This window comes from Nuphar pumila, chromosome 4, assembly GCF_984573655.1.
Source record: "Nuphar pumila chromosome 4, dmNupPumi1.hap1.1, whole genome shotgun sequence".
In the NCBI taxonomy this organism is placed as follows: domain Eukaryota; kingdom Viridiplantae; phylum Streptophyta; class Magnoliopsida; order Nymphaeales; family Nymphaeaceae; genus Nuphar; species Nuphar pumila.
The window spans coordinates 113,551,275-113,695,453 of record NC_143252.1 but is presented as its reverse complement, the minus strand read 5'-3'; the positions used below and the strand labels follow the sequence as shown (position 1 = coordinate 113,695,453).

General features: G+C 37.4%; 3 protein-coding genes, 1 non-coding gene and 1 pseudogene across 4 annotated transcripts; 3 read left to right on the top strand and 2 right to left on the bottom strand.

Annotated features, from left to right (window-relative positions):
• Nucleotides 1-41,972: 41,972 nt before the first annotated feature.
• On the bottom strand, nucleotides 41,973-44,044 carry LOC149840659 (putative glucan endo-1,3-beta-glucosidase A6 pseudogene; annotated as a pseudogene).
• Nucleotides 44,045-74,517: 30,473 nt separating this feature from the next.
• LOC149840658 (AP-4 complex subunit epsilon-like) lies at nucleotides 74,518-109,520 on the top strand. Its single transcript, XM_090003242.1, has 11 exons — nucleotides 74,518-75,342; nucleotides 75,943-76,128; nucleotides 76,339-76,554; nucleotides 76,714-76,824; nucleotides 98,330-98,527; nucleotides 98,631-98,762; nucleotides 100,722-100,778; nucleotides 100,879-100,995; nucleotides 101,830-101,907; nucleotides 102,892-103,035; nucleotides 107,972-109,520. The coding sequence occupies exons 1-11, from the start codon at nucleotides 74,740-74,742 to the stop codon at nucleotides 109,064-109,066; spliced, it is 2,937 nt and encodes a 978-aa protein (XP_089859368.1). The 5' UTR covers nucleotides 74,518-74,739; the 3' UTR covers nucleotides 109,067-109,520.
• A 1,939-nt stretch (nucleotides 109,521-111,459) lies between these two features.
• TRNAV-CAC (transfer RNA valine (anticodon CAC)) lies at nucleotides 111,460-111,533 on the bottom strand. Its single transcript has one exon. It is a non-coding gene; the product is annotated as a tRNA-Val (tRNA).
• A 6,971-nt stretch (nucleotides 111,534-118,504) lies between these two features.
• LOC149840656 (selenium-binding protein 3-like) lies at nucleotides 118,505-124,964 on the top strand. Its single transcript, XM_090005109.1, has 4 exons — nucleotides 118,505-118,662; nucleotides 123,559-123,754; nucleotides 124,150-124,377; nucleotides 124,730-124,964. The coding sequence occupies exons 1-4, from the start codon at nucleotides 118,509-118,511 to the stop codon at nucleotides 124,962-124,964; spliced, it is 813 nt and encodes a 270-aa protein (XP_089861235.1). The 5' UTR covers nucleotides 118,505-118,508.
• Nucleotides 124,965-125,291: 327 nt separating this feature from the next.
• Nucleotides 125,292-128,689, top strand: LOC149840655 (selenium-binding protein 1-like). The gene is made up of 5 exons (XM_090005108.1): nucleotides 125,292-125,296; nucleotides 127,068-127,299; nucleotides 127,653-127,760; nucleotides 127,892-128,164; nucleotides 128,247-128,689. The coding sequence occupies exons 1-5, from the start codon at nucleotides 125,292-125,294 to the stop codon at nucleotides 128,526-128,528; spliced, it is 900 nt and encodes a 299-aa protein (XP_089861234.1). The 3' UTR covers nucleotides 128,529-128,689.
• Nucleotides 128,690-144,179: the final 15,490 nt, after the last annotated feature.

Genomic DNA, 144,179 nt, shown 5'->3' with positions numbered 1-144,179 from the left:
CATATCATGTAGTCTTATTTGATTTTCTTTAATTGTATGGCATGTTTGTAACTAATTCTTGCATATTGGAGACTGTTGAGAATCTCAGTGAAGTCTGTGTTTGCATGGTATAATTCGTGCTTATGTATTGTTGTATACACTATTTTTGGATATCAGTATATTGTCATTGCTCTCCTGTGCACTCCATCACCAGTGCACATACACCATTACCACTACATCTACCACGGCCATCCTTATCATTTCAGTAGGTTTTTGCTCCCCAAACCACAATACAACCTTTCCCTGTTACACTGCAATCTACATTCATTTGCACTTCACTTTGCTGTATCCACCTTAGCACCTATCTACATGCTTTACCCACTGTAGTTTAACTTGCATAGCCTCCCACTTATCCACATTGTTACATCACTTGCAATCACTATATTGCTATACACTATAGCCGCACCCCACACTTATCTCTTATTTTTCACTGCAAATGCCCTTACTTACCAATCCCGCACCTGTTTGCCTCTCCACCTGCTGCAACTACATCGGTAGCACCATCTCCACCTTACTTTCACAACACCTTCCCTGCCAGCCACACACTCCTGTAGCTGCATCTTACCTTCACAAATACACAGTCCTTCACTACTTGCTTGCCATGATTTTCTGCATCACCAATGCACAAATCCCTGCTACAATCTCCTATCATAGGATCTCACAGCTGCCTCATTTCACCTCTTATCATCCCTGCACTATTCCAACACACCTTACAACACATTGCCATCACACCATCACTACTGCACTCATATTTCATCTTCTATGCATTTTATATTTACACCTTAATAGTGTATTTTGCATAGCCATTTAGTACCTCTCTATTTCGCCTGTGCATGTCCATAGCCTCCTATTTGACATTTCTAGCTCATCTCATTGTCTTCTTTGCATATTATATGCATGTTATCATCATGTTTGCATTTCTATGAATGTATATATCACATGCATCTTAGTTCCAATATAACACCTTAATATTTAGCATATTGTTCTATGCTAACTCTGTTTTGTAGGAATATATGAAGAATTCAGATTTCCTTTCTTAAATTAGAGACTTCTCATCTTTTCAAATTCCATTCAAGTTTGTAATAATTAGATATTAATGAGAATTTTCATTTTCCTGTATTAGATTAGAATGTATGTGCATATAGATCTCATAATTGTCTGTTTCATGTCATTTTTATTTTCATTTCAAAAATTTACAATGGTGAAACACGAATGGCACGTGCACCATTCTAATAAAAGGTAATTAATCCTAAGTAAATGATTCACATTTATGGCCATAATCAAAATATGAACAATACTTAGGATTTTTATCTTTTATGGAGTAACATTGGATCCACACTGGGTCTCTTTCAAAGATCATCATATTTTCTAATTTTTTCTTCCTTTATCAGAGTTTGACTTGTAAATTAACTAAAATATATATCAATGGTCATAGTCAGGATATATTGAAAGTTAATTTCATTTCAAACCCTATAAAGGCACAAAAATGTATTTTATTCTTTATCTGAATTTAAATACAGATTATTTTATAATACATTTGTAACTATAGTCATGAATATATTATATCTTCAATCTTATTTCAATTATCTTAAAGAATGAAATATGCTTTTCAAAACCCAATTTCAATTTCTTTTTAACTCATTCATCATTTAGGATAGAGCTGCATTTTATTATTTTAAATTATCTTCAAAAATTCAAGTGATTTTGAGATAAAATCTTCAAATCTTATTTTCCAATCAATCTTCAACTCTTATTTATAAATTCAAATTCATCTTTTCATCTTATTTCAAAATTCAAACTCCAATATTCCAATTTCAAAGTTCAATTTAAACTTTGAAATTTCAAGTTCATCTCTAAATTCAAAATTCAATTTCCAATTTAAATCAAATTTCAAAGTTCAATTCAACTTTGAAATTTCAAATTCATTTCTAGATTCAAAATTTAATTTTCAATTCAAGATCAAATTTCAAAGTTCAATTCAACTTTGAAATTCCAAATTCATTTTCAGGATTCAATTTCAAATTCAATCTAATATTTCAGATCAAATTTCAAAGTTCAATTCAAACATTGGGATTCCAAGTTCATCTTCTGATTTCGAAAATCAAGTTTTATTCTTTATTCTTCACTTCAAATTCCCAAATCTTTCAAATCATCTTCTAATTTCAGAATTCCAGTCTGAATTCAAGATTTGTTCTTTATTTCTCAAAATTCCAAATTTTCAAAATTCCAAAATTCAAAGTCTTATCTCTTAAAATCTAAATCAGATTTTAAAGATCAAAACTTGGTATCTGCGCTGAAAATTGATTTTTTCTAAATTACATCTTCCTTTCCTTTCCAAGTTCAAAATCGATTTAGGATTTCTCAAATCCACTTCCAAAATCGAATTTAATCTGGATTCTCAAATCCAACTCCATTGTTTTCATCTGGATTTCTCAAATCCAACTACCTTTTCAAATTCTATTTGGATTTCTTAAATCCAAATTCTATTTGGATTTCTTAAATCCAAATCCATCTTCAAATCCCATCTGGATCTCTAAAGTCCAACTCTATTTTCAAATCCCATTTGGATTTCCAAGATCCATTGTCAAATTCCATCTGGATTCCTCAAATCCAATTCCATCTTCTAAATTCCATCCGGATTTCTCATATCCAATTCCATTTTCAGATTCCATTTGGATTTTTCAAATCTAATTCCATCTCCAAATCTCACCTTGGTTTTCAATTCCAAATTCAAATTCCAACTCTATCTTCAAAATTCACTTTTCAAATCTATTTCCCAAGTCTAAATTCAATTTCCAAATTCAATTCCTATTTCAGGTTCTGAATTTAAGCTCAAGATCAAAATTTCTTTTCAAAATCGATTTTTGAGAATCAAAATCAAATTCAAAGTTCATTTTGATTTTGAAATTTCACTTTTACTTCAAATTCTATCTCAGTTCCAATTCTCCTTTTTCTCTCCCTTTCTTCAATTCAAGATCTATTCTCAAATCTCTGATTATTCCAAGACTTAGAACTTCAAAGTCTCTTCTTCCATATCTATTTCAAGTTCTAAGTTAGAGTCAAAATCAAACTTTTCTAAATCAATTTTCAAAACCATTTCTTCAAAATATTTTGAAACTTATTTCGAAATCACTTGGAAAACCTTAAAAAATTCTGAATTATTCTTCTCAAAAGCATACATCTCTACATTTGCATTGCACAAGCATGATTCTTTGTGCATTCTTAGACTTAGAATAAATTCTTAGACAATATTTAGGCAAAGCAAAAGGCATAAGTAAGATCCTTGGTTCGATTACCCCTGGTAAAGGCACCAGGAACGGTCGGACCTCGTACCGACGAGCAAACCCCGTCTCTCCATCTTTTTCCGCAAATTTTAAAAAACGGAGGCAAGTAATTTTCAAAATATTTTCAAAATCAAGGTCAAGTGAGACCTTTGCAAAAGAGTTCATCTCTCTTCTTTCCTATCTTTTATTGCCCTTCAAAAAGGGAATAGAGGTTAGAAAGGCAAAGAGAAGGAAAAGAGGAACAAGCAGAAAATGCAGTGACACGTTAACATGACTTTGGCACTATAGACATTATTTTAATATTTCTATATTTTAATGATATTTTAATATATATATATATATATATATATTAAAAATAAATTTTATTGATTAAATCTAATACATCATTCTATAGTATCTTTATCTTTAAAAAAAATGAACAAGCATGTCAAACTTAAGTCTCGTGTCAAGTTGTACACGTGCGACATTGAGTGCAACAAAATTTACTCAATTACATTTGGAGAGAAACGAGCAGGTTGTACCAACGGGGCTCCGCTTGTTTGATAGAGCTAATAGCGCAAGTCAACATGTGTTGGAACGTTGCAAGTTCAAAACTTAATGGTATGTTGTGTAACTAGTGGGGGTCTATCTAACCCCAGCTTGCCAATAAAAAAAAAGATTCAAATACCGCCCAATGAAGGTAGTACCAGTCAGTCATTTTTCTCACTGACGTCTGACTAGAAAATGGCCGAAAATCATTATTTTTTTATGTTTTCTCTTTTTCATGGTTGGCCGAAAAATGGTTGACTGTGCTTTTTTTTAACATATTTCTTCGTTTTTAGGATAGCATGCCATTTTTTATCGGTAGTTAGTTGAAAAATGACTGTACATGTTTTTTATTTTTTTAAGTTTTTGGGTTAGCCAACTATTTTCTAGCTAGCCACCAGCTAGAAAATGACCAGGCTGGTGCTGCCTAGAAAGGGTGCCGCTGGCCCAAGCATTTCTCAGCTAATGGCTGACTAGAATATGGTCGGATTTAGTTTTTTACAACAACAACTACGCCTTCATCCCAAAGCAATTGGGGTCGGCGATATGAACCAAAAAAGAAAATCATTTTGGGTCTTCCACATGAATCCTTCTCCTCCAATCATTTCTATCCAATGTCATGTCCTCGGTGAGGTTCAAAGCATTCATATCCTTTCCTATCATCTCCATCCAAGTCTTCTTAGGCCTACCCCGACCTCTTTTAACTAATATATTTTTTCATTTCTCCATCCTTCTAACTGGAGCATCATTAGGCCTTCGCCGAATATGTCCAAACCACTGTAAACGATTCTCTCTCATCTTATTTTCAATGGGTGCAACACCTACCTTCTTACGTATCTCCTCATTTTGAATCTTATCTTTTATTGTATTTCCACACATCCATCTCAGCATACACATCTTAGCTACACTCATTTTTTGAATATGATGTCTCTTGGCAGCCCAACATTCCGTACCATATAGTAAAGCGGGCCTAATAGTCGTCCTATAAAACTTTCCCTTCAACCTCAATGGCATTCTACGATTGCACAACACTCCAGTTGCACTTTTCCATTTCATCCACCCAACCTTTACCTATGATTTACATCTCCATCAATTTTTCATACTTTTGAATGATAGATACCAAATATTTGAAACAATCATCCACCGGTATTTCTTGCTCATCAAGCTTCACTACATTCCCATCACTACTTTGTTGCTTACTAAACCGACATTCCATATATTCTGTCTTACTCTTACTCAACTTAAAACCTCTTGTTTCCAATGTCCGTCTCCATAATTCTAACTTAGCATTAACCCCAGCTATAGACTCATTAATCAAAACAATATCATCAGCAAACAACATACACCACGACACATTTTCTTGAATTGATCTCGTAAGCTCATCCATCACTATAGAAAATAGGAAAGGGCTTAATGCAAATCCTTGATGTAACCCAACAGTTATAGGAAAATTGGTTGTCACCCCTCCACAAGTGCGGACATTGGTTACTACTCCTTTGTACATATCTTTAATTATACTAATGTACTTGAGAAAAACACCTTTCTTATCATTGTCCACCAGAGAACATCCCTAGGTACTCTATCGTATGCCTTCTCCAAATCAATAAAAACCATATGCAAATCTTTGTTCCTCTCTCTAAATCTCTCAATAAGTTGTCTAAGAAGATGTATAGCTTCCATAGTTGATCTTTCAGGCATAAAACCAAATTGATTCTTCGATATCATGACAACCTTCCTCAACCTATACTCAATCACCCTCTCCCAAAGTTTCATAGTATGACTCATGAGTTTTATACCAGAGTTACCGAAAGCGCCTAGGTAAAAGGAGAAGCGCGAAACGTCGCGCTTTTGAAGCGTGAGGGGAAGTGTCTCCCTTTTTTGGGAAGCGCACTTCCCTTTTATGGGAAACACACTTCCCATTTATGGGAAGCGCACTTCCCCCACGCTTCCCCTGCGCTTCCCCCTCGCTTCCCCATTTTTTCTATTTTTTCGCTTCCCCCTCGCTTCCGGTTCACTTCTTAGGTCGCTTCCGGTTCGCTTCCGAGACGGTTAGCATCAGATTAGCGTCAGATTAGCGACGAAAAACTTTCATCGCGATTTTTTCGATGCTAAGTAGTGCCAGAACTTATCCGCCACTAATTTCGTTGCTAATTTGCGATGGATTAGCGACGAATATGATCCATCGTGAGTCCTTCGCTATTTTAAATTAGCGATGGATCATATCCGTCGCTAATCCATTGTTAAATTTTAAAAAAAAATTAAAAAAAAATTGCTCATTGCCGGCGCGTTCTCCGGCAAGAAGCAATTTTTTTTGCACAACCGGCGCGTTCTGGCGTCGGGACGCTCTTCCCCTAACAATCGCGATGAACCGGCGCTGCCTCCAGTTGCATCTTCCTCACCCTCTCCCTCCGCCTCTTCCCTTCACTCTACGACTTCTTCCTCCTCCTCCTCCACGTGACCACCATCGTTGCCGCCACATTTGGCTGTGCGTCGGCCACCAGCGTTGCCTCGCACATGCGCTGGTACACCTCCCACATGGTGTCAACCGTGCTGATGGCCATATTCGAGGGGTCGGTGTCGGTGCTCATCTTCACGCGGACGGGAGACTTCCTGCAGTCCCTCAAGTCGTACGTCAGAGAAGACGACGCAGAGGTGATACTCAAGCTCGCGGGGGTCTCTGCGTGCTCATATTTTGCTTAGAGTGGGTGGTGTTGTGCTTGGCATTCATAATGCGCTACAATGCCTATGTTGTTGAACCGGCGCGTTCCGGCGTCGGCGACTCCGACAGGCTCCAGTGGCTCCCCAACAGCAGCCTCTTCTTCGTCGCCACTCTCTTCGACTCCGGCAAGCTCCAGGTTTAAATCGAACGGGAGGGAAAAACAAAGGGAGAAAAAATTTTGAACGGAGGGAGGAAAAATTTCGCGCCTCAGGTGGGACGAAAATTAGCGAGGGAATTTTTCTGTCCCTAATTCGTCGCTAATTAGCGACGGATTAGGGACGGAAAAATTCCCTCGCTAATTCCGTCGCTAATTAGCATTTTTTTGTAGTGTTTTGGCGACGAAAAAATGTTGTCGCTAATTCCTTGCTAATTAGCGACGACTTTAGCGACAGAGATATTTTCGTCCCTAATTTTGCAAATATTTCAAACGTAGCGACAAATAGTTTTCGCTCGCTAATCCGTCGCAAATTGGCGACGGAAAAAATCCGTCGCAAATTTCCGTCGCTAAGTAGCATTTTTCTTGTGGTGCCAAGTCACTGCATAATAGTTAATTTTTAAAAATTTATATTATTAAAAAAATAATAAATAACTTAGGTCATTCGAGCTGGCCCGGTAACCCGCAGGCCAGCCCGAGCCCGACCCACATATATAATGGGCCGGGTTTCGGCCTGGTACCTAATTAGCAGGCCCGTGCATAAAATCATGGCCCAAACCCGACCCATGGCGGTCCGGGTCTTGCTTTGCCCATCGGGCTGCCGGGTAGGTTGCCCACCCCTAAATGGAAGGAAGTGTTACAGTTAACTCCTCAACGTAGACTAGAGTAAAACCTATATTTTCAAAATTCTCCTATTTATACCATGCATGAAATCATTAAACAAATATAGGAGCTTTAGGTTGCAGTCCTTTGCTTATCGCATGGAGACAGACAATAATTATTTTAAATCTTTTAATTGTTTTATAATATTTATTAAAAATATAGTTTTTACGTATTAAAATAACACAAATATTTTTAACCAATAAAAAACTACAAAAGTCGTTATCTCATGTCGTATTTTCTCAAAAGACTCAATCATAGTCCGTGTTGGTGTCTTCGTTCATATCTTTTTCTTTTCTTTTTATTTTGAAAGGCAAGCTGGGTCAGGCAGACCCCTACCAGTTATACAATTATACCGATTCCAACTTGCAACGTCCCAACACATGATGACGTGCACTAGCTGCTCTTACCAGACAAACGAAGCCCCTGTTGGCTAATATGCATTTTGAGACTTTTTCTTGCTACTTCATTGTGAGTAATGGGTCCATGCTAATATGAAATATGCTAAATGAAACGTGCTAAATGAGTTTTTTAGGCTTTTTTCAAAAAAAAAAATTTAATTCTGACCGTACAGATGTGATATGTTTTATTGATTTTACGGGGATCCTCTTGAAGTGTTTGATTCCAGGTTGGTTTTTATAAGGTTCAAAAATCAACAATCCAAAATCTTTGTAAAGTTTTGAGGCTCCAAACATCATTTTTTCATCGAAAACACATGATCTAGGTGTGGATTCTTAGTAAATTGACCATGCCCAACACATTTATAAGGTCAAAATAGGGATGGCAGTGGGGCGGGGATGAAGGGTATGAAACGGGGATGGAGGCGGGGACGAAGGTTAAAATCCATCCCCGTTCAGGGATGGAGGCGGGGATGGACGTACCCTTTTCCCCAACCCACCCCGTCCCCGCCACGATCCCCGCCTCATCCCCACCCCGCCCCGTCCCTGCCACTTTTCCCCGCCTCATCCCCGTTTGAACCGGGGATGGAGGACATGAAATGGGGATGAAGGCGGGGGTGGAGGTTAAAATCCATCCCCGCCGGGGATGGAGGCGGGGATGGAGGTTCTAATTGCGGGGCGCGGGGCGAGGCGGGGCGGGGCCCCACTTTCCCCCGGTCCATTGCCTTCCCTAGGTCAAAACAACCGAGAAGCCAAAAAACCCATTTAAAACATTTCATTTAGCCTATTTTATTTAGCACAGACCCATTAACATGTCAAACTGCCGGGCCACCACTAGGGGTGTCAATGGCTCAGGTTTGACCCAGACTCGAACCATACCAAACCCTATAAGGTCAGGGGTTGGTTATAAATAAGAAAGTCCCATTAGAATCTGGGTCAGACCAAAAGGGTCTGATTAATATATGGAGCCAGGTATGGTTTGTGAATTTTCATACCAGACCCTGGCCCAACCCGAGTTCCACTAAGATCTACAATTTTTTAATGTAAAATGATGAAAGATATTATTTTGCTTGGTATAGTCCGGGTCTGGTTCATGTAATCTTTATAAGATTTGTGTATGGTTTCTCTTATGGGATCCGATTAGACCCGAGTCTGAACCCAATATTGTCATATCAAATCAGGTCTGGTTTCACCTTGACCTGAACCAATTCCGGCCCGTTGATGCCCCTTAGCCACATTAACCCTGATTCATTGGGATTCCATGATATATATTTCTGAACAAAGGACAAAGGAATTGCACTCACTTGTTACTGTATCAAGTGCGAGACAAGGAGAGTGGAAGATTTTTTTTTTTTGATAGGCGGGGTTAGGCAGACCCCTACCAGATATCTTTGAAGACCCATGTGGCAGAGGGATTCGAACCTCTGTCAGCTTGGCACAGGACCCCGCTTACCACATGTGATACCACCTCTGTGGTTAGATGAGTGGATGAGGGAATATGCAATTCGTTCACTTAAATCATTAGCTTCTCTATTCCTCAATAGACTGTTTTGGCACCTAAGGTCGAGCACAAGCATACAAATGGTAGCTAGGACCGGTAAACAATCAAATCAAAGAGGGGGGGGGGGGGGGGGGTACTAGCTCAAGGCCATCATGTTTTCATGGTGAACTGAGCTGAGCTTAAGCTAATGGAGCTGATTTTGAGTTGGCTTGTTTACAAAAAGCTACAAATTTTCAAAGCTGAAAAAAAAACAGAATTTGGACTCTAAACCAACTAAGCCGACCTCCAAGTGACCCATTGAGAAAAAAATTACATTCTTTCAAGGTTGGGAGCGATTAGGATTTGATCATTTTAAACTTATTGCCTGTAAGCTAAACACTTCAATCTTCTACATTCGATGATAAGAAAAGCATGTAAGATATATTTATTATTAGTTACGTGATCTTTACATTTTAAACGGCTATTTATCATAAAAACAAACATGTATTTTTATTTTTTTTTAATAATTTTTATTAATATTTTCTTATAAAAATAAATTTTTTAGTTTTTTATTGCCAAGATTTTGCCAAAAAAACACGAGATTTATGAAAAAAATTCAATTTCTCGCGAGTTTTTGAAAAACGAGAAATTGCCGTTTAAAACGTTTGTCACTATGGCCAACAGATGCCACATTGACCGAGGCCTTATTTCGGCGTCCGTCATGGACAGTTGTGTATCATTACTGAAAAAATATACTGATATTTATGTGCTTCAAGTTAGGCCTCGTCTTTTTTTGTATTTACTGGTGTTGCCTTAGCTGACAGTTTTCAAAAACTTGATTTTGTGGTAATTAGTCATTTTTTAAAAATCAAACTTCTGTGAACTCGTTTTGGTATGTACGGAGTCAAAATGGTATTTCAAAGGCAATTTGCTTTTAAAATCTTTTTTTATTTTTTTAATCAAACGTCATAGTGATAATCATCATTTATGAACCATCAGCTACAAGAACTCTACCACCATCATCAATGTCTTCTTGATCGTGAAAATCATGTTGTGTTTGATGATCATAGTCATGCATCATCATCATAATCAGCTTTAGCATTGGTATGGCTCAACTAGGTCAAGATCAAAGTTCACTTGAATAGAAAATCGAGGGTTTTACCAACAGATGGCAAGCCAATGTGTGGTCACTGACGGGTTTTGTTCCCTTGAACTGTCCAAAAAAAAAAGAAGATTAAAGCTAATGTGTGGCTGTTTCAAAGGTGATTTTAACCTGTTTTATTGAGGCCTGTCAACTTTATTTTATAAGCAAGCTGGGGTTAGGTATAGGAATGACAGTGGACCGGGTGGGGGCGGGGGACAAGGTCTCCACCTCCACCCCGTTTCAAAAATCCTACCCTCTATCCCCGCACAGGTTTTGAATTTAACCTCCATCCCCGCCTCCATTCCCATTTCATGTCCTCCATCCATGGTCCAAACGAGGCGGGGTGGGGAGGGGCGGGGCGGGCCCCATTTTCCCTCGGTCTACTGCCATCTCTAAAGAAGGATCGGGAACAGGGCGGGGTGAGGGGAAAGAGTAAGTTTATCCCCGCACGGGTTTTGATTTTAGCCTCCATCCTCGGTCCAAATGGGGCGAGGCGGGGCAGAACCCTGTTTCCCCTCAATCCACTGCCATCTCTAAAGAAGGATCGAGGATGGGATGGTGCGGGGCAGGGCAAGGCAGGGATCGAAGATGGGAAAGAGGCGAGGGAAAAGCGTAAGTTCATCCCTGCACATGTTTCGATTTTAACCTCCATCCTCGTTTCATGTCTTTCATCCCCGATCCAAACGAGGCAAGGAGGAGTGGGGCCTGTTTCCCCCATCCCTAGTTAGGTAGATTCCTACCAGTCATTGAACAACATAAAATGTATAATAGATCACAATTCCAAATGACTCGGATACCAGTCTTAGGGTTTATCCTTCCAAATCTGTAAGGGGGTTAAAACTGTTAACTTGGCTAAGTCCCTTGCCACCTAATTGTAAAACTTTGAACCACTGTTACTTTATATAATAAAATTTGGATGGTCACATACATTTATCCAAAATATAACCTAATTAAGAAGTGCAACACACATACATGTATATCTAGACCAAGGGAAAACCCCCATCACTAACCACACAAGCAACCTTCACTTAGTAAAAACTAAGGGTGTCAATGGGCCTGGTTTACCCGGACCCGACCCAAACCAAACCCTAGGGTCCGGGTATAGTGATAAACAAGAAGACCCAATTAAGACCCGGGTTCAGACCTAAAGGTCTGATTAATACATGGACCCGAGTATAGTTTGTAAAACTTTATACCAAACCTGGACCCGACCTAAGTTTTGATTAAGACCAGTAATTTTTTAATAAAAAATTAATAAAAAATATAATTTTATCGAGTTTGGTTCATGTAGTTCTTATTGAGTCTATGTATGGTTTTTCTTATAATGGACCTGATTAGACTTGTGTTCGGACCCGATGTCATACCTAAAAATCTGATTCAAGTTTGGTTTCACCTGAATCCGAACCAAACACTACCTGTTGACTCCCCCGCGTAAAACCCTTGAGGTCCTTTGTGCCTACAAAAGTGTAAATCTAATTTCAACCTTGTGGTGAGGGTCATTGATGCAGAACATCCAGAGTCTGACATAGTGGTGAGTCAAAGTCTGACATAGTGAATACTAGAGTCACACCCATGTTAGAAAAATTTCGTGAAGTCTTTTCCGATGAATTACCAGATGGATTACCCCCTCTGCGAGAAGTCCAACATCACATAGACTTACATCTTAGAGCGGTATTGCCACATGCCCCACATTATTGCATGAGTCCTACGGATTATGAAGAGTTTTGTAGACAGGTTGAAGAATTACTGACTAAGGGTCACATTCATGAAAGTCTTATTCCCTGCATGATTCATGCTCTTCTTATGCCAAAGAAGAATGAAACATGGTGAATGTGCATTGATAGTCGAGTTATCAACAAAATAACCGTCAAGTATAGGTTTTCTATTCCAAGATTGGATGATTTGTTGGACCAACTGACTGGTTCAAAAGTATTTTCCAAATTAGATTTGCGTAGTGGATATCATCAAATTTGAGTTAGATCTGGCGATGAATGGAAAACCATATTTAAGACTCGTGATGGCCTGTATGAATGGCTCGTAATGTCATTTAGACTATCCAATGCTCCATCTACCTTCATGAGAATCATAAATCAAATTTTTTGACCTTATACCAGCAAATTTTTGGTCATTTATTTTTATGACATTCTCATATATAGTCAAATCGAGCCCGGGCATCTAGAACACTTATGTTTAGTGTTTGATATTCTCAAAAGGGAACAATTTTATGCATCTATAGATAAGTGTGTCTTTTAGGCCACTAAAGTTTTGTTCCTCGGTTATGTGGTCTCGACGATAGGTATATCTGTTGACCCTTCAAAGGTCGAGTCAATTTGAGATTAACCTGTGCCAAACTCCATTACTGTCATTCATAGTTTTTATGGGTTAGCTTCCTTCTATAGAAGGTTCATTCCACATTTTAGCAATATAGTTGCTTCATTCACCGATTGTATCAAAGGTAAGACCTTTCAGTGGAATTCAGAAGCTCAACAATCATTTGAGCGTTTGAAATCTTAATTATCTCTTTTCAACGTCTGTTTTAGTCTTACCCAATTTCGAACTTGCTTTCGAATTATCGTCTGACGCATCTGGAGTAGGTATAGGTGTTGTGTTGAGTCATAAAGGTAAGCCTGTTGCTTACTTTAGTGAGAATCTGAATGAAGCCAAATTAAAATATAGCATATACGATAAAGAATTATATGCTATCGTTAGAGCGTTAATGCACTGGAGGCATTATTTGGTGCATCAAGAATTTATTCTCCATACTGACCACGAGGCTCTTAAATACATCAACGGTCAGCATAAATTAAATGCTCGTAGAGCCAAATGGGTAGAATACCTGCAAGAGTTCGTATTCGTTCTGAAACATAAGGCAGGAAAGGATAATGTTGTTGCTGATGCTTTAAGTAGAAAAAATATTCTTCTGTCTACCATGAAATTATTTGTTTGGGGTTTTGAGGAATTCACATCATTATATGAGTCGGACAGTTATTTCTCAAAAATTATTAATGAAGTGAATAGTCATCCTCATGACAACTTCTCTCTGATTGATAGATTTTTATTTAAAGGTAATTTGCTTTGTATCCCATACTGTTCTTTGAGACATCGTTTGATTTCTGAGATACATAATAAGGGATATTTTGGTCGAGATAAGACAACACATTTGGTGTCTTCAACATATTTTTGGCCTCACATTCAAAAGGATGTGAATAGATTCGTGAAAAAATGTTATACATGCCATATCGCAAAAGAAAATGTTATAAATGCAGGGTTATATTTGCCTTTGCCTATTCCTGAGAAACTGTGGCAAGATATAACCATGGATTTCATTTTAGGGTTACCTAAGACCTCTCATGGGCTTGACTCTATTTTTGTGGTCGTCGATCGATACACAAAAATAACCCGATTTATTCCATGTAGAAAAATCATGGATGCATCTCATATTGCAGATTTGTTTTTCAAGAAAATTTATAAATTGCATGGCTTTCCGAAAACTATCACTTCAGATAGAGACGTTAAATTTATAAGACATTTTTTACGATAATTATGAAAAAAGTTAGGAACCAACCTACAATTTAGCACTGTGTATCATCCTCAGACCGATGGTCAAACTGAAGTTGTTAATCAGTCTTTAGGAAACCTATTGTGAGCTTTAATTAATGATAACCTAAAAGTCATGGTCTCAAATAATTGAACAAGTTGAATTTGCTTTCAATAAATCTGTGAATCGTTCTATTGGATTTAACCCTTTTACTATTCTTTATGGTTTTAATTCATGCTCTCCTGTTGATTTAGCTCATATTTCTGTTGTTGATCCTGTTTTAAATTCTGTTCAAGATCATGTTTCTTTGTTGCAAGATATTCATGGACAAGTACATCTGAAGCTTCAAGACAACATCAGTAAGTATAAATCAAGTTATTATAAGAAGCATCGGCAAGTATTGTTTGAAATTGAAGATTTGGCATGGGTTACTCTTACTAAAGAATGTTTACCTCCTGAATTACTTGGTAAGTTGGTGCCTAAGCGCATTGGTCTTTGTGCAGTTACTGACATCATTAATTCTAATGCTTATAGGGTTCAGTTGCTGCCTTAATTTAAAACTTTGAACGCGTTCAATGTCAAGCACTTGAAGCGGTACCATGGTGATGCCAAGAGTGAGGAGTCGACTTCAAGGACAAAGCCTTTTCAACTTAGGGGGATGATGCACTGCATCCAGAGATTCAGAGTTCGGAAACGGAGTTGGATCCCAATCCAACTCTCTAGATTCGATCCAAACATCGCTACCCAAGGCGATCCACACACTTGCATAACGTCTTTTGTCCTATTGGATCTGCAGTTTAGTCGATGCTCGTCGTGCTCCTTCACTAGATGCTTTGATTCCATTGCGTCTTCATAGAATCATATTTTTAGATATTTTGTCTGCAGTCCTTATTTCATGTAATCTTTTATTTTTATTTTTTTTAGGATCCATATAGTTTTGGTGTTATATAGGATTCTTTTATGGCACTAGAGGGTGTATGGGGAATGCGGGTAGTTTTTGTTTTTTTTTAATTACATTATTTCTAATGTATTTTTATGCAGGATCCAGTTGGTTGCATATTTTGGATCTGGATCACGATCTATTTCCAAGGGGCACTAGTTGGCACCACTTGGTATGGACCAATATAGTCTTCATTCAAATCTAGCCTTGACTATTCCAAGTCAATATGGTTGTTGGATCTCTTAATGGTCCTTAGCCAAAATTAGCCTAATCAATTTCGAATTTTGAAGCTTGGCTTGGGAAGGCCATTCCATCTTTATGGTGGCTCTTCCCCAAGTCCTTTATGAGGTGGAGGTCGACCAGGGATGAGGAGGCTTTTTTGATCTATCAAAAAAAATTATTTTTCAGGTAACTATTTTTTTTTTTTAAAACATTTCCATGAGTGAAAGAAGGATTGAATCGCATTTCGGTGTAGAAGGTGATCTTTGAGAAGATCGACCTTGACATTGTTGTGTAAGCTATTTGGTTCGTGATTGCTGGTCTTCAAAGTGCGTTGTTCAACCTATTGATTGTGTTTCTCCATTTGGTGTCGGCCGCTTCCCAGTGATATCCCCTTGTTGTTTTCTTCCAGATCAATTCGTTGGTTTCATTTGTTTAATGCTCCATTGTTATTTTCTATGTTTCTTATTAGCTGCTGTTTGTAAGTTGCAAGTATACTATTTGTTGTAGTTGGAATGAATTTTTCAAAGTATTTATGTCACTAGATGATTCAATTGTTCACAATAAATTCCAGTTCATTGTGATAGTACTTAACTCATTTTTTATCAAGAAACAAGATACCCTTATCGAGTTGTCTGGGATGACTCTGAAGAATCGACCGTATTAGCCTTGATATTGGTCGGATTCAGATGTTCTTTAGCTTCTCAAAAAGCTAAGACATAGCTCTAAAACTTTTATATTCAAAATTGTAACTGAATCTTCATTTAAGTGTCTCAAAAATATCAATCTTTTTGTTGTTGTTGAAAAGTCATAAATTTAAAGCATGTGTTAATATCCTAATTTAGATTTTCGAGTTTTCCTAATTTCCTGATATTTCCTACATGACTTATGAATCTGAAACTTGAAATAGTTAGTTGATATACTGTTGAACCTAATTACTATTCTGAGTTTCATCTGATTCGTACGTTTGCAAGTCTAAAATTCATGTTTATGTGAATGCATGTTACAAATCCTAGATTACAACTTACAACAAATATCATATACTGTTTCAAGAGTTCAAAAAATTGCAGAGCCTCATATAAAACTCAGAAAAAATCTAAATCATAGCTCGTTAGAAAGGTCTAGATCTGACCTATGTTATCTATGTTGGGGGTTTCCGCAAACTTCACCATCTGAGAGGTCAAAAACCCCTTCGAACAGACTCTCCGCAGAGCCCAAAAGTCTGTTACAGACTTGTCTGCCAGTCTCGGTTCTGAGCCCGTGGAACGAACACCTCTGAACCGAATCTGTTGATTTTGAATTCATTGGAAAGTCATGTGAGTCACGCACAAATCTCCTTTGGACCGTCTCTATCGAAACAGAGCACTCGGGTCCCGAAAGGACTCATTTTTTTGAAAAGCTTCTACGCGTGTCAAGATCCATTTGGATCTTGGATCATGGATCGGTGCTTGTCGAATTCACATCAGTCATCCTCCTGATTTTAGAATTTTGTGATGTCCTATCAACTTGGTGAAATTTTACAAGTTGCATAACTAGATGAATAAGATCACTTAGTAATCCTTTTTAGAAATCGAATGGATTCGGTCTTATACATATGAGGAAGGTAATAAAAAAAAAGGTGAGTTCTTTTTTTTATCACTTAGGATTCGTGCGAGATGAAAGTCTCATGCACGGTTTTGAATGAGAAAAAAAAGTGAGGAATCCTCTTTTTGACTCTGACTCCTTCACTTCGGTCGTTGCTTTTCTTTCTGTTACTTCGAAAGTAACTGCTTCACCTTCAGCTACTCGAATTTTTTATATTTCTTTTTATTTTTCATCAAACGAGTGACTTCTTTCAAAAAATCTATGGACATATAGGAAATATCAAAATTACAAACAACATAAATTTGCAAGAATTATAAGGCATATTGACTCAAAGCCTAACTTTGAACTTTCTTTAATATTCTTATATTTTCTTTGTTTGGTTGTTAGAGTTGTGGTGGATTGGAGCAGTGTTGTCAGTTTCATTGCTTATCGATCGCCCCAATCAAGCTGATTCGTATCGTATTGATCAAAAATCGATGACAGAGGATAAAGTCAGGGGCACCTCTGATGGTAACACTGTTAGAGGCGCCTTGGATGCCGTTCATCTTAAAAATGAACGGCAATTATCAAATTGGAAATAAGGCTTTTAAGACGTTCATTTTAAACCATTCAGATGTCATTCATCTGAAACACAAACATTCAAAAAAAATGTGGGGTTCATCCAAGTGATGTGCATCTCATCCTTACAGGTTTAGATACCACGAACGGTATCCAAAAGAGATCTGACAGTATTACCGTCAGAGCATACCCTGACCTGATCCCATCTCAAAATAGATTGACAACAAGTTGATTCAGCTTTTTTTTAATATATAAAAAAAAGGTTTAAAATAATTTTTAATATTTATGGTTTGCATGTGGGGCCTGCACAACATCAGCCAGACCCATGCGAGCTCAAATCCTGAGATATGAGGTACGAGTAGGGGTGTCAACGGGTTGGTTTTGGTTCAGACCCAGGTAGAACCAGGCTTGGACCAGATTTTCGGGTATGGTATCAGATCCGGAGCTGAGTTTAATCGAGTCTACTATAAAAAAGAAAACATACACCAATGAAGCAAACCGAACCATAGCCGGTAAAACCATATTTTTTTATCATTTTTACATTGAAAAATTGTGTCTTAATCGAAACTCGGGTCGGGTCCAGGTATGGTATAAAATTTCACAAACTATACCCGGGTTCATGTATTAATTGGACCTTTAGGTCCAGATACCAGTCCTAATTGGATCTTCTTATTTATCACCGGACCCTATAGGGTTTGGTTTGGGTCGGGTCCCGGTAAACCAGGCCCGTTGACACCCCTAGATATGAGGCACCATAACCTCCCCTACGTGAAACTTGAACCCACTTTGAAGTCTAATTATCTCGCCTATGTAATTCAAATGGAGATCCATCCGGAGAAGAAAAGCAGAATATCCAGTCACTGTCTGCGACTCTGCACAGCATTAGGCCAGAAAAAAAATAAAAGATGGAGGCCTCCAGGACCTACTGATAGCATACGGATCTATATTCAAGATCCAGATCACGGTTTATATTCAGATAAAGATCCAGCTCAAGTTGACGTTCAAGTAGAAGTCCTCAAATAAGCAAGAGTCCAAGATGAGCTTCCAAAAGTCACTGTCCTGTCAGCGTAAAACTCCAAGAGCTTACCCCTATACCCACGGAGTCGCCAAGCTTCAGCTTAAGCAGGAGGTGACGCTGGTGAGATTTGAACATGGACTGCCTCAAATGCATAAAAATTTAGTGATGGACAAAATCATGTTTTTACATTGAAACCACTCCATTCAAATTGTATTCACTAGTAAATGGATATAATAAACGCATTTATCAGGCCAAATTAATCAAATAAATATTTTCTCTTTTTAAAAGCCCTCAAAATCTCTATATTGTATATTTTAAATCCATCAGAACCACCTACATATTAAATTTACACAACACCATCCTTTCTCTCAACGACAGTACTCTCGATCTTCTGACGCTCTATGTATATAACCATAGACTCTCCACCTTCTGCTCACTTCACTCCTCTCTAGAGGAAAGAGTGGGTAGCAACAAAATGGCTTTCGCTCTGCTCTTCTTCCTCCTTCTCTTTGCTCTACCAAGTAAGCAACAAAAAAAACAGAGTTTCTTCTCATTTCTATCAAAATCTCATGGGAATTTTTAATGGGTTATCTCAAAATCCCGAGTTCTCTTCTCATTTAGATATCAAAACCTCCCGTAAAAATAACTCGATGGGTATATCAAAAACCAAAGATTTCTTCTCACTTGCACCAAAAAACATTGACGGGCATCTCTTCTTTCTGCAGATGAGTCGCTTTCAAGCCAGATTGGGATCAACTACGGCCAGCTAAGCGACGACCTCCCCTCCCCATCACGATCCATCGAGCTGATCAAGTCCCTAAAAGCGACCGTCATGAAGATCTACGATGCCAACCCAGTCATCCTCGAGGCCCTCTCCAGCACCAACCTGGAGGTAAGGATACGATAGACACCGATGTTCCGAACACTTCAAAACATAGTGAACCTCTCTTGTGTTCAGAATATTCCAGCACATGAAGAGTCCGGTCAATGATGAGTTCAACTAAAGATTGTTGATTATCGTTTTTTATAATGATTATCAAAAAAGATAATTTCAAAGTTATCGTTGTTTCATCTATGTAAACCGATGTACATTGTTTAGCTATAAATAGCCTTCTCGGCTATCTCAAAACCCAATGCAATACAAAGTGATTTTCTTCTCTATGATGTAGCTCTTTTATGGTATCATAGCCACAACTCTCCATTGAGCTTACATGGCCTCATCGTTGTTGCTTTCCTACCTTATGACCCAGTGGAATGCTATTGCAAGCCTCGTCTCGATTAAGCTTAATTAGGAGAATTATTTGCTGTGAATATCTTAGCTCGAGTCGGTCATGATCAGCCAGGACCTTAAATTTGTTGATGGGTTGTCTCCTCAACCAGAGTTTCTTATTGCCACGTCAAACGAAAGTAAGATAGAAAATCCAAATTATCCTATTTGGATTTGCTCCGATCAACTGACACTTAGTTGGATAAAAGCCATCATTTTAGAAACTATTCTTGGTCAAATCATAAGAAACAAAATAGCACGTGAGGCTTGGCTTATTTTAGAAAAATTATATCGTCATAATCTCCTTTAAGACTCATGATTCTGAAGAAAAACTTAACTTTCATTAAGAAAGAAAGTCTGAATATGTTGTCTTATTTGGACCGCATAAAATTTCTAGCCAACTCACTCGCTGCCGCAAATCACCCTATAGACGATGAAGAATTAATCCAAATTGCGTTGAACGGTCTTCCTCATGAATATGAGAGCTTTGTGACATCTGTCACAACTAACTCAATATCATACTCGTTTACAGATTTATATAATATGCTTCTCAATCAGGAAAAACATGTGCTTTTATCTTATGTCAAGATTCATAAAATGTCTGAATCTCAACAAACGACCTTCACTACCTTCAGAGGTTGGGGCTAAAGCCGTAATTTTAATAGAAGTTGTGGGAGGGGTCAAGAAAGAAGTCCATCTCCCAACATGACCAACAATAATAATAACCTCAGTTATCAAGGAGGGCATGGCACCATAACCTGTCAGTTTTGTGAAAAATGAGGACATACTGCTAAAACCTGTTGGGATATTCCTAAAGCCTTCTCTGCCATGTCTCTTCAACAATCCAATGATGATTACTGATATCCTGATACTGGTGTTACAAATCATCTAATCATAGATGATCAACAATTTTTTTAAAACTTGTAATATCATGGTGGTGAGCAGGTTATGGTGGGTAATGGTAAAATGCTCTATATCTCCTACACTGGTAATCTTGTTTTGAATTCTCAAGGCTCCATTTTTTACCTAAAAGATGTTCTTCGTGTTCTGGCTATTATGAAGAATCTTTTATCTATGAAGAAGTTTACTGAAGATAATGATTGTATTTTTTAATTCACTCCCTTTAAATTTCTTGTCAAGGATCGTGAGACAGACAAGATTCGTGATGCAATGCATCTGGATCATCAATGCAGTAAAGATAAGTTAGATCCAAATCCAACTCACCAGACCCGATCCGAGATGTAATACCTCACAGATCCAATGACATGAAGGACTATCCGAGTCTAATTGGATCTCCGAGAGACTAAATCCATTTTGATAATCATATTTCAATTTTTGAGAATTTTGCTTTTACCTTCTCAAAAATTACAATTTTTATTTTCGATTCCATTTTATTAAATTGAGGAATCATATTAGATATTTTTCTTGATTTATTTATTTATTTATTTATTAGGTGACGAATTCTACAAATTCGAATAGTTCAGTGTTATGTAGGATCTTTTTGTGGCACTAGAGGGTGTATGGGGTTAGAGAGTAGTTTTCTTTTTTTATCGCATTTAATTTTAATGCATTTTTTTGTTGGGTCCAGATCTTAAAGTTGTTTGAATCTTGCCTAAGATCCAAACCAATTGGACCCCTATGGGTAGCGCCTCTTCATGTGGACATCTATAGACCTCGTTTGAAATCTGTTTGACTTTAAAGTCAATAGGGCTATTGGAGACTTATTAATGCCTTATTCAAAATTAGCCTATTCTTGGTCTTGGGAGAGCTCCAACTTGGGGAAGGGTCCTCTTTCTTTATGAGGCTCCTTTCCTTGAATTTAAGAAACCAAACAGGTCGACCAGGACAGTTTTTGAACTTTTGATTCTGAGAAAATTTTTGGAGAGGTCATGGAGGTGTGGTAGCCATTGTTGGTTGATTCATCAAAGGAATCCGACTTTCGGTTGGAGATCGGTTTGGTTCTATTTGTGGTTTCAAGTGTGTATTGTTGTTAGAGATCTGCTCTAGAGATCCCTTGGTGTTGTGTGGATGTTGCTCTTGTTCGTCGTGATCAATTGGAGTTGTGGTTGAAGGCTACTTTCATTGTTGTTAGCTGCAAAAGATAAACAATTCTGCAACTTGTTTATCATTTCCTATTTTGTATGCTTATTATCATTGACTGCTGAAAATCATTGCTGAAGATTATGGATTTAATTTTAAGTTATTATTGTTATTGTTTATGTGATTTTACCATTTTAAAACTTGGGTTGTTTGAATTTGTGTATGATTTTGAAACTTGCTTCCTTCTAAAGAGGAAATCAGTTTTACGTGTTCTGAGTGATTCAAGTGCCTTTCTGCATTCGGGATTGTCAGACACTGTTTCGGTATTTAGGCCATATCTCTCTAGATACATGTTTGATTTGGAAGTTCTTAAGCTTGTTAGAAAGCTAAGATCCCCCTCTACAATTTTGCAGTTTACCATTTTACCTAAGTCAATTTTGTTAGGCACTCAAAGTTCCTAGCAAATTTCGATCGTCTGGACGAGACCAAAGTTCGGTCCTGTTAGTTGCATCTCTGCTAGTGTTCTGTATTTTATTTATATCTCCTTATTTGCTGAACAAAAATTTTTGAGTCATAGCTTGTTGGAAAACTAACGTTTGGCTGTATAAGTTTCATGTTTAGCACTTTTCATGATTCAATTTTGTTGAGTGTCAAAAATCTCTGGCAACGTTTCTCTATTGCATGTGGTCTGAGTTAACCTCCGCTATTTAAAGTTTCTGACAGAGATTCATATTTCTGTCATAACTTGTTCATTTCATTGTTGTTTGTTGATCTGATTGAAGTTCTGGATTAGTAACATCTTGAAGCATATCTTTCATGTTTTGATATTTTTGCTTAATTGTCTATCTACTGCTTCAAAAATTAGCATGTTTGTTGCATGATTATTCACCATATCGTGTTTGAGTATTGAGGTTCTGAAATACTGCAGCAAAATTTAATCATAACTTTTAGTAGATTTTGCCAAATTTCACAAGCTTTGATTTGTTGAAAAGTTAATACAATTCCGCAGAACTTTTCTGTTCTGAGTTTTTCAAACTCAGTCTGCAGAGGGATCGAAAAGCCCTCTCGAAGCTGTCAGACTCGTCACTGATCTATTCTGGATGTCTTGTCCATCCATCCCAGAGATCCGTTCGTAATTCGATCATCACAGATTCAAATTTTGTGATCTTAGATTCGTTGAAAATTCGTGCTTGTTGCACAACTTTTCCGTGTTTACCTTTCTTGTCAAAACAGAGAGCTACTACCTCAAATCACAGAGTGTTTGAGTCATGTTTGGACTCACCTGTTATCACTTTAGCTTTTGCGTGTGGAGATCCATTTGGATCTTAGACCATGGATCAGCTTCTGCACTGAGTCTGCCATCAATTCATCTATGAGGACCGAAATCCAACATGGGGCGCTAACCAATTAAACTGGATCCCCATACACAAGTGGCAGCATATGCAGGCAAAGAAGCTTCATTTGACATTTGGCACAAATGTCTCGATCATGCACACAAGAAGATTATCTCTTACTTACATTTTAGTCATATCATTTCCGTTAATAAGAATAATAAAATAAAGGTGTGTGAAAAATGCTTTATTGGCAAGGCTCATAAACTGCCTTTTGGACACTCGGTTTCATCCACACAATCTCCTCTTAAACTTCTTTACGCCGATGTCTGAGGACCTGCTCCAGTTAACTCACGTGAAGATTTTTGCTTTTATCTTCTTATTGTTGATGATTTTTCTCGGTTCTCATAGCTTTTTCTTTGCATACTAAGTCACAAGTTTTTTAATGCTTCAAAGCCTTTAAGTTTGTTATTGAAAAGCAACTACAAACCTCCATCCGCACTTTTTAGTTTGATAATGGAAGAGAATTCATCAGTCATGATTTTGAAAATTTCTTACGAGACTATGGCATACTTCATCGATTTTCATGCCTGCACATTCCCGAGCAAAATGGTCTCATTGAGCGGAAACATTGGCATGTTGTTAAAACTGACTTGAGACTGATCCATTCTTCGTCTTTGTCACACTCTTTTTGGGTCGAAGCCTTTCATATTGCCGTCTATATTATTAACCATCTTCCCACCTTAGTCTTTCATCGTAAAACTTCTTATGAGCTACTTTTTAATAAACTAGCCACTTATGATCATCTTCGCATTTTTGGTGCCCGTTGTTACCCTCTTTTAACACCATATCTCACTACCAAATTCTACCCCAAGACCGTCCCCTGCATTTTTATTGGATATGCCTCTCTCCATAAGGGTTATCTTTGTCTTGACCCGTCTCATTACCACACCTATGTCTCCCACCATGTTTAATTTGATGAGTCTACTCTTGGACCCATACTTTTAGAACTCTGGTCCCTTTCTCCTTCTTTCTCTGTCTGGGGTCTCTCCCCACCCGTTATCCTTCCTCCCCCGGATCCCCTAACCTTGTTGGTTTCTGAACCACCACCTCCACCCAATTTCTCTCTTTTTCCTCCATTCCCTACCAATTGTATGAGATCCGGCCTCTTTGATCCAATCTCACAACCTCAATCTCTCCCACCCAATGACTCTCCCGACCCCATTCTAAATCCTCCCTCTGATCATGTTTATCCTATGGTTACTCAATCCATGACCAACGCACTTAAACTGTGTACCTTCTATTCATCTTGCTACCCGATTTCACTTGCTCTCTTTAGCCTAGTTTTACTCACCCCTGAACCCACCTCCTTTAAATAGGCCAATCTAGATCATAAGTAACACTCAACAATGCAAGAAGAATTTAATGCTCTTCAGCTCAATCATATGTGGCACCTTGTTCCTGATCTTCCTTAATATAATGTTGTTGGCTACAAATGGGTCTTTTGGATTAAATGGCACGTCGATGGCTCCATCGCTTGATATAAAGCTTGACTTATTGCAAAAGGATTTCATCAAGAAGAAGGCATTGACTTTTTTGAGACTTACAGCCCCATGGTAAAACCTACCACCATCCATGTGGTTATTGCCCTTACGGTCTTGTTCGCATGACCTCTACATCAATTGGATTTTAACAATGCATTTCTCAGCATTGTTCTCTTAGAAGATGTTTATATGGCACATCCTCTCAGTTTTGAAGACCGTTCTCATCCTCATTATGTTTGTAAGCTAGATTGTGCTTTATACGGTCTCAAACAGGCTCCTCGTGCCTGGTACCACTGCCTCAGTTCTTATCTTCAGTTCTGTGGATTCCATATGTCTCTCTCTGATGCTTCTCTATTCGTCTTTCGGGACCGTTATTTGATTATGTATGTTCTTCTCTACGTTGATGATATCATAATTACAGGAAGTTTCCACAATGCCATCAACCAGTTAATTCAACATCTTAGTTGTGCCTTCTCTATCAAAGATCTCGAGCATCTCAACTATTTCTTGGGCATTGAAGTTCTTTATGCTTCATCAGGTCTTCATTTGTGCCAGCATACTTATGCCTTGAATCTCCTTTGTCGTGCTTCTATGGAGGATGTGAAGCCCGCCTCCACTCCCTTGAGCTCCAGTACTCGGCTACTCAAAGATAATGCTTCCGCATTCCATGACTCAACACTATACCGGAGTATAGTCGGCGGCCTTCAGTATCTCACCATCATTAGGCCTAATATTGTCTTTGTTGTCAACAAGGTGTGTCAGTTCATACATCATCCCAAGGTAACTTACTGGTTGGTAGTTAAGTGTATTCTTCGTTACATTAAAAACACCACTAGCATATAGGTGCATATAAGTGCTTCAATAACTATTGTAAAATGAAAGGACCTTAGTTCCCCAGCTCTATTACTGGAAAAAATAGATAAATAAAAAGTCCAAAATGTACCAGCGATGATCAATAATTATCTATAAAAACAAGTGTATAGTTTCATCAAGGCCGTGATTGTGTTTGATTCATTGAGGCTCTATTTGGCAGCACAATACCAGAGGATTTGGGATATAGTCTTGTTTAAGAGCACGGTATTGAAGGATTTGGGATGTAGTCGGAGATGGTTATCTGATGTGGCACTCAACATAAGGATTTGGCTGCAGTTTGGGAGAAAGAGTTGGAGGGGGACAAGATTTTTTATTAGGAATCAGTGGACTCCAACTCTTTCAAAATACATATTTTAACTCCTTTTAAAAAGAAGAGGTATTTGCAATTACCGAATTCACCAGGATTCCAGTGAGTCCCCTCAAAATCCAATATTTCAAATTTGTCACAACATTTACCACAGAAAATGCTCTATTTATTATGCCTCATACCTCATTGGTTTATATATTTTGACTCTCCCAAATGCTGCATATGTTGGGTCCCTGTAATATTGTCATTGGCATTTTCAATATACATGATTGAAGTAACCATCCATCAAGCTAGATCCAAACAATGGTTGGATTTGGCTTCAACTTGTCATATATTGACTATTCTAAAATAAAATGTGTTTTCTTTGACTTATGGCATAACCAGAGTCGAGACAATATGAACCATATAAGATCTAAGTAGACCTCTAGCTTAAAAGAAAATTGGAATTGAGAATACAAGAAAAATATCTTTCTTTTCTCTTAGAATTATTTTGAATTAGGAGTGGACGATACATTTATAGATTACACACAAATTTAACGTAAAGAATAATACATTTTACAATAACCGAATGTGTTGTAGATATTGTTCTCTTAATTTCTGTTGTGATCCTTTGATCATCGGCATTGTATGCTCGACATTTCCTTGATAGTCGTTGTGATCCCTTGAGTATCAAGACATTTTCTTGATAATCGACTTAGTTCCTTGATTACCATCATGATCCTCACCAAATGTACATGTGAAACCATCGTGATCCCTTGATTATCGGCTAAATGTATGTGTGAAATCTTTGACTCCCCCTCAAGTTGGAGTGTGTGGATTGAGTACGCCCAACTTTGTTTTGATGCTAGAGAAGTCATCAGTGCCAAGCGCCTTGGTGAATAGATCCGTATACTGAGAATGTGTGGGAATGAATCGCGTTTGATTAGGCCGCTTTGAATTTTCTCCCACACGAGGTGGCAATCAATCTCGATATGTTTGGTATGCTTGTAATAGACTGGATTGGCAGCAATGTAAAGAGTTGTTTGATTATCACAATGGAGCATCATGGGTTGAGAGTGACCAATCCCAAAGTCCAACATCAGGTACTTGATCCATGTGAGTTCACAACATGTTAGGGCCATGGATCGATATTCAGCTTCAGCCGATGACCGTGACATAATAAACTGTTTTTTAGTTTTTCAAGAAACAGAGTTGTCCCCAATCATGACACAATAATCGGATGTGGATCAACAAGTCATTAGGTAGGAGGCCCAGTCTGAATTACACTAACTAACTACTTGAATTTTGTTGGTGGGTGACATCAAAATTCCCTCTCTTGGGAACCGTTAATATATCAAAGGACCCGCATGACAACATTCATATAAGGTTGTCGCGGCTAGCTACTGAACCAACTTAGAATATTGACCACGAAAATGATATCAGGTCGGGTTATAGTAAGATATAACAGTCGACCCACTTGATGCATATACGGTCCTGGATCCTTCAACAAATCTCCATCTTCATTATTGAGTTTGGTATATGGTTCCATGGGAAATTGACTTGAATTGGCTCTAAGGTAACCCATGTCTTGCAGAATATCGAGAGCATATTTTCGTTGAGATAAGAAAATATCACTTTTAGATCTTACAACAATGTCGAGGAAATATTTTAGTCATCCAAGGTCCTTCAATCGGATTTGTTGATTGATGTGAGACTTAAGTTGCTCGATGTATGTAATATCATCTCCTATAATAATAATGTCATCCACATAAACTAGAATAAAAATGTGTGTTGCATTAGTAGCTTTTGAAAAAAATGAATAATAACTTTAGATTGTGCGAATCCTTCTTGAAGTAGATAGTGTGAGAGCTTTGCAAACCAGTTTTTAGAGGATTGTTTGAGTCAGTATAGTGATTTGTGCAACTTGCAAACTTTATGCTCCCCTGAACAGAAAACCCTGGTGGTAAGTCCATATAAACCTCTTCATCAAAGTCTATGTGAAGAAAGGCATTATTAACATCTATTTGATATAGATGTTAATTCTTTATTATTGTAATAGCTATCAAGCATCGCACTGTTAACAACTTAGCAACGAGAGCAAAGGTCTCATTATAATCTAATCCTTCAATTTGGGTATAGCCCTTGGCTACGAGTCAAACTTTATATCTTTCAATGGATCCATCAGAGTGATGTTTAATTTTATACACCAATTTGCAACCAACGAGATATTTTTCCATAGGTAGATTCACAATCGACCAAGTGTAAATTTCTTCCAATGCCCTAATCTCTGAAGTCATAGCATCACGTCAATGATGAAACTTCATGGCATGGGAAAAAGTTTTGGGTTCTGAGTGTTAGAAAATGCAACTTAAGAAAATATTATGTCCTTTGAAAAAGTGATCATAACCTATGACTTTGGATAACTCATGATTCATGTTGTGAACCTCCTCTCTCATGTCAGTTGATTAGAGTATAGGAGAGACCGTGTAAAAGTTGTAGTCTTTAAGATGCAATGGTGGTTGATGGGTTCTTTCATATCCTTGAAGATGGATTTGAGTTGGTTCAAGGCTTCAATTATTGGGAGATTCAAGATTTGGATCAAGGTGACCAGGATTAGGGATCTCATTGACTTGAATATCACTGGGTTCTTGAATCTCATAAGGTTGAGGCTCAAATATGGAGATGGGTAGGATACGCCCTTCCTCTTTATCCGAATTGTTATGATTTTGAAAGGGAAACACATTTTCATAAAACTTTATATCTTGACTAACAAAAACCTTTTTTGTTTCAAGATCATACACACGATAACTGACTTGACCATATGGATACCCTATGAAAACTCCTTTGCATGCACAATTATCAAATTTATGAGAGCGATGTATATTGTGGGCATAGCACAGACATCCAAAAACATAAAAATGATCATAAATATGGTTTTTCCCATGAAGTAACTCGTAAGGTATTTTACCCATTAACAGTTTGGAAGGAATGTGATTAATGATATATGCAGTTGTTAAAATGCATTCTCCCCAAAAACTTAATGGACAAAGAGGCTTGAAATCTCAAGGCTCTCACAACATTGAGTAAATCTTTGTGCTTGCGCTCGACCACGCTATTTTGTTGGGGGTCGCAATGCAACTATGTTGGTTTTCAACACCATTTCTTTCAAAAAAAATTGCATGTCATTTAAGAAGAATTTGGTTCAATTTTCAGATCTGAGACTCAAAATCTTGTTATTGAATTGATTTTCAACAAGTAAAAAGGAATTTTTGATATGGACTATGGTTTCAGATTTATACCGCATGAGATGAACCCATGTGATTCTGGAATAATCATCCACTATGGTCAGGAAATATTGTGCTCCGGATAATAAGGTGGTTTGATATCCTCCCCATATGTCGCAATGGATTAACTAAAAAGGTTTTGACGAAGAAATCAACCCACTAGGAAAAGGAAGGCGAGTTTGCTTCGTCATATGACCGATATCACAATGATTATGAGGAACACAACCACATAATTTATTATCATTTATAAGAGTTTTCAATCTAGTATTCAAAAGATATCCAAGTCTTAAGTGCCAAATATTGAAATTAAAGGACGAACTACTCAAGGAAAAATTAACATCGATCTCAAAAACATAAAGTCCACCATATAGCTTACCCACTACAATCTTCTTCTTTGAGAGATGGTCATGAAAAACACAATGATCATGATTTAAAAAAATGTCACATTTCAGATCTTAGATTAATTTTCTCACAAAAATAAGATTGAATCTGAATTTTGAAACAAAAAAGACATTTGAGAGAAGAATTTTTTGCGCCAATCAGACACTACGCATGTGAGTCACATGTGTAGATGATCTGTATGGAAATCCAATAGGAGAAAAATGGTGGGCCTTGAAAGCATTAGATTTGATAAGAAATTAGTAATATGGTTTATCGTGCCCATGTCTATGATCCAATTTTTGGATGATATGGAGCAAACAAAAGAAGCATCAAGATTACATCTTAGGTTGATCGCAGGTGCTAGGGTAAGTTGTTGGGGGTTTTGGATGAACACTGACTTATTGCCTTCGAAAGATGTAGTTGGCGTTGGCTTGACTCCATTAACGGGCATTTGAAGGTGTACTAGATTGATTTGGAAACTCGTGGAGGTGAAAATATTTGGCCTTCACATGATCAAGTTTTTCGCAGTGATCGCATTTTGGACGAACAAGATTTTGTTGATTTCTATTTAAATCCATGTTGATCTGAGCATTGGATCTATTTCTAATAGCCGCCACCGGTTCTTAATTAGTTGTGACCCTAAGATCACACTGTCTTTCTTTCTGCACAAGTAGTGCAAAGGCTTTAGATATATTCAGCAATGGTGTCATCAAGAGCAATTGGCTCATTATGGCATTGTAGCTCTCATTCAATCCTATTAAGAATTGCAAGAGCCTTTTCAGGTTTTGTTGCTCATGAATGGCCTTCACTGTTTCATATGTGCATGGCAGACTGGTCATGTATGTGGACAGCTCGTCTCATAGGCCCTTCATTTTTGTGTAATAGGCTGCCACAGAGGTTTGCATCTGCTTTAGATTTATGATTTCTTACTGAATTTGATATATGCATGGAGCATTCGATTGAGAGAATCAATCGCAGAGTTCGGCCCATACTTCAACAACAATTTCAGCATAGATGATGCTTAAAGATAGATCTGGATTCAACGAGTTGAGGAGCCATGACAGGATCATGTTGTTGCATCGTTCCCAGGCAGTAACAAATTTTGTAGGAGAAGTCAGTTTTTTAATGGATCCATCTATGAATCCAAACTTGTTTTTTATAGATAGTGACATACTCATAGCACACCACCATCTAGTATAATTATCGTCAGTTAATAGTTGTGATACTAGCGTCATGTCAAGGTTGTCTGAGTGATGAAGGAAAAAAGGGTTCTCCATTTCTTCAGGATTCTGGCTTGATACTTTCATTTCTAATATCCATCATGTCGGGATGTCACTTGAGTGCTCTGATACCATGAAATAAAAATGAAATTGAGAATATGAGAAAAATATGTTTTTTCTCTTAGAATTATTTTGAATTAGGAGTGGATGATACATTTATAGATTACACACAGATTTAACGTAAAGAATAATACATTTTGCAATAATCGAATGTGTTGTAGATATTGTTCTCTTAATTTATGTTATAATCCCTTGATTATCGGCACTGTACGCTTGACATTTCCTTGATAGTTGTTGTGATCCCTTAAGTATCGAGACATTTCCTTGATAATCAGCTTAGTTGCTTGATTACCATCACGATCCCTTGATTACCGACCAAATGTATATGTGAAACCATAATGATTCCTTGATTATCGACCAAATGTACATGTGAAATCTTTGATAGAACATACTCAAAACATGACCTAATAAAGGTCAGATCTAATCCTGAACTCACCTACAAGTTATTAAACTCTATTCTTTTTTACTTTAGGATCAGTCGAACTGTAGGATATGAGATTTACAAAGAAAATTCATAATTTTTATAAACCATGCTACTTGATTGAGAGTGAATCATGCCATTATGTACATAAACTCTTACAATTTGCAATTTGGTAATAGACTTGTTATGCTCATGCAGGCTACAAAAGTGGCATGCAAACTCACGCACAAACCTCTTCAAAGGAAGGAAGCTTGCATATCAATGATGCAAATTTCTCTAAGTAAAAAAACAAAAACAATCAAGTCTTTAAATAGGAAAGATCCTTATTTATATATATATATATATATATATATAGAGAGAGAGAGAGAGAGAGAGAGAGAGAGCATGCCATGAGATGTGAATGACCTTCATGTTAAAATAGTGTTAGAATAATATTCATGAGTTTTGAATCCATATCCAGACCCAATAGACATTATGGCATTATTGTAATTATTATAACTGTAACAGAGTAATATATATATATATATATATATATATATATATATATATATATATATGTCACCCAGTTAGGGTGAGACATCATGTTATTTCTCACTGCTCTCTCTTGTGCTTTTCTTCTTCTTATTTGTGTTGTGCAGGGATAGCTCAACAAGAAATCTCACATGGCATCAAAGCAGCCATAAGAGGTAACCTACATCGATACGGACTGCAGATCTCTCTTCTTCTTCAGATTTCATCAATAAGTCTGATTTTTTCCTTAGATCTGTAGATCTTTCTTCTTTTCTTTTATCAAATCTGTTGTCAATCAGATCTATCGATATTTTAAATTAAAAATTTTGCTAGATCTAATATCAATCAAATCGATTTGATATCTTTTTTTATATTCTTCCTTTGTCAAATTCCAAAAAAAAGAGGGATATTTTTTGTCAGATCATGATTTTATCCTCTTTCAAACTTTTCCTTTCTTTCTTCCTAATCAGATTAATTTTTCTCCTTTCTCATTTTTCTAGTTTCTTGATTCTAAAATCTTTTCTTTTATTATATATTTTCTCAATTTTTTAGACCAGATCAGATCTAACGTGATTCATGTTTTCACAATCACGTCAGATCAGACCAGATTTGACGTGTACCTTCCCTTTAAAAAAAGGCTGATAGTTTTAAAATATACATATACACTTTATCTTTATATGTGTCATCAGTTATTGGACTCTTTTGCGCATCAATATTACCAGAGATTATTCTCTGATTTCTTTCTGATTTACCATCTCCAAAAAAAAGGAGACCGAAAAAATTCTTCACGCAGAGCACAACCTATATGTTTTATCAGTCAATCATTTATTCCTTTTGTCACTCATTTATTTTTTTTCTTTTATTCTTTCGATGGCCACAATCAATGCTTATTTTATTAGTCACTTAGTCACTGAAAAACTCGATTCTTCTAATTGCATTACTTGGAAGAAACAAATCATTCATTTCCTTAATAATCATGATCTAATGGGGCACCTTGATGGGTCAACTTCGGTACCCTCAGAGTTTGTTCCTAAAGCAATCTCAGAGCATGATAAAAGCGCAGGGAAATCCTCCAAAGGCATGGTAAAAATCCATATTTTACCATGTGACACAAAAAATGATAAGTTAGCGGTAGCTTTCATCACAACTACTCTTTCTCGTAAAGTTCTTTATATTCCATCTGGAGTTCTAGCAAAAAAGTTATGTGATACTTTGCATAAATGGTATAAATAGATTTTTACTCCCAGGATTTACCAGTTGAAGGCAAAATTCACATATCTAAAAAGGGAAGATTGACATTGTTGAATATCTCAACAAGATCAAGGTTTCAGTGGATAAGCTTGCAGCCATAGACTCTCTGTTGTTAGATGAGGATATATGTTTAAAAATTGTTAGAGGCCTTGGGCAGGAATATAATATGTTTATCATGGTTTATACTAGTATAGTTTCTCGCCCTCCTTTTGATCAACTATGCACTATGTTGTTGGAACATGAAGCGATGTTTAACATATCATATGGGTTCTCGAAGGATGAAGTGAGTCATGATGTAATGATTGCAACACATTCTTTTAATACCTCTCGAGACAGGGTGTGGTCATGGACAAAATTCTAGTGGCCATGGTATACTCCCTATACCCTCTTTTTCTACTAATCAAGCAAATTTGGTATGTCAAATGTGTGAAAAAAATGGTCATATGTGTTCCAACTATTATTAGCAATATATTCCTACTTATAGGCCACCCATGACACCCATTCTCACTCGCTTTAGGGCTTTTGCAGTTGTTGCCCCAGCATTCGCACTATCTGAATCAGGTCCACGTGCTCTAACGAATTTTGTTTAAGCTCCTCCCAATACTTATCCTCCCTCAATCACAAGTTTTCATGATTTAGATGCACTTAGTGTTGGTTTTGGTAAGTTGAACTTTCAATATAACTATAATCTTGTTCAAAATCCATGGGTTGTCAACATGCACTTTCCACCTTCAGCTGGACTTTCTTCAGGCACTCCCTCACAAGGTTGGATTATGGACTCAGGGGCTTCACACCATGTAACAGGAGATTCAGGTAAACTCTTGTATGTTGAGCCTTATCATGGTAATGGGAGTGTGATTACAGGAGATGAAAAATACCACAACATTATTCACATAGGTATTGTTGTCGTTCCTGCTAGTAAAGGGCCTCTTCTTTTGTCCAATATTTTTCTTGTGCCTAATATTAAAAAAAAATCTTGTATATGTGTCTCAACTTTATTGTGATACTATTTCCTATATTTCCTTTTCTTCGTCTTCTGTTTTTGTGAAGGGCATTCACACGAATCAGACACTCGTTGAGGGAAGAAGGTGCAGAAACTTGTATTTCCTGAATGAAGCTCTTCAATCTTTTTCGTCGTTAGCCAATCATTCGTTCTATGCATTGTCATCATCAAGTCTAGAAGTCCATCTGCAAATTAATGTTTGGCATTGTAGATTAGGTCATTATAATTTGAGTTTTCTTGATATTTTATATAATAAATGTTTGATTGATATTCGAGGAAGAAATTCTTCTTCTTGTGTTAGTTGTCGTATTTGTAAAAGTCATGAACTTTCATTCTCAAGATCTAATAAAGGAGCTTCTTTTTCTTTTAAGTTGATTCACTATGATGTTTGGGGACTTTCCTCGGTTATGTCCTTATCCAAATTCAAGTATTATATGATTTTCGTAGATGATTTTACTCGTTTCACTTGGAGAAAAATCCTAAAATCCAAGGATAAAATCCTAAATGTCTTTCGTAGATTCAAATTGTATATTGAAACTCAATTTTCTCAAAAAATCTTAACCTTGTGGAGTGATAGTGGTGGTGAGTTCATGTCCACTCAGTTTACACAATTTTTACTTGATAATGGCATTCAACGTGAGTTGAGTTGTGTAAGAACCTCCCAACAAAATGGTGTGGCTGAACAAAAACATCGCCATATTTTAGAGACTGCCTTGACCATGATGTATGATGCTAATCTCAAGTCATACCTTTGGTCAGAGGCCTTCTACACAATAGTTTATTTGATAAACATAATGCCTCTATCCAACCTTAGAGGTGAGTCATCCTATTCTTTGTTATACGGATTAGTCCTAAATTTCTTTTGTAGATTCAAATTGTATATTAAAACTCAATTTTCTAAAAAAAAACTTAACCTTGTATGATGCTAATCTCAAGTAATACCTTTGGTCGGAGGCCTTCTACACAATAGTTTATTTGATAAACAAAATGCCTCTATCCAACCTTAGAGGTGAGTCATCCTATTCTTTGTTATACGGATCAGTCCTAAATTTCTTTTATAGATTCAAATTGTATATTAAAACTCAATTTTCTCGAAAAAACTTAACCTTGCAGAGTGATGGTGGTGGTGAGTTTATGTTCACTCAGTTCACACAATTTTTACATGATAACAACTTTTAACGTGAGTTGAGTTATCTAAGGACCTCCCAACAAAATGGTTGGTCATCATCCATGCAACAAACTCAACATACTTTTTTTGACAAAGTTCTTGCTAATAATACTTAGCCAACAAATGAACAACAACCTCATTTTCATTTTTTTAAAAAGGCTTATAGCAGACAAGGTGGACAACAGCCTGAAAATTATAGCAAATCAATTGTTGAACCAGTTCAACCCACTACTTCCACTCCTGATCAGATTATAGATCCTCCCTCATTGGTTGAGGGTAGCACCTCCAATCAGCTTACTCACAGTTTTTCATTTCAACCATCCAACAACCCCACCCTACTCGCATGTCCAATAGGGTTCGGCATCCTCCTGGCAAATGGGTGAATTATGAGTCCTCTCTGGAATTTCAGGTATATGTTGCATCACTTTATAATTTTCATGAGTCCTAGTCTTTTGTTGAAGCTAGTCGTTGGTTGATGCTATGAATGAAGAAATTGCAGCCCTTCATGAGTGCAATACATGAAAAATAGTTCCTCGATCAGCAAATAAAAATGCGGTAGGATGTCATTGGGTATAAAAAATTAAACGCAAATCTAATGGTAGCATCGAGCGCTTTAAAGCCAAGTTAGTAGCTAAAGGTTATACTCAAGAATATGGACTCGATTTTGATGAAACCTTTAGTCCAGCTATTTTACATGGGAGCAATTCGTGTTGTTTTGTCTCTCATTGTATCTAATGGATGAGATTTATTCTAATTAGATGTTAAAAATACATTCTTCCATGGTGATTTGTGTGAAGAAATATATATGGAGCATCCTCCTAGCTATCCTAAGGGAGATGTTCACAACATTGTTCTCAAACTAAAAAAGGCTACATATGGCTTAAAATAGGCTTCACGAGTATGGTTTGATACATTCAGCAATGTTGTTCGTTCTCTTGGTTTTGAGCGCAGTCATTATGATTACTTTTTGTTTGTGCATCATGACAAATCTGCGATCACAATCATCTTGGTTTATGTGGATAATATAGTCATCACAGGCAGCAGTCATGCCAAGATTAGTTAGTTGAAATCCATTCTTCATAGTTAATTTCACATGAAGGATTTGGGTCCTCTTCGCTTCTTGGGTGTGCAGGTGGATCAACAATCAGATCGTCTCATTCTTTCGCAGCAAAAGTATGTTAGAGACATACTACATAGCAGTGGAATGCTGGCATGCAAACCTGTACTCACTCCCATGGCTATTCCAACTCAGTTGGGTCATAGTTTTTCGGATGGTGTTGAGTTTTTTGAACCTAAAAAATATTGAAGCATTGTTGGTGCATTGGAGTACCTTACCTTCATGCATCCATAATTATTTTTTTCAGTAAATCAAGTTTTTTAATTTTATGCATAAACCTCATATGCATCATATAGAAGTGGTAAAGAGGATTCTTAGATATATTAAAGGCACTCTTTCAAATGGTCTCATATATCTTCAACCTTCTTTGATGAGTCCTCATGTCTCCACCAAGGTTGTAACCTATTCTGATGCAGATTGGGCCCATGATCCTCTCACAATGCATTCAATGATTAGTTATGGTGTTTATTTGAGAGCACACCTAGTCTCTTGGGCTAGTCGAAAACATAAAATTGTTGCCCAATCAAGTACAGAGGCGGAATATCGGGCTATGGCAGTTGTTACTGCAAAAGTTATATGGGTTAAACAAGTATTATTTAGCAGCATATATCCAACTCTTTGCTCTATTGTGATAATAGGAGTGCAATTGCTATCTCTACTAATCCCGTTCAGCATGGTAAGATAAAACATGTCGAGATTGATCAATATTTTGTTCAAAAAAATGTCAAAGTCAAAGAAATTCAGCCAGTCTTTATTCGAGGAGAGGACTAGGTGGTTGATCTTTTTACCAAGGATCTTATGGTTTGTCGTCATTGGAATCTAAAATCCAAACTGTCCATGGTCGTTGACCACGCTCGGTTTGAGGGGGGGTGTTAGAATACTGTTAGAGTAATATTCATGGGTTTTGGATCCATATCCAGACCCGATATGCATTATGGCATTATTGTAATTATTGTAATTGCAACAAAGTAATATATGTATATATATATATATATATATATAGAGAGAGAGAGAGAGAGAGAGATGTCACCCAGTTAGGGTGCGACATCTTGTTATTTCTCACTGCTCTCATGCTTTTCTTCTTCTTATCTGTGTTATGCAGGGACAGCTCTCCAAGAAATCTCACACTTCATGCTGCATAATGGTAGACGTCAAAAAGGAAATGCCACAATTTCTATCATACAACAAAAAATAGAGAGGGAATTTTATCTTGCATGGTTAATACTGAAAACCAAGGATAAATAAAGTGATTATACTTCCCTATAATGGACTTTTAGTTTTATGTTCATACTTTTAGACTTATTTTAGAATACTTGAGATTGTGGTGGGTTTAATTAATATTTATGTTTAATTTAAATAATATTTGTTTGTCAAAAAAATTTAAATGTCAATAACTTTTCTCTATATTCTTTGCTACTCAAATACAATGTTACTGGTTCCCAAACACGGTGAGGAATCAAGAGTAGTTGAAAGTCAGAATCTTTGTTTATGCTTCCAAACAAAAGGAATCTACAACTCTTTTGAAATCCATTTTCCATAAAATCCAGGAGTTGTACTTCCTCCGACTCCTTGCAACTCCCTCTAACATGGGTTCCTAAATACAGCCTTAAGGAGTAATTGCATAAACCTTCGTGCTTAGGGCTGTCAACCGATCGGGCCAGGGTAGACCCCGACCTGTCCATATGACTAATAACCGAGGGTTCGGGTTTAGGTTCAGGTTTTGTTGGGTCATGAAAATAGAATCCTAAACTAGGACCCAAATATTATACAGGTCTGCACTTTCCATGCCCATTGGCAGCCCTAAATGGTACTTTTCTAGCTTGAATTCTAACGCATACCATTAGGGCTTGACACTGAACCTGGCTGGCCCAGTCCAGCCCAATTTTCTGATGAGCTTGATTGGGTATTGACAGGTTGAACCTGGTCAAGCCCAGCCAGTGAACTGCCCTTGGATGGCCCAAGCCCAGTTCAGGTGGGGCCTGGGCCTGATGCCTCACCCATGGGCCTAAACCAGGCAAACTCACAGATGTGTGTGTATAGTGTGTGTATACACCCGAGCTGAGTCAGGCCTAGGCTTTCTTTGGGCCAGGGACTGGTCTAAAAAACCAAGCCCGGCCCAGCTCAAATGGGTGGGGCCAAGGGCTGCCCAGCCTCTTGTCCACCCATTTAAACGTGGATTTTGAATCATATTCATTTAGTGCAATTATCTTGATCTTATTGCTTACCATAATCAGAAATCTCGTTATGAGGATTTTATTGACAAAATAAATCTCGTGATAAATTCAAATTTTACTCAGGAATGCATTTAAATTTTACATATATATAAGAAAATATATAAAACTATAAAACATTGAAAAATATAAAATATGAATATCATGCTAATAACATGGTAAAAATATGATATTTTCAAAATAAGCGATATTTTGAAAATATTGTAAAATATCGTGTTTTTAAGGATTAAATAAGCATTTTCAAAAAATGGCATGTATTTGTGACTATGTTGCGTACATGTCCAAATGTAACTTCTGTAGCACACACCACCTCCTGATTACTGGTTCAAACACTGATAAATAGGTCTCATTATCTTATTAAAAAAAAGGTCACATTATGTGTGGTTTATCATCTAATCTCGCATGACTTAATCTAGCTCATTTACGCACCTAGGCTGGCCTAAATCGACCCACAAGCAAGACCAAGTGCAAGTCACAGTGATTCGGTCATCAAACCAAGTGTGTGTGATCTTGTTAATTTAAATAAAACATTGATGCTAAAAGCTTTGTTGCATCTTAGGGATCCATCTGCTGCAAATGTTTATTCTATCATTTGGATCCACTGAAAGAGACTGCCAAGTCCACATTTTATAATAGCTTTAGATTAGGCTTCCAAGCTTAGGATGTTTTTAAGCTTAGAATCAGAGACCTAGTCATGCTAGCTAAGTCTGTCAGACTTACGGTTGTTGTCCCGATGATGTAAACCCGTGACACGCCCTTTTGCCCCAAAGAGTCGCCAAGCTTCGGCTGAGCAAAAGCTTATTGCTTGCCCTTATTAATGCAAGGGGCTGAGGCTCATGGGAATGGAACCCTGACCAGCCTTCTAGTAGCCAAGGCCGCACCAAACCCCTCAGAGCTTAGGATGTTTTTAAATTATGAACACTATTCAGAACATCACTAAAGTGGGAGTCATCTAGGTTTTAAGATCAAACAGGAACCATCTTGAATAGATGCAATATCTTCAAATCAAAGACATGAAGTATGTGTTAGCCAATATAGAAGCCATGTCATGAAAAATTTAGAACAAAAGGATTCATGGAAAAAAACTACTTGATCATGGTGCTCTTGCATTCCTAGAGTTTTTCAAGTTTTTTTGAAGGAAAAAATTTTATCTAAATGATACAAAGAGTAATTTATTATCGAAAGCCTCTTTCTTTCTTTTTTTTGCTAAGCCTAGTCAAAATCCTCAGTCACCAACAGCACATTGGCAGGCCTTCAGTTGGTAAAACTCTTGAGGTCCCCCTCCTGCCTACCGTAGAGTATACTCAGCATCAATCTAATGAAAAAGGATGCTCCCTATGGATTTCGAACTGGTGATCACATGTCAACTTAGTGAGATTCACAAGTCGCTTCTACTAGATTAGTGAAGCCCTTACGGGCTTTATCATATGTTTTTTATGTCATGACCATTTGTGCCTCTTTTCCTTCTTAAGGAAAGAAATTTTAGAGCCCAATTTTAATCTTGATATAAAATTCAATATAAAATATTGGCAAAAATATTTTAAAAGGATAGTTTTATAATTTTATTCAAAATAGGTTGTCCTAAACCCTTTGTATGTAAAATCCTTGTTCATCGTGTGATTGATTTTTCTCCTCTTCTTCTTACTTTTGTTTTTTCGATCTATATCTATCGATAAGTTGTTGAGTCATTCCCTAACAAAAAAATGCTCTCCATGGGTTTCTCTGGTGAGAAACAATGGCCAGCCCTAAATAGAAAGGTGGATCCCTTGTAGGCATATGTGCCTGACATTGTAACTTCGTTCAATTCACTCTTCTCAAAAAGAAAAAATAAAACTTTGTTTTTATTCACTAGTATCCAATTTTCATAAATAACGACTGAGCAAGATGAGGAAGTGAAAATAGCCAGTACATAAGTATCAATGAAATGAAGTGCTGCCACCCTCCTTTCCCCCCTCAACCAAAGAAAAAAAAAACAAAACAAACAAGGAGAAACAAAAGCCACAATTTTCAAGATACCCTTCTTATCAGCCAGAGAGCGCACGGTAAACGCACTTTCCATAGCCTGCATTCACAACATCCAGCGATCACAAATCCCTTCTTTCTCAAGGAAAATAAACCCAAGTTGGAAGCTTAACTGAAAGTCATGGTACCAAATACTCGCCCTCAAAATTAGGGCTTGGAAACAAGATCACGGTTCAAAAAGCGCTCATTCAAACTCATAAAATAGATGTGTTCATCATGCATGTTCTGTTGGATGTAAAAAGAAGAGGTGAGAGAATTCAAATATGAAAACATAAGTTGTTTGAAAAAGGTTGGACTTGATGATGTGAAATAGTCCCATATTAACGCTGTTTGAATTCGTTGTAGGCTTTATAACCTTCATGTAAACTCTTACACTTGTTCATAAGAGTAAGAGGTTAGGATGACTACCACACACGTGTGTGTGCGCCCGCCCGTCGGGTCGGGCCGGGTAATTGACCCTTTAGGGATATATCAATTCAAGACCAAAGTACCTTTTTACCCAAATTTTTGTATGTATTTAGAGGCTTTAATGGGTTAAGAAAAGACTCATCATAATCCGTGTCCGTTAAAGAGTCTTGTCTCTTCATATTCCGTTACGGATCTCGACTTTGTATTATGTTGCATAGCTTGATTTATATCATGATGGTGATTGTGAAACCGCGTGAACTGAAAATCGATCTAACATGTTCATCTTGACTCGGCTCTTAGTAATAATATATTTTACTTGAGTGCATCATGTTTGTAATAAACTAGAAGAAAAAAAAGGTAGCAGCTCTGGCTCCTGAGAGAGAGAGCCTCACAAGCTGGTCAGCCAGAACAAGAGCAGATCTCAGCTGTCCGTTTCATCTAGAAAGTGAACAGCATCCAAAATTTTTGTGGGGCCCATCTAGGTGGAAACCATCTTTTTGACAAAATTTTGTGGGGACCCATTTAGGTGGGAACCATCCTTTTGACAACATACAGGTGTGTTCATGGTGATGATGGATCTAAGGTACCTTTGGACAGTTTTCTGTCCAAGGTTCCTTGGACCTGATCTGCTCTCAGTGAGAACTGGGGATGTAGCTGTCCAGTTGTCAATAGCTTTAAAATAAAGCTGAAAAGTCGCTTGTCCTCAATGGGAGTCCTGGGTGGTATACAAGGAATTCAATGGTCATCGTTTTAGAAGCAAGCAGGAACCTATGGGCATGTTTAAAAGCGAGAAAATGGTAAGAAAAAATGAAATTTTTCAATCATTTCAAAGTAGAAAATTTTTGAATAAAAAGTTTTTGTAAAAAGTGTGACTTTAGATTATAACAACCATTCACCCACAAGACATCTCATTCCATGGGTCTTGGAGCTTCCTCCATCTTCATTTTTCTCCCACCTAACATCATTTTCAGGTCTCTCTCTCATTTTCTTACATTTTCCATTCTATTTTTCTCATGCTACACAAACAAATAAAAAAAAAATCATTTAAAAAAGTTATCATATCAAAACTTCCCATAAGCAACTTTTTTTTTCATGTGAGAATTTTTCTTGCTTTTTAACGTGCCCTATGTCCACTCGATTTCTCATAGGAAAACTGTGGTCAAAATCTGAGCCTGGCTCATCGGGATCACCCACTATGTGCTTCTTCCGAGTGAGGACCCTAACCAACTCCCAACCTAAACTAGGCCGATATAAGTCAAAGACTTCTGGCCAACCACTAGAGGGGACAAATATGGTCCCTACAAGGGGGAGGAAGTAAGAAAGATTAACGGATCAAATTCATCTCTCAACTTAATCCTAATCCTGCCCCTGATCTCTCGTCATATGCTGTTGTACATCCTTCCATCTGCTGTTGTACAGCTTGTCATAGAGAAGTCAAGTGTGGCGGCACATTGCATTTCTGCAATATGGCCTTGGCTTTAAGTGGCCCTCATCGGAATTGTGTGCAGTGTTTCTTGGTGACTCAAAGATTAACGGTCATAAAAACACTAAAATTTTGTGATTTACAAAATCATATTTGTTGTAAAAAAACATAATTCTTGGGGATCAGATTTAATCAAACGAACTTGCAACAATGAGATTCGAGAGTGGGTATAATGATAAGATATTGTGTTAGGGACGACAATCCCACCACCAGTTTCACCAACCGGATTATCAACCCGGACCAAACCTATGAAATATATGCACGCATAGATACACACAGGTGCAAGAAACTCACTCGGATCAGTGGCGGTCTGAACGGCGAACCCACCGAAGAAGCAAGTCGCACCCGACTGCCTGAACTGCTGCCAGTAGGAGTTGAACGCGTAGGACGCATGGGCCAAGAGCGTATGCGGTAGGAAGCACCCTTTCCGGGTCGGATCACATCGCAGGTCCGGTTACCCTGCGAGCACGCATACTTCATCGCGCCGGTCAACTGAGTCGCATTCACCCTCCTCCCCGCCAACGCCGGGTCGGCCACGCACCATATCTTCCCCTTGTACGGCTTGTTGTTGGTGGGCTCGGACAAGGGCTTGTAGTAGGAATCGGGCCTCTTCCCGATCAGGTCCACTTCATACACGTTCGACCCGTTCGGGTACAGCAAGCCCCAGTGCCGCTCCGTCCCGGGCCCACCCTTGAGGTTCTCGTTGTACAGCGCGAATATGTGGGTCCGGAAGGTCGCCCGCGGTCGAGCCGGCGTGCCGACCCTCTTGGCCAACCTCCTGGCGAGGTTCCGGTTGTAGACTGCCGCGTTGTAGACGTTGGCGCCGACCTGGTCGAGGTCGCCGGCGTTGGGCCAGCCGGTCTCGGCGATGGCGATGGGCACATTGGGGTAGCCGAGCTTCGTCATGGCCGCGACGACCGCATCGAGCTGCTCGTCGAGTAGGCGAGCCCGGTCACCGGATCGGTGTAGGTGGGCTTGGTCGCGCGGAAGAGGGCATAGTCGAGGGAGACGGTCTCCGGGTTTGCGGACCAGAGGAAGTAAGGGTAGACGTCGAGGAAGAAGGATGACCTGGCCTTGGCGAGGAATTGCAGGAGGGGGAGGACGACCGGAACGGCGACATCCCTCCGGAACGTGCCGTTCGACGGCGGGGAGGAGGACTCTAGCGTGTCCATAGCGAAGGTCGTGCCGACCTTCACGTTGCGGACCCGCAGGGCGGTCAGGGCGCGCTTGATGTTGCGCATGGCCGGGACGAGTTCGAACCAGGTGGCCCGGTTGGTGGGGTCCGAGAGGACCTCGTTGCCGACCAGGAGGGTCCGGATCTTGACGCGGTGGCAGAAGGGGAGCAGGTTGGTGCGGACCCACTCGTTGGCAGCGGCTTGGGAGGTCGAGACGTTGGCGATCGCTTGGTTGGGCACCATGATGGAGACCCTCAGGTCGGTGCCGGAGAGAGCCTCGAGGATCTCCGGATTCGCGCCGTAGATCTTCACGGCGTTCGCTTTTAGGGACTTGATAAGTTCGATGGATCGTGATGGGGAGGGGAGGTCGTCGCCTAGCTGACCGTAGTTGACCCCAATCTGACTCGACACCGACTCATCTGCAGAAACAAGAGATACCCATCAACGCTTTTGCTGATGTTTCAATATAAATGTCAAGAAATCTTTGGTTTTTTTGAGATACCCAATCGACTAAACAAGAAGACATCTTGGAATATCGAGATACCCATCAAAGTTTTTCACGATTTGATAGAAATGAGAAGAAATCTCGGGGGTTTTGCTTACTTGCTAGGCCAAAGAGAACGAAGAAGAAAAGCAGAGCGACGGCCATTTTGTTGCTGCCTTGTAGAGTGGATGGTGGGGAGCCTGTGGGTATGTATAGAGTGTGAGAGGGTCGACGGTGTCCGGAAGAGAAGGATGGTGTTGGGGGGATTTTAATACAAGGGGAAGCGCGGAAGGTGGTAGCTTGGAGTTCAAAATATGGAGATTTGGGGTATTTACAAGAGAGAGGGTACGTTTGTGATGATGACCCACCTGAGGCAAAACTGGGAAACAAGACGAGCAGCTAGTTTTTCAAGTCGGGTCGGTTCAGTTCAGTAAGAACATGACAAGCTGATCTGCTCGGACATTATAGCATCATTTTACATATTATATATTTGAGAACCGAACATATTAGGCCCCATTTCTCGTTCTGCCCCTATAAGTTTTAAGTGTTTTATAATAGATCTGAACTATTAGATATCATGTTTTTTCGATGAAGAGAAAAGCAGTTAACTTCCTAGCCATTGATTTTGAATCACTGAGAAAAAAACTTTGACAATCAAAAAATCGTTTCCCACTAAACAAAACCTATAGATTACATTTACTGTATTAGACGTGAGAAAAAAAATGCTTAAAACTATGATTTTTAAGAGGCCTATTAAGACAAAGGGGTTTGTTTAGTTGTTTATAATTTTGTTGCCCGAGAGAAGTGGAAAAGCGTATACTGTGTTGTGTGAGTGAGAAGGGAAAAAGCCTGGTGAACTGAGCTCAGGTGCAATGTGATTGCACACTTTAAGCATGGTGCTACACCTTATCACCCACCATATGCTGACCGTACCTTAAAGATGGAGGGTGATCAAGTGCAGCAGCACACAAAATGTGCAATCACATTGCATCTGATCCCCCCACAGTGGTGGTGGGCTCAGTTACGGTAGTTCTGCTTTTTTATTCCCTGCTTGGGAGGAAAGAAACGGTCATAATCTTTTTTTGGTTGCCCTCTTTCGTATTCTTCTTTATTCTTTGCCGTTGCTGTACAGACCTTGATATTCTGCTTTTAAGCTATTGGTTGCATTTTGGAGAGAGATTGTTAACTCCTCACACGTTAGGTACTGAAATGAGCGTGCTAAATGGATTTTCAGCCTAATTACATCTTATTTATAAATTCTGACCGTACAGATGTGATCTATGTACTTCATTTTATAGGGGATCAGCTTTTGAAGTGTTTGATTCCAACACATGGGTGGCTTTTTATAAGGTTTGAAAAATCAACGGTTAAAAATCTTTGTAAATTTTCAAGACTCCAAATATCATTTTTCATGATCATGTCCACATTTATGAAATAAGAACTGCCAAAAAAAACACTACTAAAAGGGCAGAAAACCCAATTTTGGCACGTATCATTTAGCACCTAACGTGTGTGCAGCTACCAATTTCTCGATTTTTGGATATCTATTTTTTTATATCATGTGGGATTCACGTTTCACTTGTTAATTATTGGTACAACATAAGAAAAAGTGTGCTCGGAAACAAGATGAGCTGCATGTGATCCTTCGAATTCATGAAATAGGCTCAAGCATGAACAACCAATGTTTGTCTCATCTTAGCTCTCATTTTATTTTATATTACAAATTAAAGATGGTTGAAGTGTTTGGCCTGCCAGATTTAGAGTTCAAATCCTATTTGCTTATAAGCTTGAGACAATCATTCAATTTTTATGTAAAATTTGAAAGGGCTTGATTTATGAAAAAAATGTTATATTATACTATTTTTATGCACAAAAATCAAGGAAAATAATAAAATACTGAAAGAAATTACATAAACTCAACAAAAATAAAAATTTTAATTCATCCAACTCTTCATCGTCCCTAATCCCTCCCACGTAACAAGTATTTATAAAAATAAAATAAAACCCTAACTCTACAATCGATCTTGGATAAAATCTGAATACTAAAGCAAACCCAAAACAAAAATCTAAATCCTAAGTACTATTTGTGAATCTTGAATGGCTTATAAACCCAGCTTGCACACCGCTCTACTCCTGCATCAATTTTGTACATGAGATTGTTTGAGCTTGGTTTAGTAGGTTTAAGGTCTAAATTCTGTTGTTTTCATCTTTCAAATTTTTTTTTTTGTAAATGAGCTTGCTCGAGCTTGACTCTTTTAGCTCGGGTTTTTCATGAACTCAAGCTCGACTCAGCTTGACTCGAGACAAAGAAATGAGTCAAGTTTGAACACCCTCTGTTCGGTTCGTTAGGCTCTTTTACCAGCCTTAGTCAGTAGTAATTGAGCCATTTGAAGCAGGTTGAGGTGGGTTAATCAGGGTCTGAAAGAGCTAATCCTGACCTAATTGCTTATTTGGTTGGATATTGTAAGAGGATTTTCATATCCTAATCCGTTGAAGTTGTGAACATGGCCACAGAATCGATTCATTAATTGTTCAGTGGGAAATTGATTCAGTTGGATTTGGATACGAGGATTCAAGCCCAAGTTCAAAATGGAGGAACGCAGGTCTGTTACCATAGATTGAATCGGGCTGGATTTGGTCTGAAAATTGAGCATTGAGTCCAAATCTATGTCTGTTTGGCATGTACTTTATATGGATCACACCGGGCCAGTACACATATCAGTAATCGTAAGTATCTCTCGCAATTACGATCCATATCCAGTTGGCTATAAACAATGGAAAGCCACTTCACGCACTCGAGTGTGGTCGAGGACAGATCGGGTGCAATGTGATTGCACACTTTTGTTGTGCTGCTGCACCTGATCACCCTCACTAGGGATGGCAATGGACTTGAGCGGGGGCGGGGGACAGGGTCTCCACCCCCGCCCCGTCTCAAGATTAGAACCTCCACCCCCACCTTCATCCCCGTTTCATATCCTCCATCCCCGGTTCAAACGGGGATGAGGTGGGGCGGGGCCCATTTCCCCGTAGTCTACTGCCATCTTTTAGAAGGACTGGGGATGGGGCGGGGCAGGGCTAGGCAGGGAAAAGTGTAAGTCCATCCCCGAACGGGGGATAAATTTTAACCTTCGTCCCCGCCTCCATTCTCGTTTCATACCCTTCATCCCCGGTACGTGGCGGGGTGGGGCCCCGCTTTCCCCAGGTCCACTGCCATCCCTAACCCTCACCCAATGTTCTGTATGGGCCCTGTATAGAGTGGCAGTAGGCTCAATTTATTGATTATCTGTTATACAGAATATTATATATTATATTTTAAAATAACAGTTTTATTTTTTCGTGTGCTATGTTTTTTAGGCTTTCTTTGTTGACATAAAACCCATGAAGAACTGCCTGCAGGTTGCGTCAATTTGTAATATATATTTTGAATAATTTACAAAAAGATTCTTAACTTATCAGCTATTTACTAACAGGAACTCAACGTTTCAATTATTACATTTAACCCGTTGCTTTTAAAATTATATTTCAAAGACACGCTTGGCTTTGGATTCAGTTTGAGCTTGACTGAGTAAAGGAAATGACTAAAACATCCTGGTTCTTAAATATATAGAGAGAGTCTCTCTCAAATGATAGCAAATGGTGGTGGTGACGAGTCTATGGGAAAGCCCTCTCTCTCTCTCTCTCTCTCTCTCTCTCTCAAAAATGTTGGCAGTGAATCGGGGTCTCACTCAGCCTCGTCCCATTTGGATCGGGGATGGAGGACATGAAACGGGAATTGAGGTGGGAATGGAAGTTAAAATTAAAACCCATGCAAGGATGGAGGCAGGGATGGATCTGCACTTTTTCCTGCCTTGCTCCATTCCTGTCTCGAATCCCCGCCTTGCCCGGCCCTGTCCTCGATCCTTCTTCTTTAAGGATGGCAATGAATGGAGGGAAAATGAGGCCCCATCCTACCTTGCTCCGCTTGAACCAGGGTCATGGAGAACATGAAATGGAGATGAAAGTTAAAATCAAGACCCGTGTGGGAATGAAAGGCAAGATTTTGAGACAGGGCTGGGGTGGAGACCTTCTCCTCGCCCCGATCCACTGTCATCCCTAATGGTGATGAGGTCATCGAGCAATCCACGCTTTTTTAATGGTGGTGGTCATGAGGAAATCAGGCAGCTCTCTCTCTCTTAAGAAACAGGGTAGTTTTAGTCATTTCTTTTATTCAGTCAAAACCAACAGAATTCAAGGCCAATCATGTCTTTGAAAAATAAATTTTAAAAGCATGAGGTTAAATATAATAATTGAAACATTAGGCTTTGTTAATAGCTTCTAAGTTGAGTGCCTTTTTGTAAATTATTTATATTTTTTGAAAACATGTAGTTGTTCTTTGAAGTCGTCTTCAATTGACCAAATCTAGCATTACAGGTTGTTTTCAATTTCAAAGATGTAAATTATTTATATATTTCAACCTTAAAAGGACCCAATTGAATTGCTCATTTACGGCAGGTACAAGCTCAGTCCGCCCAAATACCTCAATGTGTAGGCTCGGCTCAAGCTCGACCCAAGCCTGAACGAGAGGTGTTCAGGCTTGGCTCGTGCCGAGTACCGAGCTTGGCTTGGCCTAGTTCTTAAGCTTGTTTTGAATCAAAACAAGAACAATCTGACCTGAGAAACCTTCGGTAGTGGTGGTGGTGGTGGACAATCTGGCCGATGTTGGCGTATTTGATCTACGCTGCTGACGCAAGCTCCGGCCTGTTGTCGCTTTCCCGGTGCTGGAGATAGCGGATAGCAGAATCGGGGCTGGCATGTGAGTATGCCCATTCTGCTATCGGTGATCGGCGGCATTCTGAATGCGGTAAGCGTACCCCTACACCCCTGCTACGGTTCTAAAAAAACAGAGGGTGATCTGGCCTCCCCACTTCGCAGAAACGGCTTTCGCTAGCAGGAAAGGAGAGACGATTGATGCTGTCGTCGTCGGCCTTCGCCGGCGGGACCACTGCAGCAGGTGGCTGCCTGGCATCCCGTTTGTTTTTTGGTTTCTGAAAGAAATTAAAAGAACCGAAAGGGCAGTTGCCGGAGAGGCCGGGACAGTATTCCCATCGTCGACGGCCTTGTCAGTTGGTCGCCGGTGGCGACAGCCTGCCCTGGTGGCAGGTGTTGTTACTGGCGACATATCTGAATAAAAAAAAATCATCAGAGTTCAGAACCCTTTACCTTTTGCCAGTGGCGTTCATCGGGGAGGTGAAGGGGGCCGTCGATCACTGGCGGCACCGCTGGCAGATGTGATAGGTCACCGAAGAACCATCATCGTCGGTTGTGTTTCGGTCAGCATTTAGATCAAGCGGCTGGAAAATGAACCCCTTCGTTGGCAGGGGTATTTGCCGAAGTTTTCCGTCGTGGGTTGTCGCCGAAATAAGGAGGTGACTGTCGTCGGGGGTCACCGCCTCAACGGCAGCCTCGCCAACGACGTCCCCTGTCACCCAGATGCTGAAGGGGCATTTGCCCTCTTCGGTGATGATCGGTTTCTGATAAACCGATCGTTCGGTTTCTCAGAAACCGAAACTGCTTATGTTTTGGGTGATCCGGGTCGGATCGGGTATTCTGACCCGGTGGCGGGTTCGATCCAGACCCTTTTTGGGTGGATCGGGTCTGCTTGAATATCGGGTCAGTTCTGACCCAAGCTCAGACCCAGACCCATTTGGCTTTCGGGTCTGGGTCTGTTTCGAACAACCCGAATCCGACAGACAGACCAGATCTGTTATGAGCGATCGAACCAGACCCGAAACCATTCTTATTCAGGGTCTGGGTCTGATCTTAACATTGGGTCGGTGATTGAATTCAATCCGGTTGGATCGAAACCAGACCCATTTGGGCTTCGAGTCTGGTCTGATCCAGATGAACCGGGTCGTGATCCGAGACCAACCAGACCGGGTAAGGTCTGGGTCTGATCTTATTTGTTTGGATCGGGTCTCAATCCAGATTCAACCCGATCCGGGTATGGACTGGATCTAGATCCATACCAAATCGGATCTGGGCTTGGACCGAATACAGTTTATGGACTTAACCCAGATCCTGTAATGGATCGGATTTGGGTCCATGTTAGTTTTAGATTATTGGATCCAATATGGGACCCATACTAGATATGAACTAGAGGTATTCAACCTGAGATCCATTCTTACTGGATCTAGATCTGGATTGAATCAGATCTAATCTGAAACAGGGTCTGTTTACTATTTACACTTGAATCGGTTTTGTGATCGATACGGTTCTTTTCAAGACCGGTTTAGAGCCATTTTTGATCGATTCCTATCAGTTTCAAGATGTAGAAACTTTATTTTCATGAATCCATGAACGAACAAAGATTTTGTCATTCGGTTATAGGATTTTATGAGCTTTTGTTCATGTTTTGGATCAGTTCATTAGGTCTTAAACCGGTTCAGACCCTTAGATGACCGGTTCAGGACTGTTTTAAACCAATTCTGGGTATTTTTAAACCGGTTTCAGCTTGAGGACCCTAGGTTTTACTCATATTAGTATGCTTTTATCATTTTTTCAAGCTTTATAAGTGTTCCTTGTTAAGGAAGCATGACTTATGCATGTCTAAACATGTATTTTATATTATTTAAGTTATGCATAAAGTTTTTAAGCATGATTATGACTATATTAACGATATTTACTAATGTGTTATCATCAAAAAATTAGTTTATGCATATATGTTAAAACATGAACTTGTATTTTGACGATATAATGCATATTTTGTCATGAATATACATGCATTAATATGTGTGCATGGGCATGTTGCATAATACAAATATGATTTCAATAAAAGATATTAATTGACTGATTCATGTAATCACCAAAGTGATCTGAGTTGCGTTGATTGAGGATTCTTTGGATCGTATTAAAATTTGATATTATGATTATGTGTGACTTTATGAAACAACGATTACACCTAAAGGTAGGTCATTCTGTTCCAAATCCACACAGAGTGTAATAGTAGATGTGTATTTCAGTTCATAAAGTATGTTTGTACCTAAAGGTACAATGTTGATTTGTCTTTGATTACATGACCTGCTAGTTTCACTAACTGAAGCCAATTCCTTGTGAATTAAGGAGACAGAGCGACTATGAGTATTATCGTTTTCACCAAAGTTGAATAATAATGACTCAATTATGCTTGCCTCAGAAAATGTGAATAATAAAGGGTCTCAATGTTTACCTTTTCGTCACAAGTCTCGTCTAAGCAATAATAAAGTTTTCTCTTTCGTTCTTTGTTGTATCAGGTTCTTTCCTCATTGACGGTTCTAGTAATATTCTTCTATTAGACAAATCTAATTTTTTGGATTGGAAAGAAATAGTGTTGTTCACTCTGGATTACATGAACTTGGATTTAGCCTTTAGAACTAATGAACCTCTCGCTCTTACAGAGCAGAGTACAACCAAACATAAGGTTGTCTTTAAGAAATGGGAGAGCTCGAATAGACTTAGTTTATTGCTTTTACAATCTTGAGTGGCTAAAAATATTCGATGTGTCATGCCTCACTACTGGACAGTGAAGAAATTTTTTAGAGCTATTGAGACTCAATTTGTCAGTTCTAATAAGGCAACGGCCAGTACACTGATGTCCAAACTAGTATCTATGAAATATACTGGTGATAGTCACATTCGACAACACATTTTGAAAATGAGGAACATTGCATCACAGTTGAATGACATGAAGTTTGTCATTTTTTATTTTTTCTTGGTCCATCTAATTTTGACCCCATTGCCTACTGAGTATTGGCCTTTCAAAATCTCCTACAACACACGTAATGATGAGTGATCTTTTAATGACCTCTTGACCAAGTGTGTTGAAGAGGAAGAAAGTTTGAAGGGTGAGAGGGTGTCGAGTGCACATATGGCCTCTTATAAAGATAAACATAAGCTGGGGCTAAAGAAAAGTTCATTCAAAAGAAAGAATAAGAAGAAAACCTTTGGGGAGAGTTCAAACTCTCAGACAAAAGCCAAATCCCAGTAAGAAAGATCTTCTATAAAGTGTTTCTTCTTCAAGAAGAAGAGACATAAGAAGATGGACTGCTTAAAGCATAAAAAATAACTAAAAAATAAAGGTGATAAATCATTCGTTTCTCATGAGTGTAATTTTATTCATGTTTCGTTACATAGTTGGCAAATTGATTATGGTGCTGCAGTGCACATTGCCAACTCCTTGTAGGCATTTTTAAATAAAAGAGAATCAACAGAGTATAAAAAAAACATCTTCTTAGAAAATAAGATATATTTGCATGTCAAGAATGTTGGGATCTGCAGAGTTGTGTTGGAATTGAGATTCATTTTAGATTTGGTTGATACATTTTATGTTATATCCTATAGTCAGAACCTGATTTCAATTTCTAAACTTGATAAGTTTGGTTTTAGTTTTAAATTTGAAAACTCCAAGCTTGTTATTATCAATTTTTTTTAATGTAGGTTCTGCATATGTGTCTGATGGTTTGTATCGATTAAAAACTGAATTTCAAATTCAAGAATATCATTTTATTGATAACACAATGATTGACAATAAATGTGGTCTAAAGGAAGATCAATCCTATTTGCTTTGGCATCGAAGGTTAAGACACATCTCGAAAGAGAGTACAAAGACTTGTAAAAGAAGAAATCCTTGAATCCCTTGATTCACGGATATAGAGTCATATGTTGACTACTTAAAGGCTAAATAGTCTAACACGTTTAAGAAAGATGTCAAATGCAATAATAGAAAGTTGGAGATAATGTATACGGATGTTTCCAACCATTTTTCATAATGTCATAGGGGTAAAAAGTATTTTGTTACCTTTATAGACGATTACTCACGGTATATATATTCTACTTGTTATTTAAAAAATCAGAAGCCTTTCAAGTTTTTAAGGACTTCAAGAAAAAAATAGAGAAATAAATCGGTGAAGTTATTAAGGTAGTCAGGTCGAATAGAGGTGACGAATATTATGGGCATTTCATTAATATGAGAAAAAAGAAAGGGTCATTAGCACAGTTTCTAAAAGATAAAGGCATTGTACCTAAGTATATCATGTCTAGTAGTACTTATCATAATGATATAGCTGAAAAAAGAAACCATACACTTAAAAAAATAGTTTAAGGGATGATGAATCACTCAAACCTTTTATTGACCTTGTGGGGTGAAGCTCTTAGGATAACAATGCATATTTTGAATAAGGTTCCTACGAAGGTTGTTCAAAAGACTCCTTACGAGTTATAGACTGGTAAAAAACCTTCTTTGTCATATATGCATATATGAAGATGTCCAACTGAAGCTAAATTATATAACCTATATATAAAAACCTTTAATCCTAGAACGACTACTGGATTTTTTATTGATTATCCAGAAAGATCAAAGGACTTTATATTTTATTGTCCATCTCATATACCATAGATAGTTAAAACAGATAAAGCGAGATTTCTTAAAAATGGTTCTATTGGGATCGATGCATCTCAAAGTATTGAATTTGAGAAAATGCAGGATTTATGTTCCATACCTGCGATTGATAAAAACCTAGTTTTTTCAGTCATTGCTCCTTTGGATAATGTCACGAAAAGTTCGATTAATGAACATCAATCCCAAATAGAGTAAGTTGTTGATGAAGATATACCACAACAACAGGATACAAAAGTTTATTTTGAAACACCTGTAGCACCTGTGTGGAGGTCAACAATGACCAAAAAATCTGCTATCCATGTAGACTATGTGGTGTATTTGCAAGAGTCTAATAATTTTATAGATATTGATGATGATCCTTTCACTTTTGTAGAAGTCATTAAAAGTGAAAGATCAACATATTTGATCAATGTCATGAAAGAAGAGATTGACTCTGTGGCAAAGAACTAAGTGTAGGATCTTGTACCCAGATCTGTTAGTTGTAAATGAGTCTTTAAGACCAAAACAAACTCTAAAGGTCATGTGGAGAGGTACAATGCTAGGCTTGTTGCAAAAGGTGACACTAATTATAATGAGATTTTTTTTCATGTCTCAACTAAGGAATCATTGAGGGTAATTATGGCCCTCGTAGCTCATTTTAATTTAGAGTTACATCAAATGGATGTGAAAATTGTCTTCCTGAATGAGAATCTGGAAGATAAGGTATACATGCAACAACCTCTTGGTTTCAATGTAGATGACTCGAATAATTTAGTTTGCAAATTAAAGAAGTCAATTTATTGACTTAAACATATGTCCCTCCAGTGGCATAAAAAGTTCAATAAAGTAATTATGACATTTGGATTTATTGAAAACATTGTTGATCAATGCATATACATTAAGACTAGTGGAAGTAAGTTCATAATTTTGGTTTTAGATGTTGATAACATTCTTCTCGCAACTTATGATTTGAGTCTACTACATGAGACAAAAGATTTTTTTCCCTCTCATTTCGATATGAAGGACATGTGTGAGGCCACATTTATCCTTAGAATCGAGATCCGTCGTGATAGAACTAAGGATGTCCTTAACCTATCTCAGAAATTTTATATCCTTAAGGGTCTTAAAAGATATGGGATGGAGAACTGTTCTCCTAATTCGACACCCATAGTGAAAAAGGATAAATTGAGCCTAAAAAACTGTCCTCAAGATGATAATGATAAGGCGCAAATGGAAATTGTCCCATATGCTTCAGTAGTTGGGAGTTTATAGTACGTGCATACTTGCACACGTCCTGATATCGCATTTACTATAGAAATGCTTGGTAGATATCAATCAAATCCAAACATTGCACACTGGAAGGCATTGAAGAAGGTCATGCACTATTTGCAATGAATAAATGATTACATGTTGACCACCTAGAGGTCATTGAATACTCTAATGCAAACTTAGGAGGATGTATCGACAGTAAAAAAATCTACTACTGGATATATTTTTCTACTAGCAGGTGGTGTCGTCTCGTGGAGAAATGAAAAATAATCTACAATTGCTGCTCATATCATGGAGGCAAAATTTATTTATCTATACGAGACTTCATCTCAGGCCATTTGAATAAAAAACTTTATTGTGGGTTTTGAGATTGTAAATTCTATTGAGAGACCACTAAAGATCTTTTGTGATAATGAAGCAACTGTGTCATTCTCAAATAACAACAAGAGCTCAACCTCGTGTCAACACATGGAGTTAAAGTACTTTATTGTTAAAGAAAATATTGAGAATCATCTGGTATGTATTGATATAATTGGTACGAAAAAATAACTGTGGATATCCTTACTAAAGGGCTAACACTAGGATTATATTCTCAACATGTAAAGGGGATGAGTCTTTTTTATTTCTTCTGATGTATGATAATACATTATGTAATCACATTTGTAAAATTAAATTGATTCTCTATAACTTTGTGTATTGCTGATTTTGCATAAAGGATCTCTAATTTGGTTTAAAAAAATAACAAAATAACAATATTAAAGAACCACTAGAATATGTTAGAGACCAACCTATTTATAAAGATAATTTTAACATGCTAAAACACTAAAAATAAGTTGTATTATAGTACATGAAAATATGACATTTCATAAAGAAATAATAATCTCTATGACTCATATAATTTATTCTTGTTATACAAGATAGCATGTGAACTCATATAAAGAATTAAGTCGAGATAACAATATAAACCTCGATTTAGTACCTTTTTAGTATCAATGGGTCAAGTGAGAAAATGTTAGATATTTAAATTTGAGTTCAACTTGTGTGACCCAATTTAACACTAATAAGAGGGTTAGTGGCACTATTAGTGAGCGCTTAATAGGAGTTAATAGGAGGTGGATGTTACGTGAATGTGAAGAATTAACGTTTTGTAACCACTCCCTATCTTCTATTATAAGTAGATGGCTTGGCTATATGACGAGAACAACTAGAATTAACGTTTTATAACCACCCCCTATCTTCTATTATAAGTAGATGGCTTGGCTATATGACGAGAACAACTAGAAAACATAGCCTCTACCCTATTCCTCATAATTGTCATTGGGTTCAAGATCCTACTCACCATCAACATGAAGGTATGGGCTCATCGTGGGCATCGATAGGTTAAGAAGAATGTTGAGCACCCTGCATGTCGCATCAACCGTGACATCTACATATACATGCTTATTTTGTATTCTGGTTTCAATTTTTGTGAATACTCCAGCATGAGTCGAGTGGCGATGTCGACTGCCGAGTGGCGGATGCCGGATGCAAAACGAAGCGAGTGGTGGAGTGGGCCAACGGAGGAGCTTAAAAGAGCAGCCGAATGAGTGGCGATCCTCAGAGGGGCGACTAGCAAGAAAGGAGAAGGGAACAAAGGGGTGAGATTTGGAAGCGGTCGCTAAGGAGGGGTGGAAGCAAGGAGAGACACTTGAATGCTCTAATAACGACTCTTGAAAACCCTAGCACCTTGCAGTTGGGAGGAGTTGGCTGGATCCCCCGCTTCCTGGCCACCATCAGATTTCCCAGCTTTGCAGCAAGAAAACCCATCCTTCCTCCTTGCTACCACTCAGAACATCTCCCATTCCTAGTGCTGGACGAAGGACATACCCCAACCCTCCTCGACCACCTTGCTTTAACTTTGGTGTTCACCCACCTTAACCTCCTCATCCTCTCAAGTATTCATCGATGCCTTCAAATCCCAGCAGCTCCAAGCCATCTCAGCTGCCTACCCCAATTTCCTCCATGAAGAGAGAGGGGAGGGTTTGTTTCCTGGTCAGAGAGAGAGAGAAGTGGGTGGGAAGGAGCTTCCAAAGAGAGGGAGGGAACGCGAGAGAGAGAGATGGGAGAGAGGGATGAGGCCCGAGGGTGGGGACGAAAATCAAGAGAGAGTTCTCCCCCGATGATTCACTGAATCCCACGTCTGTGTTCGGGGGAGGGCGAATGAGTGCCACGTATTTATGCACATGGGGCTCGTATTTCCGTGTATGATGACATAACTTTGCATCAGACTCTGGTGCTGTTGCAAAGACTTAATCACCCTTACTTGCTTTTCTTGCCCTGAAATGACGATTCGAGGAAATGACAAAAATATCCTCCATTCAAAAGTTGTGAAACTGCGGTTTGAGAAAAGTACAAAAAAGTCATCCATCCAAAAAGTTTGATGTTAACTATTTAAGTTGTAGACGTTCTCTATTCATTAAACTCTTGCGCCATCTGTTGTAACAGTAGCTTCCATTGTCAACGCAAGCTTTGCCTTCGTCTCTAGTCAAGGTTTTCGCCTTGTTTTGTATCTTGTTTTACAACACATTGTCGCCTTCTCGTGCCTGCGTTGTGTTACAAAACATTCTCGTGTCTTCTCTTCTTTTTCGCTGTCATTAGGCATTATGGAAGATATCAATGATGCACAACATTCCAACCAGTGCCATTAATGCGTCATGAGTAGCTTTTCATCTCGTCATGTTATGATTAAGAACGCATGTCGTCTTGTGTGACATTAAGGCATTGTTTTGCTAGTGCAGGTAGATCTTGTTCTTATGATGGTTGAAAACTTATCGATATTTGTAAGACGCTGGGACCTGTTGACAAAAATGCTTGTTTACAAATGCTAGGAAGGGTCTCCAACCTATCAGGCATCCTACATTCACTCATTATATGCTTTGTATCTCAACCGCTGTATTAGTAACATACTACCGATTTGTGAGATATTGTTTTGTTAGTTAATATCGATTTGTTTGCTATTACGCTCAATTTCTTCCGTATCGATTTGTAATTTATTGTACGATATATTTATCGACCTTTTAAATATTATGGTTTTGTATTGTCGATTTGTAAGTTATTATGCTTAACTGTCGTATCGATTTTCAATATATTATTTGATATGTATATCGATTTGTAAGATATTATATATTTTGTAATATGTATTCATAAGATATTTGTACACAAACTTTGAAAACGTGTGTATGAAGAAACACATCGTTACACACATTCAAATTGTTGCTCTGTCAGTGATTTGTATTGAACTCGTTTCACAGCCTCCTGGCTCTACTCACAGACCTATCGTCAACACACATGTACGACATTTCGTGTCTTTTATTGGCATGGTAAGTGACAACTCGATGCTCAGTATAAGCAGATATCAAACCGCAATTGCTTTTATACTATCATTCTTTAAATTGATTCTTTGACTTGCTAACCCTTATCGGTATCTGTTGTTATATGCATCCTGATTAAATCGTAGTAAATGTATGTGCTTGCTAACGCAACATGATATATTGCTTACAAAACATTCCTATGTCTTCTCTTCTTTTGCGTTGTCGTTAGGCATTACAGAAAAAAGCAATGACGCACAAACATTCCGACTAGTGTCATTAAAGCGTCGTGAGCAGCTTTCCATCTCATCATGCTATCGATGAAGGGTGCATGTCATCTTGTGTGTCATTAAGGCATTGTTTTGTTACTGCAGGTAGATCTTGTTCTTACGATGGTTGAAAACTTATCGATATTTGTAAGACGCTGGGACCTGTTGACAAGAATGCTTTGTTTACAAATGCTAGGAAGGGCCTCCAACCCATCAAGTATCCTACATTCACTCATTATATGCTTTGTATCTCAAACCGTTGTATTAGTAACATACTACCGATTTGTGAGATATTGTTTTGTTAGTTAATATCGATTTGTTTGCTATTTTGTTGGCAACACATACTGATATATTGCTTATAACATTGTTTAGCTTATCATCAGGTTGTAATGAAGATAATGTAGCTAAATCAATTGAAAGTTATGGAGAATTGAACATATATAGTAATGATGCAACTGAAGAATTGAACATTTGCACTAATTATGCACATGATAAGAAGGGTGCAGGCATTAGACCCACTCTTGACTTGAATGTTCCAGTAGAAGAAATGCAATTCAATAATGAGATAGATTATCATGACAGTACACATAATAAAAGTGTAGGCACTGCGAATGAACATGGAAGTACACTTGACTATGTTCCGGTAGAAGGAATGCAGTTTAATAATGAGGAAGCTGCATATAAATTTTACAATGATTATGCCCTAAAAGTTGGCTTCAGTGTGAGAAGGTTTTCTTGGTCAAAAAATGCACAGGGTGTCGTGGTGAGAAAGATATATGTTTGTTCCAGGCAAGGTTGGAAGAAATCAATGGGAAATCCAACAAGGAGCATGCCAAAATCAAGATGTGGATGTCAAGCGAGAATGGTTTTGAGAAGACATCCGAATGGAAAGTTTCTAATTCGTACTTTAATCAGTTATCATAATCATGATTTATCTGCATCATTTATGACTCTTATGTTAAGGTCACATCGTAAAGTAATTGTAGCGCATGCTGCAATGGCTAAAATAGTCGATAGCACCGACATTGCACCAAGGAAGACATACAAATTGTTTGCTCACATAGACGGTGGTCGCGATAATGTGTCATTCACACCTTTAGATCTAATAAACCACTTGAGAAGGAAGAGGACAGATAACATGAAGAATGGAGAAATATGTTATTTGGTTGATTACTTACAGAAGAAATCAAGCAATGACCCTGGGTTTTTTAGTGCAATGCAACTGTATGAAGATAGATATGTTGTGAATATGTTTTGGGCCGATTCAAAGTCAAGAGTAGATTATGAATGCTTTAATGATGTGTTTGTATTTGATACTACAGTAAAGATTAATACTGAACAGTGGCCATTTGCGCAGTTTGTCGGAGTGAACCATCACTAACAGAGTTGTATATTAGGCGGCACATTTTTGTATGACCAGACCAAGGAAAGCTTTGAATGGTTGTTCAGAGTATTTACACAGGCAATGAACGAGAAGCAACCTGGACCTGTACTTACAGATGGTGATCACGCAATTGCAGCTGCAGTGCTTCATGTGTGGCCATATGCACATCATCGACTATGTTTATGGCATATCTTTTAAAATGCAGCAAAGAACATAGGACACATATTTAATCAGAAGACAAGGTTTGATAAAAAGTTTACTAGGTATGTGCTTGAGAGCGTAGACGAGATCACCTTTATGTTTGATTGGGAGGAAATGATTCAGACATACGACCTTGAAGATTGTCTGTGGTTACAAAATTTATATGCAGAAAAAGAGAAGTGGGCATTGGCATATGGAAGACAATACTTTTGTGCTGGTATCATAAGTACACAAAGAGCTGAATCTATACATGCCACTTTGAAGAAAACCCTGTATTCATGTTTAACAATGTTTCACTTTATGGAACAATATGAATTATTTATAGACGGTCTAAGACAGAATGAGCTTGAACAAGACGTGAAATGCTTCAATACACGACCTCCAACTTTTGGCATAAAAATATTGATGCGACCTACAGATCTGTATACACTAACTGTATTTGAATGGATCAAGAAAGAGGTGTTTCATGTCATGAATTGCAATATTGAAGGACCCGTGCAAACCGAGAATATGCGCAAATACTGTATTTTATGGGAGGGCGAAAAGCATCATAAAAGGCAAGAAGCACATGTCACGTACAATGTGGACAATGGACGAGTTGAATGTTCGTGCAAAATGTATGAATTTAAAGGTATTTTATGTTGTCATGCATTAAAGGCACTTAATCAAGAGAAGATACAAGAAATATCAGAGTCTTATGTAATGCGAAGATGGAGAAGACAAGCAAAGATTTAAATGCTTGATATGGACAATGTGAGTAAACTTGGTGTCGACGAGAAGTGCCACATAGCCTTCCGTTACCAATAATTGTGTAGGTCATTTATGCATGTTGCTGATTTGGCATCGAGAAGTGAAGAAGACTATGTATGCGTGAGAAAAGCGTCAAGGGAGTTACTTGAAAATATGCAGTTAATTAACCTTCAGTCTGTTGCAGCGAATGAATACCAGTCGAAGATAATGGGATCGAACAACGTAGGTGAAAATCATGCTTCGCTCGACACTCCTGAAAAGTTGTGGCGTAGCCTAAACATCATCTTCAACAAGTCGGTAGTGAACGTTGTTGATTATGATGGACATATTCACGAAGCGAAGGGTATCAAAAGAAAACCTGCCTCTGATCACAGTCGTTGGAGGACAAAGGGTGCACTAGAATTGGTTGGCAAGAAAAGGTCTAAGAAACAACCAACCTCTAATCAAAAGCAACAAAACCCTTCTCATGAACAAGTATGTAAGACATTATATTGCTTCTCATTACGTGAAGCTTGTCAATATCTAACTCGTGTAGTGTTCAACATGCAACAATACCCTAAAGACGTAATACCCAACGTGCTAACCTTCATTCCTCCTGACCAGATTTTCGGCAACGATAGCTTCAGTTTTACAAGTCTTTTGGTATGTAATCAATGTTGGGATGAGGTTTGCATTTCTTGTGAAACTTAAGGCAGTGTTTTATATTTTGTGTTTCATGACAGGCTCTGATGAATTAGCAAGAGAAAACTGGTACATAGGAATCTCGTTTGGGCTATTAATTTAGTGGTCATGCTTCTTTGCATGACCAATTTTCATATTGTCGAATTTTTTAAGAGTTTAGGGTTTCCAGCAGAGCTCGTTTACTAAGAAATTGTTGGGTTTCCCTTCTTATTTGGACTACAGCAGAACTTCTAGGACGTCCACTGATCTTGCCGAGGAAGTCTTTCGTAATCGCTGGATTTTGATTTGTCGGTGACGATTTGTGGTCCATGGTTGGTGGTGCGTGAATCAATTTTGTATTCACTGTATAGTGATTTGTGCAGTCATCCGGCTGCGATTTATATGAGTAATCTATAACAGTCATTCGTATACGCTGTAAAAAAAAATCATTGTACTGAAAATCGCTGTAATTCTCTACCTCCTGTACTGAAAATCGCAAAATAAATTTGGGTTGTATGCTGTCAAAAAAACATGGTAATGTTCCTCGTTGAATGATAATAGTCAGCAACGATAAGGTAACTAAACCGTTCATAAATCACAGTTTTCCTCGTCGTCATTGAATGTAAATCGCAGGACAGAAATGCGATTTGTACGAATAACAAAGAATGTATTGAAATTTTTTTAATTGATCATACATTATTCATTGATCACGGTGGTTAAGCAGTAGATCTTTTGGCTCATAAATAGTCGCACAAGTACTGGACAATGTGATTATCTTCTACTTCGTGAACCAACAACAGTCCAACCGACTGTTTCTTTATAAACATGGAGTTCCTCCCTTGAACATGTAACCAGCTACATAGCAAATTGTGATCGATGAGGCAGACGAAGACAGCTACAAAACCAACAATGGCAAATCATGCGTATATTGTCTACACATCGTCTCCATTTTTTATCAAAATCCATCTCTTTTATGTCGTTTTTGCGATTTGTGTTGTGTACTCTATAATGTAATTTCAATATCGTTCATTGCAAAGTCCTTATTCATTTTAGTAGAACATCCACCGACGAAGTTGGGCGAAAACATAGTCAATCAATCCTGGAGGACATCAAACGAATGCACGATGAATTCACACAATGCAACATGATCAATAATTTTGTTCGTATGAAACTAGTAGGAGTTGTCTATATACGTAAGCCATGTGTACGTATGTTAACAACATCATATTTGTTGCAAACAGACTATATTCGATTTCGTCAGTTATATTAAAAGCAAAACTATAAGCATCGTCAGCCCGTATTTCATGGTATATCGGTTGTATTTTATGTTGCTTTTGGTTATTGATTTAGTCCAGTTGATTCGTATTTTTACATTGTTGTTAACAATGTTTCGGTTTGCAGACTATCTTACGTCATTTGCCATACTTCAGTAGATTTAAAGATGGCCTACCTTTTTGGGTTAACGGTAATCATTGCAGAGACCTTTTGTCAAGTGAAAAAGTAAGTAAACAAACCTAGAGTGTAAGGTTACAACATAACAGTGCTAACAACATTTTTACGATTCATTTGCAGATATTGATTCCTACACTGGCAATCTGAAAAGCATTGGGTCTTATACGTGATGGATTTACATGAAAAACAACTATGGTGTTACAATTCATTGGAAGTTGACAGTGGTTTACGGCTTTACATTTCCCATCTCGTAAGATTCCATCTATATGAGTATCGTGTCGTGTACTGGGGTCATGAATTTACTTTCGGCCGCATTATTCTCAGATCGGTTTCGTCAAAGGCATTTTAGGAGTCGATGTTAGCGAGTGAATCTATCGCACGACATACCATGCTCCTTTACAAAATAATAGCATTGATTGCGGCGTATTTGTAATGAAGTACATTGAAGCGATATACAATGGTGCAGAACCCTGTTTCGACGTTGTATGCCATTTCTTGGCCTCTGTTATTGGGGATTTAATGCATATCTATTGGTTCCACATTACAATTTGTTTTTGCAGGTTGATATACCTGGATTCCGCGAAGAACTCTGCAAAAAATTGATGGCCTTTTTAATTGCGGAGAAGAAACTGATGGAGCCGCCACGAGGATCTAAAAGGCAATGAACAACAGTGCCCACCACGCCAGAGTAATTTCATGTTCGTCTATTTTAAGTAGATTTTAGAGAAGGTACAACCAACTTGTGTGTAATCTATCATATTTCGACTGAATATTAGAAGTCGTTGTTGACTGCATGAATCACAATATTTTTTCGCGGTTTGCATTTAAAGTGTCTCAGCAAAAGAGCGATTCCTGATCAACAAACAAACCTTACCGCTATTGACCTTTATCATGGGCGCATATCTTACAACAAACATGATTTATGCATGCTCTAAAAAAACATGTATATGTTCGCCCAAAAATAATAATACTCAACAGCGATAAGGAACAATTGTTGTTCTGAAATCGCAATATTCTTCGTCGTCATTGAATGCAAATCGCAAGAAAAACATAGGATTTATACGATAAGCATGCACAAATAATGAAAGCTTGTAATTGATAAAAGATGTGCGCTCAACCCGCATGATTGACTGTTGCAGAATTAGATGGCGATGTATGCAATCAACAAAGGCTTCTAATGTTCGAAATGATAATAGTCAACATCGATAGGAAATGCTTGATGTTTAAACATCGCTTTATTGCTGACACTCACAGAATGAAAATCGCAGAAGAGATTCGCGATGAATGCGGTGAACAAGATCCATTAATGTCGCTTTTGTAATTAGAAATAGTATAAAGCGATAAGACATGTTTGATGTTCAGAAATGGTGGTCTAACGTCATCTTCACTGCTACTACCATGAAATCTTGTGTAATAATTTGAAATTTTTTGGATTGTGAAACAACGTTTCTTTTAATTATGATATTGGAGACATATGAAAAAGTCTAGACGGATACCTCAATTCCGTTGAAGCCACCTATACACTCGATTCAAGAATAAGTCATTTATGCAGGAATTGTCGCTTTATCGGTTCCTTATTCACGAAGCAAAGTGTAACATATCCTTAACCTGTGTGATGTGTCATTCATATATTAATGAAACGTCCTATTAACCTCCGCCAGTTTTTAAATAAATATGACAGTTTTAATAAACACAGAGCAAATCTCAAATAAAATACATTCCGCATTAATGAAATTAAACAATGCCATGTCAGAGAGCTATTCCCAAAACTAATCAATGCGATTGAACATAGTAGTTCAAATCACTGTAGCACGTAGCGTGTGAGTTTGATTTTAGAAATATCTTTCGCTGTGCAGTATTTTTAATTACCGAAGAGCAACATTACTAGCATTGGTTAGGCGCATACACACAAAACTATTTCTCGTTACGATTTAATTTTTGTAGATGAAGCAATATAACGATTTACAAACGTGTTTTGTAAAGTTCAAATTATATTTCAACGGAGACAAATTTACAAAATTTGCCTACAGAAATTGGTTTAGACAGTCTCAAAAATCTGTTACAGATCTATTTACATCCTTATAAACATTTCTGGATCGTGTCGCCCGTTTCGTTTGTAAGTGGTGTTGTTGGCTTATTATTTATGTTTGACGACTTTTTAAACTCAATCAAATTTCGGCATATTTCGTCGCGTACTTCCGGTATATCTTCTTGCAACAAAATATATAATGTGAAACCAATATATAACAGGAATCCCCAATAACAGCGGATACAAAACTCATACAGCGTCGAAAAAAGGTTCTTCTCTATTATATATTGCTTCAATATGCTTCATTACGAATATGCCACAATCAACCCCATTACTTTGTAAAGGAGCATCGACAGCACATAGCAATATCCACTCGGCAATGTCGACACCCACAAGGTCGTTTAGGAATCCCGCCTGTTTTAAAGGGATAATATAGTACAGTCCGATCCACCTCAAATAGTTATGATTCACCTATAGACAGAAGTTTACCAAATGCATAGTGTCACGTTCTACACCACTGTGGCAGTCCAATGAGTTGTAGCACCATAGTTGTTTTTCCCGTAAATTCATCTCGTATAAGACCCAATGTTCGGGATTTTGCCAGAGTGTAGGAAGTAAAATCTGCGAATCGATACAATAATTTATAAATCCATAGACATATCGTGATGGGGATGTTAGGACTAAACCTTGGAGAAAAGGTCTGTTCACTTACCTTTTCAAAATTCGAAAAGTCTACGCACTCATCACCGCTATTCCAACAAGGTAGTGCATCTAAGAATCCACTGGTGTATGGCTTTTGCCGAACGTATATCTGTTGCACGAAATAGTAAGGTTTAACCACCAAGAAATGTAAGTAATAAAAACAAATAAAACAATAGCAGACCAAACATACAATGAAATAAGGGGTGATGATGCGTACTGTATTGCTTGTTGCGCTGCTTTGAATATAATTGACAAAATCACACATTGTCTGGTTGTAAAACTTTACGAACTTCAAAACATACAAACCGATGACCTAGAAAATGATAGTGTTTAAATACGTATAAAATTACTAATAGTGTTTCCCTCTGCAAATTCATCTTGCATCTGCTCGATGTCATCTACGAACTCTTTAGGGCGTTGTCGCCCACCCTTGTCTGTGGATGTTACACTGAGTGCACCATGAGCGTAGTATTCAGAATTCAACATTGAAATTATTTTCTATAGTAAATAATACAAATTGAAATACGACATAAAAAGGCAAATGTTGACTAAACCGGTCAGGAGGTTCAAAAAATATACGCCTTAAGCGCTAGTGTTGGTCCTGTGGATGTGGTTGTCTTCTTCTTCGGCGCCATGTCTGGTCGTATTGCTCTCATCGTCCTCTTCTTTGGCGCAATGCCTGGTCGTATTGCTCTCATCGTCCTCTTCTTCGGCGTCATGCCTGGTCGTATTGCTCCCATCGTCCTCTTCTTTGGCGTCATGCCTGGATGAAGATATTGATGTCACCTTTGCAACACAGCTACAGAATCGACGTCGTCAGTCAAATATAAAGAAAATGTCCTGTAACATGCCGCCCTTTTTCGAAAACCGCTTGCAAATTAAGTGATTGTGTTTTAAATACATAAAAAAATGTCGTTTCACATGCTGCCCTTTTTCGAAAACCTTCTGCAAATTAAATGATTGCGTTTTAAATAAATAAAAAATGTTGTTTCACATGCAGTCTTTTTTCGAAAACCGCCCACAAATTAAATGATTGTGTTTTAATTAAAAAACTGTCGTTTCGACTGCATATTATAACAATAGTTGAGTGGGAGATTGACCCGACCCGACCAAACTCGGTTTCCAGGAATGTATAATCTTTGACGATTATTGTATTGATTATCATATATGGATACATCGATATATTCATGCCACATATTTTCCTTATCGGTTTTTTAACAACAAATGTTTCTTATCGTTGTTGATTGATGATCATCAATAGCGATTTCTGAGCATCAAACTTTTCTTATCGTTGTTCACTGTTATCATTTACGACGTTAGAACTTGTTCAATTATTGTTCACGGCATACATCGTAAATCCTTTTTGTGGTTTTCTATCAAGGCGAAGACAAATACAACGATTGGTTAGCAGAAATGCTCTATCATATCGATGGCGACCTTAATCATTTCCTAACGTTGATTACGGGACCATGTTGACCGCATAAATTGCATGTTTTCTGCGATTTTCATTAAAAAATGATGAGTTATATTGTGATTTGTGAATAATATTACTCGTGCCAATCAGACATCTATTGCGATTGTCATTCAAAACCGACGAGTTATATTGCGATTTTTAATCAATCAAGGAGGTTAGACAATGACACAATTTCTGAACAACAAACATCTATTTTTTATTAAAGTCTATTTATTTACGAGATCCACAGACGAAACGTGTCTGTTAGATGTAATAAAAAAGAATTAAACAATAAAAGAATGTCACGTTACGACAATTACTTATACAATTACAACAAATACCTATCGTGATAAAAAAAATACCCAAGGTTTATTCCATGGCACTTGACGAATCAGATGAAATATGATAGACTAGTCTCTTTCTTTTTCTTGGTGGACTGTCTATACTGGGTGGCCTCTTGGTTGCATCCATCTTATTAAAAAACTGGTCATCATCTCTACCACTGAGTTCAATTGTATCCTCATATTGCTTACATCTGTCCTTAATTTCTTATTCTCCCTCTCCATCAGTTCAAACCTTGCGACGGAGACAATGTTCTCTTTTGTAGTAAGTGTTCGCTCTTCATCGTGATTTGTTATTGAGGGAATCATTGTTGTAACCGGAGACAATGTTCTCTTTTGTAGACGACAGGCGGGTTGTAGAGGCTGGGCTGCAACATGAAAGGGGGCAATTAAGAGGCATGAGTTCCCAATTTTCTCAATCTCTAGATTTCTTCGCATAGGTTCCCAATACCTTTCAAAATAGAAGGGATCAAATTGTCATCCTTTATAATCATACGATACGACACGGACACCACCTGTGTTCCAAATTAATAATTCGTCCATGTAGCATTCACGCCAATTCACGTTCCTGCCCCCACCACTATTCATATTCTTTCTCACTTCCAAAGGCTTATTTGGGATAGATTGCCCCAAGTCGGATTGTAGAAGAACTCGACTACCATGATGCAACTCGGCTTCATAATTGCAAAACAGCCGTAAATCGCGGTCAGACAATCTAGCAGCCTCTGCAACAACGTCTTGGTCATCGTCCTCCCCATCTCCATACGGTCTCCACAAAACCTGTACATTGGTAATTCTTTTTTATAACGAGAGACAAATATATTATAATTTACTTAAGAATGATATGGCGACAACAATATGTACTACGAAAGACAATCCTGCAGCGATGATTACTTAAGAATGCTAAACATTACAACGATTTATAATACTGAATGATAAATGCTGACCCGATTGTAAACAATTTTAGAACGTTTACCTCATTTAGTTGCAGCCCATCTAAAATGGACTTAGCATTATGAACTGTGACGTTTATTCTAGCCCAGCGACCGATCTTTGGAAAACCATAAATCGCAGGGGCACAACGTGGACACAATGAGATAATATGTTCTCACGTCCAAGCCTAACAAAAATAATATATTAGTAACACTACAACCTTCAATGAGCTAAGACTACAATTACTAAGTGTGTCATAAACAAATACCTGAACAAATGGCCAAAATCCTCCAACTATTTTCGTACCATTACTCGCACGATAGAGTTGACTGTATAAGTGTGCGAGCATAGCGGCACCCCAGGCATAGTTGTCGACTTCGTCTAAGTTTGTCAGGTACTGCAACCACATGCAACTTATTCTCGAATCAGAACAATCAGAAAATAAAGTAAGACCAAAAAAATAAATAAGGAAGCCGCGTAACTCTTGGTCAGCTATTTCAGATACACAAGTAGCGGAGCAGCCTTCCCATTTATTACGAAAAAATGAGACTTTCATTGATATAGAATTGATTTCACCAGAAATACATTGACTCTATTCGTCCATCAACATTCCTAAAAGGGCCGTTCATTTTTCCCTTGCGTTATAGTTTGAATGTCGTAATAGGACAACACTGCCATCACACTTAAGGCCAGTGATCCTCGCCACATCTTCTAGAGTCATGGTGATCTCAAAAGAATCAAACTGGAATGTGTTCGTCTTATCATTCCACTTATTTACCAGGTGGGTCATGGTATTCCAGCAAGTTTCAAAATATTGTTGGTCCAAAATGTCACCGAAGTGCATATTTCATAATCGGTCATTCTGATATGCACTCAGCTGACCATACCACGACAGAACTACAGGTCATTGACACCGACCTCCGAGCTTTTCACTTGGTGCTCTACTTCTCCTGTGACCTGTCTGTAACACACAATAACATATTATTCCTACCAATTATAAATTAGTACCATTTGTACTTATAAATAATATTCTACTAATCGCTATAAATAATATTGGTCGATTACGGGACTATGTTGACTGCATAAATCGTATGTTTTCTGCAATTTTTATTAAAAAACGATGAGTTATATTGCGATTTGTGAATAATATTACTCGTGCCAATCAGACATCTATTGCGATTGTCATTCAAAACCGACGAGTCATATTGTGATTTTCAATCAATCAAGGAGGTTAGGCAATGACACGATTTCTGAACAACAGACATCTATTTTCGATTAAAGTTTATTTATTTATGAGATCCACAGACGAAACGTGTTTGTTAGATGTAATAAAAAAGAATTAAACAATAAAAGAATATCACATTACAATAATTACTTATACAATTATAACAAATACCTATCTTGATAAAAAAGAATACCTAGGGTTTATTCCGTGGCACTTGACGAATCAGATGAAATATGATAAACTAGTCGCTTTCTTTTTCTTGGTGGATTGTCTATCCTAGGTGGCCTCTTGGTTGCGTCCATCTTATTAAAAAAACTGGTCATCATCTCTACCACTGAGTTCGATTGTATCCTCATATTGCTTACATCTGTCCTTAATTTCTTATTCTCCCTCTCCATCAGTTCAAACCTTGCGACGAAGATAATGTTCTCTTTTACAACAAATGTTTGCTCTTTATCGTGATTTGTTACTGAGGGAATCGTTGTTGTAACCGAAGACAATGTTCTCTTTTGTAGACGACGGGCGGGTTATAGAGGCTGGGCTGCAACATGAAAGGGGGTAGTTGGGAGGCATGGGTTCCCAATTTTCTCAATCTCCAGATTTCGCCGCATAGGTTCCCAATACCTTTCGAAATAGAAGGGATCAAATTGTCATCCTTTATAATCATACGATACGACACAGACACCACCTGTGTTCCAAATTAATAATTCGTCCCTATAGCGTTCGCGCCAATTCACGTTCCTACCCCCACCACTATTCATCTTCATTCTCACTTCCAAAGGCTTATTTGGGATAGATTGCCCCAAGCCGGATTGTAGGAGAACTCGACTATCATGTTACAACTTGGCTTCATAATTGCAAAACAACCACAAATCGCGGTCAGACAATCTAGCAGCCTCTACAATAACGTCTTGGTCATCGTCCTCCCCATCTCCATACGGTCTCCACAAAACCTGTACATTGGTAATTCTTTTTAATAACGAGAGACAAATATATTATAATTTACTTAAGAATGATATGAAGACAACAATATGTACTACGAAAGACAATCCTGCAGCGATGATTACTTAAGAATGCTAAACATTACAACGATTTATAATACTGAATGATAAATGCTGACCCGATTGTAAACAATTTTAGAACGTTTACCTCATTTAGTTGCAGCCCATCTAAAATGGACTTAGCATTATGAACTGTGACGTTTATTCTAGCCCAGCGACCGATCTTTGGAAAACCATAAATCGCAGGGGCACAACGTCGACACAATGAGATAATATGTTCTCACGCCCAAGCCTAATAAAAATAATATATTAGTAACACTACAACCTTCAATGAGCTAAGTCTACAATTACTAAGTGTGTCATAAACAAATACCTGAATAAATGGCCAAAATCCCCCAACTGTTTTCGTACCATTACTCACACATTGACACCATTACCTGAATATGGAATTGATTTCACCAGAAATACATTGACTCCATTCGTCCATCGACATTCCTAAAAGGGCCGTGCATTTTTCCCTTGCGTTATAGTTTGAATGCGGTAATAGGACAACACTGCCATCTCACTTAAGGCCAGTGATCCTCGCCACATCTTTTAGAGTCATGATGATCTTAAAAGAATTAAACTGAAATGTGTTCGTCTTATCATTCCACTTATTTACCAGGTGGGTCATGGTATTCCAGCAAGTTTCAAAATATTGCTGGTCCAAAATGTCACCGAAGTGCATATTTCATAATCGGTCCTTCTGATATGCACTCAGCTGACCATACCACGACAGAACTACAAGCCATTGACACCGACCTCCGAGTTTTTCACTTGGTGCTCTACTTCTCCTATGACCTCCCTGTAACACACAATAACATATTATTCCTACAAATTGTAAATTAGTACCATTTGTACTTATAAATAATATTCTACTAATCGCTATAAATAATATTGGTTGCACACAAACTATCACAATAATCGCTATACATATTAATACCTAACACAATAATCACTATACCAAAATCGCTAAACATATTATTAAATCTTCACAGACAGGACAAATTTATTTACCTTGATTGCTCTTTTCTCCTGTTCTCCCTCCAACCTAGGCCTTTATAGTTGGTCCACTGCCTCCCACTGCCTTTCCCTTTCCTTCTCTTTCGGCTCCACCTTCTCCTTCCTTTCTCTCTCCTTCTTTTTCTCGCCCTCCTTCTCCTTCCTTTCTCTCACCTTCTTTTTCTCGTCCTCCTTCTCCTTTCTTTTCTCTCTCCTTTTTCTTGTCCTCCTTCTCCTTTCTTTCTCTCTCCTTCTTTTTCTCGTCCTCCTCCTTCCGCCGCCTTTCTTTCTCTTCCAAATATTATTTCCTTCTTTCCTCCACTTCCCCCTCCTGCTTCTTCCTTTCTCTTTCCTTTTGTTCCTCTTCCTCCTTTTCCTTTCATTGCCTTTCCTTCTTTTGCTCATCCTCCTTCTCTTTTCTTTGCATTTCCTTACCTTTCTCAAACTCCTCCTTCCTCCTTCGCCTTTCCTTTTCTTCCTCATCCTGAGGCTTATTTCGTTCCTTCTCTTCCTCCTCCTTATTCATTTGCCTTCGCCTCTCCTCCGCCTCCTTCAGTCGCTTTACCCTGTTTCGCATTGCTATAAGCTCCAACAACATCTTGTCTATTTCCGTCTTAACATCCTTCATTAGATTGATAAATTCCCTTTCCCTCTCCTCCTCATTCTTTTTTTGCCTTTCCCTCTGCTCTGACTTCTTCGTTTGCCTTCTCTTTTCATTCTCCTCCTTATTTCTTTGCTTTGCCTTCTCATGGTCATCCTTCTTCTGCATCTTTAGTTCTTCAGCATTCTTTCTTTGGTCCGCAGCCTCGATATCTGATAGATAATATTCTGCATAATACAATTCCAACGCTTTTTTCCTGTCTTTATCGTTCTCAATCTTAAGTATATTTTGGTACCTTTCAAAAACCTTAGATAGATGGGACTGGCGGAAAACTTCTCTAATACACAACCCATAGAACGACGAGGTATCTCTTCTCTGATGAGCCGCAAACATTGCTAACCTGCACAACACATTAAACGATCATCATGATTACAAATCGTCGCAATATTTTGGTTCATAAGTAACATCGTTGTAAGATTTATCAAACTTACAAATTGTTGTATAAGAAGCAACCTTCAGATTGAATAACGAAACCTTACACGAAACTCACCGAAACGATAAGATTTTGGATATTTCAACTATAGAGTAAGAAACAGTAAGAACGTATACGCAACAGACGGTGACAACGATGTTGCGACTACGCGTAAGACGAAAACGGATGCTTTGGCGGTAGCAGAACAAAAGAAAGGATGCTCCAACGACAACAGAAGAAGGCAACAGCTAATCCGGCGACAACGAATGAAGGCAAAGTATGCTCCGATAGAGTTTTTTGCTTAGGGCGAGAATGAATTATTTTGAACTATTTAAATCCTATAACATACAACTTGCTACATACACAAACTTTGCTGAACATTTTGGTGCGATAACGATGGAGGACAGTTTTGTCTTTTTCATGAACCGCCGAATCAGTTTTCTAGATTGGAGGGCATTTATGTCCGTTCGAGGAAGAGGAAGAGAATGGTAGTAAAGGGTACTTAAGTCTTTGCGACAACACCAAATTACGATGCAATGTGATGCGGACACACATGAGAATACATGCCGGTCACGTGGTGCTCTTTGGGAACCCCCGAACATGAGATGGAGCTACTGACCCTGTTCGGGGAGGGGGGGGGGACATATAACCTGCTTGGAAGAGAGAGGGATGGGTATTGAGGGTGGGGCGATTTTATATATTTTATATTTTATATTATATAAAATAAAACATGAGTTGAGCCTTATCAAACTCATTTGCTCGGCCGTGTCTCAAAGCTTAGTTCAAGCTCAACTCATTTATAAGATGAGCCACGGGCATCCCTACCGGCGAGGGAAGAGTCCTGGCGTCATGTTTTGCTTGGTTGCGGCCAAAATGTCCTATAATTTTAGGAGGTCCTTTTCTCCAACTTGCTTGTTGTATTTGAGCTATTAAATAAGGTTGGGGAAGGGCTGGAGGTCAATAAACTTGGTGTCAGGAAACAAACACATCAAATGTAATTGTCTTTGTCTTGTAATTGATTTGTTAGGGTTTACCCCCTTTGCATTTAGAAAAAAGGCTTAAGAGCACAAGAGTAGATCCACTCGTCGGCTGAGTACCTTGCAAGGTTAACTGATAGAAATTGTTGACCAATATAAGTTAACGAGTTGGGGTATGTAATTGGGCCGGGTATAATCAGGTTAGAAATCGTGGAACCATTTGAGTTAATATATTTGAGTCAGGTATAATCGGGTTGGATCTTTAATAGACTTGTTTTGATTCGAGTTGAATAAGGGTCTGAGTATGGCGACCCATATGTGTTATGTTTAGGTATGATCAGTTTGAGTCTTAACGGGTTTGGTTTTAGATCGGGTCTGGATAGTATTATAGACCTAATTATTCACTAATAAAAATATATAAAATTAATGAAACTTACTATTCATTAAAAAAGATTATATGCTAACAAATGATAAGACTCCAAACTATTTTAAATAACATCAAATTTTAAATATAAAAAAATATTTTCATATCCACTAATCATTTCAAGTTGAAATAAAAAGACATCAATGATATATCATCTCCAGTCAGTTCCCATAGAAAATGAGTTTGAGTTCATAATTGGTTTCGGGTGCTAAGCAGGTTTGGGTTGGAGTACATAATAGGTTTGAGGAGTCGGTTTTACAATATAAAGAACCGTTTGGGTCGGGTTGAAACAGGTTTAGTTCTTCACTTGAAATACCAAAAATCTGACCCACTTTCATTATGGATAATATATTTTGGACCCGACCCAAACTCAGGGGCCGCTAACACTGGGTCGGGTATAATCAGTTCAGGATATCGAATCAGATCGGATATACCCGACCCAGTTACATCCCTACGGAACACAAACGTTGCCACTTGGCACTCCCAATCGAGAACAAGTCTGTGACACGCTCTCATTTTTTTGTGCGGTTGCTCGTTACAAACAATACACAAAAGGATACGACACGGATGCAAATTGAAGTATCTCTGTGATTTAGGACTCGAATCGACCCACCCGCCGACCCACACTCTGCCTACCTTCCTAGAGAGAGAGAGAGAGAGAGAGACGTCACGTCTCGTCGATACCCATCGTGTCTCCCTCCAAATCCTTCCCCCACAGTGAGGAATCCCCTGATCCCAATTTCCCAATTTCTTCCCCACCCTCAAGATTTCCTCTTCCCCTTCTCGTCTTTTGGGTGTTTTAGAGTCGATGGGGAACGCGAGATTCTTGAAGTTCTTCTCCTCTCTGCAACATTTCGGCTGTTGGGTGTTTCAGAATTGATGATGAAACGCGAGAAAACTTAGGCCTTTCGGTGATCGGAATCAATTCGGAAGAAGAAATGGAGCAATTGAGGACCATCGGGAGGGAACTCGGCATGGGATCTCAGGGTGGTTGGGGCCAATCGAAGGAATTCCTGGACCTCGTGAAATCCATTGGCGAATGCCGATCCAAGGCCGAGGAGGACCGCATCGTCCTCCACGAGATCGAGACCTTGAAGAAGAGGATCGCCGAACCTAACGTACCCAAGAGGAAGATGAAGGAGTACATAATTCGGCTTGTTTACGTCGAAATGCTCGGCCACGACGCCTCCTTCGGCTACATCCACGCCATGAAGATGACCCACGACGACTCTTTGCTCCACAAGCGCACCGGGTACCTCGCCGTGACCCTCTTCCTCAACGAGGACCACGATCTCATCATCCTCATTGTGAACACCATCCAGAAGGACCTGAAATCTGATAATTATCTCGTCGTCTGTGCGGCATTGTCTGCTGTGTGCAAGTTGATCAACGAGGAGACGATCCCCGCGGTTCTTCCTCAGGTGGTCGAGCTCCTCGGGCACCCGAAGGAGGCGATTAGGAAAAAGGCCATCATGGCATTGCATCGATTCTACCGCCGGGCGCCGTCGTCTGTCTCACACCTCATCTCCAATTTCAGGAAGGTGTGGTTTTGGATATTGTTTGATTGATTGATTTTCTTCTGCTTAGTAGAAGCGTTTTTTGTTAATGGAATTTGATGGGTATGTGTACGCCGATTTGACTATATGCGTAATGTGGATTTAGTTCATGATATTGGGAGGACGTAATTGTTTTGACTTTGGATTTTTTTATGCTTCTTTCTGGTCTCTTGCAATTCAGTAAGGTTTTCGGATTTCCTGGATTTTTTCCCCTGCAAACTTTGGCTGCTCAAGTTAAAGCATTTTGAGGGTATGGATGTATGGTCGTGTGAGCTCACAATGATAATGTAGCATTTAGTTTATGTTATCATGAAGTGTAGTTTAATTGGTTTAAAATTTATTGTGGTCATCGTCATATGGTTGCCATACTAAAATTCAAGAAGGTTTTGGATTGGTGATTTTGGCTGTGGCTGATTTGATTAAAAGTTTTTGATAGGGATGTGTGTGCTGTCATGGTTTCGCAATTTAGTGTTGGTGTGGTCCTTTGGGCTTAATGAACTTTTGTCAGATGTTATTCTTGCATTTAATTTATGGCTCATCCCATTTGGCTTGATTAATTAATCAAACTTTATGTTGCGTCTGTAGAGGCTATGTGATAATGATCCTGGGGTCATGGGAGCATCATTGTGCCCTCTTTTTGATCTTATTTCAGCAGATGCAAATTCATTCAAGGACTTGGTTGTCAGTTTTGTTAGCATTCTCAAACAAGTGGCAGAAAGAAGACTTCCTAAGAGTTATGATTACCATCAAATGCCTGCTCCTTTTATTCAGGTTTGTTTGATTGACTGGATTCACTTATGAGTAAATCTTCAAGTTTATGACTTTATGACTGCATATAGATGATTTCAAGTTTCTAGATATTACACTATTTTCTTATGAGAACACATGCCTTATATTCAATACATATAATTTTTATGGGTTTGTGCACTGAGAATCTCATACCAGAACTTAATCTGATACTTGTTCTCATTCTTTTCACAGATCAGATTACTTAAAATTCTGGCATTGCTTGGGAGTGGCAACAAGCATGCCAGTGAAAACATGTATACTGTGCTGGGGGACATTTTTAGGAAGTGTGACACAACAAGCAACATTGGGAATGCAGTTGTTTATGAATGTGTGTGCACTGTTTCATCCATATATCCTAGTCCTAAATTATTAGAAGCTGCAGCTGAAGTAACATCCAGATTTCTAAAGGTTTGTCCAGTCCAGAATAATTTTGTGGTTTTCTCCTTAAGTATCGGAAAGAACACTAAAATGGTCGGATGATTAAAGAAACCAGGCACTTTTTTTCATGTATAGCTACTGCAGATAAGATAGTGATTTGATCCTGGATATGTTTTATGATATGATCAGAGTGAAAACCACAATCTTAAATACATGGGCATTGATGCTCTTCGTCGACTCATCAAGGTAAGCCCAGATATTGCAGAGGAACACCAGATGGCTGTGATTGATTGCTTAGAGGTGAGCCCGCAGTATTCTATTCATTGTGGTAAATTTTGATGGTTTTCTTATAAATTGATCCAGAAGTTAATTTGTAGAACAACTAACATTCTTGGCTTTCATTTCTATCATCATTGAGAATGCACATGATTCACTCAACAAATTTGTTTATACGCATGTGAGTTTTAAGCTCTTCTGATATGTAATGATGTTATACAAAGTTTAACATGCTTACTGTGCGTCTATGTCACATGGGTGCGGGTGCGGGGATGCGCCACTTCCAAAAAACCCGGGTGCGGGGGTGCGGCAGGGGCAAAAATGTAAATATATATATATATATATAATTTTGAAGTTTTAACAGTAAACATTGTCATAAACTCATAATATGATTCATCATGCATGTAGTATATCAACCTAAATATCAAATTATCAATCAAATAAGTAAAACAATTACATAAATCGACCTAAATATCAATCAAATAAGTATTGTATAAAAGAACTAAATTACATACCAAAGTATATCCAGATGGTTGTCGACCCAAAAAAAGAGCCAGATGGGGGAGGGGCTCGGCCCCTCCCCTGTCGACCCAAAAAAAAAACAGATGGGGGAGGGGCTCGGCCCCTCCCCTGTCGACCAAAAAAAAAAAACAGTCCCCTGTCGACCCAAAAAAAAAAACAGATGGGGGAGGGGCTCGGCCCCTCTCCTGTCGACCCAAAAAAAAAAAATAGATGGGGGAGGGGCCGAGCCCCTCTCCTGTCGACCCCCCCCCCCCCCAAAAAAAAAAACAGATGGGGGAGGGGCTCGGCCCCTCCTGTGCCGAAAAACGAGGGAGTAGGGTGGGCTCAGCCCCTCCCTTGCCGACCCAACAAGAGATCGAGAGAGGGGGGGGGGTGTTCGACCCCTCCCCTGCCGACCCAAGAAGAGAGTGAGAGAGGGTACATACCTGTGAAAGGAGAGGAGGAGCCGAGAGGATGAGCCGAGAGGAGGAGTCTGGGAGGCGGAGCTGGGGCGGCGGCGATGGGAGAGAGCTCGAGCTCAGGGGGAGAGAGAGGAGAGATTAAGGCAAATTTTTTTTTTTGCCCTAATCCTCCTTTTCATCGGGGATTTTTTTTACGCCCAAATAGTGGACAAAAATGACCCTGGGTGCGTTGACCGCACCCAGGGTCGTGTTGACCGCACCCGGTGCTGCACCTGCACGCGCACCCGCGTCGCGTCGCATCGCGTCGACGCGGGTGCGGCATCTGTTTTGCCGAGTCCCTGTGACATAGTTGTGCGTCTTGATACTGTATCTTGCTTGACAACATTCTTGTTTTATTACTTCCTTTGTTTTCATCTTTTTAGTATGCCTGTCCTTTTCTATCAAGTTATGGGCCCTTTTCCATTCTTTTTGAATGAACTTCTTCTCCTACATATCTTCTTTTAGGTGTTCTATTTTATATATTTGGAAAATTAAATTTTTTTAGTAGTAATGTTATTTACTGCTATTAACTTACCAATACTGATTGACATCAATAATGGCCTTATACTGTAATCCTCTTGTAATCTTCAGAATGAACTTGAAAAGAAAAAAGAAAATGGCCGAATTGACATTGAATTTATTCATTTTAATGTGCCTGAGGTTTGTTTTATATGTAAAATCTTGACCAGATTGAGCCTTCCTCTTTTCTTATGCTGACTGCCTTTCACCTGTTTCATGGGCTATTAAGTGTCAGGTTGGGCCTAGTAAGAGTTCTCCCACTTCAAACCCAACCCAACCTTTTCCTGGACCAAAATGCAGCATAGAGCCGTATGTATGTTAACTATGAAATTTGAAACGTTTAGTGAATTTGAGCAAATTAAATCACTTGTTGAGAATCATTTTGGTAGTGACATGCACAGCCTACTTAAAAAAGGATGAGAACAACATTTCCAATATTTCTGACTTTATTTAACTATGAGTTGGATGAAGCCACAATCTTGTAGTGTTGCATGCTCTAACCATTTTGACTTTCATATCGGATACCTCCAACTGGTTTATAAAGCTTTTGGTCTATATGAAGTCTTCCTGAACTAACCACTCTCATGGAAGTAGTTTATCTCGCAACTCTCTACAGACTACAGAGTAGAGACTAGTTATGATGATCAAAATTTAGGAATCTGTCTTTTATGCCTTTTTTTTTTATAACCAAGCTATGGGGTTAGGCCCGCTCCATTATATTGCACTAAGTTACAGATTCTTCAGAAACAGACCAAGAAGACGTCGTGAAGCCACAAAAACACTTCACCCGGAGAAATATTACAATCAAATAAGGAACAGAGAGACTGGTAAGGGCCGCGATAGGAGAAGCAACTAGTGACAAGCACGGAATTAAAGCAAGGGAAACTAACACATGGATGACTTCTGCCTTCAGCAAGAGCAATAAGGTGACTTATCCAACGACGACGACGGTGAGAGAAAATGTGAACTAGGAGCTTCATGTCTTTCATGGACTGAAGAACTCTCTCAAGAACTGGTGTTTCTCGCATAAGATCTGAGTGTATATAAATAATGCCAATAATTAAGTATTTGCCATCTGGGAAGCGAGCAGCATTAGCTACCTTGCAAAATGGATGAAGGTAACAGCCAACTGTATATCAAGGCAAGGATGAGAACAACTTCCATGAGGTTGGAAACAGTCTGAAGGCGAGCCATGAGCGAAGAGCTAAGTGTTTCTGGTGAGTCCAGTTCAGCTTGTAAAAGTTCTCCAAACAGGCTTTCCAGATCTCTCTTTTGACAGCGCTGAGTGAATAAGATTGAGAGTCATGGAAGATAGAATTACGGATAATCCATATCTTCCAAATGATAATGTGCAATGACTGTTTCCAACATTTATTTATCCAGGGCAGGTGGGATGACATATTAAACCATTGGCAGATCAAGTGATGCAGTTGCTGGGACAACACAAAATGACGACCAAACTTGTAAAGAACGAAACACCAAAGATTAGAAACAAAGGGGCAAGAGATAAAGATATGATGATGTGATTCCTCATGCCTCTGACAGAAAAAGCAACAATTTGCCAGATGAATGCCAAAGTGCTTCAAGCTGTCCAAGGTTGGTAGCCTACCTTAAGTTGCAAAGAAAAACGGCGAGGCTGCGCTTGGGAAGTGACGACTACACCAAATATGCTCGCACCAAGATAGAGTCGGATGTTTGGGCCTTAGTCTTGTATGCCCTTTCATATATAGATGCTACTAAATAACAATTTCTGACTATATGACCTTTGTTACATGACTCACCATAATTAATTTAACACTTTTGGCTGCTTTGTTAGTTTGGCAACTCTTGCCTTTAGGAAGGGAGCAAGGTCACAATTACGGGTCTCTACAGAGGCGCAAATCTCATCTACCATATCTGGATAGACCTATATATTGCTTGATGATAATGTAGTTGCTTATAGCCATGCCCAAGTTGTGTAATGACTAGGGGCATATTAACATGTATTGTGTATATACCATTTGTATTTTGTATGTATGTATATATATAGTTCACTGTGTATGTTAACTGAAATACCCATCAAGGGTATTTCAGTCATTTCAAGTTGTAATAGGTTTCAGTCCACTAGGGGCTGACGAAATTCTCTACAGTTTTTTTTTTTGCTTTTTTATTTTCTTTTTGTTTTTGATGTACCGGATGATTGGAAGCTGGTCCACTCCCTCTCTTGTATTAATTATGCTTGTTGCCAAGCATATTGAAATAAAGATTCTTGTTATTTTTAATTGTTGATTGCTATCCTTTGAGAGATTGTGTATTGGCCCTTAGCGGCTCTTTGTATTTGGCCCACTAGAGGCTTTTGTACTTGTGAGTGTGCACCTTTGTAGCCACTTTGTGGCATCGTATTTGTGCACTTGTTGCTTTATTACATGGTATCAGAGCCTTTGGTGCTCCTGGGCAAAAGCTTGAAGAGGAGATTCGTGGGAGTGGTAGAGCGTTGGTTCCTTGGTTTGTTGCTTGGGAAAGCATGCCATCAAACTTCTTTAACACTTTTTCCTTGCTTTCTTCTCCTCTTCTTTATTCTCGTTCTTATCTCTATTCTTTCCTCCACTATGGCCGATAAAGAAATTGTAACGGTGGTTCCCATTAAATTTGACGGGAAAAACTATATGTGGGCCGTGGCGGTGAAAAAAATCTCATGGTTTAAGACTTATGGCATTTTGTTGATGGATCTGCATTGGAACCATAATTAATTATCACAAAATTGGTTATTGGAGCTGATGGTAGATCAAAGGAAGAAAGCCTTAAAAGGATTGAAAAAGAAAAGGCTATGATTGATTACAAAAAGGCCTATAAAGAGTGAAAAGTAGGTCATGCCAAGGTTCTTTCCCTCTTTATGGGTAGTATGCATGAGGAACCTGTAAATGTATCTTCAACAAGATACTATAATCAAGATCCAATGTTCTTGATGAAAGACAAATGCACACATGCACAATAAGAACACTTGTGCACAAAAGCACAAACTAATCAATCTCACAAATGCACTAAAAAAATGAATAAAAGCTTTATTGAATACTTGGGCTTTGACCCAAAGTCGTGCCAAAACACAAGGAGGAACTCCCCTATTTATACACAATGAGAGGCCATGGAAGGGCTCCTAATATGATCGTTGGGACCCTATAACCGTTGGAGGGCCCAATGATCATATTGAGTGGGCCCCTCTATGTGCTAAAACCCAAAAAGAAGAATAAGAAAACAAGAAAAAGAAAAGAAAAGAAAAGAAAAGAAAAGAAAAAATAAAATTACATACATATTCTAAGGAAAGAATATGTGTAAAAAGATGAATATACCCTCACGGCTGAAATGAAATAAATATATATTATATATATATATATAATAGGTAGATACATATATTATATATATGTATATGTATTACCTTATATATAAAATATATATTGGATTACAAGATTTGATTACATAATTTAACACTCCCCTTAAACTTAGGGCAGGATGACCGAAAGTTTGTCAAGGAGGAAATTGAACCGCAAAGCACATAAAGCTTTGGTGAATAAATCTGCCAACTGATATTCTGAAGTGACATATGGAAGATCGATGACTCCTTTTAGATAGGCTTCTCGAACATAGTGACAGTCCATTTCAATGTGCTTGTCTGCTCGTGAAAGGTATGATTTTTGACAATATAAATTGCACTCTTGTTGTCACAACATAGCTTAGTGGACCCTTCTATTGTGATCCCCATGTCTTCTAGTAGCTGATGAATCTATACGCTTTCCATGGTAGTAGTTGCCATGACACGATATTCAGCTTCGGTTGAGGATAAAGATACTTTTTGCTGCTTGCATCTCCAAGAGATCAACGAATCTCCTAAAAAAACACAAAAATCAGTGGTTGAGTGACGGTTATTTGGGTCACCTCCCCAGTCAGAGTTAGTATAAGCAATTAATTTTAATTCAGAAGAAGAGGATAAGAATACTCCCTTATTTAATATACTCTTTATGTATCTTACGACCCACAGAATTACACTCATGTGAACCGATGTTGGTGCATGTTGAAAGTTGAAACTAACTTGCAGTATGAACTGCATGAGAAATATCTGGTCTAGTAATACTCAGATACATCATTCTTCATTTTGGCTCCTACTATAGCAGGAGTTTCACAAACCTTGTCATCCGTAATACCTGACCTGTCAATAATCTTAGAGGCAAGCTTAGTTTGAGATAAAAAATACCCTATATGGGGGTATGCTACTTCAATACCCAAAAAGTAAGTTAGGAATCCCAAATCCGACATTTCAAATTTATCTTTTAAAATTGATTTTATGCTTTTAACCCCTTTAGAATCACTTCCGGTTATAAACATATCATCCACATATAAAAGCAGAATGACAATCCCTGCATTGGTTTTTCTAACAAATAAGACAGTGTCAGTGAAAGAGGATGAAAAACCATTTTCTAACATTACAGAGTTAAACCTATTATACCAAGCCTTGAGGGCTTGTTTTAAACCATAAAGTGTTTTGCGAAGGCGAAACACTTTTCCTTTGTGAGTCACCATTCCTGGTGGAGCATCCATATATACTTCTTCATTCAGATCACCATTTAGGAAGACGTTTTTAACATCCATTTGTTGATTGAGGCAACAGTGATGAGACATCAGACAGTGACCATACAGGCCACAGGGGCAAAAGTTTCTTCATAGTCAATCTCATATTCTTGACTATATCTCTTTGCTACTAATCGAGCCTTATATCTCTCAAGGGATCCATCGCTTTTAGTTTTTACCTTAAATATTCATCTACATCCTATTTCTTTTTTACCCTTAGGGAGATCTTGGAACTCCCACGTTTTGACTCTTCTTAGAGAACCAAGTTCATTCTCCATAGCTTTTACCCATTCAGAACATTTTCGTGTTTCCTCAAAATTTCTAGGTTTTACGTAAGAATGAATGACACTAAGACATGCCTTATATTTAGGTGAAAAAGAGTCATATGAGATAAACCTAGAGGGAGCTTTCCTAGGTCTTTCGGTTCTTCGCAGGTTCTCTCTTGGAGAGATAGTCGTACTAGTGTCATCATATCTTTCAAGAGCACTTCTAAAGGTGTTTTTATCTTTATGAACATAGGTGATGGGATCTCTAGATGTTTCGTCCTCGATATGTTGATGCGGAGGGGAGAGCAGAGGGGTGATAGTTTCCTCAATTTCATTATCACTTGAGTCATTTTGAGTTGACTCATCATCACTTGTATCATCATCTTTAGCTAACAATTCAAATAGAAAGGAATAATCCACATTCTCATTACGAGTTTTAAGACTTTCAAAACCACTAAGATTTTCCAAAAAACTCAGATTTCTGGATACATATAATTTGTCATTTCTAACATCGTAACACCTAAAACCCTTTTGGGTTTCCGAATAACCAAGAAAGGCATAAGGAATGGCCTTTGGAAAAAGCTTATCATTTTTATCCGTAAGGATAAAACATTTACAACAAAAAACCCTTAACCTGCTATAGTCAGGTTTCTTCTCTTATAATTTTTCAAAAGGAAAAATTTTGTTTAAATTCTTTAATGAAAGTCTATTTATGAGATAGATCGAAGTAAGGGCTACCTCAGCCCAGAGGTTTTTTGGAATGTTTTATGAAATAAGTAAAGTTTGAGTTGTTTCAATAATATGCCTATGCTTTCGTTCGGCTAATCTGTTTTGTTGAAGAGTTTTTGGGTAAGATTTTTTATAGAGAATACCACAACTTTCAAGATAACTCTTGAATTCATTTGAGAGGTATTCTCCTCCGGAGTCGGATCTAAGAATTTTTAAGTTTTCATTGAATTGATTTAAAATCATTATGTGAAAAGTTTTAAAAGTCGAAAAAACTTCATGTTTATGTTTGAGAAAATATATCCAACAATACCTAGTGTAATTAATCATCAATAAAAATCACATAATATGAGAATCCTCCTTTAGATATCACAAGAGTTGGACCCCATACGTCGGAATGAATGATTTCAAAAGGTTTTGTTATAAACATGGATCTTTGATAAAAGGGTAAACTTTTCATTTTCCCAAGAATACATTCATTACATACAAAATCTCCTTTACAAAGGTGTTTAACAAAAGGTAAATATGAAATTTTAACAATGTTGGGATGTCCAAGTCTCTTATGCCATACATGAATATCCTTATTTTGGACAACATTACAAAATTGATTCTTGGGAACTTGGAGAGAGTCAACATAGTAGAGATATTCTCTCCTAGAGCCTTCTCCAATCAACCTCCCGGACCGACGATCCTATATCCAACATTTATCAAAAGAGAATTTTATATCGCAACCATGGTCCGAGAGTTGAGAAACCAAAAGCAAATTCAAATTTAGTTTTGGTATGAATCTAATTTTTAAAATAAAAAAATCTTGTTTTTCGAAATTGCCTATTCCTTTAATTTCAAGAGATGCTCCATCTGCCGTTGAGACAAAAGATGAAAAAGAGTTTTTAGAGTATTCAGAAAGAGAATAAGCACTTAGGGTCATATGAAATGATGCCCCGCAATCTAAAAGCCAAGATATCTTACCGGGGGGTGAAGAGGTTGTCATAGCGGCTTCAGAAGTTCCTCCCTTGAGAAGAGGTTGAAGAGCTTCCATAATTTGTTGTAAAGAGAGAGACCCATTGCAGGAAGCTGGCCGTTCTTCCGATTGAGATGTGGTAGCCATTGCAAGCAATTTCTTTCATTTTTGGCAAATAGGTTTGATATGCCCCGGTTCTTTACAAAAATGACAAGTTAGTTTGCTATAGTATCTTTTTCCATTTTGCCCATTTCCTCATTGATTTTGATTCTTAAAGTGAGGAGGTTTGTAAGTGAAATGAAATGGGGATCTTCGAAACACGAGCTTAGATTAACAAGAGCAAGTGTCAAGAATGACACTAAAGCATAACCCTTAAAAAGGGTATAACTGGAAACAAAATAAAAATAAAAATGTATTCTTTATTGATATGAAAAACCAATTGCTTAAGAAGCATTGGAGTAAAATACAAGAGGGGCTGCACCCCTTTATATACACAGCTGAAAGAGGACTCAATAGAGCTGTTGGGCACAGTCCAACAGCTCTATTGCTAGTCAAGTCTGGACAGGACTTGACTAGCAACAGTCATTCTAGTTCAAACTGAACTAGATGACATAAAGACAAAAAATAAAAATAAAGGAAAAAAAATTACAGAAAAGAAAGAAATGAAAAATGTATTTATATATATATAATAATATAATATTATTATATATACATATATGTACAGTTTTACATTTTAACACTCCCCCTCAAACTTACGGTACAATGAGCGAAAGTTTGTCTAAGAGAGTGAAATCGGGGAGCAGCGAGAGGCTTTGTAAAGAAGTCTGCTAACTGATATTCTGAAGTGACATATGGCAGATCAATTATCCCGTGTAGATATTCCTCTCTGACGTAGTGACAATCCATTTCGATGTGTTTGGTGCGTTCGTGGAATGTTCTGTTACTGGCAATGTAGATCGCACTTTTGTTGTCACAACATATTTGTGAAGCCTTTGTTGCTTCAACTCCCATGTCAGCAAGCAGTCGTCGGAGCCAAACTACTTCCATAGTCGTGGTTGCCATGGCTCTGTATTCAGCTTCGGTGGATGAGAGAGATACCTTCTGCTGCTTTTTACACCTCCACGAGATTAATGATTCCCCTAAAAAGACACAAAAGCCAGTGGTTGAGTGTCTGTTATTGGGATCACCTCCCCAATCAGCATCAGTATATGCAATTAAATCAAGAGAAGAGGAGGAATATAAGAAAAGTCCTCGTGAAAGAGAGGACTTGATGTATCTGATAATACGCATGACTGCTCCCATATGAACAGAAGTAGGAGCATGTTGAAATTGACTTGCTGTATGAACAACATGTGCTATATCTGGTCTGGTAATGGATAGATAGGAAAGTGCCCCGACAAGCTGTCTGTAAGGAGTAGGGTCTGCAAGAAGTTCTCCATCATCAATCTTCATTTTAACATTAACAACTTCTGGAGTGTCGACTTTCTTATCATCAGTAATACCAGACCTGAAAACAATATCAAAAGCAAATTTAGTCTGAGATAATAAATATCCTCTAAGAGAATAAGTAACTTCAATGCCTAAAAAATATCTCAACAAGCCCAAATCAGTCATTTCAAAATGAGATTTAAGAAGTGTTTTGATTGTTTCAACTCCCTGTTTATCGCTTCCGGTGATGATCATATCATCCACATAGAGAAGAAGTACAATGATCCCTGCATCAGAATTCTTAATAAACAAAGCAGTGTCAGTTAAACAAAATTGAAAACCAATATCAATCATAACACGACTAAACCTATCATACCGAGCTTTTGGTGCTTGTTTAAGTCCATAAAGAGCTTTTTCTAAGCGAAGGACTTTATCCTTAGGAATACTTAGACCAGGAGGGGGTTCCATATATACTTCTTCAACTAGCTTTCCATTTAAAAAAGCATTTTTGACATCCATTTGAAAAATAGACCATTTTTTGATAGAAGCTAAGGCAATTAAGGTTCGGACAGTAGTCATACGAGCCACCGGAGCAAAGGTTTCTTCATAATCAATCCCATATTCTTGGGCATAACCTTTGGATACTAAACGGGCTTTATATCTTTCAAGAGTACTATCACTCTTGGTTTTAATTTTATAAACCCATCGACATCCTATAGTTTTCTTCCCTGGAGGAAGATCTTGAATATTCCATGTAGAAGCCTTTTCAAGTGCATCTAATTCAGCTTTCATGGCTTCTATCCATTTGATATCATTTTTTGCTTGAAAATATGTGGATGGTTCTTCATATGAGTGAATTAATGCAATAACTGCCCTATATGTGGGTGAGAAAGACTCGTATGATACAAACTTTCTTGGAGGCCTCGAGATTCGGGTTGATTGTCTAGTTGGAATGTTAGAATATTTCTCAAGTGCACATGGAGGATTAGACTCTTGTCGCCTGGAATATTGAATACTAGTATCTCTATGAACTTCTTCATTTTCAACATTAAGATCAATAATTCTTTGATCATCATCAAAGTTACAGTCAAGGTCATATTCATTAGATGTTGATGTTAGATCTAGCAAAAAGGAGTACTCAGTGACGTCTTTTAATTTTCTAAAATCAAAGAAGCTCTTCTTTTCAAGAAAGGAAACATTTCTAGACACATATAGTTTATTATTTTTGAAGTCAAAACATCTATAACCTTTCTGGTTTTCAGCATATCCTAAAAAGGCACAGGGAATCGCACGAGGGGAAAGTTTATCATTTTTGTCAGTAAATATGAAACATTTGCACCCAAATATTCTTAGTCTAGAGTAGTCTGGAGAAATGTTCATAAGTTTTTCAATGAGAGTGATATTTTGTAACGAAGAAGATGGCATCCTATTAATGAGATATGTGGCAGTTAAGGCAGCTTCTGCCCAAAAGTCTTTCGGGACTTGATTTGCTATTAATAAAGTCCTAGTGGTTTCTATAATATGGCGATGTTTTCGTTCTGCCAGTCCATTTTGTTGAGGTGTATAAGGACAAGATCTTTGATGTGTGATGCCATGCAATTTAAGATAATTTTGAAAATCTGTGGATAAGAACTCTCCCCCTGAATCTGTGCGAAAAATAGTAATATCATTTTGAAACTTGTTTTTAACCATATTATGAAAAGTTTGAAAGTATGAAAATACTTCAGACTTATGTTTGAGAAAGTACATCTACGTATGTCGGGAGAAATCATCGACAAAAATAACATACTAAGTAAATCCTCCTTTAGAAATTACTGGTGCAGGACCCCAAACATCCGAGTGTATTAATTCAAGTGGTCTTGAAGAGAAAAAGGTTCTGTTTTAAAATGGTAATCTTTTCATTTTGCCGAGAATACAATCTTCACAATCAAATGATTCAGAGTTACAAAATTTCCCTAGATTTGGAAAATGTTGGATTTTGGCTATATGTGGGTGACCAAGTCTCTTATGCCACAGTTCCAACTCTATTTTTTGAATATTATAACAAAAAGCTTTCTTCGGCATTTCCAAAAAATTCATGTAATAGAGTCCTTCTCTATGGCCTTCCCCAATCAGCTTGCCTGACTGACGATCCTGTACCCAACAACCATGAGAAGAAAAAGAAATATTACACCCATAATCAGAAATTTGAGATACAGATAAAAGATTTAAATTTAATTTGGGAACATGTCTAATTTTTGGAATATTTTTTTTTTTTTTTATAAATTTTTTCAAAATTTCCTATTCCTTCTATTTCAAGAGAAGTCTCATCAGCAGTAAAGACCTTTGACACACTTGTTTTATTTTTAACACATTTGGATAGACTTTGATTATTTGGGGTCATATGAAAAGATGCACCAGAGTCAAGAAGCCAAGAAATTTTACCTAGATCAGAAAAAGATGAGGCTGCTGCGCCGGTTGAAGCTTCAGATGAGGAAGAGGCACCTTTGATGAGAGGCTGAAGAATCTCCATTAGTTGGGCCAGGGAAATTGGTGCATCCTGATCTTTAGGCTCCGATCCAGCAATTGCAGCTCTTTTTTCTCTCAGCTCCTTAAGTTTGGGACATTGTGGCCTATAGTGTCCCGGTTCATGACAGTGATGACAAATAACTTTCTTCTTATCATAGTCATCATTTTGTCGGTTAAAGTGAGGAGGCCTATATGATCGAACATGATTCCCTGGTCTAGACACGGCTAAAACGGAATCATCTTTAATTTTTAAAGAACCTTTCCGGAGACGATTTTCTTCCATTGTTAACTCTTCAATAGTTTCAACAATAGAAGGAATTTTTCCCCGGTGAAGTAGGGCCGATTTAGTGGTTTCAAATTCCGGCCTTAATCCAGTGATAAACTGGTAAAAATGTTCGGCATCGAGTTGTTTCTGACGAAGCTCGATGTCTTCGGCACAATGCCACTTTGGTTCTAAAAGGGAAAGTTCTTCCCAAAGTTCGGACAACCCATTGTAATATTCACGAATAGTTTTGTCTCCTTGTGTCATCATTCGAACTTTTTCTTGGAGGTTGCACACGTGTGCAATATCTTTAAGGGAATACATATTCTTAAGGTATTCCCATGCCTTATCGGCATGATCAAATTTGGCAAGACTTGAGCATTTTTTAATGTCAACGCTATTGATAAGCCATGACATTATCTTCGCATGAGATATTCTCCATTCTTTCCATTTCTTCTCGTATGAGGCAATAGCCTTGATTTTCTCTTCTTCCGATAGAGGGACCTCTTTATCTCCCTCCTTTTTAGTAAGAGATAGCTTAGGTTCCGAATCGGAACCATCCACAATCCTCCATAAGCCTTTTCCCCATATATGGTGCTTCATGATTGAAGCCCATGTTACATAGTTCGTATCGCTTAGTTTCATAGGCATGATGGTGACTTTATCATTGTCATCCATCGATTACAAGGAGAGAATGAATAAGGATAGAAGAGAAACAAGAAGGAAAATGAAAAAGAAAGAAAAAAAACAATACAACAAGATGTGAAATCTTCTCCAATGAAGTGATAAAACACTTCTCTTCAAGTGGCGAACACTTTTGCAAACGGGCATGGAAACCGAGGCAGCTTTTCCTCAAGATTTAGTACTTCCGCGGCTCTGATACCATGAAATGAAATGGGGATCTTCGAAACACGAGCTTAGATTAACAAGAGCAAGTGTCAAGAATGACACTAAAGCATAACCCTTAAAAAGGGTATAACTGGAAACAAAATAAAAATAAAAATGTATTCTTTATTGATATGAAAAACCAATTGCTTAAGAAGCATTGGAGTAAAATACAAGAGGGGCTGCACCCCTTTATATACACAGCTGAAAGAGGACTCAATAGAGCTGTTGAGAGCTGTTGGACTGTGTCAGTCCAACAGCTCTATTGCTAGTCAAGTCTGGACAGGACTTGACTAGCAACAGTCATTCTAGTTCAAACTGAACTAGATGACATAAAGACAAAAAATAAAAATAAAGGAAAAAAAATTACAGAAAAGAAAGAAATGAAAAATGTATTTATATATATATATAATAATATAATATTATTATATATACATATATGTACAGTTTTACATTTTAACAGTAAGTCCTCACATTGTTACCCGATCTTAAAATGGCATTCACTCCTTCATTTTCTTCTTGAATAGAAGAGGTAGCAAGGATGTTAGGTTTGTTCTTACTAATACCTATACGAGTTTCTTCCCCAATCAATTTAGTGATAATATCTTCAATGGAGGGAGACGTGAAAGAAGAAAGAAGAGAGAACCAAATTTGTTCAAATTCGGGTCTAAGGCTATTTAGGAAGTTAAAAAAATGATCTTCCTCAAGTTGCCTGTGTCTAAGCTCGATAACTTCACCACTCTATTTGGGTTTAAGCATATCAAACTCGTCCCAAATGGAAGACAATTCGGCAAAGTATTCCCGAATAGTCATCTTATTCTGTTGTAGGGTTAATGCTCTCTTTTGAAGGTAGTACTTGTGCGATAAATCTCTTAATGTATACATTTTTTCAAGATATAGCCAAGCTTCGGAAGCTTTCTTGAATTTGATGATGTTGGCATTGATCTTAGTTTCAACGGATAAGAAAAACCATGATAAGATCTTGAAGTTTTTCATTTCTTATTCGTCATGTTTCTTTGAATAATCTTCAAGAGCTCTTTGCCTTTTTTCTCCTTCAAGAATCTTTATATCTCTTTTTTTCATAATAGTAATTTTTAGTTCGGGTTCCGGTATCGAACCTTGAACATACCCCCAAAGCCCCTTTCCTTTAATATGGGTTTCTATACCAAACATGATAGTTTGAACCATTGAGTTTAAACTCGAGGGAGAAGTGAGAGTCTTTTTCGCCCATTAGAGTTGATAGAAATAAAAAGGAACACGTACCTCAATAGATTTTTAAGTCTCTCTTGACAAAAAAGACTTCTAAAATATTGGCCGAAGGAAATGATCCACTCCAATCTCCAATGGCTTGAAGGCACATTTTTCGAGGCACCCAAGAATGTGGAGAATGCACGATCTTTCTTCCTTAAACCAAGCTCTGATACAATGTAAAAGTTTCTTCAACAAAATACTATAATCAAGACCCAATGTTCTTGATGAAAAACAAGTGCACACATGCACAATAAGAACACAAAGAACACTTGTGCACAAAAGTACAAACCAATCAATCTCATAAATGCACTAAGAAAAAAATGAATAAAAGCTTTATTGAATACTTGGGCTTTGACCCAATGCCATGGCAAAACACAAGTAGGAACTCCTTTATTTATACACAATGAGAGGCCATGGAGGGGCTCCCATTATGATCGTTGGGACCCCTCCAACGGTTATAATTAAAACAGTTGGAGGGCCCAACGATCATATTGAGTGGGCCCTTCCATGTGCTAAAACCAAAAAAGAAGAATAAGAAAAAAAGAAAAGAAAAGAAAAGAAAAGAAAAGAAAAGAAAAAATAAAATTACATATATATTCTCAAAAAAGAATGTGTAAAAAGATGAATATACCCTCATGGCTGAAATGAAATAAATATATATTTTATATATATAATAGGTAGATACATATACATATACATATACATATATTATATATATGTATTACCTTATATATATAAAATATATATTGGATTACAAGATTTGATTACATAATTTAACAGAACCTTGCTTTGATATTCTTGAATTTGAAGGAGTCAATGAGACTTGGGAATATATTAAACAAACATATAACCAAAAAGATGTAGCACATAAATGGGATCTTAAAGACAAGGTACATAACCGGTGATAAGACTGTGAGGGAATCTCATAGTACTCTCAAGAGACTTTGGGATCAATTGGCTAAACTTGAGCCTAGATAGGAGACTCCAAATGCTACTAAAAATAGAAGAAATACAAGCATGAGGAATAATTGTACCAATTTTTTAGAGGACTTAGACTTGAATTTGAATAAGTTCGGTTCAATATTAACCATAGGAAAAATCCTCTTTCCTTACATGAAGTTTTGACTCAAGTATGCATGGAGGAGACAAGACAAATCTATGTCTGAATCTAAGGAGACAAATGATAATGTGTTGGCCGTCTCTAGACTAGAGGCCAATACGAATTTTTCACAAACCACCTCATTTTTCAAAGCCTTACAATGAGAAGCCTAAATATGATGACAAAAAAAACTATGTTGACTTGTCATAATTGTGGAGAACCAGGTCATATTAAGCCATTTTGTCACAAGTTCAAAGGAAGAGAATAAAAAAAAGTAGCATTCGTGGGAGTGTCTCACGAAGAAAGAAATGGAACCAATGAAGTTTCTAAATCTATTGGAACCATGTTCTCTTAAATCATGAAGGCTCTTCATTCACTACTAAAAAACTCTTCTTTCTCTGGTGTCGCGGTCTTTACATCATCACCTCCTGGTAAGGTTTTGTGACTTTTGGATTCTGGAACCTCATTTCATATGACTTCACATTCTTCTTTACTTTCTAAATGTTGCACTAATTCAACACCAAAAAATGTTTTTACCGTCGACAAATTCTCTTAGTATTAAAAGCATTGGAAAATTTGAAAACACTTCAAAATTCTCTATTCTAAAAGTTAGACTTGTCCCAAAACTAAATTTAAATCTTTTGTCTATTTCACAAATAACTGACCTTGGGTGTAGTGTCTCTTTCTTATCCAAAAAATGTCTTGTGTAGGATCTCCAGTTTGGAAAGCAGATTGGGGAAGGCTATAGAGAAGGAGACCTCTACTACATGGATCGTCTTCTTCTTTCAAAAAGCAATTTTTGTTATAATGTTTAAAATGTAAATTTAGCTTTATGGCACCAAAGATTGAGACATCCTAGTTTGTCAAAATTATTTTAGGTACCTTATTTAAACCAATTTTCCTATAACGGTTGGGTTACATCAATGATATGCTTTAAGTCCTTTCCTATTTGCTATAGTGATGGATGAGCTTACGAGATCAATTCAAGAAAATGTGCCGTGGTGTATGTTGTTTGCTGATGATATTGTTTTGATTGATGAGTCTAGAGCTGAGGTTAATGCTAAGTTAGAATTATGGAGACAGACATTGGAAGCAAAAGGTTTTAAGTTGAGTAAGAGTAAGACAAAATATATGGAATGTCGATTTAGTAAGCAACGAAGTAGTGATGGGAGTGTAGTGAAGCTTGGTGAGCAAGAAATACCGGTGGATGATTGTTTCAAATATTTGGGATCTATCATTCAAAAGTATGGAGAAATTGATGGAGATATAAATCATAGGATAAAGGTTGGGTGGATGAAATGAAAAAGTGCAACTCGAGTGTTGTGCGATCGTAGAATGTCATTGCGGTTGAAGGAAAAGTTTTATAGGACGACTATTAGGCCCACTTTACTATATTGTACGGAATGTTGGGCTGCCAAGAGACATCATATTCAAAAAATGAGTGTAGCTGAGATGCGTATGCTTAGATGGATGTGTGGAAATACAATAAAAGATAAGATTCAGAATGAGGAGATACGTAAGAAGGTAGGCATTGTACTCATTGAAAATAAGATGAAAGAGAATCATTTACGGTGGTTTGGACATATTCGGCGAAGGCCTAATGATGCTCCAGTTAGAAGGATGGAGAAATGGGAAAATATATTAGTTAAAAGAGGTCGGGGTAGGCATAAGAAGACATGGATGGAGATGATAGGAAAGGATATGAATGCTTTGAACCTCACCGAGGACATGGCATTGGATAGAAATGATTGGAGTAGAAGGATTCATGTGGAAGACCCAAAATGATTTTCTTTTTTGGTTCATATCGCCGACCCCAATTGTTTTGGGATGAAGGCGTAGTTGTTGTATTGTATTGTTGAAAAAATGAAGGTTCTTTCTTTTCAAAAAAGAACATTTTTCTCTTCTAAACAATTTGAATTAGTGCACTTGGATGTATAGAGACCTCCTATTTTATCTAAAGGTGGTATCTCTTATCATGTAATATTTATTGATCACTATAAGATACTCATGTATATATTTCCTTAGGCAAAAAAATGAGGTTTTTGAGAACTTTAAAAAATACAATAATTTTATCAAAAAATCAATTTAAGGCCAAATTTTTTATCTTCTATTATGACTCTGGGTGAAAATTTATGTCAAATGATTTAAAAACTTTTTTTGAAAACAATGAGAATATTCATCAAAGATCATGTCCTCAACAAAACAAATTAGATGAGAGAAAACATAGGCACATAATTGAAACTACTAGAACTCTTTTAATTGCAACAGATGCTGCAAAACATTTTCTGGGCTTAAGCATGTTTGATAGTTGTACGACTGCCATTATCTAAGCTTCAAAACACCCTTCATAAAAACTTTTTAAAGTTTCTTCTGATTATCTTAGATTAAGATTAAGACCTTTTGGATGCAAGTGTTTTGTTCTCACCGACAAAAATGATAAACTCTCTCCCAAAGTCATACCGTGTGCTTTCTTTGGATATGGAGAAACTCAGAAAGGGTTTAGATGTTTTGATTTAAAAAATAACAAACTATATATATCCAGGAATGTTCGCTTTCTGAAAAATGAAAGTTTTTTTCAAAATGTGCCTGAGAAAGACTCTGAGTATTCTTTTTTACTTGAATTATTGCCTCAATGCAAGGGTAATTCTTCGTATGAGAATGATAGAGATGAAGAACGTCAATCAAATCAGGATGGCGAAAACATTGAAATTGGAGGACCTAGTATAATTCAATACAGAAGATGTGACAATGATAGTCAACCAAATGCCTTAGAAAGGTACTCTACCTTAGAAAATCAACAAATTGAAGTCGTCAGAAGATCCAGATAGGACTTCTAGACCCCTTGATAGATTTGTTTCATATGAATCCTTCTCACCTCAATATAGAGCTTGTCTAGCTAGGATTTTAGCTTATTTTAAACCTACCACATATAAACAAGCAAAAGAATATCTCGAATGGGTGAAAGCTATGAATGGAGAATTAGGAGCATTCGAAAAATCCATGACTTGGGAAGTCTCTGATTTGTCTAAAGATAAGAAAACTATAGGTTGTAGATGTAAGGAAACGACTTTGAATACATTAGGTTCAATAATGAACCAATAAACGTGCACATGAAGTGTGAATACATACACCCACTAATGGGTAAACAAAAGCACGTAATGTGCCAACATATAAACCCACAAAGGGACAAAGCCACAAAGGCTACAAAATATACATCTTCATTATGTGGAAGGGGGTAAAAACCCTTATTCTACAAGAGGTAGAGCCCTCAAATATATAGAGGGAGAACAAATGAGAGAGATGGGCCATTGGGGCTCCCTTCTAGTCGTTGGGAGCCCCAACGGTCATATTAATGACCGTTGGGACCCCAACGACTAGAAGGGTGGGCCCCCCAATGGTCCTTCTATTTTGTAATAAAAAGAGAAAAAAAGAAAGAAATAAAAATAAGAAAAATAAAATGTAAAAAATACAATCATATTTCAATTGAAATATATATAAAAGGAAAAAAAGACAAAAGTACCCTTATCGGGTTTTACAATGATATGTCAATATATATATATATATATTTGTATATGTACATATATACATAGTATATATGCACATCTCTCTCTCTCTCTCTCTATATATATATATATATATGAAAAGTTACATTTTAACAGTAGATGGGTGTCTAAAGTTAAAACTAAGAGCGATGGGGCCCTAGAAAGAAACAAGGTTTGGTTAATTGTTAAAGGGTATGCACAAGAATACGAAACGGACCATGATAAGACATTTGCACTAGTAGCTAGGATGACTTAAGTTAGGATCCTTATTGTTGTTGTTGCTATTAAAGGTTGGCCTATATACCAAATGGATGTTAAAAATGCATTTTTAAATGGAGATTTAAAAGAAGTGACTTATATGGATTCACCTCATGGATATGAAGTTTCCTCGAGTATGATATTTCGATTGAGAAAAACTCTTTATGGTTTGAAATAGACACTTATAGCCTAATATGATCGCTTTAATTTTGTTATACTAAAACTTGATTTTAAGTCTTGTTATACTGATACTACTATGTTTGCTAAGAAATCTGATGTAGGGATTGTCATACTTCTCATTTATGTAGATGACCTGATCATTACAGGTGAAGGCAAACATGAAGTAAAGGATATTAAATGTATCCTAAAAAAATATTTTGAAATGACTGATCTTGAATTTCTCAGATTTTTTTTTTTGGAATTGAGGTTGCGTACTCTACTAGAGGATACTTGCTTTCTTAAACCAAGTTTGCTAATGATATTATTGACAGGTCAGGCATTACTGATGAAAAGAGGGTGAACACACTTAAGTTATTAATGATAAGATGAAGATTAATGATGAGACACATCTGAATGATCCTACTCTATATCGCCAAATAATTGGCGCCTTTAACTATTATTAGGCCTAATATTGCGCATGCAGTTCATACTACTAGCCAATTCCAACATTCTCCCACTACAGTTCACATGAGTATTATGATGAGAATTGTTAAATATTTACAAACCTCTACCTCCTTTAGAGGTCTTTTGTTATCTTCCTATTCTTCTCTTGAGTTGATTTCTTATTCTGACTTAGATTGGATAGGAGATCCAAATGATCAACGCTCGACTATTGTTTTTTGTGTTCTCGTAGGTGATTCTCTGGTGTCGTGAAAGTGCAAAAAAACAAAAATAATCATCCACTGAGTTTGATTACCATGCAATGTCTACTACAACATCAAAAATCGTTTGGTTGCAAAGATTACTTGAAGACATGAGTGTTCATCTTCAAACACCCTCCCAACTGTATTGTGATAATGAGAGTGCAATATACATAGCTAGTAACCATACATTTCAAGAAAGAACCAAACATATAGAAATGGATTGCCACTATGTGCGTGAAGAATTTCTAAGGCAAATCATCACCCTACCTTATGTTACTTTTGAGTATCAACTAGCAGATTTCTTCACCAAGGCGCTTCCGTCACCTCGATTTTATTTTCTTCTTAATAAACTTTTGATTATAACATCGTAAGTTTGAGGGAGGGTGTTAAAATATATATATATATATATATATATATATATAGTTCACTGTGTATGTAAACTGAAATACCCATTAAGGGTATTTTAGTCAATTCATGTTGTAATAGGTGTCAGTCCACTAGGGACTGATGAGTTTCTCTATTTCAGTTTTTTTTTGTTTTTTTGTTTTTTTGATGTAACAGATGATCTAGCCGTTAGGGCTGGCTCAACAGCTAATTGGGCCTGTGCCTTTATATATAAGGGCAGTTTCTCTCTTGTATTAATTATGCTTATTGCCAAACATATTGAAATAAAGATTCTTATTATTTTTAAGTGATACTCTCCTTTGAGAGATGGGCTCTTTGTATTAGGCCCATTAGAGGCTTTTGTACTTGTGAGTGTGCACCTTTGTAGTCACTTTGTGGCATCATATTTATGCACTTGTTGCTTCATTATAGGGCACAAGTTATATCTTTAACAGGTTTTAGGGAGTACACGGTTGAAAAAGAGGAATTGCCGCCCCCATCCACCACCCCACCTCAAAAAAAAAGAAGAAAATACACGTGCCTTGACAAGCTTAGGACATGAGATCTGAAAAATGATTTTGGAAGAAAGTGTCTAATCAAACAGTTTTAAGCTGTTTCTTGTCTGAAGGGTCAAGTAAGCAGATCAACATGAATCTTTTTTCTTTTTAATTTTTAATTTTTAATTTTTTGATAATAGCTCAAGGGTTTCAAGTTTCATCAGTGGTGCTATTCATGTTGCATGATTTCTGAACTAAGTTTCTGGTGCCCAATGAATTATCCTTTGTGATGGAAAAGTTTTCATCAAATTTTCCTTTTTTTTTCAAGTGAACAGATTAATTGTTTTTTCATGAATATTGTGCATGTTATGGTAATGCTGTTAGATACACGTCGTGACTGACTTTTTTGGCAAGTGATGTTTATGCCATTTTGGCCAGTAAATGCTTGAGGCAATTTTAGCTAGTTTATTTCAAGTTTTTGACATATGGTCTTGATTTGGAGCGTATTTTCTTCAACAGGATCCAGATGACACTCTGAAGAGGAAGACATTTGACTTGCTTTATAAAATGACAAAGTCCACCAATGTGGAAGTGATAGTTGAACGCATGATTGACTATATGATCAACATTAGTGACAGCCATTATAAAACAGAAATTGCAAATCGTTGTGTGGAGCTTGCAGAGCAATTTGCTCCAAGCAACCAGTGGTTTATCCAGGCATGTCAAAAATGTTTCTTCAGTAGCTTCTAATTTCTTGGTATATGGTTTATCAGTTCTTTCTTCATGAGTATCTCAGTGCCTCCATCTGTTTCATTTGCAGACTATGAATAAGGTTTTTGAGCATGCTGGGGATCTTGTTAATATTAAAGTGGCACACAATTTGATGCACTTAATTGCAGAGGGGTTTGGAGAGGATGATGAAGGTGAAGATAGTCAACTGAGATCCTCTGCTGTATGTCACTCTTCTGTATTTATGTTCACTCTTTACTATTATACATAGATCATGCTACACACACACACACACACACACACACACACACACACACACACACACACACACACACACACCATGACGTATGAATTTTTGTTTTTCAATTTTTGTCATTTTTCATGAATCTAACCTTCCAATGTGATCAACATGGTTTGGTTATTGGAAATGAGCTCTTGGATCATCCCATTGCGACATGAAAAATCAACGGCCTACAATGTGCAATATTTTCTTGGCTCATAAGATCGTGTTTTTTCGTTGAAGAAACACGATCTGAGGGCTGATCCCTAACAATTGGACTGTGCTGAATCCATCTATGAGGTTTGATTGGTTCAATATGACCCACACCTGTAATTTGTAGCTCATCTGGACGATGAGGTATATATATATATATATATATATATATATATATATATATATATATATATATATATATATATATATATATATATAGAGAGAGAGAGAGAGAGAGAGAGAGAGAGAGAGAGAGAGAGAGAGAGAGAGAGAGAGACCAATGTCGGTGATATTTTGAATTTTAAGGTAGCAGATAATATCGAGAAAATCTTGCGATATTTTCAAATATTGCGATATTATCACGATATTTTTGTAATAAAAAAAATCTTATTTTTATATATTTTGAGTTCAATTTTTTCTGTATTTTTGTTTTTTAAAAACTTGTTTGTTTATATTTTTGTAAGAAGAATAATTGAAAGTGTATTTCTTCTTACTATTGTTTTGTTTTTTCAATTGTTTAAGCTTCCAAGACTTTTCGAAGATTTTCCACCTTTTGAAAATATCGTCGAGACAGACCCTCATGGAGAAATTACCTTGAACGATATAGGTGACCATGATATATATCGGTTAATCTAACATTAAATTAGTTGCGTTTAACATTATATGGATTTAACCTTATTAAAGTGACTAAAATACCCTTAAAAAATGATATTTTTTAAAATGCATGTTTACTTTTTTGGGCATTATAGGTCTTTTGAACTTGGAGGGAATTGGAAAGTCAAACATCTTTTCTAAAAAAGTAACTTTATGAAGCTATCAAAGTTACCTTTTTTACCTCAAAAAGTAACCTTGCATTTTCAAAAATGCCATTATTTTAAGGATGTTTTAGTTATTTTCATAAGGTTGGATCCATCTAATGTTAAACACAACTAGATTCATGTTAGATTAACCCTATATTATATATGTTTATATTCAATAGTTATACGTTTGTATCAAATTTGATCATGACGAGGCCTCTTTTCACCTAAGAAGTCAGGTATTGTTTTTTCTGTTTTAGCATCTATCCAAACTTTTTGCATGAAAATATCAAATTACTCATCTTCATGAGAACCTCTTTTATATTGTCAGTTTTCTAATGTGTTGGATAAAAGGGTTCTTTTCATGAATGACTTGCTACATAAATGCTTAATATGATTCCATAACAGTTTCATGGGGTTATGGAATGAAGTTCTACTGTAACATTTGACTAGATGCACTTGGATCTTTGGGACTTGTTTATAGTATAGTTCCTGAGCGTGTGCAATTTTTTTTAGAAGTTTCTCAACTTCATTTTCAAGCTTGCATTTAAATGACATAATTTGTTTTGATGGCATGATTCTGCATGCATGTGTCTGTATGCAGGCTGCATATCCCAGTACAAGCATATGCCTTTGTGTGCTTGTTTATGAGCATCTGCCATTCCTTCATGTTTCTGTGCATAATTTTAGGTTAAGGAAATTGGGTTTGAGTCCCTCCAAGCACACGCCCACAGAGACATGCACATGCACATAGACACTGACACACAAACAGTACCGTGCTTGTGCACGTGCAACTCATATGATAACCTTCCTATTTCTTTTTGGTGTTAGATGTTTTGGTCATTTTGCTCCATCTTCTATACTGATTAATTTTTTTTCTTTCTATGTGCAGGTGGAGTCATATTTACGTATTATGGGGGAACCTAAGTTGTCTTCTATTTTTCTCCAAGTACATATTGTGCCTATATTCCATGGTGGTTATTTGATGCTAGTGAATGGGCCCTTTTTTGGGTCTGCATGTTTACTTTGTTGCTGTTTGAAATTTCAAGGTTATATGTTGGGTGCTTGGAGAATATGGAACAGCTGCTGGAAAGTACACAGCTTCTTATATAACTGGAAAGTTATGCGATGTGGGTGAGGCCCATTCAAGAAACGACACTGTTAAGGTAGTGCTAAACTCAATCTTATTGTTGAATCTGTTCTTTCCATTAGGTGTTTGTCTTTCTTGTCAATGTGCCTTCATGGTTGATTAGACAATGATTATTGGTTCGTAGTGTTAATATCTGAAGATTGTAGTTTCAACTTTCTTCATTTAAAGGTTACCAAGTCCTTGTTTAATGAAAGATTAACTAACCTCTGATTGGATGGAAATTGGAAAATATAAGTGTGTCTAGTTAGGTAGACAAGTAGACAGGTAGGTATTTTTTTGGAGAGAATGAGAATGTTGAGATGTGTAGGAAAATACAAAGTGTAAATTTATGGTGAGAAAAACAAGTAAAAACTGAAAGGAAGATATGACCTACATATTTGATTCCATAGTCATTGATACATATCAGATTTGGAAGAAATGAGAAATAATAATAGAAGAAGTTTGTATGCATTTTTTTCCTCTACAGTTAACATGATGTCTCATACATTGTGGCATATTTATATTGAAAAATTTTTGGATGACAGTGTGGTTGGATCCTTTCGTTGGACATTGAATAAATATCTTTTCCCCATATCCCATACTGTAATGAATCACCATGGCTAATTAAAAAAAAAAACTGGAAAAGCTTGTCATAAGTTTGCTCCTGGGCAAAAATTATCTGGGAACAATTTCTACATTAGAAAATCTCCAAAAATAAGATGTTTATGTTTGTTTTATGGCAATGTATCATATAATACAGTTATTTGGCTTTGCTTTTCATGGTTTATATCACATTGCATTGTTGAAGTTTTTGGAGCACATGGTGACTTATTTTCTTTTGATTTTCCTTCTCTATCTTGACCTTTCAAAGGGTTATGTAGTGACAGCCATCATGAAAATATGTGCCTTTGAAATTGCAGCTGGAAGGATTGTGGAACTATTGCCCGAGGTAAAATTCTTTTCTTATTTTCCTGTATGGTTCTGTTCTAACAATAGTTCTATTTGAAGGTACTTTTTCACAGTTTCTGTATGTTGAAATTATTATTTAGAGCATTCCATTTGTGCTTGTTACCAAAAGTTTGCTGTATGAAATAGTTTTGGTTTCCATTTCAAGGATGAATGATTGCTCTCTCTTTTTTTTTTGAGAGAGAATGATTGCTCTCTCTCATGTCCTCACGTTTTAACTTCGTAAGTGCACATGTCTTTTGACCGTTTGATGATGGAAACCTTGTTTCTCTTTTTTTTCCCTGGATATGGCAGATTTTATGTGCAATCAAGCCAGAAAATGTAAATTTTTTCCTTTTGTTTTCTTTTGTAAATCTAACATTGTGGATGTGATCTACATGGTCTGTTTAGTAGCAATCGGCATTTTGATCACCAGATTCCGATGTGAGCAGGTTTTTCTGGTGATTCAAAAATTGATGGTAGTAAACACAAGAAAATTATTGACTATAAAAAATTGTATTTTTTCATTGAAGAAACATGATCCACTTGCGACTATGATTTTTCAACCATGCTGAACACATCTACAACATTAGGTTGAAACAAAACAACTTGCAACTTTGATTTTTTAACTAATTTGTACTTATGGTCGACTGTAGTAAATATATGTGCATCTTTGTTAAGCTCTCCTGCAATTTTGCATGTTAGTTGTTTGTTATTCAAAATATTGATGTGATTTTATGCATATTATTAAAAGATGCAGTTGTTCTTGGTGATATTCTGAGCAAAATGATCTTTTGATTGTCATCTTGCATACCTGTTTGATAAATTCCACCAGTTTTCTGGAAACATACCTAAAAACGTGTCATTTAATTTGAATTTATAAGAGGAACATGTCATTTTTGCGGGTTAGTGGTTGCCAGTGATTGTCCTCCCGTGTTCCCACTCAAGTTATTTGATCTTTGGTAATCTTATGCTTCCCTTGCTGCAGTGTCGTGCCTTGATTAATGAACTGTTAGCATCACATTCAACTGACTTACAGCAGCGTGCATATGAGTTTCAAGCTTTGCTTGGATTGGATATCAATGTTATTGAGAGTGTATTGCCGTTGGACGCAAGTTGTGAAGATATTGAGGTAAGCACTTAAATCACTTTCGCCTTTTTCAACTTTGATGTTGCTAGTACATGTTTTGTTTCTGGGTATTCTTATGCCCCTTGTTTATTTGATTAAAATTTTCCCTGAAAAAATTACTTTTTAGGGGTGGGCAACGGATGGGCCAAGCCGACTGGCCTGCCATCGGCCGGGTTTGGGCCAAGGTTTTAGGCCGGGCCCGTTAGTTACCAAGCCGAAACCTGGCCCGTTATATATGTGGGGTGGGCCTGGGCCAGCCCGCAGGCTACTAGGCCGGCCCGATGGACCTGAGTTATTTATTATTTTTTTAATAATATAAAAATAAAAAAAATTAACTATTGCATAGTAACTTCGTAACTATTACTATTTACCTAATTAGTTACATTAATTTTATGGAAACTAGAAATATAATTAATTCGGTGCATGGGAAGTTGGGAACTTGTTAATTATTACTATTTACAAATGGTTTTGGGTTGGGCCGGACCCGGTCTGCTTCACATTGGCCCGTTGGGGTGCTCTTCAATGCCGAGCCCGTTAGTAAACGTGCTGGGCCATCTCCGGGCCGGGCTGCACTTAAAGCCTGGCGGGCCAAGCTCTAAACGGGCCGGGCCCGATGCCCACCCCTACTTTTAAGTGTTCTGGCACAAATTCCTTCTTCTTTCTTACAGGCACAAATTACTTTCAAGTGTTCTGGCCCAAATTCCCTCTTCTTTCTAATTCTTGTAGAAGTTTTGGTGTGTTTACAGAGAACTAACAAGGGCTTGTTTTTATTTTATTTGTTTGAAAGAGGCTTGAATTTTTATTACTGTTAAAGAAGGTGCCTCTATAACTGTAGTTTATTTTCGTGATGATGTAAATATGTTGATCCCATGCTAGCAGGGAGTCAACAGGTGAGCTTATGAATTATGGCTGTAGTCCTCTGGAGATTTGGTTTTATTTAGGTAGGATATGGTTATTCATGATTTACAGCATTTGTGCATGACATAATGCAAATCACAAGATACATGTGTGTATGTTTTCCAAATAGAATTGTCTATCAGATTTTTTCTGAAGTTTCAACCTAAAATCATGGTTTTAGTATTAAGAAATCTTTATTCTTATGGATTTCTATCAACAAGTGTTCTTGGGTTATTGTATCTCATGTCTAGTGCAATGTTTGCATCACTGGTGCAGAGAGAAAAATGAGATATTACACATATTGCTGCATGTGGCTGTGGTATTCCTTTTATTTGTACAATATTATATAAGTGGGAGTGAGGTAGAGGTTGTCAAAAAGGTTTATCCTTCAGAAAAAAAAACTAAGATTTCAATACTTATCGGGTATGAAAGGAGTGGTAGACTTTAAAGAGAAAAATATTGCCGCTATTTTTTTTTCTCTTTGGTGCTGGTATTTTCTAGGTGTGTAGATTTAGAAACAGATGCTGGTGAGTTCATCCAAAGAGGATGTCACTATCCGAGTTATGAAAGAAAAGGTAAATGGTTCTATTACAAGTTCTATTGTACAAATTATTGGCAATACTTGGGAGAAAATTTTCTTGCCCACAGGATGAGTTCTAGTGCTTATTGAAGAAAAATATGGACCTATTTGAGACAGCTTGGTCATGATTCCATAGGATTTTGCTGTCATTCAAAACTAGAAAATTTCTCCATCCAGTTTGTTGGACCAGGACAATATATGTGAATATGGATCTGGTCGAACAAATATAGACGGATCTTTTCAGATCTGAGTCGAAATCAGATAGGCATATATGGTCAGGTTGGATCAGAGTCAGGTCTAACACGACCCATTTTATCTTTTTCACTTGAAAATCAATATTCTATGTTTGTAATTTAACCTGTATTTATTTTGTTATATTGCATGATTACTTGCCCCATTTGGATGACAAAGAGCAAAACTAGGTTTTTAACTTTTTAAAAACCTGGTTTGAAACTCAATTTTGAAAATGTTTGGATGACTAAACTTAAAAAAATGGATTTTTTATACAAGAAAAAAAAGATCTAGCTATTTTCTGGCCAACCACTGTCTGGATAATGATTGAGATGATATTGACCATCGGCCAGCCCCACCATTTTCCTGCTGGTGGCTGGCCGGAAAGATTACAAAACTTACTTCTTTTTTTTAAGAAACATGGCAAACACATCTGGGCGGTGGTTGCCCGGACAATGGCCAGGCTAGTATTGCCCTTGCTGCACAGTATCAGCTCAGCCATTTTCTGGCCACTTTTTTGCCGAACAAAAGAAAAGAAAAGAAAAAAAGACCCCCCCGCCCCCCTCCCCCCTTTCTTCCCCTTCTTTCCCCCTCCTTTGTCCATGTGCTTTAGTTTATGCTCTTTTTGATCTGTGTGCTTCTTTTGGTTTGTTATATCTATTGTTATCACCTCTCTTTTCTTGCCGTTTCCTTTTCCCTTTTGGTTGAATTTTCTCCTATCATGTGACAAAGAACATTATTCATGGTTGGAAAACTCGGCGAGACTCGGCCGAGTTGACTCGTATCAGCTACTAACCGATTCAAAATTTCAATTTAACTCAGTTATAACCAGATTCGGCCGAGTCAATGTACTGACTCACCCAAATCAACCAAAACTCGACTGACTCAGCCGATTCTCGCACTTTCTTGGCCAAGTGGACCGAGTCAACATTTTTTATGCCTTCGTTATATCCTTTAGTTGTAAATTCCTTGACACCCTCTCACCCAGTGTTGTGAAAAGCATTGAGGCGTAGCAAGGCGATCCACCAAAAACTGAGGCGAGGCATAAGCCTCAAATTTTTTTTTGAAAACTTTTAAAAAATTATAAAAAAATATCTAAAAATACAAATAAATAAAGAAATGCTTTATTGATGAAATAACAACCAATAAGAAATAAAAAATCTCAAATAAGTACTAAAAAATATGAGATTAACATATAAAAGTAACTAAAAACTGATTATATAATTGAAAAATATATGAGATTAACCAAAAAAAGTTAAAATATACTAAGAAACTTATTACATAACTAAAATAACTGGAAAATATATGAGATTAACCTACAAAAGTTAAAATATATGAGATTATTCTAAAAAATATGAGATTAACATATAAAAGTAACTAAAAAATGATTACATAACTGGAAAATATATGAGATTAACCAATAAAAGAAAAAATATACTAAGAAACCGTTTACATAACTGGAAAATATATGAGATTAACCAACAAAAGTTAAAATATATGAGATTATTCTAAAAAATATGAGATTAACATATAAAAGTAACTAAAAAACTGATTACATAACTAGAAAATATATGAGATTAACCAACAAAAGTTAAAATATACTAAGAAACTGATTATATAACTGAAATAACTGAAAAATATATGATATTAACCTACAAAAGTTAAAATATATGAGATTATTCTAAAAAATATGAGATTAACATATAAAAGTAACTAAAAACTGATTACATAACTGGAAAATATATGAGATTAACCAACAAAAGTTAAAATATACTAAGAGAGTGATTACATAACTAAAATAACTGAAAAATATATGAGATTAACATACAAAAGTTAAAATATATGAGATTATTCTAAAAAATATGAGATTAACATATAAAAGTAACTAAAAAACTGATTACATAACTGAAAAATATATGAAATTAACCAACAAAAGTTAAAATATATTAAGAAACTAATTACATGACTAAAATAACTGAAAAATATATGAGATTAACCAACAAAAGTTAAAATATAGTAATATACTAAGAAACTTATTACATAACTGAAATAACTGGAAAATATATGAGATTAACCTAAAAAAATCTTTTTGATTATGTCTCAGAAGTCTTGTTGTAAAAAAGGATATTTTTTTTTGCGCCTCAGGCTTGCGCCTTGAGGCACAAAGGGCCGTGCCTCAAGGCGAGGCGTGCCTTTTGCGCCTCCAGGCACGTTTTTGATAACACTGCTCTCACCTTATATAGAGTTGGGAAAGCCCTCAACTTCTTATTTTGGTCGATACTTAAATGTACCTTTTCCTTTCGGGTCTCCCATTAAATGAAAAAAGAACATTTATGACACTCTTAAAGAGCTGCCAGCATGCCTAGACGAGTCTGGGCCGTTACTTGTTAATGAATGACAAAATATGACTTATTATTTAAACTCTTGAATATAGTCTATTTCTTTGAATTCCAATAACCCATTGGAATTGTTCAAAAAAGCAAAACTTAATAGATAGAAATATGTGAAAATGGTGAAAATGCTCGTAAAAATCATTTTGTTTGTTATGAAAATTACAAATATATTATATGACATCTAGAAAAATGGTTAATTCTTGCACATTAATATTAAAAAATTGAGCTTTAAATTATAAACTCTTTGAAAAATATTTTGTATTTATAATATATGATTTACAGTTTTTATTTTATTTAAGTACAACAACAACAACAACAACAACTACGCCTTCATCCCAAAACAATTGGGGTCGGCGATATGAACCAACAAAGAAAATCATTCTGGGTCTTCCACATGAATCCTTCTCCTCCAATCATTTCTATCCAATGCCATGTCCTCGGTGAGGTTCAAAGCATTCATATCCTTTCCTATCATCTCCATCCAAGTCTTCCTAGGCCTACCCCGACCTCTTTTAACTAATATATTTAAGTACATGTAATTTTTTTTGTAAGAAAATTATAAATCATATATTTATTAATTATTTAATAAATTAGACAAAAAACTGTGACTCGCCCGGGTCGCCGAGTTGCATGTGGCTGATCCAAGACCGAGTTCTGAGAATTCCAACCATGATTATTCATTCCTAAAATGTTCACTTTTTGCATTGTCTTTTTCTTGTTGATTGACTTTGCATCTTTTCAATATTGAGATGCAGAATTTTATCGGTAAGCCTAGCTGCTGTTTCCACTTATCTAGAGCAATCTCACCTTTGAACGTGCTAATTTTCCCTTCCTACAGGTGGATAAAAACCTTTCATTTTTGGACAACTTTATTCAACAAGCTTTGGCAAATGGAGCTAGACCTTATGTCCCTGAGTCTGAACGATCTGGAATTGTAAGCATCAGTAGCTTTCGAGATCGATACCAACAGGAGGCTTCTACTCATTCTCTCAGATTTGAGGCTTATGAGATTCCAAAACCGCCAGTGCCAGCACTTCCTTCTCTGGTGCCTCAAGTAGCTTTGACTGACATTGTTGCAGCATCCGATTCAGTTGTTACCAAGGAAAATAAAAAAACCTCTGCACCGTCTGTTGCTGAGACATCTGCTGATCTTGGTGTCAGGCTTCGCCTTGATGGTGTGCAAAAGAAATGGGGCCAACCAACTTACTCGCCGTCTCCATCTTACAGTGGCCAGAAAGCTGCCAATGGTATTATACATTCTGATTCATATGGACCGAGTACCCAAACCAGAGACATCCCATATGACTCCAGGAGGCAGCAACCTGAAGTTTCTGCTGAGAAGCAGAGACTTGCAGCCTCCTTATTTGGCGTATCTTCAACTAAGAATGAGAAAACATCAGGTGGCCCAAGGGCCGCGAGGAGCAACCCTGCAAGAGTGGAGAAAGCATCTCCTGTGATGGCAGCTGTTGTATCTGCTGGTGCTCCTGCTGAGAAAACTGTTCCTAGCCAACCTCCCCAAGACCTCCTTGATTTGGGTGATGAGAGTGTATCAAGCATTAATACATCCGCTACTGAAGACCCTTTTAAGCAGTTGGAAGGCCTTCTTGCCCCATCACAGGTTCCTTCATCCCCGAAACCCGAAATTTCTGTTGCTCCTACCCAGCCAGTTGATCTCATGGCACTGTACACTGACACATCAAATGCGGCGCTACTTGATAAAGTTAGTCTACAATCTTCAACTACTGCAGGTACTGCCTTTCTTAAATCTGGATCATCTGATAATGGCAGGAATTCTGTTGGAGCAACTCCTGCTCCCCCTGCTAAGAAGGGCTCTTCTCCTCAAGATTCCCTTAAGAAGGATGCACTTGCAAGGCAAGTTGGGGTGATACCTTCAGGCAGAAATCCAGAACTTTTCAAGGATTTGTTTGGCTGAGATGATAATTTTGGGTTTGCTGCTGTTCATGATGGTTGGGATTTGCAAGAAGCTTGTGTTGGGATTACAAGAAAGTTTGTGGAATCTTGCGGCAGATGTTCATCTCCAATTCAGGTGGGTCGTTTGGGGCAATAGCTCTTTTGGTTCACAGGGCATTAGTGTGGTGTGAAAGATGAAAATTGGAGAAATAGATGTTCATAGTTGGAAAGAAATGGTATTACACAGGCTTTAGCATTTGATGGCTAAATTTTCTGGTAGATGTAGAATGGTGTTACACGAGACTGGAAGTCCACAAGTTGAGATGGGGGGTGTGGTAGTATGTATGAGGTCTTGAGTAAAATTTTGCATTGATTTCTTTATTAGATTGATTGAATCAATATTTTTTTTTGACACAGTCCCCTGGAGTTCAGAATTGTGTTATATGAAAAATAAATTCATGTGAGGGGCCTCAAAATTCTTTAGACTCGTTGTGCGTGTTATACTGTTATTTGGGGCATTTTGAGTGTGGATGCAAATTCCGTAAATTTGTTATTATTGCACCTAGGGAAGAAAAATGCCTGTAAACATGTTTAGCTGCCTATGATTGTTTCCTCCTCTGGTAAGAACTTTTCAGTGATAAAATTCGCCAAGAGGGACATGGCGCATGCTGAAACGTCCATGTCACCTGTTCGGGTCTCGGTCAGATATCAGACCGGACAATGCAACATATGGTCCACCATGTGTTGGAGGGAGCCTATTTGCACCTGATATGTTGGTCTTGTTAGGTCATGTGGGACAAGGTTTATGAGTTTATTGAGGATCCATGATGACCAATGGCTCCTTGAACTAGACTGACTGCTTAAGCGGAAATGGAAGTAGGAAAAACAAAATGATGACTTTTTCAACCATTCTAAAGAGAGTTTTTTTTAAAGGAACTTTTTTTTTAAAGGTGCGATTTTTTATAATAAAAATTTCTTCACCTAGAAGAGTGGAGGTTTTATAAAAAAAACTTTTTTTGATTAGGTCCACCATTCACCCACAACACCTTGATAATCCCTGATCTGTCTTTTTCTTCTTTTTCCTCTCCTTTCTTCCATCTCACATTTGGTATCCGTTCCTTTAGCTCAAGTCATTTTTACATAGTATATCTTTAGTTTCTCAGTCAATCTCCTTTCCACTTTTATAGTCTCTTTTTTTTTTTCCCTCAGCAAGGTAATTTTTTTCCTTTTTCTTTCGTGATTGATTATGGTGGGACCCATTCTACATGGGCTTAAAATTCATGTGGAATATCATGAAGGAATCACATAATGGTAAAAGTGTTGGCCCTAATCATTTAGTCCAATAATATTTTGATGAAAGTTTTTCTCATATAAAAGCAATTTTTGTTAATTAATGTGATTGATGTAATGATAGGTGACTACAAATAGAAAACAATGAAGCTAATGTGGTGGTCGCTATCTTCAGCTAAAATTCTAGTGGCAATGATTTTCTGGCAAGTTTTCTAAATTTTGATTAAAAAGTGAAAATAAGAAAATGAAAAAGAAGTTAGATTATAGTATACCTAATAAAGTTTCCTTGTAAGTGGAAAATTCAATAAAATAAAAAGTAAAGGAATGTAGGATGATAAATCCTAAAGATTATAAAAGCAGAAGCAAGGGCATCATGTGCAAACAAGTAGATTATTTATAACATTTTATTAATCAACATTCTTGCCATGTGTATTGAGAATGTAATTAAAAATTTGTATGGGTATTTGTAGAGTTTTCATAAAAAAAGGAAGTGTTACTTACATGGCACATAGTAATATTTTCAAAAATTAATTACTATTTATAACTGCTCTCTCTCTCTCTCTCTCTTCTTAATGGGCATAAAATGAGGTCTCTCTCTCTTGTTAATGGGCATAAAATGAGGTCTCTCTCTCTCCAAGACGTTTTTCTCATAAAATAAAATTATTTTATAATGTTTTAAATTTATCAATATCTTTATGATTCCCATTATTTTTCCTTTCAATCTTGACAAATGTATACGAATTAAACTTTTTTTTTACCATTTAAGTTATCTTATAAGGACCTGGCCATATGAGCTGGTCGATTATCTAGCTTAATTAAAAAAAAAAAGGAAAACAGGAAAAGAAACAAAAATGACTCTGGTCATTTATAAAAGTTTTGCTGAAAATATTAAAGAGAGAGAAATAGGTATCAGGTCCCGCATTAGTTTGATGACCAGCTGAACCTGAAGAGATGCTAATGGCTTCCCACAGAATTATGCTAACGGGGTTTTTTCTTTAAGGTGGGCTAATTATTCATATGCATTTTATCCAAACTCAAAAATAGAAGGGAAAAACTTTTATGAAATTATGCAAAAAATAAAAAAAAAAGTTTTTTTTTTTTTTATAAAAAATGGTAAAAGTAAGATGTCTGAGCCCGGGTTCGAACCGGGGACCTCTAGTGTGTGAGACTAGCGTGATAACCAACTACACCACCCAGACACCTGTTTGCAGTTAACACAAATTAAATTATTTTTCAATGATCGTTATCGTCCACTATGGGTAGCCCTTGTCGACCTGTATTCAGAATGCAGCGATATCTGAACCGCGCATTAAACGTTTGACGTATATATATATATATATATTGAAAGGCAAGCTGGGGTTAGGCGTAACCCTACCATCTCTTAAGCCCCATGTGGCAGAGGGATTCGAACCTGGGTCTTCAGCGCTTAGCGCAGGACTCCGCCTACCACCTCGGTGGTAAAACGTTTGACGTATTGCCTCAACGAGATGTAACATGTATTTGGCTGGCTCGACAGGACGACCTGAAGATGCGCCTGGTTTGTTTCAGGGCAATGGTTGATGCGGATATGAAGCCCAACGCCCAACAGGGTGACCTTTGTGGGTCTTCAGAATTTCTTAGCCTTAGATGGCCCATGGCAGGGTTGCAAACGAGTTGGATTCAGGATGGGAATTTTGCAAACTTTGGCTGTCCTGGATCCGATTTGATCCGACTCCCCAATGTATTTTGGATCCCAACTTCAAAACGTTTGGATACTAGTACGCCAGACAAATCCCACTGCCGGGACAAAGCAGCCCCAGCAGTGGGCATCCTGTATTTGATACATGCAGGACAACAGTAGCAGCACCGAACAAAGAGCGTCCCACGCGATGCGCTAATATGGGTTCTGGACATATGCCTCGTGTTCTATCCACGCGGTTAAGGTTGATGAGAGTCTGAATTGAACACTGGACATCTTTTTACGGCCCCATACTCTAACCAGGACCGACAAGTCTCGGCGCGTGCGAATGTGAATATAGTATCAATGAGTTGAAACTCATAGGTACAAGTTGTGACTTGATCTGACTCAGTAGATGTATTCGGCATATTCAATTTATTAGAAATCAACCTTTGGATCATGTTTTTCCGGCAAAAAGGTAATTTTTAAAGTCATAAAAAATCGATGCCATTGATTTTTGAATAATAAAAAAACACTGCACACACTATTTTGGTGATTCAAAAGTGAATTCCCAACCAAGTAGATCATGTAAATCATATCTGTAAGGTTAGATTCACTTAAAAGATAATGCTCGTTTCAAGCCATGCATGTCTAGTTTGGTTTAAAAAGATGCTACCATCAAATGGTTTAACTTGAATACCCAAAAAATGATGCAGGATCTTTCATGGCGAATTCATCACTGAGCTAGTGTAGGGCATCATTAAAAACGCAGGATTGTTGCTGGTGATGATAATATCATCAACATTAAAAGGGAGAAATATGAAAACAGTAGGAATTGCTACAGACGAAAAGAGAGGAGTTTCAAGCACACTGGTAAAACCCCAAGGCCAGCAAAAAGGTGCTGAATCAGTCGAACTAAGTTTGGGAGGACTGTTGCAGTCCATAAAAAGCCCGCTTAAGCTTGCAAACATAGTGGGTTTAGAGGGATCTTGAAAGCCAAGTGACTGGTCCATACAAACTGAGTCATCGAGGTATCCATAAAGTAATGTTGCTCATCTCATTTTTTTTTTCACCACAAGTCTTGTAGAAAATTAGAATCGAGAATGTGAGAAATATTACTTTTTATTGAGCACACTTAATAAGCAGCCTGCTGCTATATACTTATATTACACACAACTTAAAAATACAAAAGGCTTACAACCGACATTCAGTTGTCTATAAGAGTTCACATTTGATGCTACCTTTGATTGTTGATAAGGTCGAACCATATCATTGCTATATCGATAGTGATATTATCAATATAGCAAGGCTAACCGACTAGCTCTGTGTTATCTTGATTCTCGATAACAATGGTTATTGATAACCATTCACGTATACATTTGATCATCATTCACGTGTACATTTGATAACTTGATTCTCGATAACAATGGTTATTGATAATCATTCACATGTACATTTGATAACAAGATTATCGATGGAAATTGCTATCAAATGTACACGTGTACAGTGATTCTTTTACTCCCCCTCAAGTTGGAGCATGCGGATTGAGAACGCCCAACTTGGTTTTGAGGTGAGTGAAATGATCGGTGCCGAGCGTCTTGGTGAAAAGGTTCACATACTGAGAATGCATAGAAATGAATTATGCTTAAATTAGACCACTTTGAATTTTCTCCCGCACGAGGTGACAATCAATATCTATATGTTTGGTGTGCTCATGATAAACTGGATTGCCGACAATGTGAAGTGTTGCTTGGTTATCGCAATGTAGCATCACGACTTGAGGGTGATCAATGCCGAAATCCAACAATAGGTACTTGATTCATGTGAGTTTATAACATGCTAGGGCCATGGATCGATATTCGACTTTAGCCGATAACCGTGATGTGGTAGACTACATTTTAGTCTTCCAAGACACAGGGTTGTCCTTAATCATGATGCAACAACTTGATGTGGATCTACGAATCATCGAGCAATAGGCCCAATCTGAATCACAGTAACCAACTACTTGAATTTGGCTAGTGGACGACATTAGAATTTCTTATCCTAAAAAACCCTTGATATATTGAAGGACCCACATAGCAGTGTCCATACGAGGCTGTCGCAGTTGACTACTGAATTGACTTAGAATATTGACCACACAAACGATGTCAGGTCAGGTTATGGTAAGGTATAACAACCGACCCACTAGGCGCTTATATGATCTTAGATCTTTCAACAAATATCCATCTTTATTGCTGAGTTTGGTATGTGGTTTCATGAAAAATTGACTTAGTTTGGCTCCAAGGTAACCCATGTTCTGCAGGATATTATGAGCATATTTTCGTTGAGATAAGAAAGTACTATTTTTAGATCTTGCAACTTCAATGTCGAGAAAATATTTTAGTCATCTAAGGTCCTTCAATCGAAATTGTTGATTGATGTGAGATTTAAGCTGCTCGATGTATGTAATATCATCTCATACAATGATGATATCATTTACATAAACTAGAATAAAAATATGTGTAGCCCTTGAAAAGAATGAATAATCGACTTTAGATTGGACGAACCCTTTAGTGATTTGTGCAACTTACAAACTTTACGCTCTTCCTTAACAGAAAAGCCTAGTGGCAAGTCCATATACACCTCTTCATCAAGATCTCCGTAGAAAAAAACATTATTAACATCTATTTGATAGAGATGCCAATTTTTTGTTGTTGCAATAACTATCAAGCATCACACTGTTACCAACTTATCCGCAAGAGCAAAGGTCTCAATATAATCAAATCTTTCAATTTGGGTATAGCCCTTGGCCACGAGTTGAGCTTTATACCTTTCAATGGAGCCATCAGAGTAGTGTTTAATTTTATACACCCATTTGCAACCAACGAGGTATTTTGTCCATGAGTAGATCTACAATCAACCAAGTGTTATTATCCTCCAATACCTTAATCTTTGAGGTCATAGCATCTCGCCAATGCTGAGACTTCATGGCATGGTAAAAGTTGTTGGGTTTCGAGTGCTGAGAAATGACACTTAAGAAGACACAATGTCTTTTGAAAAATTGATCATAACTTATGACTTTGGACAACTCATGTTCCGTGTTGTGGACCTCCTCTCTCGTATTGGTCAATTGGAGTATGGGAGCAACCGTATAACATCTGTAGTCTTTGAGATGCGGTGGTGTTTGACGAGTGCTTTAGGATCTTCGAAGATGAACTTGAGTTGGTTCAATGGCTTCAAGATTGAGAGATTCAGAATTTGAATCAAGATGATTGGGATTAGAAATCTCATTGACTTGAATATCATTAGTTTCTTGAGTCTCATAAGGTTAAGACTCGAATATGGAGATGGGTAAGATATGCCTTTCCTCTTTATTCGTATTGTGATGATCTTGAAAGGGAAACACATTTTCATAAAACGTTACATCCCGATTAACAAAAAGCTTTTTTGTTTCAAGATCATATACCTGATAACCGACTTGACCATATGAATACCTTATGAAAACTCCTTTGCATGCACGATTATTAAATTTATGAGAGTGATGTATGTTGTGTGCATATCACAAACATCTAAAAACTCAAAAATGATAATAAACATGATTCTTTCCATCAAGTAACTCGTAAGGGGTTTTGCCCATTAACGGTTTAAAGGGAATGTGATTAATGATATATGCAGTTTTTAAAATACATTATCTTCAAAACTTAATAGGTAAAGAGGCTTGAAATCTCAAAGCTCTCGCAACATTGAGAAGATCTATGTGCTTGCGCTCGACCACACCATTTTGTTGGGGGGGGGGAGGGTCATAAAGCAACTATGTTGGTGTTCAACATATTTTTTCTTAAAAAAAATTGGCATGTCATTTGAGAAAAATTAGAATTGAGAATATAAGAGAAATATTATTTTTTATTGAATGCACTTAATAAGCAAAAAGCTTACAACCGACCTTCAATTGTCGATAAGAGTTCACATTTGATGCTACCTTTGATTGTTGATAAGGTTGAACCATATCATTGCTATATCAATAATGATATTAGCGATATAGCAAGGCTAACTGACTAGCTCTGTGTTATCTTGATTCTCGATAACAATGGTTATTGATAACTTCACGTGTACATTTGATGATAACCATTCATGTGTACAAATTGCTATCAAATGTATATGTGTAAAGTGATTCTTTCTCTTTTTTCTTTTTTTCAAGAAAAATGGAAAAACCACCTCCAGAGTAAGAGACCTAGTTGTCCTAAACCTGTCTGCCATATCTACAGGCTTCTCTCGTAAAACCATCAAGACACCTTGTTCGGGAAAATGGCCGATCGCAGTTGAAAAGTGGAGCCAAGCCCAACTCACATGATCCATCCGATATACATTTACAAGTTCCATTGAGTATAATAGATTAATGCAACTTTAATGGAGTCCCCTTAGTGTAGTTAACTAATTCAATCTATACACCATATGTCCAAATAAACTTGGTACAATCATATTCCTATTCTAATCCTAAATGTCTTATTTTTAAATAAATAAATAAATATTATAAAAGCAAAAGCAAAGGTACTAGGGATCGGCGTGGGCAGGGGACAAGGTCTTCACCTTAGCGTCGTCTCAAAATCCTGCCCTCCATCCCCGCTTCCATCTCCGTACCGGTTTTGATTTTAACCTCCATCCCCGTCTCCATCCCCATTTCATATCCTCCATCTCCGGTCCAAACGGGACGAGGAGGGGAGGGACCCCGTTTCCCCTCGGTCCATTGCCATCTTCTAAAGAAGGATTGAGGACGGGACGGGGCGAGGGAAAACGTAAGTTCATTCCCACCTCTATTTCCGCACGAGTTTTGATTTTAACCTCAATTCCCGCCTCCATCCTCGTTTCATGTTCGCCATTCTCAGTCCAAACTGGACAAGGCAGGGTGAGGCAGGGGCCCGTTTTCTCCCAGTCCACTGCCCTCCCTAAAAGCTATCTAGATCCAAAAAAAAATAGATGTATAACTTTTTTTTAATGAGTTTTGATAAAAAAAAGTATCACTTGACATATTTTATTTTTTTCAAACATTAATGAATTAGTGTTTATAATACTCTCTCTCTCTCTCTCCGGAAACTCTCTCTCTCTCTCTCTCTCTCTCTCTCTCTAAACCATCTTTCTCTCTCGATTTGAATAAACTTACAGAGCCCGGCTATGATTATCTAGTTTCAGAAGGATCCAAACCCAATAACATCCTTTAATTTTCTTTTCAGTAATTACCATTTTTTTGAGATTTTTTCTATACAGGGAAAAGCAAGGTGTCCACTGTCCCACCTATAGAAATCTTTTTATTCTTTCCAAAATCCCGAAACGATCAATTAAAAAACGAGAAAAAGGAAACTTACCCTACAGACCCATTTCCGTCCAGATACAGTCAATGCAACATTACCCCTTTTCATTGCCCTACGTCAGTCAAAATCCGTTCGCCCATTGTTTCTCATCCATGGCCAAGCCTGTGCCACGTGGAAACAATTGTAGTTGTTCGCTTCCTTCAGATGATCTTTCCTTAAAATCCCATATACATCCCTCTCACGCCCACAGGATGTATTTCCGGAACCGCACGTGATCCGTCAGTCTTTCTTTAGAGTCTATGGCGACTATTGTGACAAATATCGCTAAAAAACGCGATTTATTATCTCACCGTCAAAATACAACGATAATTTCAAAATATCATAGTATTTGCATGAAAACTAAATATCGTGTTTTATTTCGATATTTATGTTGTAGTCGTGAGATTAAAAAAACAGACATAGTTAACTACTTTATATTTAAATTTTTTAAGAGAAGTGCTGTTTTAAGTTTAATTAAAATTCACTAACAAGGTTATTTTAGGGTGAATAAAATCTTATTGAACTGTTATTTAATTTATCTTTTTCTCTATTTTTTTTTACCAAAAATGATGGGGTTAAGCGGATACAACAGTTATACAACTCGTATCATTGGTTTTTGAACTTGCAACGTCCAACGCAAGGTGACATGCACTATCTGCTTCTACCAAACAAGCAGAGCCTTGTGTTGGTAATCTCTCTCTTTCTCTCTCAATACTATTAAACTGTGAGTTTTCAAAAATGTACCTTTGGAAAGTGACTGAGAATATAAACGGTTTCTTAGATTTCATCTTGAAAATTACTGGCTTTAAATGTTCCTAAAATCCAGCGTAAAAATTAAAAGTTTTGAAGTATTTTTAACTAAAAGTTTGAGTTTTCAACAAGAACTTAAACTTGTATCATTTTAAATTTTGTTTTGTTTTGTCACGTATTTTTTAAAACTTAATTTATTTATTTTAGCCAATATTTTGCCGAAAAAATGCAAAATAAATAAAATGTTTCAAAATCTCACGAGAAAAATCATGGCGATAAATTTCCGTTTTAAACTTTTGTCACTACGTACGTGAACGCCATCTCTCTCTCTCTCTCTCTCTCTTTATATATATATATATATATATATATATATATATATATATATATATATATATATATATATATATATATATATATATATGTAATTGGTTTTGGTGAAGAAGATGGCTTGTGTGGGTGGTCGACCTGAAGTGTCCGTCAGAGGTGAGAATGGTTGGTGCTGCAGTGGTGTGAAGAAGGGACCAGGGTATGCGTCTCCCATCGAGGCCATGTCTGGGCCTCGTGAGAGCCTGCTCTACGTAACCGCTGTTTATACAGGTTTGCTCTTTTTTCTTTCCTCTTTCTCATCTTTTGCTATTTTTGTTCATTCGGCTTCGGTTCAGAAACGTTCCTGTTAGTCGGGGAATTTGGTGTTTCTCTGTTTAACTTTTGTTTATGTGTGGGTGTGTTCTTGTTTTCCTGTATTTAAGATCAGAGTCCCAGGTGGGTATGTATCTCTCAGTGTGTTCTTGTTATTCTTGGTGTGTGTAATTAGTATAACTTATGTATGGGATTAGTAAAACTTTTGTTATGGATAGATCAAGCATCTCGGTTCAGTTTGTTTGTGTATGAAGTTTTTTTGCTTTGGATTTTGCTTCTTAATACATTCAGATACATTTTCGGTTTCGTCTTACCTGTCCGCGCTCTGGTCATGAGTGAATGCTAATTTGTGATATATAAGCAGGAATCGAGATGTTCTACACCTCTTTGTGATCGGATCATTCATCTTTCTTTTCTCTTTGTTTTTTCCTTTTTCAATGGGGAGCATGGATGGGGATCATTAACGTGATGTTATATCAGATCGTGTATAGGGAAACATTATGAAATTGAGATTCGTCTTGCCGTGCCTGATTTGCTTAGTCTGTTGAATTCTTTTGTTTTGAAATGAAGAAGATTCTGCTAAAATTCCCAAGTTGAATTTGGTATAGTAAGCCTGTTTCAATTTGATTCCTTAATTCTGAGAACCTTGATGAATAGAACAGGCTCATACAGTTTCTCTCTTTCATGTTTATCTTATTTGTATGTTGATTGGGTGTGTACAAGCCAAAAGATTGGTTTTTTTAGTCTAATTATGGTTTAGCTGATATTTTTTGTGTGTGTACTGCATTTCAAAAGGGGCAGTGTAGTGAAAATATGGGCAACCAATTCAGAATTCAGACTTTGGCCCTTACTATTTGTAAACACAGCCAGCTACGTCGGAAGAAACTAGTGCTCATTTATTTTTAGAATGTTGAATGGTGGTCGGTGTTGGCGAAGAATGGTTCAGTTGTTTGGTTGGTGGAAAACTCCAAAGAGGGATCTGAGGGGGGCATTGATAAAGTGGAACTCAATGGGTTTCAAATAAAAGCATATCCTTCATGCTTGGGTGGTTTCCTTCCAAGTTATTATGAGAAAGATTTGGGAGATTAGGAACCACATTTTATTTCATTTTATTTTATTTGAAACTACAAGATAAATTACCATGCTATGATAGTTATGTGCTTGAATGAAATCATAGGGCGGGTTATGAGGATTTGTAAGAACAAGTTACACGACATTCATTCTAAGTGGATCCATGCCAACGATGGTTCCCACCTATTCAGTGATGGATAAAAATAAATGTGTTCAGTGTACTTACGGAGATGTCACATGTGGGTTTTACCATCAGAGACTATACTGTGTTCAATTTGTCCATGGGCTGTCTGGTTTGTGAAAAATATGACTATATGAAGGAATGGATGCTTTGGGAGTTTCTAATCACGAGTCTTCCCCATCAGACTAAAGTTGTGGTTGAATCTTCAAGAGGTGATATTGTGGGTGAAGTGACCAGGTTACTTCAAGGCCAAGGCTCGAACAGAATGAAGGAAATCCAATTCATGAATAAGGTGCTTCCAATATAGCAAAGTGAGTAATGGTAATAACTACATTGATTGTAATTTGGCTAGGTTTCAATTCCTTACTCGAGATAGGATCTGGAAAGATAAACCACCTGAGTGGTTCCCAGATCTGAATTGTTGTTTTTGTTTTCTAAGATGTATCAGGTAGTGGTCTGCCTAACCCCAGTTAACCAATAATTAAAAAAAAAGAATCAGCAAACAAACAAAACCTAATTAGGGCTCTTCCAATCTCGAGTATCTCATGAATGGATTTCAAAGCTATAGATCAAATGTTTTGATGCCTGGTTGCCCATCAAACCATATCATCCCAGTAGATTGCTATGATTCTTATCTCTTTCTTCTATGGTTCTAGAAGATGCTGCCCTTGAACTTCTTGGTGTATGGAATCAGCAATAAATTTGTTAAAGGTGTTTATCATCATATTGTCATGAAATGGTGCGGATTCCAATGCACTCAAAGATGATCTCCAAGACTCAAAACATTATACAAAACTTAAGAATTAAAAGACACATATCAAAATGTAAAAGGATAATTTTATTCATAATGGACATTAAAAGAAATATAAAAAATAAAATTATATTCAAGCCTCACTACAATTCCCTCAATGAAAAATAAAACAAAACCCTAATATTACCCATCACTCTCTCAACCTTACACATTCACACACACTCTTTATTTATAGAGGAGAAAGATAGAAGAAAAGTAAAGAAGAGGAAGTCCTCTTAATAGCCAACAAGGGAAGCCTCCCAACGGCTAGAATTTCTAGCTGTTGAGACTAAGTCAACTTGTTTGACTTAGTTCCCAATATATATATATATATATATATATATATAGAGAGAGAGAGAGAGAGAGAGAGAGAGAGTCCTCTCAATAGCCAACAAGGGAAGCCTCCCAACGGTTAGAATTCTAGTCGTTGGGACTAAGTCAACTTGTTTGACTTAATCCCCAATATAAATATATATATATATATATATGCAAATTAGTCTAAGTCAAACTTTAAAAGATATTTTATGAAGAATTAAAGTTTATTTTAGTTTTGTTTTAGTGAAATTCACATTTAAAATTGAATTTATGAAAAATTAGAATTTTAATGGATTAGTTGACAAATTTCATCGAAATAAAGTCGAATATGATTTCAGATGAAATTACGTTTAATTTGATATGTATGAAAGCTAATTGTTTAAATCAGAATTGAGTTTGTATGGATTTGAAATCCAAAATCTGAAATAATACAAAATATTAAATAGGCATTATATAGAATGAAAAACTTGAATTAACTAAGTTTAATAAAATTGTAGAGGTCAATAGGGTGGGGCATCCCCTTATGTATTCCCATCCTATATGGCATCTCATGCTGGAATTTAATTTAAAAGTGTAAGTTAAAAACTTTATAGCTAAAATATCTTTCTAAAAGTTTCCTAAAAGAAAAATAAGTAAAGAGGAAAATAAAGAAAAATAATTTCAAAACTTACCAAATAAGTTGTGTAGTAGTGTTAGGCTAAGTGGTTTTGGAATTTGGAAAGTTTGGGTTGGAAATTGAGGAATTAGGAAGTGTTTCAAAGAGGAGAGAAGCTCTATAAAGAGCCAAGGAGGTGCTCATGCCCACCCTATTGGTTTAGATATGAAGATTGATCCTACGCATAACTCATGTGTTTGGATCAATCTAAGTCTACGTGATTGGTGTATCTACCTCGTTTATAGTTTCGAATCGGCGAAACCCTTCGTCTCCTGTCTTCAAATGTGAAAGTAATATCTCCTACCTTGGCTGCAATTCTAATGGCTTCTCTCAACCAAGGAAAAAAGAAAAGAGGAGAAAGATAGAAAGGAAGATAAGAATGAGCATGAAATTAAGAGAGAGAGATGTGAAGGTATTTGATTTCAGTATCTGATCTTATATTTACATGCATATTCCGCCCAGCTGCACCATGAGGAACTTCTCCAAGGAAGTACGTCCAAGCAAAAGTTAAATTATATTGAGGTAATGAGTTGCTCAACAAAGGATTGAGAAGAAAATTAGTTGGCCTTTGAAGCATATTGATCACTTGGCACATAATAAGGCTTAAATAGTAGAGATCCTCCCTTAACTACTCTCTGCATATCACAATTTCTGTTTGCATCAACAACAATCATAGAAGATTTCTGTTGACCTCTTTCAAAAATCAATTGGATACATTTTACTGGTTCACTTCTTTTGACTCAACAAAGTGAGTCTTGGCTTATAAATCAAATGGATAAAGAATGCATCTATGTCACACGGACTCGGCTAAGGAGGTGCCGCACCCGAGTCGACACGCCCTGACACGGGTGCGGACTCGGGTGCGGCTTCGGACTCGGCCCGGACTCGGTCAACGCCGAGTCGGACTCGGTCAACGAGTCCAGGCCGAGTTCGTCCACATTTTGGACTCGGTCAACTTTGACCGAGTCCAAAAATGTCCCTAAAAAACCAATTTTTTATATTTTTTATTTAAAAATATATATAAAAAAAGGCACAGTGCAGACTGTGATTGTGCTGTGTGACTGTGACTGTGCACAGTCTGTGCAGTGTGCACAGTCACAGACTGTGCACAGTCTGTGCCTGTGCACAGTGTTGTGCCTGTGCCTGTGCACAGTCTGTGCCTGTGCACAGTGCTGTGCCTGTGACAGTCACAGTCTGTGACTGTGCACAGACACACAGACTGTGCTGTCAGCTGTGGCATTTTAAAAATAAAATAAAATTATATATATATATATATATATATATATATATATATATTTTGCCGAGTCCCCGTGTCCAAAAATTTTAAAATTGTGCCGCACCCGTGTCGCACCCGCACCCGCACCCGCACCCATGTGACATAGGAATGCATACATTTCAAGCCAAAAAAAATTATACATCATGCATGATATGCTACATTTTAGAAGAAACTGCCCTTTATCCTTATAGGATAGATATATGACACTTGTATCTTATGTCCCAATACAAAATCTCTCTCAACAGCATCAATAGACAGTAATGCATTTTACTTTAGAAGTGTTTCATTAATCTGTGTAAGGTCATGGACCTTATTCTGTCATGACAGTTAAACAATCCATGCTACAGAAATCATGATATACATATATACGCATGTATATATGTATACATAAAAAGATACATTTAAGCTTAACACATATTGTTGGAGCACATGTCATTGATGTAACAAAAGCTTTAATAAAGCTAATGGAAGCTCATCTGCATTCTCATCTCTGTCCCTGATCTTGGTCTGTTATCACCATCACGTGTTTCTTCTGCTTACCTTTTGTTCTGTTTTGGTTAATGCAGGAACTGGTAGAAATAAGCCTGATTACCTTGCTACAGTTGATGTTGATCCACACTCACTTACATATTCCAAGGTCATACACAGACTGCCTGTTCCTTACTTAGGCGATGAATTGCATCATTCTGGTTGGAATTCCTGCAGCTCTTGTCATGGAGATCCGTCTGCACAAAGGTGTTTCTTGATCCTGCCTTCATTGCTGTAAGTGCTGAGTGTTGATATTTCCTTGCCTTGTTTTCCTACATCGTTATGTAATTAATGGTTCTCATAATGAGATTAGATTTATCTGTGGTGATTCTATGCTTGGTTTTTCCTCTTAAAGTTGCTCGCTGATTGTTTCCAGATATACCATTAAAGTATTTTTACTGCTTTTCACATATTTTGGAATTCTTTTGATGTTCTATTCCATTCTGTTAGAATGTGTTATTTCTGTTTTCATATCTTCGTTTAATTTAGTATTGCTGTCTTGTCTAGATATTAGATGGCTTTCACTGCAGCCAATGATTTTCAATTTATTTATCATTTTAAAACTGTGTTTTATTTCTTTTCATGTGAGTTTTGGGCAAAGTCATTCATTTGGTTTCTTTTTATTCCAGGTCTGGTCGTATATATGTGGTTGATACAATAGCAAATCCTAGGGCACCTTCTCTGAAAAAAGTAGTTGAGCCTGAAGATATAGTGCAAAAGACTGGATTGTCATATCCTCATACTTCTCATTGCCTTGCTTCTGGTGACATTATGGTTTCTTGTCTTGGAGATACGGATGGGAATGCTGATGGGAATGGTTTTCTTCTTCTTGATTCAGAGTTCAATGTGAAGGGAAGGTATGCTAAGATTGATTGCTCTGTTGCTAACTGTTTTGGTACTGTATATGATTTTGTATTGTTGAATGGCTTAGTCTTTCCATGCGTTAGTTTCTGCGTAGGAATTTTTTCCTGTAAAAGTTTGCATCTCTATTTTGTATTATAAAGAAAATCATATGATGTCCTAAGAATTTATTGGATAGCTTTTAGCTGCAAGCTTGATATCACCTTTTTTAGTTTTAAAGATTGAAGTAGCTATTCTGAGTGTCCTGAGTCTATCTTGGGTGAGGAGACAATTCTCACAACCAAGGTAGACCACCTATGCTGCCCTCGAGCTGCAGTTCTTATGCCAGATATGATTCTTCCATGCCAGTTGGGCTTTCTTCGTTCAGATCTCATTCCATATCAAGCTTCTAGTGATGTCCACAGTTGGATCCCCTTTCCATACCACCTTATCTGTAGCATTGGAGAGTGAACCGGCTCCTCCATCCTTCCCCCGAGAAGTGCTCCTCTGGATTTCGATTCTGCTTCTCAACCACTTGAGCTATGGTGAGATCCAGATATCTGTACATTCTGCAGTAGATGCTGCAAAGGTTGAAGTATCTTGATATTGGAATTTATCAAAACATGAATGCTTCAAGAGCAGACCACTATATCCATTTTGTTTAACTCCTTCCTATGTCACCTGGGTGCGGGTGCGGATACGGGTATGGAGGGTACGACACGGCAATTCCAAAAAATGTGGGTACGGGGACACAGCTATATATATATATAATCACATAAATTCAAAATAAATTCAAAATAAACTGAATATAATCTAAATATATATGCTTATATCTAATATATATATTATATACTGAAAATATAAAGTTATAAACTGAAAATATAATTATAAATTATAAATTGAATACAAACTTGTATGTACGGAGGGTAAAATGGCGTGTCCAGGTGTTGATGCTTGTTGAATTGGGCACGGAGGAAAAAATGGACTGTCCATGTGACAGATTCCTTCTATTAAGGCAGTTGGGTTCCAGTGCCATCAAACCTTCAATCTCAACCAGATTAACTGGACCTTGAGTTGTTACTTTCTTAGAAAAAGATTAAGAAAATTATTTATAGTGATGGATCAATTCCATTTATTTCAATCTCAACCTCTCAGCCTTATGATTTCAAACACACACACACACACACACACACACACACACACACACACACACACACACACACACACACACGTACACACATATACAAGCACACAAACAGGAAAACACATACACGCACTGTCAGTGTTCGAAATCTTTCATGGCATGGGAGTTTTGGTGATAAGTTGATAACCTTTCTTTTTCCCAATGTTGTCAAGATCAGTCTGAAACGGCCTGAATTAGCCGATTCACATCGAATTGGCCCAAAGAAGATTCAAAAGGGGATGATTCAAGGTCGATTCAATTCATTTTTTAATTTTTTCTAAGGGGTTAAAAAATCTTATTTTTTTATTTTTTGTCTGATGGTAAAAAGGGGCCAATTCAAGATCAAATTGATTTTTTCCATTTTTTTAAAACAATTCAACTTGTAAACCTATTTTAACATTGCTTTTTTCTTTTCCTGATGTTTTATTCAATGTCTAATTGTTGAAATTGTCTATGAAGCTTAAATGTTATCAAACAATTTGAAATATCTTCTGCAGAAAAGTTTGACATCTTGAATCACGAACTTTCCAAGATAGTTATATATCATATTTGTATACCACCTGCTGTCTATTTACGAACTCTGGAATTAATATTTTATATGTCATTTACAGAGAGGATCCAGTGATTTTCAATATCTCCAAAATTTGTTGATGTTGAATATGAACCACAGACGTGTCCATGCTGTTGATCCCTACCTGACAGAGCCACAACATCACACATTTTACCTTAGTTCTTGACTGAACGTCTTCTTCCTATCATATAGGACCACAACAGAGGACACGTGGTGTATATTCAATATCACCAATTTTTGGAATTGGTGATATTGAATATAATAGGACTCAATCTCGTCTGTCGTTTGAGTGTGACCAATTACCTTATTTCATCACTTGATGTTGAACATGTTCTCACTTTTACACAGGTAGGCACCACTTTCTCATGCATGAATATCATCTCTCTCTCTCTCAGCTTTCTCTGTGATGAGATGCAGCCTTGAAATTGTGTGAAGTTTGTGGTTCAAAACAGAGTTACCGGAAGCGCCTAGGCAAAAGGGGAAGCGCGCTTCGGAAGCGTGAAACATCGTGCTTCTGAAGCGTGAGGGGAAGCGTCCCCCTTTTATGGGAAGCGTGCTTCCTTTTTATGGGAAGAACGCTTCCCTTTTATGGGAAACACACTTCCCATTTATGGGAAACACACTTCCCATTTATGGGAAGCGCGCTTCCCCCATGTTTCCCCCACGCTTCTCCCATTTTTTTCGCTTCCCCCTTGCTTCCGAGACGGTTCGGAATTTTCTTCTAAGTGGTCCCACGCTTTCTCGCTTCCTAAAATTTTGAAAGTGCCTCGCTTCCCGCTCCCGCTTCCCGTATCGCTTCCTGCTCCCGCTTCCTCGACTGGTAACTCTGGTTCAAAATACTGGGCTTTTTGCTGCATATACTTGATGGCAGTGCTCTGCTGGGCAGATCACCAGCCATTTATAGTGTGAAATCGGATCCTTTTGATGATTTTGATATCTATATTCTTGTTCAGGTGGGAGCAGCTTGGCAATAGGCCTCTTTTTGGCTATGACTTTTGGTATCAGCCTCGACACAAGATCATGATTAGTTCATCATGGGGAGCACCTGCAGCTTTTACAAAAGGTTTCAATCTCCAACATGTACAAGATGGTCTTTATGGAAGGCATCTACATGTATATAGCTGGCCAGATGGTGAACTGAAACAGACATTGGACCTTGGTAGTTCAGGTCTCCTACCATTGGAGGTTAGTATCAGAGATATCATCAGCCTTGCATGGTTTCTGCTATGCTTCAATAAACCTTTTTTTTGGATAATCCAAGGGAAAACCACTCCATCACCAACCGCACATGGGCTGGCCTTCAGTTGGTAAAACCCTGCCCACCTGGGAGTACACCCAGCTTCAACCTTGCAGCAAGGGATGCCACCTGTGGGTTTCGAGCTTGTTACATCCTGACAACTTGGTGACATTCACAAGTTGCCCCTACCAGATGAGCGGAGCCCGGAGCCCTTGTAGGCATGCTTCAATAAACCTATTGGAACCTGTATTCTTGTATTGCAATGTCAATTACTTCTAACTGGTTTGATACCAACCCGCAGACTCGGTTTCTTCATGACCCATCAAAAGATACAGGTTATGTTGGATGTGCCTTAAGCAGTAACATGGTTAGATTTTTCAATACTCCAAGTGGATCATGGAGCCATGAGGTATAATTTGTTTGGTGTGTGTGTGTGTGTGTGAGAGAGAGAGAGAGAGAGAGAGAGAGAGAGAGAGAGAGAGAGAGGTTATGTTTCTATAGGATGTCTCAATAACTTCAATGTCTTCTATAATTGTGTAGGTTGTAATATTAGTAAATCCATTGAAGGTTCGAAATTGGGTTCTTCCAGAGATGCCTGGGCTTATAACTGATTTCCTGATCTCTCTTGATGACCGCTTCCTTTACTTTGTAAACTGGCTGCATGGAGATGTGAGACAGTACAACATTGTGGATCCTGCAAAGCCTGTTTTAACTGGCCAAGTATGGGTTGGTGGGCTCATTCAGAAGGGCACTCAGATAGTTGCTGAGTCGGGAGATGGGGAGGAGTTTCAGTTTGATGTTCCAGAAGTTCAGGTATGTACTTACACTGACACAGTGTATGGTTCTGCTCCTCCCGTTCAAGTCATTATGGTACTTAATTTTTAGTCTTTTGCAGGGAAACAGACTTAGAGGTGGACCACAAATGATCCAGTTGAGCTTGGATGGTAAGAGATTGTATGTGACCAATTCACTCTTCAGCACATGGGACCGACAATTCTATCCGGACCTCTTGGAGAGAGGCTTGCATATGCTGCAGATTGACGTAGACACAAACAAGGGTGGACTGAAGTTGAATCCAAACTTCTTTGTAGATTTTGGGCTTGAGCCGGACGGTCCTTCATTAGCTCATGAGATGAGATATCCAGGAGGAGATTGCACTTCTGATATCTGGATTTAATAACTGGAGATGGTGTCTTAGACAGAATGAGACGTCCTGAAGTGTTTGGCTCACTTGCTTACTGTGGAGGTTATGAGTGAGCTAAATGAGATTGTCCTTTGCTTCTTGTAATAAACCAGTAATTCTCCACTTTTTATATGTTTGGTTGAATTTTCCTTAAATCTGAGTGAGTCCAGTACTGGGTCTGATGCTACCAATTTCGGGTTGTTTCTGCAAAAACGCCGCAGGGAGATCACATGTGCAGTGCACTGCACACACACAAGAAAGAGAACACAAATAATGTGTTTAGGTCATGATTGACCTACGTCCACGGCAATGGCTGACTCGCTCTCTCAGCCTTTCCAATTTTATTCATCTCTCTCTTATACAGATGTGTTGTTACGTTAGATAATTCAAAGGTAAGTTTACAATCAGATTTCTCTCTTTTTAGATGTTCTTCAAGCACCAAGATTTTAGGAAATTGATTAGGATTAGCATTGTCCCATACTGAGCCTTTGGAATGGGGCATGTTCATTGCGGAGTTCTACTCAGTGAAAAATGTATCGGGTGTAGGAATGTGTGGTATGCATTGGCTTGATCTGGTGATAGCACGACACACAATAGGCGTTAGTGCATCATTATATGGTAGCACCGATGTGGAACGTTGCTTGGTTAAGTAGTGCCAGCAGATCAGAGGATGTTGCCTTTGAAGATTTGGTTAAGGATTTTTCGGCTTGCAGGAGTTTTTCAAGTATAGCGTTTGGATGGGTGTGGGTGGGTTGCGGTTAATTTTATCAGGGATCACTTTAGGTGATCCTAACTAAGTATGATGGCTTCGGGCTAAATGAGTGAACGCTTAGGTGTTGACAAATGAGTATGGTGTTCAATCATCAAGTGGTCTTTAGAATGGTGGTATTTAGAATGGGGGTCACAAGGTCATGTTCTTTCAGTGGCGAGGTTTTGTTGTAGCGTGTACATGGAGTCACAATATGCTTCATAGCACGCAAGGCTAAGACATGAATTAGATAAAATATGCATTTGAAAATATGCTTGATCAGCTTGCGCTAGGCAGTTGCCCACGAGGTGGTGTGCAGGGTCAATGAAATGATTCAACATATGGAAAAGTGTTGGTGCATAGCCTTTGGCCATTAAGCTTGCTAGATTGAGTAGTCTGACGCGTCACGGGTTTGCAAAAAATTTTATGCCCGTAACAAATTGGCATTAGAGCAAAAATAATCACGAAGACCTTGTTGCTCATTAAGTGCGACACTAAATGGGACAATGATGGTTTATCCTTATTATATAAATTTGTGCAGTTGAAGTGTTGTTGACTGAGCACAGAAGCAAGATGTTGGTAGGGTGGTATGAGTTATTTTGTCGATGGTAAGCAGAAGCGTAAGGTTGTTGTTCAGTTGACTAAGGGAACACAAATAAACCAAAGATTTCTACCAGTTGTGTGTTAGGCTCGCACGTGGAGTATGTTGTTTGCCTTGTGCATGCAGAGAACACAAATTTGATTCGGCTGGATGGATTTTCACCTTTGAGTATGGGGAATTCAATTAAACTTCTATATTCTCTCCTAAGATTGTAGGTTAGCGGAGTGCCCATCTTGAGCATAATGCTCATTGTTTCGGTCCCTTAAATTGGTAGTTTCTCTGTGAATTGTGTGTGTGAAAAAAGTTGTTTGTGGCTCATCGGTTTAGTTCCTACGAAAACTTTTTGTTGGCTCTAGATGAGAGTTACAGCATGCTGGCTCCGGATGAGAGTTTCAATGTTGGGTCGTGTTGCCCCTTGTGCAGGACGAATGCCCATGAAGACGCTTTGAAGGACCGCTTTGGGGTGATACGCAAGTAGGCGTCCCTCACTTGACGACTACTTTAGATCGTTGGAAAATTGCAAGTTGGTGCCTGATGCAGAGCATCCTAAAGATCCGAACATTGAAGATGAATTGAATCCAAATCCAATTCACCAGACCTGATCTAGGATGTGATTCGTTGCAGATCCAATCATACAGGACTATCCGAGTCCAATTGGATATTTGAGAAACTACAAAATTCATTTGCTTATCAAGTTTCAAGTTCTGAGATATTTTGCTTTTGGCCTTCTCAGAAATTATATTTTGATGTTTGGTTCCATTTTGCATGTTTGAAATCATACTAGACTTTTTCTTGTATTTTATTTCTTTTATTATTGTTATTTTTTTTAGGTGCTGGATTCTACATATCCGGATAGTTCTAGTGTCCTGTAAGATCTTTTTGTGTTACTAGAGGGTGTATGGGGATTAAGGGTAATTTTTATTTTTATTTGTATTTTATTTTAATGCATTGTCGTGTGAGGGTCCAATTCACATCATGTTTGGATCTTGCCCAAGATCTAAACCCCTATTTGACCCTAGTTGGCACCACCCCTACGTGGACAAGTTCAACCTTCATTTGAAATTTCTAATTTGACTTTGAAAGTCAAATTAGCTGTTGAAGCTAAGGTAAATGCTTTTTCAAACTCAGCAATGAAGAGGTTAAGTTTGGGTGGTTGCATTGATAAGGCTTTTCCCTTCATAATGACACTCCAATTTTGGAGTTTAAGAGCCCAAGGGGGGGCATCCAGCAAGAACCTTTGTTTTTCATTTTGAAATTTTTTTTTGAGAAGAAAGAGGAAAGAAAGTTTGAGATTTGTGAAAGAGATTTTCGTCTTATGAAAGCAGCAAGCTTGGATGATAGTTGTTGTGCATGGATGTTGGCTGAACTCACGGAAGTGTTCTTCAATCTTGTTGCAGCAAACAAGATAACAATTTCCAAACTTGATGTCTTTAGTTTGTGTCTGGCATAGTTATTGTTATTTGTATGCTAGATTTTAGAGCTTGTGAAATTATTCTTTAAAGTATTAGTAAAGTTATTCTTGTGATTTTGTTGTTCCAAATCTCAATTGTGGTTGATGCATGTTTGAGTATTGTTGGATCTCATTTCTGCAAAAGAAACTCATTTTTGCACTCGAGTTTGTCTGACATAGTCTCAGTGTTCAGACCTTATCTCTTTATATACGGGTTCAAATCGGGTGATCTTTGTCATGTTGGAAAGCTAAAATCCTACCCGTCAAGTTTGTTGTTTATCGTTTGTTCTGAATCTTTGTCGTTTGGCTGTGAAAATTCTTGAAAAGTTTCTGACGTCTAGATAAGACCCGAGTCCTGTCCTGTGCAAAGTAGCCTTGCTACTGCTCCGTGTTTTCAACATATCTTTTTTATTACCGAATGAAAGTTTGCAAATTATATCTTGTTGGAAAGATAACATTTTAAGCTTCATCTTTAATGTTTATTATTTTTCCTTAATTGAATCTGTTGATAGCTTAAAATAGCCGGCAATCTCTGTTCATTGGCTGCTATTCTAAATCTAGATTGTCTATTATTCGCTTGAAAGCCTGTCGTGTTTAAGGTGTATCTTCGTTATCCATACTTAGTTTATTGCATTGAAGCTTGATCTGAAAAGTTAAATTTCTGCTTAAGAATATCCATGTTCTAAGTTTTTGCCGGTTCATTCGTCTGCTGAGTCAAAAGTTGTTTGTTTTGCTGCATGCTAGAAACTCTGTTCTTTATCTTGGTTAGACTAAAACAGAAAATACAACAACTTGATTTAGGCATAAGTCTTAAATTATTACTCCAAAATTTACAAACCTTGGTTCATTGGAAAGTTAAAAAAATTTTGCAGAACTTTTCAGTTCTAAGTTTTCCTAAATTCGGTCGTTAGAAGGACCATATATCCTCTCAAAAAAATCAGACTGGTCACCTGCCAGTGTCGGGAGTCTTGTCCATCTACCTCGTTGAATCTGTAATAACTTTGTCTCAGCAAATCCAAATTCAGTGTTTTTAGATTCATTGGAAAGTTGTGTGTGTCGCCCAACTTTCCCATGTTGGCTACTTCTATCGAAAGAGAGTATCCAAACCTCAAATAGGCGATTATTTGAGTCCTGTTCAAACTCACCTACATATTTAGTTTCTGCGTGTGGAGATTTATTTTGGATCTCGGATCGTGAATCGACTCATACGTCAATTTTACACCAGTGCCTTAAGGGAGTTGATATTTCTATGGCACGCATTGGTGGTCGTCCTTCTTTGCGATGACCACGAAGGGCTTTAAATTATCCTTGTTGGGATCAAAAGGCACCCCAACCATGAGCATGAAGACAAGTTTGTCGTGCGGGGGAGGATGATTGGCTTGTATATGGGACTGCACTGGGGTCCCACGAGCAAAGAATGCTCAATGTTGATGGAGCGAAAGGTCATTGTCTAAGTGATTGGAGGCACATTAAAGAATGTGACTTGGCATGTTAAAGGTTGCAACGATAGTGGATGAAAACCAGAACAAGTTGAGTAGGGTGAAGAAAAAAATACACCAAAGGAAAACTAGCATATCAGTTGAGACTGTGTTTTTACCTACACCAGCATTGTCGAGGATAACAATGGTTTGAGTGGGGGAGAATTTCCTAGATCGAGCATTCAAAATAGGGAATGTGCAGTGTAGAGCTCTACTGAGTGAAAAATGTATCAGGTGTAGGAATGCATGGTATGCATTGGCTTGATCGGTAACGTATGGTAATAGCATGACACGTGATACACAATGATATTGTCATTAGTGCATCACTATGTGGTGGCACGAATGTGGAGCGTTGTTTGGTTAAGCAGTGCCAGCGGATCAGAGGATATTGCCTTTGGAGATTTGGTTAAGGACCTTTCAGCTTGCAGGAGTTTTCTACGCATAGCGTTTGGACACACAGGTGTGTGTGTGGGTTAGGGCTAATTCCTTTAAGGACCACTTTAGGTTATCTCAACCGAGTATGGTGACTTGAGGCTAGACGAGTGAATGTTTATGCATCGATGAATGAGTCTGAGTGGTGCTTTTCACTATGGTGTTCAATCATCAACTGATATTTGGACTGGGGGTCGCAAGGTCTTGTTCTTTCAGTGGCAAGGTTTTGTTGTAGTGTGAGCATGGAATCAAAATACGCTCCATGGCATGCAAGGCTAAGGCATGAACTAAATATAATACACATTTGGAGATGTGTTTGATCAGCTTCCGCTAGGCAACTACACATGAGGTGGTGTGCAAGGCCAATGAAATGATTCAGCACATTGAAAAGTGTTGGTGTGTAGCTTTTGGCCGTTAAGCTAGCCAGATTGAGTGGTCTGGCGCATCACGAGTTTGCAAAAAATTCTATGCCCGTGAGCACAACCCCTTGGCTGAGAGGTCTTTACCACTATACAAGGCTCTTGCTACCTTGGCTCACACAATTTTTTCAATCCTTATCTTGGGGTGTTCTAGAGTCCTCTTTCCATTTGATCTCACCTTGAGTCTAAGTTGGATCTACAACTGATGGATGATCAGGGGAGTAAATCTCTCTAACAGTTTAGTCCCAGTGAATCACATTCATTTTCTAATAATCAATCATGGAACTACCAATCCATGTAACAGCTGGGCAGGATTAAGGATGCAAATGGGTCGGACCACATTCATTTTCAAGTTTTGCCTGGTGATTTTGTTGATTGCACAAGATTTATGAGGCGTATCGTTCATCATTGTATGTTGATTAGCATCACTTATATCAGGGTTTTGTCTACCATATCAATTGCAAATTCATTTCCAATTTTTCAAAATTATGGTGTTTATTATCTAGTTTAGTGAAAATCCATGAGTTAGAAGTTAATGCAAACCTTTCTCCTTGTCTTTTTTGTCGGTCGTTGAACCATAGCATAATGGTCTGATGTAGTTGCAAAACGTGGAGATCGGAATTGGAAAAAGCTCATATGTTGACTTGGAATTGGATCAATCAAATTGGTGAATCAGATATGTTAAGCCTTTTCTTTAAATAATTTAGTTAATATCTGATACTAAAGTTCACTAATATAGTAAAAAAAGGAACTTCATAAACATGAATTACATATGAGAAAATAACAGTGAATTATAACAACATTTTTATTTAATATTATGACAGTGATAACCATACTAAGGATGACCAAGCTTTCATTGGTTGTACATTTAATCTTTTTAAGGTTTGGACTTTTAAATGTAAATCTTCACTAGTTTGAAAAGGTATGTGGCACTTTTGTTTGGAAGAATGGTGGATATGAGAGCGGTATAAAACTTGAGTAAAGTTTACTGACCAACTAAGTTGACCAATTCACTATTATAGATGTATGAACTTTGACATTTTAAGACATAATCTTGTTTTGTTTCATGATCCAACTCATCTAGATTGTGCTTGACTTGGTGGATCATCCAACTTGCTTAGTTTGGATGCTTTAGTGAAGAATCTGAACAAATTGAGCACTATTACCAGATTACAATGGGATCAGATCAGTTAGGCAATTCCCCATGATTTTGCTAGTTGTTACCAGATCACAACCCTCAGTGCTAAAAAATAAATATCATTGTGGAAGAAAAAAAGGGGACAATGATTGCTGCTACACAAGTTATTTTTGCCTAATAACAATAGTAACTTAAGAATTACTTGGTATCCACTTTTTTTTTAGGTCATGTGCTTGCTTTGATGGATTGAAGTCCCAATTCATGCTTCCAACTAACTGGAGATGCATTGTTCCAAAGAAACTGATGATGACAAGTTTCATGTTGCCAATGATCTAAATAAAGAGAGTATATGGACTTTGTTGCTCCTTGGTGGTTGGTGTAGCATAATACCAAATGAGTCCACTTAGAATATTTGAGATAAGGCAGAGAGGTTCAACTGTAAAGGCTTCTGAATCCAAATATAATTGATTGAATCCAAAATAGTTTCACTGGGTCAAACAGGCACTTCAAGGGTTGTTTAGGTAGTGGATAGGTGTGTATGAGTATTGGTGGGTTTTGAATAACATTTTAGTTGGTGTAGGCTCATTTAGAAAATTGGGTTGAGTTTGGGTTAATTTTGACTTGGTTAAGATTCATTTGGATCGTGACTAGTTCGAGAACCCAATGATTTGTCGGATCGTAATGCAAGGGGTTGAATACTTTATCAGATCTTGATGGGGGTAGGTCTGGTTTAACTCTGATCTAAATCCAAAATATGTATGAGTCTGGTCTTGACCCAATACAGATTGGAATTGGAGCTTCGTTCGGGTTTGATTAGGTCTAGTTTGGGTTTGTATCTAATAATTCAGAATAAAATGAAGAGATTGAGTCTAATCCAAAGTTATGACACCCTATATCTGACCCATAATACCTAGGAACTGGGACGTTATGGGTCGAAACTAGTGAAAATCAATATGAAATCAGACCCAGAATGCTCGAAATCGGGTTCTAAGGGTACAAACCGGTTCAACCAGTTCTCAAGTCACATGTTTGCCTGCTCGTTTCTAGAATATGAGATCTTAGTAATTATCTATATCACTTTTTAATAGTTTAGTAGAATTAAGATTTGCTTTCTTAATTGGTGTTTATCAAGTATGGTATTTTCAGTCTACTAGGATTAGAATTATTTTCCTATAAATATAAGGAAGATCTAAGATTACACACAGTTGAGAGTTGATTTGAGATTGATTTCAACTAATTTTAGTTGTTTCAATTTCTTGTTTATTTTATGCAATTTTCAGCAATTTTCTTGAATTTCTCATATTTTTTTTTGTTTTTCTAGATTGTCGAGCGTAAGAGTAGCCTAATGTAGAATTTTTCATAAAACAGGCTCTCCCAATTTTATATCAATTTGGTATCAGAGCACTTTCTCGTAAATCAGGCTCTTTTGATTTACATCACAAACAAATAAAAACGCTTTTAATACATGATTATTAACTAATATTTTTAGTGATAGAAATAGATGCATATACATGTTTAGGCTTTAGATAAGTATTTCAAGGATAATTCTCTGGTGTGTTCATTTTGAGATTTTTTTGTCACAATCCTCTTCGATTGCACATGTATTTCTTATGTTCTCTAAGACAAACCACAGGGCTCACAACCCTCTTTTCCCAAGGTTCATTTGTTTATGTCCCCTTCTAACTTTAGTCCTCATGCCAAAGAGTTGTGGATTGTCTTTCTATGGCCTTTTTTTCTGAAGACACTAGGAAGACCTTGAATAGTCCCAGTAGAGGGCAAGAGAAGACGAGTTCCAAATTTTCAAATAAGAAGATAGCTTGTTTTAATGGAGTCCTCACGACTAGGGAGTATTAGTTGGGGCATTGTGTAAATCTTAGAGGACCTCTGCAAATCATAATTAGCTTTCTTAAAGTTGATATAGATTTTCAATGAGGTCTGAGTTGTTGTCTTTGTTTGCAGCTTTTGACATCAAAGAGTGCCCAATCCTTCAGTCTACTAACATTGCAGTTAACAATTTTGATAGCCAAGGGTGTGACTGTGTGTCAAGCTCTCTTGCATCCTTCCTGAACATTGCAAATTTCTCAATTTTCGCTATAATATTTGTAAAACCCAAAATTTTTTGAGAATTTTAGAAATAAATAAAAGGAAAATTTTTCTTCAAAATGAAGGTCAATATAATATTATATTAAATATCTTGGATCTGAATATGGGCATATTTAATCAAATATGAGGATTTGGATATAGCAAGTGGGTTTGGATTCTAGACGGATCTGAAACCCAGTTGGAGTTGGATTGGACTTTTAATAGATCCAATATGGTGTAACCTCAATCAAGATATGAAGTCCAGTTAGGAAATCTCGGAGGATCCAAAATTTTAAGAAGATCTAACCCGGATTTGAGATCCGTTAGAAAATCGTAAGTATATAAATAAATTAATATAGACAAAATTTGCAACAAGATGTGAAGTAGTGTTATGGTGAGGTGTATTGCCTAGTTATGAGTCAACCTGAGTTCAAATCCCACTAACCACATACACATGGTTTTAATAAAGAAGACACTCTTTTCTTTTGACAAAAAGACCTAACGTCTATAAGTAATTAAGTAAATTAATTATGATACATTCTGCAATAAAATGAAAGATAGTGCATTGGAGAGGTTCGTTGCCTCTTTGGGGAAATGACTCAAGTTCAAATCCCCCGTGCTCGGCTTATATATGAGCATGAAATATTCAATTTCATATATGAGCCAAGCACAAAGGATTTGAACTCGAGTCCTTTCCCCAAAGAGGCAATGTGCAAAGTGAGAGGTTTTTTTAACAACTAACCATCGATCTCAAGATAAAACAAGCAAGACAAAATGCAGACAAATAAAGACATATTTTTAAAAGATTGACTCAAAATGACCCTTCTTGTAAAAGCTATAACAATGATCTATGCATTGTGAAAAACTCAATTTGGATAAAATTGATAAAGATTGCAAAAATTTTTTGCCAAAATAATCTTGCTATAAGATCAATTTATGGGAATTTGTGGGTCAAATGAGATCCAATGCACTATCTTTCATTTCATTGCAGATTATATCATAATTAATTTACTTAATTACTTGTAGTCATTAGGTCTTTTTGTCAAAAGGAAAGCAGTGACTTCTTTATTAAAATTGTGTGAGTGTGGTTAATGGGATTTGAACTCAGGCTGACTCATAACTAGGCAATACACCTCACAACAACAACACTTCACATCTTGTTGCAAATTTTTTCTATATTAATTTATTTATATACTTACGATTTTCTAACAGATCTCGGATCCAGGTTAGATCTTCCTAAAATTTTGGATCCTCTGAGACTTCTCAAGTGGACTTCAGATCTTGATTGAGGTTACACCATATTGGATCTATTAAAAGTCCAATCCAACTCAAACTGGGTTTCAGATCCGTCCAAAATCCAAACCCACTTGCTATATCCAAATCCTCATATTGGATTCGATATGCCCATATTCGGATCAAAGATATTTAATATAATATTATATTATCCTTAATTTTGAAGAATTTTTTTTTATTTATTTCTAAAATTCTTGAAATTTTTTGGGTTTTACATCCTTTCCCCCTTAAAAAGAATTTCATCCCCGAAATTCACTACAAGAACTAAACAATTAGACTAGGGTATCTTTCCTGCATTTTAGATCTTGGTTTTTTTCCTCTTATATTATCTAATGAAAATCTCTCAGGTAATTTCAAAGATTCAATCTATATGCTTTATTCTATATTATTATTATTATTATTTTTATTGTTAGTTATAACACTATGAGAAGAGAAGCTTGTCCCTTTCTAATAAATAATGTTCTCATTTATACCTTATGCAAAATCTTATAATGCTCATCCATGTGGTATCCTTATCACTATACAAGGGACCGTAGCATGTATGTTATTCCAAATGGAAACTTCAAAACAAATTAAAATTTAAATCTTGTGTCTTGTTTAGAGTATGTAGAGTCTTATTCAGGATATCTAAAATCTCTTTTTGAATCCATAGTAGCATATCCTTTATTTAATAGGAAGTAATATATGACCTAAAGATATCAATTGACTCAGATATTATTCAGTGTTCAATGTGTATCTAATCTTGATTCATAGATCCTGTATTCCTGATAGGATTCAATTAAAGTCTGGTGTTGGATTCATGATCCATTTTTTTTTAATGAGTGAAGTCTACATCCGACAAAACTTAGATATTAATGCCTAATACTGTAAGAATTTAAATTAATCAAATCCAAGTACTAAGACTTATAATCATTCAATTAAAATTTAAATCCAAAATATTCATCTTTATTCTCAAAGAACATAAATAACAAAATCCTCAAGTTATATATTTATTCTAGTTCACTCTTTAAAAATTCTCCGTCATTCAATCTGACTTAGCATTATGGTTGCTGCTGCAACTACTATCGAGGCTGAGCTTCCATGTTTTCCCGTTCTCTGCCATTTGTTTGCCTTCCTTGGCTTCCAATGCATTTAAACATATTTCAATTGGGTAGCCTATAAATTGCTTGAGGTACTCTCTCCTATTGCCCGTGCATCTCGTCTTTGGCAGAGCATCCTTCACTTCTATTGTTGTGTTACTCAGAAGGAGTTGTTTGTTCTTCTCTTGCACATTTTTCAATTCCATGGAGTTTGAGGTTTTAGTGGTGAGGTTATCCACCATGATCTGCTTCCTAAAACCGGCCTTCTTCCTACAACACTCATGAATGAAGTGACCTATCTTGTTGAAGTAAAAATAGGCACTTGTGTCTCGAGGGCACACTTGTCCCATATGATAGCACTTTGGACAAAACTTCGCAATATGACCTGATTGTCCACATTTAAAATATTTGCCTGTATAGAAAGGACAAACTCCAAAGGGATGATCCTTTTTGCACCGTCGACACATTTGTTGAACATTTGGGTGTTGCAAGTTTCTTTGTTGCTGGCGGTTCTGGTAGCCTCCCTGATGCTTTTCCTTCTTAACAGATTGTATGAACCCTTTCCCGTTGAAGGCCTTTTCATACTTCCTCTATGGATCACCAAACTTTTTCTTGCGTTCATTCCCCTACAACAATTGTTGTAGTTTATTCCCTAAGTCTCATATTGTTGTCGGTTGTCATGTCACAACCTTAGTTAGGTTGTTTAATGACCCAAGGAGATCGTCACATCTAGCTTCCCAAGCCATCTACTCGAACAAACAACATAACATAAGTCTCTCACCTATTGTGATCACAACGTATATCGAATGTTGCTTCTAGCAATATATCTAGGTTCTTGATCTTCACACAATAAATGAATTTCTTCAAGCAATAAAAACTTGATTCAAATACTATATACTTACAGAACTCTTGCAGGGTCGCTGAAAGGGCCATGAACCATATATTCTTATCCTGCTCTAATGCCATAACTGTAACGCCCCGAATATTTAACTAAAAAATTTTAGAATAATTTTTTTTAAATTACAATGTAAATATTTTATTAATCCTTCGGTTAAATAATTTGAGCAGATTACAGGTGATAACACAAACTCAATATCATTAGGCAAATTAAAACCTTGCTTTAAAATATTATAAGTCATAAATAATATAATTAATGAATTTAAAGTCAGAGATCCTCAGGACATCCACAAAAGATATGGTTTCATGGCACCGCCCGTAGCGACAACTGCAATTGCCCCAATATCTTTATTTGTGTCTTGAAAATTAATAATTCAGATGGGGCCAGTTAAATTCCCATCCGAGTAACAAGCATAATATCAATATGAATGTGCTTAGTGTCATGTGTAGGGATGACAGTGGACCGGGGCGGGGCGGGGGACAAGGTCTCCACCCCCGCCCCGTCTCTAAAATGTAACCTTCATCCCCGGTCCACCCCCGTGACGGGGGAGACTTTGGACCTCCACCCCGCCCCGTCTCAACATTCTAATCCTCACCCCGTCTCCGCCCCCGCCCCGCCCCCGCCCCAGTATTTCTAGATGAAAAAGATACAACCTTGCAATGGCTTCATCAGAATCAATAGTTGAAAGCTCTATGCCAGTGAACTGTCTCTTTTATGGTAAACTGGTAATATTTGATTACACAATGGCAAAAGAAGAAAAGGGCAAAAGGCCATTGAAATATCGAGAGAGAAATATAATGAAATGTTATGGCAACAGGTTCTCGATATCATGGAGGGCACAGAGTTCCTGCATTCTCAATGTGAGGATAACAAACTAAAAGAACCAAACTTACTTCGTGTGCAATCAACTGTGAGATTGCATACATATGGTGACATTACAAGCTACAACGCTCATAGATAGAAAACACGTGGTAATGTGAAGTAAAACACAAACGGGGAAAGGAAAAAGAAAAGAGGGAGAAGATGGCACCACAGAGGAGGCTCACGGCAGTGGCACAAGGCAGCGGCAGAGATGGAAGGAGAGAGAGATGGTGTCGGCCAACAGTGGTCGGTGTCGGCCAACAGTGGTCGGCGACGGCCCGACTCCAATGATAATGCAGATGGGGAAGGGGAAGAGGCGATGGCCCGGCTCCAGGGTTAGGAACTTAGGGAGTTAGGGTTAGTAAACAGTAAGAGAAAATATAAAGGGTTGGTGTAACTGTAACGCCCCAACTTTTTATAGTAAAAATTTTGGAGTAAATTTTTTTTATATATTTTTTTGAAATAGCAGAAGTGCGAAAAACACAAGTCGGGCACATTACAGGGTAAAACAGAGAAGTACTAAACATACCATTCATTAATTGAAACATTAATGTCATTAATTACATCCTATAACAGAAATGTAAATCTACTAATCAGAGTTCAAACATAAAATACTGAATAAATGAGATCTCTTGGCTTTATCCAAAACGACACCCCGATGCTCCAATTAGTTGCTACTTGAAAAAAAATTTAAAGCAGAAGGGTCAGACTCCCCTGTCTGCGTAAGAAGCATTATATTTATATGTGGTGCTCAGTGACCTATGTACAAATATGTGCAAGTACTGTAGATATAACTAGCATGAAAGTTTATAACATTCTAAGAAGATGATTATGCTTTCTAATTCATGATACAGTGCAAAAGATGACTGAACTAGATGTATATTTAACCACATTAGTACCAGCTGTAGATTCCACAAGTTTTACTAAAGTCAACTCAACAGAATGTAATTCTTCAGAGATAAGTTTCTAGTCAACTTAAATTATTTAATGCTTATCTTACTCTTACCCTGTGGGTACGCACAGGCATAGACCTCGTAGCGGACCGAGACCATACGGGGGTCTATTATTTAATAACCCGTATGACTAGCCGTACGGATATCCAAAGGGGACGGTCAGTGACCGAGAGAGAACTCCCCAGTGGCTAGAACAAAAATTAGGATGCACCCTGTACTTCTGTAGAAGACTTGGAACTACCACCTAGGACATACTGGTAGTCCTGGTCCCCTAACTTCGTGGACTGGGGACCGGGTGAGACGCCTAGCTCTCACAAGAATAAGAATTCCACGAAGCTTGTACCACCTACCCTCTCCAAGGTAGACCATGGGTTCAGTAACATACACCATCTTTCAGGTGTACCCAGAGCCCTGTGAAACCAATAACATATACCATCTTTCAGGTATACCCAGAATCCCACATATTTAATTTATATGTGTATAAATTTTCATTCTTGTTTGTTTGGATCCAGTAACATACATCTTCTTTTAGATGTACCCAGAACCCTAGGAAACCAGTAACATATACCATCTTTCAGGTATACCCAGAATCCCATATTTAATTTATATATGTATAAATTTTCATTCTTGTTTGTTTGGATCCAGTAACATACATCTTCTTTCAGATGTACCCAGAACCCTGGGAAACCAGTAACATATACCATCTTTCAGGTATACCCAGAATCCCATATTTAGGTTATGTGTGCATATTTTTAATTTTATTTATTCTTATATGCAAGTCATTGCACCACAGGGGACTTTCAAAACCCCAATTCATACTCAGGTTGATCTTAGTATATGCACATTACCCATCGAATGCCTCAAAGGCACCAACCACAATTTCTCATAATTCTGGTTCAACTTTGTGTCGAGTACTTAAACATTCAGCATTTTCAGTTTTGTTTATGAGCTCGAGTGTACGTTTCGTACCCCCATTGGTTATGCCGCAACATGGCATTATCCAACTTTATCATGTGTGTTTCATGTATTGGACAAAATCCTAAAGTCCATATGTGAATCACATATTTAGTTTACCATCGAAACTATTTCCTTCATAGATATTTCAATTGCATTTCACCTAAGAAGTCTTTAGAAAAAGTTTTTTAAAAGAACCCTTCACAAAAATCATTTTAGAAAACTCTTTACTCAATTTTTCATGTTTATTAGTCGACCAATAGGCTCACCGGTCGACCAACCTTTTTGCTTCAAATCTTCTAAGCAAAACGTTATTTTTTTTTTTATAAAATTAGTCGACCGAAAGTTTTATCAGTCGACCGGACAGAATGTCTGTTTTCTGGAAAAACTTAGCAACAGTCAACTGAAGGTTTTATCAGTCGACTCAAACAGAATATCAATTTTATGGAAAATTTAGCAGCAGTCGACTGAAGGTTTTATCAGTCGACTGATCAGAATGTCGGTTTTCTGGAAAAATTTTAGCATCAGTCGACTGAAGGTTTTATCAATCGACTGATCAGAATGTCCGTTTTCTGGAAAAAAATTTAGCATCAGTCGACTGAAGGTTTTATCAGTCGACTGATCAGAAAGTCTGTTTTCTGGAAAAAAATTAGCATCAGTCGACAGAACAGAATGTTTGTTTCTTGGAAATTTTAGCAGCAGTCGACTGAAGGTTTTATCAGTCGACTGAACATATTATCAGTCGACTAACTATTGTTCCAGTCGTCTAATTTTGTCGTTTTTCTGTAACTTTTAAAAAGGGTGTATCTTTTTATTTTTTAAACATTTTGATCATTCTAAATGAACTGTTTTGCCACCCCTTTCATCCTCAATGTATGAAATCTTTCAACTATAGATATGAGTGCATTCCACACTCAAAAACATCGAATCCAATCGAATTACCCAATAGGAATGATATATCTTTATTTTACCATGATGTGAAATAGAATCACGTATGCATAACTTCAGACTTGGTTAAAACTATTCAATCTACAAAGTATGAAAGGTGTATTGAACAAGAAAATACAACCAAACAATAATTTCATGAATAATAATCCGAGTTACTTAAGGTTCCACGCCATTTGCCTACTTTATTTTTGTTTCGATCTTGAATCCGTCATGGTTAACACCCACACAAAAAATATATGCATTTTTCTACATAGATTCGAACTGTAGGTTTTGATATGAGTATTACATATCACCAGGCATACACATAGGAA

Excerpts from the sequence above, each read along its gene's own strand:
- LOC149840656 (XM_090005109.1), top strand. The coding sequence starts at position 118,509 with ATGGCTTGTGTGGGTGGTCGACCTGAAGTGTCCGTCAGAGGTGAGAAT. Across the intron at positions 123,755-124,149 it reads TTGATCCTGCCTTCATTGCT|GTCTGGTCGTATATATGTGG; the intron begins GTAAGTGCTGAG and ends TTTTTATTCCAG. Across the intron at positions 124,378-124,729 it reads GAGTTCAATGTGAAGGGAAG|TTGGGCTTTCTTCGTTCAGA; the intron begins GTATGCTAAGAT and ends CTTCCATGCCAG.
- LOC149840658 (XM_090003242.1), top strand. The coding sequence starts at position 74,740 with ATGGAGCAATTGAGGACCATCGGGAGGGAACTCGGCATGGGATCTCAG. Across the intron at positions 98,528-98,630 it reads GCAACCAGTGGTTTATCCAG|ACTATGAATAAGGTTTTTGA; the intron begins GCATGTCAAAAA and ends TTTCATTTGCAG. Across the intron at positions 101,908-102,891 it reads TTGTGGAACTATTGCCCGAG|TGTCGTGCCTTGATTAATGA; the intron begins GTAAAATTCTTT and ends CCCTTGCTGCAG.
- LOC149840655 (XM_090005108.1), top strand. Across the intron at positions 127,300-127,652 it reads CAGGTCTCCTACCATTGGAG|ACTCGGTTTCTTCATGACCC; the intron begins GTTAGTATCAGA and ends ACCAACCCGCAG. Across the intron at positions 128,165-128,246 it reads TTGATGTTCCAGAAGTTCAG|GGAAACAGACTTAGAGGTGG; the intron begins GTATGTACTTAC and ends AGTCTTTTGCAG.